Source organism: Tympanuchus pallidicinctus, unplaced genomic scaffold (assembly GCF_026119805.1).
Source record: "Tympanuchus pallidicinctus isolate F22 unplaced genomic scaffold, pur_lepc_1.0 scaffold14, whole genome shotgun sequence".
Lineage (NCBI taxonomy): Eukaryota > Metazoa > Chordata > Aves > Galliformes > Phasianidae > Tympanuchus > Tympanuchus pallidicinctus.
Genome location: NW_026294659.1, coordinates 3,220,884 through 3,365,062, shown reverse-complemented (window position 1 = coordinate 3,365,062; position 144,179 = coordinate 3,220,884). Strand labels below are relative to the sequence as shown.

The 144,179-nt window shown below is 39.1% G+C and overlaps 1 protein-coding gene across 1 annotated transcript; it reads right to left on the bottom strand.

The window, feature by feature from the left end:
* Positions 1–39,790: 39,790 nt before the first annotated feature.
* On the bottom strand, positions 39,791–135,768 carry PHEX (phosphate regulating endopeptidase X-linked). The gene is made up of 22 exons (XM_052673751.1): positions 135,131–135,768; positions 131,157–131,225; positions 129,282–129,443; positions 112,369–112,455; positions 111,883–112,109; positions 108,630–108,698; positions 106,774–106,890; positions 104,972–105,055; positions 104,530–104,675; positions 99,801–99,894; positions 95,815–95,943; positions 92,362–92,463; positions 75,057–75,134; positions 73,259–73,362; positions 65,193–65,251; positions 56,486–56,540; positions 53,168–53,235; positions 52,012–52,142; positions 48,940–49,005; positions 48,735–48,839; positions 47,179–47,255; positions 39,791–43,620 (listed from the first exon to the last, which is right to left on the bottom strand). The coding sequence occupies exons 1-22, from the start codon at positions 135,240–135,242 to the stop codon at positions 43,518–43,520; spliced, it is 2,244 nt and encodes a 747-aa protein (XP_052529711.1). The 5' UTR covers positions 135,243–135,768; the 3' UTR covers positions 39,791–43,517.
* Between the last annotated feature and the right edge of the window lie 8,411 nt (positions 135,769–144,179).

The following is a 144,179-nucleotide window of genomic DNA, read 5'->3' as shown; positions in this document are numbered from 1 at the left end:
GCTCGCTGCATGCAAGGCTAGGCACTTAGCACAGAGATGAGAGATCTCAAGTAGTGCATCTTTACATTGACACGGTGATGTCTTCTTAACTTCTGAAGCGGTTCTACAGTGATCTGTGCATCCCTTACACAGAATTTTTGCTTAAATTCGGCAAGCATCCAGGAAGCAGTTTTAAAATGGCATTCTTTCTTTCTAAGTGTTCTGCACATTGGTTAGAGTAGTTTGCAGATTGAAGTATCTTGTTTCATCCCCACTGCCACTTCTATTAGTTTTACTGCAGATCTGAATACCAAGCAGCATTATTTTGTTCCCTCTGCACCATCAGCAGTACTACTGGCTCTCTATCCTCAACTTTGTACGTGAAGCTATTGATGCTCGTGAGTCAGCACAGTAAGTTCTTTCACAATGAGCTGATTTTTATCATAGGTTTTACAGGGAAAAAAGTATGCGGGTGGAAAGAAGCAGGTTAGCAGCCAGGTGAAATAACATGATACAGGCATCAAGCAGCACGTCCCCCAAGAGAAAAGGAATTTTACAACACTGAATCCCAACAAAATTCCAAAAAGTGCCCCAGGTGCAGAACTTTATTACTGAGGGGTGTAAAGTAGGGAATCAGTCCACTGTTAGCAAGGGAGGGACACTGATGGGATTAACACTCATCAAAGTCTTTGGCAGAGAAGAGACACAGCCCTAAACCTCAGCTGAAACAAACACATACGCAGGTACCAATGCTGTGTAATATACCTAGATTTCATAGAATCACAGAATGACAGAATCATTAGCGTTGAAAAAACCTCTAAGATTACCTAGTCCAACCTACAGCCTGTCACACCATGCTCACAGTGCCACATCTACACATATATTGAACAGCTCCAAGTATGGTGACTCCACCACCTCCATAAGCAGCCTGTGCCACTGCCTCACTACTCTTTTTGATTGTCATGTGTATTTAAGTACATTAAATATCTGATTTTCTTGGTCCTAAACAAAAACTAAATGTTGGACAGTGATGAAATTTAAACATAAGGTCAAACATCTCCCAGATGCTGTTTCTTCAAATTCCATGAAAATCAGTGGCTGGCACACACTCTAGAAGACCCCACAGATTGAAAGGCTGCTCCATGCCTCACCTGCTGACCATGTAGCAGAGGGGCCCACTGAGGAGATATGCTTGGAGGGCTCCAAGTGCCTCCAGTCACTCAAAGCTTAACTCTGCTCTCACAATGTACTGAGCAGTAGAGCGTTTGACTGCAGATGCAATTGGTGGAAGCAAGACCACATTTTTTCTGCTGCTCATGGTAATAAATTTTGTGGTTGTAAGAGAAATTTTAAAAGCCTGGAGCAAAAGATCTGAGAGGTATGACTTCTTCTGTTCCTCTCCATGGACTATTAATCCTGAAATCTAAAAGTGACAATTTAATGACCAGTGTTAATGATTTCATTGCAAACACTTTTCATTGTAACATCCAGTCATTTGCTTGTCTGACAATCTCCATCTGTTTTATCATTCTGCAATTCTTATTTTTTGCCAAAAAGTATACAACTTTCCAAACTTCTAGTTCCCCCATCTTCTGTAAAAGGAAGCAGCCTACTTGAATCAGATGGTACAGATTAAATATTTTGAATTTACAGCCAACATGGAGAGCCTATAGTGGCTGTGATGATGATTGCATTCATTGATTTTCAGTCTACCAAACCACAGCTCAGCAGAAGTACGGACTCTGTAATGGGATGGAGAGAGCTCCAGATACCTGGTGCTTCTCAAGGAGGGCTGCTAAGTACTTTTTGCTGTCTTGCAGGCAAAGAGTATAAACATTTCATTTTAACCACTACAGAATTTATAACCATCTAGGAATTTGCCTTTTCAAATCCAAATTTGATGTTGGTAATGCACACGTATCAATGCACATGTACTCCCACACTTATCTGATTGATTTTGATATATTATTCCCTCAATGTAAAATTACTTACTGGGAATGATTTTGGGGAAAAAAAGCAGTAATATTCCCAGAGTTCTCTGTTGCCAACTATGGCTAGAATGGAAATCCATCAGCTAGACAGATGCATCATCATTTTTCCCAAACACTGTCAAGTAGGATCATCACATCAGCCTTTCATTTATCATCACTCAAAAATAAAGATTGACTCCAAATTCTGCCTTTTCCCATAAAAAATGAGTTATTTCCCCCTGTCAAATAACCATGGGAACATTAAAGCTGTTATCTTTTTCCTCCCTTAAAGCCAATGCATGTGACTTTACTTGAGGGTATGACCCGTATTTCAGACAGAGAAAAAGAAATTAGTTAAGTTCAAAATTAAGACAGTGGTTCCTCCAGCATAATTCCATGGTGATGTTAATTTTGGCCCAAATGAAACGTTGTTTATCACCAGTAAGGAAGAAAATGGAAAACATATAAGCTAGAAATTTTTCTATAAAAATATTACTACTAAGGAGGTAAAGTTATAAAAAGTTTTACACCATGCCCATATAAAATTAAGGTGAAATCAAAGCTTATGATTACCAAAGAACTTTATGATTACATTCGGTGCTTTTCAAAAATAATAAAAAAAAATCTTGTTTTGTAATATTTCTTCCAAATGTTCTTGTTAACGCAGAAATGTTTGAGTGTCCTGGAGTTATGGGATGTCAAAGCATACTTGGGAGATATGCTCTTTTTCTTTGAAATTCATCAATTCAACTTCCTCTATTAAAAACAGGGGAAAAACATGACTTCAGCGCACATTCCTGGCAGCGAATGAATTTCACCCTGAATTGACATTTTTCTTCAGGTTCAGAAAATTCAGATAACACACTGCCCCATTACTTTCTGTTGTTAAGTATCTCAGTGTCCTCAGGTCACAAAATACTGGGAGTTTCAGAAGTGAGACACTCTTGTCAGAATTTCTACTGCAAAAAAAAAAAAGAAAAAAGCAGCTTGGATCATTCACGCTAATCTGAACAAAATCTCCCTGTCTGTTTGCCATTTAATAGTTTTGGCAGAGCTTCACTGAAGCCAGCATCCAAGAACATCCTAAGGTCAGACCTTATATAGAATTGATGGTAAACTCCCTGAATCAAATGATGGATGCACGGGTTTCCTTCTTTGTTATAATAGCAGTTATAACTATTGGTCTGTAAAACTATCCACAGAAAGTCATTGTATTTCTTTATGTAGTTTCAGTCACTGACCCTGCTTATTATATACAGGGGTAGCATAGGCAGCGTTAACTCAGGAGAGCTCCACCAGAGCTCCTTCTGAGCCTATATGTTGGTGCTCTATTGTTTCATGTCAACCACAAACCTTGTTTTTCCTCCCTTTCTCTTCCTCCCTCCTTCCCTTACATGTACATCCACAGGACGACAGAAACAGATGTTGCTCATTATATCTGCTCTTATGCACTAAATCCTACAGGCTCTCCTCAAGAAAAAATTTGCTATGAGCAATGTATAATTTCAATCTTTCTGTGACATCTCTAGAAACCACCCAGAGGAGACACTAATAGTCAAGGGGATTTGCTCTTCATCTGTTAACATTTTACTAGTAAATTGTTTTATTCAAATCTGATTTTATTGCCTATTACAAGTGTGAAAACCTATTTTCCCCCAGGCTGGATGCCATCGATGTCTGTATTACAAATAACCTGCAGAGTGCTAGTTTTGTTTTGTTATCCCCCTCCTTGACCTTATTACTGTCTTCTGGTAGTTTGCTGTTTATTACTACTTTCTCCAAACCAGAGACTGCTGAAAGCTGGGGGGAAAAAAAGCACACACAAAAAAAGCAAAAGATTGTATAAAAATCTCATGGAATATTTCTCATGTCTTGCAACCTTTTCCTACATATTCAAAAACAGCTGAATGGTCTTTCAATCTCAACCAAAATGTCCATTTCTACATCACTGAATGGAGTGCTAGTTCACAAACAGTCTTTAAGGTCAGCAACAAGAGTATAATTCCTCATTCCTTTCTCTAGAGGTGCTACTAGATGCATGTCTGTGTGTGGTGCAATATCTAACTCTTTCCTGGCAAAAATAGCAAGCAAGCTGGTATCAGAATGTTTTGTAGTCTATCTGTATTTATTGCATGTGTTAGGAAAATGAATTCGTGAATGACTTTTTGAATAGATGATTTCTTTCATGGGGAGGGTTAATAAATGGTTTTAACTCTGCAGATGGCACTTGGGCAGCAAGGACAGATGAAACAGAATGTGCCAGCATGTATGAAAAGAAATGTCACCAGGTGCAAGGCAAGACATTTAGCAACAGAAGAAACTTTTAGAACTGGGAGAGCAGGTGACAAACATCCTTCCAAAAACAGTATGGCAAAGTGCTGCAGACAGCCTTAGGCTGTCAGAGGTATTATGGCAAAGGAGAGATGACCTGATAAAAGCCTATAAGCAATCAGATTTCCTGTGTTTTGCTGGCAAGCACAGCTCTCATACTTTTCAATTGCGCTGTGACACCTTGTATAAAGTTCAAGACTTTATATATATTCTCTCTCAAGAAAGAGAAGAGAAACCTCATTACCACTTCAGGCAGTTGCTGGTGCATCTCTATGCCAGTTTGCCCCAGCAGTCTCTGCAAGGGTCTCTGCGAGGCCATCTTTTGAAGCTTTTCTCTGGAAAGGAGATTCCCACTGGCACTGCATTTGGAAACTAACTGGTGGAGTTTAAATGGCCTTCACAAGCTTAAAGGACTCTCCACCGATGTCAGTGCTACTCAGAGCTTAACTGACTGCACTGGGAGTCCAGTGAAGTCCTGGAACACATTTACCAGAGAGGTGGTGCATGCTCCATACCTGGAGACGAGGTCAGGCTGGACAGGGCTCTGAGCACCTGATGTAGCTGTAGGTGTCCCTGTTCACTGCAGAGGAGTTGGACCAGATGGCCTTCAAGGGCCCCTTCCAACTCAAAACATTCTACGATTCTATGATTCATTTATGTCTTGGACTCAAGACATTCCAGGCAATCCAGTCAAGTTTTTATGTGAAGTCTGAATGTGAAAGCAGTTCCCCTGGAAGGGGCCACATCTGACAACATGGGTAGTATGGACAATTCATATTGCAGTTTCTACATTTACCTTAGCATTAATGCATACTGTTGGATCTCTATGGGTTCAGAGGCAAATTTTGCAAGTAAGAAATCTTGAAGAAATCTCCTCTAGGGACTTCACCTCCTCAGAGCACCTACGCCACTCATTGCTAAGTCAGTCCATGGCCCAAAGGTCATCTCTGTCTGCCTGGCACACCCAGAACAAAAATGTCAAACTATAATGATGGCAAAAAATAGTTTTAAAAAGAATCCGAGCATCCCTCTTAAGTCCAGGAGGTCAAGACTCTTGGACTAATAGGAGCAATAATAGGACAAGTTCATGACATCATACTATCACTGGTATTCGTATTCGAGACAAAAAATATGTTTTGACAGCAAATATCACTAGCCTTAGAAGAGGATCCTAGTTCTGGTGTGGAGAAAGTTCTGGATGGATTTTGACCTTGATACTAGCACAGCAATCCCAAGGGGCATAACCCTCTCACAGTGCATCTTGGACTGGAATACTCCCACTGATTACTCACTACTGTCAAAAAGCTTTTCCTTTCTGCAGGGAAAAACAGCATCAAACTCAGGAGATGATAGATAAGTAAGCACATATAGTTAGATGAATAATAATCTCCCCACTCTGCTCAGCATTGGGAAAATCTTGTCTGGAGTTAGTGTGACTGATATTCAGCATTCAGTAAACCTGTGGGATCTCTTTGGAGGCTTTACTGAGCGCTAGAAATGGATGTCCTACATGAGAAGTTTGGGTTTATTTGTTTCAAAATAGAGAAGGCTGAAAGAAGAGATGACAAGTATTGTTGGCTGTATCATCAAACTGCAAGATCAAAGCAAAAAGGAATTTCCCCCCCCCCCCATTCCTAGCAGGAATAAGACAAGAAGGGTGAGCTTAAACAGAATCAAGTTAGGATAGACATTAGGTAATGTTTCCTGATTAAAAGGGAAGATAACCACTCCATCCATAGAGGACTGTAAAGAGTAAGTTAGACAAATTAATTATGAAAGACAAAAAATTCTGCCTGGAAAAAAAGAGAAGACACAGTCTCTTCTGGCTTTTTTTTTTTTTTTTTTTTTTTTTTTTTTTTTTTTTTTTCAATTTTCTGAATATCTCTGTTGGATTGGCCTTAGCTGCTTAAAAATGCATTATTCTGCAAGTCACAAAACAAAATCCCTGTGATAACATCAATCAGCAGAGATAATTTGTGTAGCTGCAGAACTGACATAGTACCAGAAGATGCCCAATTCTTTGAAAATTTACAGCAGAGGAATAAACAACAACAACAACAAACTGGTCCTGGGATTTAAAAACTTTATTTCTGAGCTTCAATTATTCTAAAAGAGTACTTCATTTTTTATTTTTTATTTTCCATTACATGTGCATGTAACTGTTACATCTAAAAAATGAGCAAGTAAATAAGAGTGCTCTTGAGCAGCAAAGCAAGATGTGCTTCATAGCATTGTTGGGTTTGCAGTCCTGGGAATTGCAGAGATACTGCAGTGATTGCAGTGCTGGATAGAAAAGGGCATTTATTGTGAAATTATCTGAGTCACTTGTCCTTGATCCTCTCTTTCTAGGAAATCAATATCTTGCCTGGCATTAGACTTATCACTAGATCTTTAACTGGCTATCTTTGACATCTGGTTATTTTCAGATCAAACTAAAATCTTGTATTCATGAATTCCAGGTTTTCCTGGGTTTTTCTTTGTATGAAGCATTTTGTGTTTTGCTTTGTTTTTTAAATTTTGCTCACAATGAGAATTGTTAACTGATTAACCGGGTCGCTTTCTGACAGGTCTTGGGAAAGAACAAAGGTGACTTATCTCCATAATGGCATTGTCACATTGATTTCAGAACTTTTCCAAATCACTATGCTTTGTTTTCTGTGTGCTTTTAATTATAGTTCCTGTTCCTTTGAAAGAGTAAGGCTTGCTCTCCCCTTCCCATGGTCTGCCTTTTTTCCCCTAAAGCTTTAATTGTCTTGTCAACCTGCATATTTTGGTACGGACGGGATCTTTGTAAACATCTGATCCTGTCACTTCTCATTTCTTAATGATGCTATCTCTATGCCTCAGTTTTGAGGATTAAGGCTATATCAAGGCAGGCATTTTGGAGCAGGCTCATCACCTTCCACAAAGACACAATCACTGAGCACCCACTGAGGAGGAGATCTGTCATAGACTTACTCCACGACTCTTAGGTGATTCTAGAGCTGGACTGAAGACAGAGAAATTTAGATCACCTTAATTTAGGATTTAAGGTGTAGCAGTGAGGATGAGGAAGTTTCTAGTCCTGGTTATTAACTAGTGATATGCCCTAACAGCAACAAGAGTCAAGATGGGCTGGAGGTGGAGCTTTGCTCATATTCCCTTCCCCTTAGAAGCATTTTATTTCTGTGTTTCCTCAGAAAGAAAGTTGATTCAGTCCTACCAAACATGCAGCTATCACAAGATGATGTTTCCTAGGCAACATACCTATGGAAAGTAAACCTACTGCCCATACTTACCTTGCTTCTGCAAAGTCAACCATTTACTTTATTTCTTGTTTTTCAAATACGTGGTGACTTCTTTGCAGGCAAAATAAAAGACAAAGTAGCCATGGCTATTTGAGAAGCAGCCACAAGTTGTTCTGTAATAGCCTATCCTGGGAGGTGGTGGATGAGTTGACGGTTGGACAAGATGATCTTAGTGGTCTTTTCCAATCTTAATGATTCTTTGATTCTATGAGTCATGCACCACTCTTCAGGCAATATGACTGGCAAAGTGATCATAGATTTTCCTATAACAGTTAGCATGATCTGTTACACCTAGATATTCTATGACTGAATAATCCACTAGGTTTTCTCACTACATATTATTCAAACTAGCTCTACATCCACATCAGCAACCCTACATAGAGGCTACAGTAGCCTCCCAGGATCTGCCGCAGGAGGCTTGTGCAGACTGCTGAGGTCAAAGTGATACACTTCAAATGCACACAGCACTGCACAAATGCTAAGCACTGTTATTAAAGTTCTCCCCTTTCCACCATGTCTATCTCTGAAAAACCATGAAATTCATATTTTTGTAAGCTAATTAAACCCTGCCTCTCTGCGAAGCATGGCTTTTAACTTAATTTTTCTTTTCTTCTTTGAGGGTGAGGGAGAGAGGAATGAAGTAATGAAGGGAGAAACACAAATAGTGATGTGATCAAGCACAGGAGAGAGGAAAACAAAACCTCCCCAGCCACAGGTATCACCTAAGCAAGTGGTGAACAAGGCAGACAGTCAATACGCTTGTCCTGTACTTTCTGAGCTGTCTTCCTCTCCTTAGGTTCATAACATGATGGACCACTGATTGCTCACTTTCTCAAGAGGCAGTGCTAAAACCTGTCAGAGGGACTCACTGTGTCTGTTCTGAGCTTCCAGGCCTATGGCAGGGGTAGAGGGTTGGGCTTCTTCTGTTAGCTGAGACAAAAATATCCAGCTACCGGTGGGCTGATATAAGCAAAGCTACAATTTCCATTTACTTTTTAGTTTCATATATGCAGTGTTGGACTACTTCAGCTCCGTTACTCCACGATGAGGCTTATATTAGAAGAGTACACTTTTGGTGGAGCAGCAGTAGGCATTGGGACGTGGCAGAGCTATCGACACTCTCTTTTTAGATCACTCCTAGGTAAGAAATAACCCATTCCTGGCAGTTGCAGCAATTGTACACTAGAAGCAAACAGTAGAACAAAACAGGTGGTATGTTTTAGATAGTTCAGCTATGGGCACAACACTAGCCTGACTCTTATTTTATAACAGTGAGGCAAGATTCCTTTTCAGGTTTATCTTGATCCAACTGTGAAAGAACATGAGCTTGCAGAGGGCAAGGCTCTGGCCACTGGTGTCCTTCAGGGGGCTTCTGTTCCAGCACCCCACTGTTTAGCAGCACAGCACTATGCAGGAGGGCATCTACATCCACTGCAAAATGGTGCAACTGGCTCTAGAGCTGCTCATGCAGCCCACAGGAACTAACAGTGCCATGCTAGGAACTTGCAGGAGGGAATGCATGGGCTTCACACGATCAGATATGCAACAGTGTAGGCGCCTACTTATGAGTCTTGCCCATGACCCTATGCATTCAACAATCAGGAGGAAAAGCTCCCTCTGCTCCAAATTCCCAGAGGACTGATGCAGGTCACACATGAATGAAGGCAGCTATTTCACACTTGGCTTGCAGAGGGCATATTGTGAGAAGAGGGAGCAGGGAGAGGAGGGGGTAGGGGAAGGAGGAAGAGGAGGAAGGAAACCGTGTGATGAGACCTGAATCATTTACAATAATTTACAACACTGTATGCATCTAAATACAATTCATTGCTTGTTTTGTATTATTATTTTTTAATTTTTATAATATGTCACACACACACAGAATGGAGCTTTTATAAAGATTAGAGCTTTTAATTTCTCTTTCTACTTTCTTTTTCTTTTCTTTTTTTTTTTTTTTTTTTTTTTTTTTTTTTTTTTTTTTTTTTTTGCGTTCTTAAGGTTTTGTCCTCTCTTTTTGACTCTGTGCAATTTGAGACTGCCTAGTTTATCTCCAAATCCCAGGAGATCCCACAGGCTATCCTCTCTTTTAAAGTTTTGAGGTCACTTGGTAGATACACTAAAAATGAACAAACTAAATTCATTTGGTATTGACTACCCAAGGCACATTTGGCAGACAAAATACGCCTAACTCAGCTCACACATGCTATCCCTGATAATGGATCTTTAGGCTACAGTAAAAGCCTAAAATTTGTCCCAAGATCATCTCAGATAGAGGAGAAGTGATGAGAATTTTTCTTTACATCTCTTGATAAGCTTGGTTACAGGCTATTATACTTGCTTGCTTGAAACTAGATATATGCAGAGTGATCTGGGTGAATGAAAATTGCCTGTTGGAGGTAATACATCTAAATGCATCTGTAGCTCAGGTTCTTAAAACTTTCCAGAAAGAAATAGAATTAATGTTCAAGTTTTGCTGAGAAAACAAGTTTTGAATCAAATAACCTAGAAATATTTTCCACAAATGCATTTATTGGAGAAAAAAAATACACTCAGAAAGGTGAAAGAGCATTCTTAAAAAGCGAGCAAGGGCAGTGAATGGATGCAGATGTGTAGTTTTATCCCTTTTCTGCTTTGTGCTCAAACAGGGGGCTTAATATGAGTATACTCAATCGTAGAGAAAGGTCCCCTGAGGATGCAGAGCTTGTGAATGTATCTCTTTAAGTGGGTTATGGTCACTGCCTTGAGAATTGGTCATGAAACAGTTTCTTCATGCTTTGGCACAAGAAAAATAGCTCCTGAGATGGTAAAGTTATTGACGCACATTGATATAGGTGACTTTAGGAAGATTGATGGGCTTCTCCTTCCCAGGACTCATCTTACAGCCTTTGCAGAGTCTGGTATCCCTGCTTATATCAGAAACATCCCAACTGGGGCATGTATCCATCCCTGCATTGCCATACTTACAGCTTAATGTATCAAAGCCAACCCACATAAATTTTAATTCATGTGACTATGCCAAGCCGTAAATTGAGGTGGTTCATGAATCATTGAGCTGGGCATGCAGCTTCCCGAAGAGAGGCAAGGCAGATGGCTGATGGCTGTGACAACCAATCTTCCCCACTGTCCCTAGTTTAACTTACCCCTCCAGGGCAATATTCTTTTTCACTGCTCCTACTACAGCCCTGCAAAAGAAAAAAATTTACTGCTCTCCCACAGCTTGTTCAGATTATCTCCTCCCAGGATCAGAAGAGCTCACTCCTTTTTGTCCCTCACCAGCTCCAGATGAAATGAGAAAGGAAAACTGAACAGATTCAGCTGTATCTTGCTAGTAACAGAGTCCTGTTTGGGCTGCAAGCAAGGGCAGATCATCTCAGCACCTCTAACAAAAATTTGGATGGACAGGCACAAATGAAGAATAGAACAAGAGCAGCTGAACTCTTTCTGGAAAACCTAGCCAAGGTGATGTCAGCAAGATTATTCCAGAAGCTGGGGAGGAAGGCATTATCTTTCACTTTTCAGTCATGGAACAATGCACAGAGAAAAAATGGAACTCTTTTCTCCCTATAGGGAGCATGCGCAGAGGTAGGAGAAAACACAGGACAAAGATGAGGTATGGCACTGAGGTTAGTTAGCAAGGTTAGTAGGCCTAACCAGTGGTGGTGATAGGTCAATGGCTGGACAAGATGATCTTAGAGTTCTTTTCTAAATTTCTGTGATTCTGTGATTCTTATCATTATGTTGCATAGCACACAATCTAGCCCCTCATCTCTGCAAAGAGCCAGTCCTGACCTGCTCTGTAAAGACTGCTTCTATAAGAGATCCCTCCTCAAGAAACCACAACAATTCATTTCCCTGTCTCCCAAATGCAAGGCTCCCTTTGTATCCAGGAGGACATCTTTTCCCCAAATTGCGATGCACAATTTGTGACAATTTGTGCAGGGCTCTTGGGGAGCCCTCCTGCTGCCCTGGTAACTCCATACTTGTTATCTCCTATTCCCTGAGACATCTACATGGCTATGCTTCTGGGAAGTGCTTTTACCATGCAGGATCCAAGTGCTCATAGGTGGTACCAACTCTCAGATAATTGCCTGGAGCCCAGTAGCCCAGGGTTTTTCTTAGACTCTTCTTGGTTTCATAGTGCTTGAGCGAAATGTGAGGCATAAATAGGTGCCCAAGGAGTACCCAAAACTAAGTGCCTGAGAAGTCTGTGCTGTTTCTGAGTCAGCTTTACACTGCAGTGAAAGTCTTTAAAACCTCATAAGTGAAAAGCTGAAGGAAACCTCAGAACTTACTTAATTTGCATTGTATCAGTACTATAACCACCTCTGGATTTCTAGCCAGAAATGTTGTTTCTACCATTAGATAGCACTGACTTTGCATAGCAATGAGCAAAGAGTGAAGAAAAAAAAATTATATTATAATTATTAAATATATTATATTGTATTATATCTCTTGCAGTTTAATCAAACAATCCCTTGTTTTGAGCTCATGAACACTTACTCTGCACATATTTTATGGGCTTTGGGTAACTTCTCAGCTAGTCTTTTTTCAGCACATATGGGTTTCCAAATATAGTGAAACCAATTTTCTTTGAAAAGCAATAAATCTGCTAAAGGGCAGTTTTATTTTCCTTTAGGTAATGCACATCTTTTATGCACAGCAGGATACCAAAATACAAAGCCCAGCAGTTGGGACAGGAAGAGACAGCATACTAAAACTAGTTAAAAATTCTGTGACTTATAATAAAATCTCAGAGGATCCCAGCCTCAAAACTCTTCCAGTAGCTATTCCCAACTATTAAAGCTTTCAACAGCACTTAAGCAAGGAAAAGTAATCACTGTTTTACTAACTCTGTGTCTATTAAGTGAAACATTTTTATATATGTGAAAAATCATTTGTAGATGTTTCAAGGGCATAATGTTTGACAGTAATTAAATAAAATCAAATCTGCCAAGCATTCTTTAGAACTCTTTTTAGAACACATTTAGAACTCTTCTACCTCACCTAATGAGCTGCCCCACTCACTCCTGCCTGCCTCCCATCAAGCTCTGCTATCATGAAGAGCTGAAGTTTGTTTGTCCTCTTGCTGCCATCTCCAGGAACTAAATCACAAACCCACAATCTGGAGACATCTGGGATCTAGGTGCCACGTGTAGCTTCCTGAAGACACCAGGAGCCAAAAGCCTTAGTAAATATTCTTTAATCTTAAACCACGAGTTCTTTTTGCAGTGTCTGTGGCTTCCCCATGGTGCAGCAGATGAAGAAGATTTGCAGGCTATCCTCTCTTAGACTCACTGCATTCTGATCTCCTGCTACTCATGTTTACAGGTGCACAGTGAGGAGGGAAACAGTGGGAATTCCTTGTTGCTTAAGGATCCCTACCTGAAGAGACAATTAGGATTTAAATGACAGAATCATAGAGTGGCTTGGATTGGAAGGACTTCAGAGATCCTCTATTTCCAACCTCCCTGCTGCTGGCAAGGCTGCCAATGTGTGTGCATTTGCTGGCAAAGGGATTTCCCAAGAGAGCAGTGTCCTAGTCCATAAGAGGGCACGATATCCCCTGTTACAAATACAGCATAGCACGCAAATAGGGTCCATGGGGTAACATTACATGCTGTAGAAATATCCTGCAGGGATATTCAAATATTCAAATTATTATATTCTGGTAACTTTCCTATAGGATCTGGACAAGCTTCTTCTCCAGAAAGGGAATCATTCCAGGCTGCAGAAATGGCTTTTACATTAACATCAAGTGCTGACAGAAATGACACATGCCATGTGGCTACTCCATGACTAAGACCTACACTAGCTCCAGACAGGACAGGTCTGCCTGGATTGTTTCCAGGACATTAAAAACCCACTAAATTTCAGCAATAGCTCTTGTCATCCACAACATTTGAACTTGCCATCATTGAGGGAGAAAAGATATTTTATTACTATTCAATAGCTGCCACAAGAAATCAAGATGTTTATATTAACAAGAGCCTCACAGTGAGTAAAATATCAATGGATTAATAAAATGTGATGGATAATGATTTCTAGCTAACATAGGTACTTGTAATTTTATTGCATATCTTCATAAACCTTTTTTAAATTAATGTGGGAGGTGGGTGTGTACACTGAATGGATGTTTTCTTCCTTCTCTCTCCCTGCTCCACTTCCAAAAGCATTAACTGGTGTCTGCTGCATGGTGGCAAGCTCTTCTGCATATGGAAGCAAGCATTCACTGGTTATCACAGCCTGACATTCAGCAGCTTTGCTGATGTGCAGATAATGTCAGCCTGGAAAGGTGGCAGGCAGCATCTTGTCCAGCCTCCCCTGTGGTAAAGGAAAGATAAGCATCTCTAGCTGTCAAAAACCTTCTCCTTCCTTCTGTATGCAAAACTTACATCCCATTTGTGGCAGCTGAGAATGAGAGATATGCCCTTGGTTTAACATGCTTTGCAGTTAATCCTCTCTAAAGTGTATTCTAAAGCCAACTGCAGTAACTCAGTATATTAAGGGATTTGGTCAGTGACCATATTTTAATGGCCATCAGATTGATGGTGTGCCTCTTTGTATTGTAATTCTCCTGTGATACTTAGATATGCATTGCATGTACAAGCAAAAAGGGAGGGAGAATATAATAAATCCAGGGGCCTGAGAGAAATCCAGCCCTGGCCAGAAACAAAATAGGAAGCATTCCATTAATTTCTGTATCATTAGCCATCTCAATTTGCAGAAGCAAGCTGCTTATGATTGCAGTGAAGGGACTGATGTATGATGGTTAATATTTTAAGAGCTTCATTTTGAACAGCACCATGACGTAAGGTTGAACTACAGTACCTGGCCTGGACAAAATGTGTTGAAGTGGGAAGCAGTACATTCAGAAAACAAAAACAAAACAAACAGGCATAGCTACTAAAAGACAAATTATTTTAATACTTGAAGGAAACATTTTTAATCCTGGTTTCCGAGGATTCTGTGATTGCACAGAGTGTGCCTGTGCCTGTACTTGTCTCTGAAACCTATTGTGTCAGTAGCCAACTTCAACTTCCAAGGATATAATACTCTTACTAGTTCTGTGAAAATTGGGTGCCTGAGGTAAGAGAGGAACACTTAATACCCCAGTGAGGGAAGAGGTAGTGAGAAAACTTCCATCAGAGGAGGGTCAGGAAAGGTGTTATGGAAAGTGTCTGCACCAGAGGGTGGTGGGCATGGAACAGACTGCCCAGGGCAGTGGGCACGACCCTGAGTGCCAGAGTTCGAGCAGTGTCTGGAAAGCACGCTCAGACACTGGATTTGATTTTGGGTGGTGCTGTGTGGAACCAGGGGTTGGCCTCAATGATCCTTGTGGATCCCTTCCAACTCTCCTGTTTTTGTCCTACCTGTTCTCTGCATTGCTTCTGTGTCTGGCTGAGATTCATGCTGCTTTTCAGGGTGATGTGGGCACTGAAAGGCTAGGAGAGAAATCTAGTCTATTTACTATCTTGAAAGTAAATGCCCAGTTCTAGAGAGTTTACAAATGAACACACATGATCTGAAATGCACAAGCATGGGCATTATGCCCTGAGCTGCTTCTGTGTAGCTTGCCTTAAACTGCTAATATCTGCTTTGCAACTACATACATGTCTGAAGCTGTATTCCAGCTGATCTGTCTGCTGTGTAGGATCTGGCCTGGATTAAAGCAAAAGTCACATTGCTACCTCCATCACAAATTCTTGACTCCCCCATCCTTATGTTTGTTCGGACCCAGCAGTATGTAATCTCTCTTACACCACTTTTTCTGTCTGTAGCACCCAAAAACCAGCATGAAAAAATACAGTTAAGTGGAAAAAGCCCTCAGAACCTGAGAATTTTATGACAGTGCTTTCATAATCCTAGTGCTTCTAGGATTATGAGTGCATTTTTAAGGCAACTACATTTGGCTGAGTTCATGCAACCAGAAAGGGAGGCAAATAAAAATACATTTATTTTGCTGGCATTCTGACTGTCTGTTTTGCCTTTCCACAAGCAATAATGGGTTGGTTCTAAAGCAAATTTTGCTTGAACACACAGAATTTCAAATGAAATTTTACTGCAGATTGAATAAGGAGGAATAAAGGCAGGTAAACAAAACTGCAAATGTGTCTTTGGGAAAGGCGGGGAGAGTGTGGAATCTCTAATCGCAGCTCTGTCAGCTCCCACTCGGGAGGCAGGATGGTGCTCTCTAGGTATAATAGAGGCCTATAAATAGCTGCATCATTATATAACTCAGCAGCAGGCTCATTCCCTTTCTAAAAATAGGCTGCAGCAAAGGACAGTCTGGTGATATGTTGCTGCTGATACCGATTAATGGTATGACTCACACTGCCTGGCTAATAAAAATGAAATGAGTGCCTTGGAGGGACCACTCTGGATAGGGTATATTTATAGGAGAAAAAGACCCTGTATTAGATTTGCTTTTGTAACCAGTGGAGGAGAAACTGAAACCTGACTGATTTCATAAAGCAGGGGAATATTACTTTATGTTTCTTTACTGTAATAACTTCAAATAAATGTGAAAATGTCATCAGTGAAATGTTTAATGTCTTGTCTTCTGTTCATAAAAATTTATTTGTTGCCTTTGAGTAATTGCAACAGACTCATTTGGTGGACTGTAATAACTGTCTTACAGTTTTGGGTTGGTCTGACTGCCAGTCATGGGACAGGAATTCAGAGGTGGTCATGTTCACTTGGGACACATCTGCAGAGCTCCAAGCCAGGGCTGCATGTAAGGGGCAGTTTTCTATAACACACAAACGCTTTTTATGTAAAAGCCGTGGGATCAACGCAGCAAATTACATCTAACACATATTTTGCCCTTCAAACTTTGTCATGCAGGTAGTAAGGTTTGGAGATGCTTGTTCAGTCACTGCCTGTGTGCCCCTCACATCCAATCTGTGCAGTGAATATTGCCATTTCTCACTCAGGGATTATATATCTACCTTTTGTTCTTCCCATCTGGCTGCTGTCTGGTGGCACCCTTGCTGCTGTCTCCAGTTCATTACCTGGGGAAGGCAAATGGTTCGCTCCAAGCAGTGAATTTAACTTTGATGATACAGTGCTGCAGCTGAGTGCCTATATAGCTGAGGTCTTTGCTCAGGAATGAAAGACAGTCTGCTGCAGTTAAGTGCATCATCATTTCATTCCACAATCTTGACTAATTTATCCAGATATTCATGTCTATCTTTACAAACAGCTTGGTTGCCTTCCAGGGGTCTTCTCATGCAGTGAAGCAGCTTTCAAGAGTGGTAAAGGTCCTGAACTGATATAACAGCTGTTATAAGGGTTCAGTGAAAGAACCCTTCATATTGGCTGGGGACATGGGGAGGGCAGCTGGTCTCAGCCCTCAGTGTCTGTGGGCTGTTCCATTGCTGCAGCACGGGCACTCCCGCAGTCCCCAGCAGCTCCAGGACTGACACCTGCTCCTCCCACATGGCATGGAAGCATCCCATTGCCTCCCCTTCTTGGTACTGAGGCTGGAGAGTTGTTTCTAAAAGTGTCTAGCTGACGTTTCACACCAGGAGCACTTCTCTCCTTTAGTCTAGTTCAGTACTACCTAGAGGCAAAACCACATCTGAGTACTGTGGGCACTACATCTTCTGGAGCTTGAGCCTCACTGCCTTCTGTGATATATTATATCCACTGCCACCAGGATAAAGGTGTTGCTTGCACCTGGTCTGGGCAGAGACTCTTCAGGCTCCAAGCCCTGCAGTTCACACTGGAACAGGTTGCCCCGAGAGTTTGTGGATGCCCCATCCCTGGAGGCATTCAAGGCCAGGCTGGATTGGTTCTGGGCAGCCTGGTCTGGTGGTTGGTGACCCTGCATATAGCAGGGGGGGTTGAAACTAGATGATCATTGTGGTCCTTTTCAACTCAGACCATTCTACGATTCTATGATTCAATAGTAAATCGATCATTTCTTCACAGACATCATTTAGTATTTTGATGATAAAAACCTTATTAGGTTAGCAACTGCCAGAGAAGGAGCATTGCTGCCACCCATTTTGCTTCTCTGACATAACCCGGTCTCCTGTTTTAAGCAGGTTGATGCTTGCAATTCCAGGACCCGCATTGTCAGGAAATCCTAATTTAAACAATTTAGCTGAGTTCCCCACAAAAACAACTTTTTTTCTTCTTTTCCCTAAGGGTGTAGAGCTCTGCTCCAGCTGCTTCCCTTTGACAGATTTACAGTAATAAATAAAAAAAACACCCTTTGGCTTTCAAACACAAATCTTTTGTGACAGATTAGACATAGTGGGATAACCTACCCAGCCAGAGGAGTCAGGTATTTATCTGCAGGAGTGCACAGCAATATTCAGCAGAGACTTGCTACCAGCAGCTTGTTCTGGGTCATGTGAGTAACCTTAAAATCTTTAAAACACAGAGAAATGCTAAATCAAAGCTTGAAGGAAATGAACTCAGACAAGCCTTATCTGTCAGGAAGGTTTCTGCACCAAGAGCCTGGCCTCAACTACACCGCCTTGCCTGAGGCTGCCAAATGCCCTGCAACATGGCTGAAACCACTAGGATGCAGTCCGGAGGTCTTGCAGGCCCAAAAGCCATCATGAACCTGAAAGCTTCTGCATGTTAAGAGTCAAAAAGAAAAGCCAGGCACTGAGAGCATCTCTGATGAAAAGTTGTGTACATACAGATTTTCAGTTAAGCAGTGTCTTATGTCAGTGACACTTTGGCATGGACCAGTAGCTTTAGACTGTCTCTAGGTGCTTGTATCAGGTTTTGATGAACTTGAGGAGTCACTGACCTGATGGATGCCCAGACAGAAGATGCCTAAAGGCTCTGACTCCCCTCTCCCTTTCTGTAAATCTTTCAGCCATCTGCACCCACACCTTCTTGGTATAGATGCAGAGGCTAATTTATAGTCTCTTCCTGGTTAATTATTTTGGAATGAGCAGCCAATCATTAAAACCCAGGCCTTTTATTGATCATTTGCAAATGGAGGCAATGGTTCAATCCTTGGAATCGATTGTTTGCTACAGCCACTTCTCCTGCTGCTCTACAAAATGTGGCATCATCCAAGTTAAAACTATCTAGGAAGGAAATTTTCTTCCCCACAGCATGCTGCTCAGGCATCTTGTCTCTTCACAAGGCAGCTGCAGGACAAATGGAAAAGCAGCAATATTCTGCTTAAAAATGATATGCTTATGTTCATATGGAGGAGGTAAAGCTCTTGCTTTATTAGTCACGAGAAAAAAAGGTGAAGGTGCAGGGCAGTATGGTGATCTGAAGCGTAGAAGCATGTACTGGAATTTGGTGAATTTACCAAATTAGTATACAGTCAGATGAATATAAACATCCACAAAGCCCCCCTCAAAATGTGGGTTAATAGAAGCTAATCTACTGAAGCTGGGAACTGCATCTCTCTCCACCTGCCCATCTCCCTGTCCAGCTAAAAGAACTGCAGAGGCCCAGCCAGCATCTGCCTCTGTGTCTGAGTCCCCTCCAGCTGTGAAGGCCACTCCCAGCTGTTTCCTACTCTGGCATCATGCTGACACAGAGGAGCTGAATGTGTAGGGGTCAATATGATGGACTGACAGGCAGCATGATCGTGTTGCCTTTTCCTGTGACACGACCCCCTCTTGCAGAGTACCTGAGCGAGTACTGGAGTAGGAAAGTGGAGAAGAAAAGCAGTCAGGGGAAACAAATAGCAGAGCTGGTTGTGAAGATGCCTGAGAGGCTCTGAAAGTTGCAGGTAATGTACAACTTCCAAAACACATTTCTTGTGTAATACAGGCAGAGCTATGAGGTTTCATGCATACTGTCCTGCACGATGCCTCATGCTGCAGTGACTGCAGTGTCCCAGCTGGATCCATTGCACCTCCCTTACTCTCCTGTTGATATTTCTCACCACTCACCTGCTCTCTGCCTAGGTCATTCTGTTCATGGCAGCACTGCCCTCCTAGCATTTCCCACTGCAGCCCACAGCCAAGAATAACCCCTTCCTAAACCTAGTCCAAGTCAGGTGGCAAATGATGCCAAATATCCAAAGCAATAGACATCATGCCTCTGTGATTAGATATAGACATAGAATTTCTTTTCTTTTTTTTTTTTTTTTTGGCAAAGAAAAGGTAACAGACTCCATGCTTCATGTAGCCAAAGTTAATACAGCAAATACTGTGTGCTGAAGGTCTCTAACCAGGGCAACCTTTGAAAGGTAAAGCTCAACCATTTCCCTTCACAAGCAAAATGCTATCACAGATTTTTGTCTGTATATCTGAATGCTGGAATGTTCAAAATACTTAGAATCCTATGATTACAGAATTGTTTGAGTTGGAAAGACCTTTAAAAGGCCATCTGGTCCAAATCCTCTGCAATGAACAGGGACAACAGCTACATCTGGGTGCTCAGAACCCTGTGCAGCTTGACCTTGGATGTGTCCAGTGACAGGGCATCCAACACTTCTCTGGGCAACTTGTGCCATTATCTTACTAACCTTATAGGGAAAAAACATGTTCCTTGCATCCAGTCTAACTCATCCTTCATTTAGTTTGCAACCACTTTGTCCTGTCACAACTGACACTGCTGGAGAGTCTGTCCCCTTCTTTCCTGTAGCTCCCCTTTAGATACTGAATGGCTCCTATTAGGTCACCTCAGAGCCTTCTCCTCTCCAGGCTGACCAGCCCCAGCTCTCTCAGCCTGCCCTCATAGCTGAGTTGTTGCATCCCTTGGATCATTTTTGTGGCTGTTCTGTGGATGCACTTCAACAGATCCATGCCTCTCCTGTACTGAGAACCCCACACCTGGATTTCATGTACACTAATACAAAATGTACTCTAAACGAATGCCTCATTAAATTGATATATTCTATGTTGAATCTTCTGCTAAATCTAAATTAAGCTTTGGTTTATTATAATAATAATTGAGTTATCAGCCATTTTGCCCACAGTACTACAGGAAGGCTACAGCAAAGCCTGACCAGACCTTACAAGGTCTCATTGTCTCTGAACATACACTCTCACTGCAATGCCATCTTTCCTCACTGATGCAAATGGATTATTTTAAAAGTAAATGTTCATTGATATCAACCTGGTTAGTGGAAATCCAAGGTCTCATAGCTCAATCATACATTAAAGCTGAATGTTCTTTGTTCTTTTCTCCCAGATGAATGTAATGAACAGCTGTAGTTGTACACGCTGAAAAGAACATGAAGAAAATGTCACCATGAACTCTATGTGTTCTTACATTGTCACATAACAGCTACATGCATCTTTACAATACTTCTGTAAAAATAACAAGAAAAAAAGCATCAGTAATCTCCCTGACATACAACATAAATATCATAATGCTGTGCACTCTGTTCAAAATCCATCTGACTCGAGGTGACTATAGTCAGAAGTGCCCACTGTGTAAGGACAGTTTTGCATGTTGCATTTTTCCTTGGTGTTTTCCCTTCAGTAAAGGATTTTCCTTCACAGATGTGGACAGAGCACTCACTGCATGCTCAGTTTAATTGAGCAAAATCCCTATGATAATTGACTGTAACAGGATAAATCTTCTTTTGTGCCAGTTGCTTTGTTTACATAACCCAGTGCTAGCATTTCTAGCACTTATATATTTTGCCAGAATATTTAATGAGAAACATTAAATTGGGTGCAAGAATTACAAATAAAGTAACACTGAATTAATTATTACCATTTGTTAAGCTGTATCCAAGCTCCAGGATCATATAGCTAAATTGGGAGGGTGATAAAAAATATGAATCACTGGGATTTTATGAGCACTTGTTAAAGAAAGGAGCAATGGCTAGGCACTAAGAATGCAGTGGAAGGCGAACCTGATGCTCTGAATGGTGTGTGTTCCTATAAACCACCACAGAAACTGCCTCAGGAAAACCTATGCTCAGACCCTTTTTTTATGCAGCTCAGATCCATTTTATGTTGCAGATAGATTTTTTTCTTCAGCCTGGAAAATGTTCTTCCAGATAGTTTCTACTTTCTAAAGTCCATCCACAATGTTTCTACTAACAGCTACCACACTGGAGAATTGAAGGTCAAATCATGAATGACAACAAAGTTATTGTCAAGACCATCTTGCTTTTCCTATAAGTGAAATAAAACTAATGGCCCAGGTGCAGTCAATTCCAAGTCTTATCCAGATGGTTTTGGTAGCGCTTACTTAATTTGAGTATCAAGAGACCTGTTAAGAAGTTTGCACCTTCTTAGTTTCCAGGTAGAGCTAAGCCACTGCCATCTATTTATACATCACATATACATTGATAGCTTGGGACCCCAGACAGACAAAATGACATTTCTTCATCTCAGAGAGATTACAGCTATGGTTTCAGCAAAAGGGCATGAGTGATAGATGAAACAAATCTGGACAGAACAGAGAAAAGATGAGGTGACAACAGAACTCATCATTCTTTCCATTTCTCAAACAGCTTGAAGAGCTGGATGTGATCTCTTTGCAACACCTAAAGCAGAGACATTAGGGGCACCACTTATGCATAAAGTACTATTCAAGTGAGAAAGGGTGTCATGTTCTTGTTCTAAACTTCCTAGCAAATCTTCCTTTTGCAGCAGATGTCTATGCTTTCATGAGAGATTGCTTTTCTTTTTTCTCTCTTACTAGCCATAGTTGTACTTAAATCTTTTTCTTACTCCAGTGAGACTACTTTGTGCAATGTAAAGAGCTGAGAAGAACGTTACATTGTTAGTCAAAAGGGTAGGAGAAAAGAAGATTTGAAATTTCTAACTTAATTTGAGCTATCCTGCGCTTGTGTTCTGTGATAACATTAACAGTGAAGTGTGGGTGGATGCTGGTTTTATAGTGCATGAACGTCTCCAGGCCCTCTTCCCAACAACACTGCAATAATTCACTTTTTGTACAAGCTACCATGCAGAGAATGGCATCATGTTCCAAACCTGTTTGAAAACAAACAAACAATTAAATCCCCGAAGTTTAACTAATAAGGAAATCTGTTTTCTTCTGTTTGTGTCAAGGCCAACTGATTTTTCAGAGAACTTAAATATATATCTCTTCATTGTTCCAAAATTCAGGTCCTTCAATGCTTTTTCCTTGCAATTAGGGCAAACTGGCTGCTTCCAGGGTTCTCAGGATATTCTCCTGCTGCAAGTCAGATTGCTTCACTGTTTCTAGTGGGGAAAAAAAATCAGTTCTGGGAGTGTCAGGAAGCTGGAGAAAGATCAGATGGTAGCATTTCTCTAAGTAAGAGAGATTGTAAGTAAGTAAGATTGTTTTCTCTAAACAATCTAATCATTCATATTTGCAGAAGGCTGGAGTTTTAGATTAGCATGTGCATCCATAGAGGAGACCACGGAGGTCTTGCAGAAGAGCAGTGCAGCTGCTCATTTATTTGGCAATGCCAAAATGAAAGGTAATGTAGATGGAGCCAAAACTTTATACCAAGCCTTCTCCCTCTTTAGATTTCATTTGGATTTCCCACGGTAACTGAGTCTTCCCTTTGTGCAATGTGCTGGTGTCTGGGTCTCTGCTACAGTAAAGCTCACACTGACTTCCAAGCTAGGATTCTCTGTGTGGGCTGTTTGCTGTCTGCCTGTGCAGACTGCTGCTATTTTGGATCAGACTGTCAGGAGGCAGAGTGCATGAATTTTAATTGTAGATAAACCATAAACTCACCCATGTGATTCCAGTTGTTGCGAGCATGGGGCAAATACCCACAGATGTTAGCACCTTCTGAAATGATGTGAATTCAAGGTTTTACTTTGGAATATACATTTGTTCTTCAGATCTTTTCGTCTTTTCCAGCTAGGTGGCATGATGGGGCCCACAAACCACTTAATATTCTAGCTTTATCACATAGCTTTAGCAAACAAGGTCATACAGAACAAAGGAAAAACATATAATTAATAATTATCAAGACCTGCTGCTGTGTGGGCTGCAAGTCCCTGCTCAGAAATTAGAGCCAAATGATTTAGGCTTCAGAAAGGTAGTTAAAATATCCACTGTGCTTAAACTCCTCAGAGGCAGTGCACTAGCTCTATTAACTCCCAGCATGTGCTTGGTTCCACACTAACACCTACCACACACCTCAAATCACAGCAGCTGGGCTCTATCCTGTTCCACTTGCTTCATTCTCACCATATGATGAGGTGTATTTCCAGTTCCCTAGCCCTTGTCTCCTTCACCCATCATCATTTGTCAATGCCAACTGATCTGAGACAATCACACAGATTATTAGGAAGCAATTCCAAAAGGGAAGAGATTTGGGGCAAATAAATGTAAAAATAATAGGGTGATCCTTGCCTGATTCCTCAAATTGATTTCAGTCACTAATAGAATAGGGGAGAATTACTAAGCAAAGTAAACCTTTATCTCAGCTATTTCTGAAGAATTTGATTGAAATGGTGTATTATAAAGTTTAGTATCAAAGTCAAAAAGTTAGCCATTAAATTGTTAAGAGTACACAGACTTTGAGACGAGGAAGTTACCCAGTTTGACTTTGTGCAAAATCCTGGCTGTTGATTTGTCACGTATTCCCATGGAAAATCAAGTATTTCATCCTTCTGTAACAAATTGTTTTCTAGGTAAAACTGTTTAACAATTTAAGACTTGTTAATTTATCCCCAACTTTCAGAAATACATTTACTTTGTGCTTGGAAACTTGAAAAATTGGAATCTTGAAAGATTGTATTATACATCCCTTGAGAAAAGAAAACTGAGAGGGAACCTGATCCAGGTCTATAAATATCTGAGGTGTGGGGGGCAGAATGGCGAGGCCGGACTGTTTTCAGTGGTGAGTGGAGACAGGACAAGGGGAAACGGCCGGAAACTGCAGCATAGGAAGTTGTGCACAAATGTGCGCAAGAACTTCTTTACAGTGAGGTGACGGAGCACTGGAACAGGCTGCCCAGGGAGGTGGTGGAGTCTCCTTCTCTGGAGATGTTCAAGACCTGCCTGGATGCCTACCTGTGCGACCTGCTGTAGGGAACCTGCTTTGGCAGGGGGGTTGGACTCGATGATCTCTGGAGGTCCCTTCCAACCCCTACAATTCTGTGATTCTGTGATTCTGTGATCCCTGTAAAGATGAGTTGCACCAACACAGTCCTGGAGATGGTCTTCCTTGGCAAATGTCCTCTGTGTGGAAAGAAGATCCCAAGCCTCTGATTTCTTATATACCTTCATCAACAATCATTCTTATCCTCTACCTAGGGACAAGGTCTGTGTTTAGCGAAATAGTATTCAAAGGCATCTACTTTCTCCTAGTAAAACAATAATGACTCTTAAATTTTGATATAAACAATTTCACATAGAAAATAATTGCTTATATTCTTCCGGGAAATAATAAAAGAGAAACAGATTAAGAGCATTTATCCCATAAATAAAAAGTAAGATTGTATCCAAACATCTGCAGCAAAACTAAACATTTCTGCAACCCAAATCCATTTATTAATTGTCTCTTCTTTGCCTGGAATGCAGCTGCTTAAGTAATTTCTGAAACAGCATCTCTGTCACTGACAGGCATCTGTGTAGGATCAGTGATATGCAGAAAATATTCTCTTTATAGAGAGGCAGTCATTCCTTTCTCATCTTCCATTCGCCCATCCATAGCTCTTTGCCGTGATATTAAGGGAGTCCCAAACCTGTTTTTTTGTTTTTTTGTTTTTTGGTTTTTTTTTGAGCTGAAATGCCCTCATAAACTTTAGTTAAGAACAAACAAAAAATGTAGAGTGAGAACCTTTTTTTTATTTAATGTTTGGAAATACGTGTAGATGTCAACTGTGGAGATTTTTTAATGCTGGAAATAGGCAGGTTTTCTTGAAACAGAACAGAAAAATAGTATCTAACAAAGAGTATAACATCCATTATTTATCAAAACAGTCTGTCGGTAAAGGTTCAAACTAAAATATGCGACTGTGAAGATGAAACAAAATGAGATGGCTATCATTAAAAAAACAAGAAACCTCTTGTATTTTCTTTGTGAAAATATTTTATTGAAAGATGTTCTTTACATAAAAGATCATTCAGAGGGGAAAAAGAAAAAGCTTTAGTTCTTTCAAAATGCTCAGGCCTCTAAGAGAAAAAAATAATCCGTACGTTTTGTAGATAAAAAGCAAATGTATTGCTTTGTGAAGAGACCAGTTCTCCTTAATTATCCATGGCTTTCTAAGGAGCTAGTATGCTCCAGTTCTTATACAAATGTATTGCTTCATAATCTTATCACATAGTAGTCCTTGTGCTCGAGCCCCAGAATAGCTGGATTTGATTGAGTGTTGCTTAGGAAAAGGAATAGGAAAGCTCTTGTGATACTCTGTAATGAAACATATACTAATTATAGTATTATTTAAGAGTAAAATGTTTCAAAATGTACTTTATTTTACAGTTTGAGGAACTATTCAAATATTAAAGATCATCTATTATTCACTTATGAAGAAAATGAGTTATTACTCTGAAATGAAACATACACAGCAGGGTAGACAATTTTGTCTTGACATCCTTCTTATTACTCACTCTTGCCACAGAAAAAGGAGTTGTGAAGTTTGAAGAATTCTAGCTACTAATTGTTCTGTTTCCAAGAAACTGATGCTCAACAGCAGGTTTTACACAGGAAATAGCTTTGACACCTGACTCTACAAGTCATAGATCCATACATTCATTAGGCTTGGAAGAGATCTTAACAATCATCAAGTCCAGATGTGAAGGCATGTTAATTGTGGTTCTGCTTACAATTATCTTTAGAATAGCATTTTTACCCAACTTTCTGCTATGTCTGAAATCAGAAAATCCTATACTGTGTCTGTCACTCCTCTGGTTAGAACAGCAAAAGATCTTAGGATGACTTTGGAAACTACAGCATTTCAGAGTAGCACAGAGGTCCTTATTCCTTTCCTGGGCCTCAGCAAAAGATGTTACAGAAAACTAGTTTTGTTTTGTTTTGTTTTTCCTCAAACGCATTCAACAGTTTAATTTACACCTGTGTTATTATGTGCATGCTGAGTTTTCACATTCACAGTCCATCCAAAGAACCTCAACTTCCAGTAGAAACATTTCTGAAAATTACCAGAAATTTGTGGTAGTTGAGGGCTGCAAACAATTTTTTTTTATAAACACCTCTTCTACGAAATGTTTTAGTTCAGTTTATGCTGTGGTTAGTGTGGGCAGGATGCAAAACAGAGCCTGCAATTTGCAATGACTATCCTTTAGACTCAGCTGAAAATCTTTTGGCTGCAAAGGCAGGGTGACCTGTTCTGTTTTCCTTGCCTAAGAATGATATCGCAACATCCAAAAATATTCCCTATGGAACCAGTTCACAACTAAACTACAGAAAAAGATAGTAGAGTGTGTGAATTTTCTGTAGACTCCCTCCTTCTTACTTGTGTCAAATACTTTTGAGTCTCAAACAAACTGTCCGGCTTCATTCTACTGCAGCTTCTGATCAGCAAAATATTTGAACTGGACTTGCATTGCTAATCCCACTGAGATCCTATATAAACATACAAAAAAAAAAAGTTATTTCTTTTCACAACCTTGACAAGATGTCCAACAGACGGACTTTTATTCTCAAGCTAAAAGGTTCAAGAGTCCACTGTGACATACTGGATGTAAAGGAGGTTAAAGTACAAAACATCTTGGGCACCGCTTTGTAAAATCACTGCTACTGCTGCTCCTGGGAGAGACAAGTGTAGTCTCATCAGATACCTACTACCTTAAAAGCAGTAGTTTAAAAAAAAAAAAAATAGTGCGGGCAGCTAGAACAAAATTTTGATATACCTCTAAGAAACTATTACATTTTTTATCTGCTTTGACATAAAATTTGTGAGCTTGCCAGGTGTGTTGGAGCGCTCAAAATTCACACAGTCAAAAGACCACTGCTGAAGGCTTAGTGATAGTCCAATGCATTGAAGGGACACTGAAGTAACTCAATGCCTTTAGCCAAGAAAATATTTTCATAGTCTGATTCAAGATTACTGAAATTCATAAGAAAAAAATGTTCAGTGAAAGCTATGGCTATTTCAAGACCTGTGCTCACTCTCTTTTTGCTGCAATTAATTTAAAGAACCATAGGGTTAGGGTTTACGCAGTCACTAGCTAAAATGTCCACATAGCATAGCACATCATAGCACATCATAAAATCATAGAATTATTTGAGTTGGAAGAGACCATTGAACGTCATCTCCCACAGTGAACAGGAACACCTACAGCTAGATCAGGGGCTCAGAGCCCCATCCAGACTGACCTTGATTGTTGTCAGCAACTGCGAGACCCCCCCACGGGATGTGACGCGATAGGCCCTCTCCCTGCTCTATGATTGATGTGTGGCACGTGCCCTTAGGGGCGTAGACGAAGCACATAGGTTATATAAGCTAGAGTTCACGTGTAATAAACGCCATTTTGCTGTTCATCATATTGGTGTGTGCGTGCAGTCATTTGGTCCTGGCCTGGTTTTAGGTCAGTACCGTAGGAGGCAATGCAACACTTGATTGTCTTCAGAGGCAGGGCATTTACCATCTGTGTGGGCAACCTGTGCCAGTGCTTCACCAGTCTTACTGTAAAAACCTTGTTCCTTATGTCCAATCTAAATTTCCTCTTTTACTTTGATACCAATTCCCCTCGTCGTGTCAAAGCAGAACCTGATAGAGCGTCTGTCCACTTCCTTCTCATGGCTCTTCTGTAGATACCGAAAGGTTGCTCTAAGGTCTCCCCGGAGCCTTCTCTTCTCCAGATTGAACAGCCTCAGCTCAAGAGTCTGTCCTGAATTCCATCATAGCATTGACTCAGCACAAAGAGTGACAAAAAACATCTAGCAGAGAGCAGCTTCTGCCTATACTCTGTTAATTTGCTTACTTACCTCAATCTTTTCCTTTTACTGGAGCTCTTTTTACAGCCACTGTGTTTGTCAATGCTAGACACAAATGAAATGCAAGATAATCAAAATGGAGATTAGTGGAAAGCTGGCCAAGGATCGCTTCCTTAATTCAGGCAAGTCTTTGCAACTTGGAGCAGACAGCTTCAGTTTTCAATACCAGTTATGTAAAACTGAGACTGCATTCACATCCCCTACAGCAGTGAGTGTGACTCTGACCTCTGCCCCAGCCAGGAAGGACCATCTTTCTGGAAAGTAGCAGAGGTAACCTGATTTAAATGAGCTGCTTGACTGACCATGAACATCTGCTCCACAGTAGTCCAGAAACAATTGCCTGTTCACAATGCAGGACAAAAAATCTTTTTCAGTGCATTGTTTCACAGAATCACAGAATCACAGAATGGACAGGGTTGGAAGGGACCTCAAGGATCATGAATCTCCAACCCCCCTGCCACATGCAGGGCCACCAACCTCCCCATTTCATACTAAACCAGGCTGCCCAGTGTCCCATTCAACCTGGCCTTGAACACCTCAAGGATCGGGGTATCCACAACCTCTCTGAGCAGGCTGCTCCAGCACCTCACCACTCTCACAGTAAAGAACTTCCCCCTGAACATCAAACCTAAATCTCCCCTCCCTCAACTTAAAACCATTTCCCCTTGTCCTGCAGTTATCCACCCTTTCAAAGAGTTGATTCCCCTCCTGTTTGTAGGCTCCCTTTAGGTACTGAAAGGCTGCAGTGATATCACCCCGCAGCCTTCTTTTCTCCAGGCTGAACAAGCCCAGATCCCTCAGCCTGTCTTCATAGGGGAGGTGCTCCTATCCTCTGATCATCTTTGTGGTTTGTGTTGGACCCTCTCCAACAGCTCCCTGTCTTTCTTGTACTGGGGGCTCCAGACCTGGACACAAGTACTCCAGATGGGGCCTCACAAGAGCAGAGTAGAGGAGGACAATCACTTCCCTGTCCCTGCTGGCCACCCCTCTTCTGATGGAGCTCAGGATATCATTTGTCTTCCAAGCCGCATGGGCACACTGCTGACTCATGAAAAGTTTTTCATCCATCAAGACCCCCAGGTCCTTCTCCTCTGGACTGCTTTCGAGGACTGCTCCTTCCAGTCTCTATGGATGCCTGGAATTTCTCCGTCCCAAGTGCAAAACTCTGCACTTTGCTGGGTTGAACCTAATCAGGTTCACCTTTCCAGACTGTTGAGGTCCCTCTGAATGGCATCCCTTCCTTCCACTGTATCAACCGCACCACTCAGCTTGGTGTTGTCAGCAAACTTGCTGAGGGTGCACTCGATTCTGTCATTGATCTCATTGATAAAGATGTTAAAGAGCACAGGTTCCAAGACAGACTCCTGGGGGACGCCACTTGTTAGCAGCCTCCACCTGGGCATAGAGCCATTGATGACCACTCCCCGCCTGTGGCCTTTCAACCAGTTTCTTGTTCACTGAGTGGTCCACCCATCAAATCCACATCCCTCCAATTTGGAGATAAGGATGTGGTGGGGGACCATGTCAAAGACCTTGCTCAAGTCCAGGTAAATGTCATCAGTCACCTTCCCCTTGTCCACTGATTGTTGTTTGTGTGCGTATGTCTCTGTCTGGGCTTCATTCTTTCCCTTCTAAATGATTATTACTAGATTTCCATTGGTTTGGTTGTTGTTCTGGTTTTTTTGTGTCTTTTTTGTTGCGTTGTGTTGTGGGTTTTTTTTAGCACTTTGAAGTGTGGGGATGAGAGAGATAAGTGATCTAGGTTTGCTGGACTGGCACTAATCTAACTAGGTTGCAATTTATGACTCAGCCCATTCATGATAGATTGTACACTCCTGAAATGCTTGATGATTTATAGCTGATGTAACTTGAGATACTCACTGTGCCATTAGCAAAACCATTATCTCTGTCATGAGACCTGAGGATCAATACATGTCAAGAGAGACAGGAACAGTGTTGTGAGCTTCCTGATATACGTAGTTTTGTGGACTACAAAGCACTCAAGGATGCCATTTGACACAATCCACTGAGAATTTTGAGAAAAGCATTTTTATTCGTGAAACTCCTCAAACTGTGTGGCTATGTCCTGTGAAATTATTAGCTGTGTAATAATGTCCAAATACATTAGCTCCCTCCCTCAAAAAAGAATTTTGGAAGTTGCAACAAATATACTTAACTTTAAAAAATAGACCTTGTAACCTGATGCTGAAAGCCATTTTCTATCTAAGAGTATATTGAGATATTATTTTTTCAACACGAAAAGATGCTCTCAGAACTAATTAATTTCATTCTGCAATTAAAGAAAATAGGTTTGTTTTTTTTTTTTCTTTTCTTTTCCTTAGAAATAAACTGCAAATAGAGCTTTGTGCTGGAGAAGAGGATCAGTACCATACTTTCAGGTCACTAGGCATAGCCTATCTTGTACCAGATAGTCTAACTTTCAAACTAGAGTCACAATGAGTAACCCACTGACTACAGTAAGCTTACAATAAATAGCCATGTATGCTATTGTACAATATTATTATTGTATATTATACAATGTTAAAAATCATTGTACTTTGGTAGTAAAAATCATTTTCCTTCAACTAACAACTCTAAATATTAACTTCACTAGATAAACTGTCCTTCATGATTGTTCACCTTGCTATTTTTTCAGGAAGGCCTATTTGAAGAGATAATAGTTGGAAGTTCCACCTGCTCTTTCTTGAAGGCACTGGTGGAACTTCATTCAAAGCTCTGGAGCTCTTGATATTTTTTCTCACTCACAGCATTTTTTCTGCTGATCTATCTCAGGACTGAAGGGTAGGCATGGAACTGTGTCAGTAGATTATGTTGGGATTAGAAAAAGGTTCTTCACTGGTGAGTGGTTGGGCCATGAAATGGGCTACCTTGGGCAGTGGTCATGGCCCCAAGCCTGCTGGAGTGCAAGGATCATTTGGACATTGTTCTCAGATGTAGGTTTAATTTTTGAGTAGTCTTATGTGGAACCAGGAGTTGGTCTTACATGGTTCTGTGATTCTGTGATTTAGTCAAGTAGAAAACAGTAGTCAGCCATGAAATGTTATCAGTAGTGAAAGGTGCTCAGACTGCTCACTGGTAGTTATGTCTGCTCAGCATTCACAAGAATGTAGCTATTTAGGATTCTCTGCAAAGCCCTTAACAACATTACACTTACTGTGCTTGGCTTCTTTACCAGCTTCTTCCCTATCCCTCGCAAGGCTGCCTCACCTCACTGAATACATCTCATAGTGCTCTTGCATCTATCCCTACAACTAAAAATACAAATTGTTTGTATTCCCATTCTGAAAAATCTGTGTGTTTTATGGTGTAAGAGATTAGTCTTTTACATCATTGTCTCAAATCTTGTTGGGAACACAGATGAACAAGTCCAAGCAAGTCCTGAGCAAGGGTTGTGAAATCTTTTGAGAGACACAGATGGACAAGGCCAGGTGCAATGAGAGAGAGAGATAAGCCACAGATTAATGGCCAGGAAGCAGTCTTTTGTGTGGGTTTATCTCGAGGAAGATGGCCATCTCAGGAAGTGCTGCGCATGACTCTTACCCAAACGCCCAGGAATGCCATGCTGGCAGAAGAAGGATAAAAAGGGGACCTACAACCATGAGCTTGGGTTTTCTGGCAACAGATTCCTCATAAAGAAGAAGAGGTTTCTAACATGAGAAGCCTCACAACCTGCCTCTCTCCCTCCTGGACTTGCTCTGCGCTCTACCTGCATGCTGAAGAACGAAGGTGTCTGCCATCAGATTCCTCACTGCGGAATTCCTGCATGCTGACGGACTCTCCTGGGCCTGCTACTTGAATCCTGCTGCTTCCTCCCGGACTGGCTCTTCGACTTCTTCCTGCTACCTGCTTGCTGCCCAAGGCCAGCCACGCTGCTGCTGCTCTCCCCCCCTGCTGCTTTTGCCTTGGACCTTCATACGGCATGCAACGGGACGCTGCCGGATCCTGGTGGTGACTATCCCCACTTCACACGATTCTTGCTTCTTTCACATCTTTTCTATCGACGTCCTTCCCTTCCCCGTCACTCTAATTCATAATACTTGCCGTCCTTCCCTTCCCCATCTCCCTGATTAGGATTTATAATAAACTGGTCAGACCAACATTTGAACTGTTATTTCTTAATCTCACACTGGGTATACACATAATAAAAGAACCTCCTCTCCCTCCTATAAATTGGAGCGAGACATATGGGGTCTCTAATTCACACAGTTTCAGACAGTGCAACTGCTATAGAATTAACACTGGCAGAGAATAACAGAGTAATTCAAGTTGAAGGGGGCCTTTTCAGCTCACCTCCTACATAAAGCAAATCCAGCTACAGCAGATTGTGTAGGGCCTCCAGTTGAGGTGTGAATATCTTGCACAATGGAGACTCCAAAACCACTCTGGGCATTTGTGCCAATGCATGACCTCCCTCACAGTGAAGAATTTTTCTCTATTATGTATTTAAAATTTCCCTTATTGCTTCTTCTGTCATTACCTCTTCTCACTGCACTCCTCTGAGAAGAGTCTACACACTCCCATTAAATAGCTGTTGACAGCAGCTAAATCTCTCCTTCACCTTTTCTTCTTCAAGTTGGGAAAAACAACAGTTCCCATGGTTTTTCTTTTACATTGTATGCTACAGAAAGGCCATGACTTTTTTGCAGTGCAGAGTGTAAAACTGCATTCAGAACTCTTGATTCACCCTTACAAGTGCCACATAGAGGAGTATGGTTACTTCCCCAGACTTGCTGGCTACTATAGTGCATGATGTGTCTGGACTTCTTTCCCACCGGGAAAAAATGCTCATTTATATGCAGCTTGTATCACTGAGATTCCCAGATCTTTTCTTTGTAAAGCCACCTACTAACCACTCAGTCCCTGGCCTATACTATTTCAGGCATTCTCCACAGCTCTCTCCTGACTGAGAGCTACTTATATAACTATAGAAGGCAATCAGCTTTATCAGGCACAGTACGTTGTTGATAACTCCATGTTGGCAGATTCCAATGACGTTTCTTACATTCCTGAACAAGGACAGGACTTCCAAGAGTATTTGATCCCTCAACGTTGTCAAGACGTACCAAAACTGATACAGAGCAGCTGCATGGTGACACTGGCTAGCAACTTTGATGTTTCTGGAGATGTCTGACTTGGTTCCATACGCTTGTACTTGTTAAGTTTTCTTGAGTGCTCCTTAAGTCTTCCTGTGCTCTGAGTATTCCTGTGTTCTTCCGCTTCCTGAAACCAGATCCAATGGCATGAGAGGCCTGAAAGAAATCTTCAGCAGCAAAAAAGGCACAAAAACATTGATTGTTTTGGCTTCTTCCATGCCCTTGTCCCTCAGTCTCTACCCCTACACAGCAGCAGGCACAGTTTCTTTAGTTTTCCTTCTTGCAATTCTGTTACAGAAGCCCTTCTTTTTGTCCTTCAGATCCCTCACTAGTTTAAACTCCAGCTGCTCTGTTGGTATCTCTATGTTTTCTTATTTTACAGTAAATTAGTTATATTCATCTCTTTGGTAAGAAGAAAAGCTCTAAGGAAGAACTCTCTGGAGTCATTTACATGAGGGAACTAGCCAAATTTATCAAAATATTTCAAGACTTAGAAGCAGCACCCAGATGGAAAGGGATAATTTCCAGATGTCAACCCTACATGGAAGCTTTCAAACCTTCAAAGAAAACTACTCATAGAGAATTCATCCTATAAGAGACATCAGAGAGAGAGAGAAAATTAATTGTTCTGTTTTGTTACTATGCATCTGAAATCCTTTTCCAAACTCTGAATATTAGTCTGTGTTTTTTGTCTCACAATGCACGTTAACTATCAATTGAATTTTAACATTCTGGCAGCACATTGTATCTATTTGCACTTGGAAAACTTTTGTATTTATTTTCCCCATGGGCATTCAGATAAGCTCTTTATTAATTAAGCTGCCCAGAATCGTATCCAGATGATTGGGAGTGCTACCACTTCTGTCAAATGTGAGACATCATTGTTTGGAAAGATGAAAGACAGCTCTGGGAAAAAAATAACCTATGATTGAACATGCATTCAGGGAACAGTGCTCTGTGTCCTTCAAGTTCTTGCTCTTTAGGGCCTCCTTAGGAGAATCTTTGTACAAACAGTAAAGGTTATATTCCCAGTTTGTCTTTAACGTGAAAACCGCTGATGTTTCTAACATGCAAATGTAAACAAACAAACACAACAACAACAGCAACAAACAACAGGAGAAGATAAAATGTATTCCTAATTTTTTCTTTGTAGACTCTGACTTGCTGCCAGGCATGAGCCTTCATATTACATGTGAACATTTATAGCTCACAGAGGTTTCAACAAGTTGTGTCTTTGCTATGAGAAACTTGTTACATTTCCTCATAAAATACATCAGGTATGAAACTGGCATGAAGGGAAAGGAGTGAATATCAAAGAAGGTGCTGCATGGACACCTGCCTGTTTTTTCAAGTGATTTTCTTGCCTGAGGCTGACATTACAAAGCAAAGAGAAGAATTGGTAGCAGCTGTGTTGCCAAAATTATCTCCTGTTCCCTTTGATGCAAATGTTTTAGCCCTTTTTAACTTTTTGCAGTGATGCGTAAGGGATGAGTTCCAATTTCGCTTCATCTTACCCTAAAAGAAAGCACACACTTAGTCACGTATTTATATTTGCTACTTGCTATATAAATGTCCAAAACAAACCTGGCTTCTCCTCTGACCCCTGCCTTCAAGCAAATTGCCCTTTCCCTGGTAGAGAGCTGGGGCAACGGGTTTCCTCCAGCTTTATTCTAACTTAAAATGTCAAAATAGTACATTGCTTTAAGTTTTCCATCTATATATTATGTATTGCAATAGTGTTCACCGCCCATGTGAAATCCTGTTCTGAGATTGTATTGCTGTTATCTTCATATCCTAAGTGGTAAATATTTTATTAGCTTTTTGCTGAGAATCAGCTTTCTGTTTCTCATTGAATGTGATATTTTGGCCAATGTCCTCCTGCTTGAAGGTTGTCTAACCATGTTACTCAAGGTCTGGGAGCTCTGTCTGGCAAATGAAGAAGTTAACATCAGGGGCTGATTTTAGAACTTCCTGGATTCTTCATGAATATTTGTCTCAGATCACATCTGAGATCAGCTTTCTTAACACTCCGCACATCTTTTAAGCCCTTACTTTTAAACATGCACGAGCTCTGTCAAAGATTAACCTCTCTGTTTTATCATACTTAAAATCATACTGCTTGTGTCTCATCTTGACGTGGAGAGCTCTTCCAGTTCCTGTAGCATCTATTCCTAGTAAATTCCTTCATGAGTTAAAAATATCAGATATTTTGAAACCAGCTATTTTCAGAACCAAATATTCCTTCCAAATTGTTGTATTTGGTGGTGGCATCTATACTCCACAGAAACAGAAACAAAGAAATCTTGGGCACTCTTTGGTTTTGAAACCATACCTTGTAGTTGAAAAGCACAAGTTCTCAGACTCAGGAAGCAGGAGGGGAGAGATCTCTTCTACAGAGAACAAACCTACTCAGTTCCAGCTGAACACATGCAACACTGGGGAGGAGGAAATGAATTAAAGAACCATTATTATTGGCAGAGAAGACTCAGCTAAACCTTGAATCATCTAACACAGAGTAAAAGCAATACTGGAGCATAGAGCTTGAGGTCAATAATCATAGGCTCCCATGCTCATTCCCTTGCTGTGTGTGCATGGCCCAGCTCAACATGGTGGCACTGGAGGGTAGATTTGCAGCAGGGACAGTAAGCAAACAGAGAGTAAGACAAGAACATCAAACACTGAAATTTAGGGGAAGACTGCAGCAGAGCAGCTAATCCCACTTGAAAGGATGAGCTTCTGTCCAATTACAGTATTTTCCAATCCACTGGGAAAGCCATTACACTGATGGCAATCGGGTGGGTGCAGCCATGGCAATCTTGAAAGTGTTTAGGATATCTTTGATTAGATGATATAGTGGGCAAAAAGCCTGAAATTACTTCTATAGCAAAAGTCCAGTGTGGATATATTTTTAATTAAAATGAATTAATATGGCAGTTCTATATGGAGAAATCACATGAAACGGAGAAAATAAAATTGAATAATATGAGAGAGAGAAAGCATCACATTTTCTCTTCTGGCTGATTGTGACCACACTCTTTTAAAAATCCCTACAGGTTGATTAAAATCCTCTAAAGAAATGAAACAGCTGCACAGACCTCCAAAATCACACTCTGTACTGTGTCTGCATTGTCTTCTTTTCAACAGCTTTGTTTTCGAATTATTCTTTTCCCTTCATTGCCTCTGAAAGCCTATTACTGGATTTATTAAAACAAAGCCGAATAAGCATACTGAATACAGACACAGTGATTGCCTCAACACATGTTGTTCTTGCAACGAGCACTTTGCTAGCAGATCTAAACTGCCGGCTGTTGCTGAACTGAAGGCAGAACAAAGAAAAACCCAGCTGAACTAATGAAAGAGTTCACTAAACAAAGGCTCCATATTTTGCCCTTCCATCACATGCTGCAGCCCTAAAACAGTAATTATTAGGCTGTAGTCAGACCATGAGATTTCACTTCAGCCCAGGCTGGGATGCAAAACGTTCCTTTACTGGCACCTGTTATGAGATGGGGGGGAGGGAAGGAGCACACTTGAACTCTAGCTGCTGGTTATGCAGCACACCACTGCTTGCACCAGTGCTTGCTCCAGAGCTCCTGTGTCAGCTTCTTCTCCCACATAACAGTGATAGGATGAGAGGGGATAGAGTCAAGGTGCAACAGAGGAAGTTCAGGTTGGAAAAATTTCTTCTCAGAAAGAGTGGTGAGGTAATGGCACAGGCTGCCCAGGGAGGTGGTAGAGTCACCATCTCTGGAGGTGATCAAGAAATGTGTATGTGGCACTGAGGGGCTTGGTTAGTGGGCATGATGTGGATGGGTTGGTGGTTGGATGAGATAATCTTAGTGGTCTCTTCCAACCCTAATGGTTCTATGAAGCTAAATGTGATTAAGCCTGTCTCTGGTACCTCTTGCTTAGCCCTTTTGCACTGCTCTTCCCTCAGTGGGTGCTTTTTTCCCCTTGGGTTGTGCTTTTTTCCCCTTTGGGGTGGGCTTTGTTCCCCATGATGGGGCCTCCTATACAACCTGGCCAGGGAGGAGGTGGGTTAGGTGTGGAGGCAGGGAAAGCGTGATCCCTGAAGTCAGTGCTACATCCAAGGTGTTTGAAAGATACCACCTAGCAGGGTGGTAAAGCTGGGACATCTATCATTCCCACCAAGGCACTGTATTTCTTGGGTCAGTTTTGAAGATGCATTCTGTAAGGGGGGGTGTTTGCTTCATATTGGTGGGATATGTTTTCTTCTTGCCCTGGCCTAATGACTTTGGAGTATTTGCTTTAGCTCTCTGCAGGTATATTCCCACATGTAGTAAATGAGGTTAACATTAGTTAATGCCTTTGGAAAACATTCAGTGGACTATGCAGGAAGGTTCCTGTGTAAGACACCAGATATTTTAACCTCAGTCAGATTTTTTGTTTCAACATGGAGGCCACAAAACCTCAATGCCATATATAAGCTTACACTTAGGTCGATAGGACGTATTGTGTTTTAGTGGTTCGTAGAGTCTGATTTATGAAAGAAATAAATGAAAATGTAGCACCTGCAAGATAAGGGTAAACAGCCAGTTCTATAGTGAAAAAGGCAGTCTTGTTTTAGAAAAAATCCCAAAGACTAGATGTTTTTTCTAGCAAGAAGAAAATACGTGTTCCAAATAGTTTTAAATCAGTTAAGTCTATGTATTTTTGTACAGAGGAAGTAAAACTCTGGACCCACCAGTGCTAATGACAAACCACCCAATGAAGTCGGTGGGGTCACCCTGATACTCTATTTATTTAAAAATAATTCATATTTCTGACATTTTTATATATACTTACATAACATAGACTTACAGACTTCCACTGCCATGCCTATATATATTATCTTTATAGCAGTGCCCTTGTACTAATGTTGTAAAATCTTTTAATGATATATGCAGAAAAGATTTTCTAGTTTCTCTTTCCTCCTGTTCAGAGGTCACACCATATGTTGTTCTTCTCTTTCTTGTACAGTAGACCAAGCTGCTTGCCCCAGCATCCAGTTGCAAATACCAGTGGGGCTCTGATGCTCCATTTTTTCTCTCAGCAAGAATGATCTGACAAGTCTGTAAACCATTTCCCAGGCCTGCTGGGTCAATTTCTTGCTCTACAAGAGCAATGTTTTAATTGCACTCTGTGACATATATTTAATTTATTTTCCATAATCATCATATATAAATATATTAGAAGGAAGGCTTTTTAGGGAGGAGGAGGGAATAGATTTGTTGGGGGTTTTTTTTGCTGGTTTTATTTAAATATTTTCCCAGTTAGGAAGTAGGAGGACATGACATTTTCTTTATTCAGACCTCTGTACCAACATGTCTGCTACTCATATTTCAGAACAGGAGCATATATTGCAAAACAATCAACGCTGCCATTGCTCAAAGATATACCAATATCTTGAGTAAATTTTGTGGTGAAAAAAGGCTTAAAATCCCCTTTGACGTCTTTCCCTGAGCTTTGTTAAACATAGTTCATCAGTTCAATGAGAAGAAATAGATGTGATAAATTTTTCAGATATGTTCTTGAAAATCTCCACCTGAGTTCACACCCATAGTTAACATATGCATCTGTGTATTTTTCTGACCTTTTACATAAAGCTCTTTCAGCTGTTGTACTTATAGATGATTAAAATTATATCATTATATCTATTTCTTTGATCACAAATTAATGTAACACATTATCTTGATTTGCAGTAACTTCCAGCTTTGATGTTTTATTTAATAAAACATGGCACTGTGTTGGAGAATCCCTAGGGATTTTTTAATTTCTTTTCTATTTTTTTTAAATATATACTACATTTTAAATGGGATTAAATTGTCTGATTAGTGAGGCAGGATCTTGCTGTAACAGATAAACCCTGAATTCCTCAGGGCAATCTGCACCCATTGTTGAAGAATCTTTCCAAGACACTGAGCAAACTGCGTGAAAGTTGATCAAAATATTTCCATCACACTGAGACTGGTTTCATGCTTACACCCAGGCATTGCTCTGCTCATCATCTTCCTCCATGCAAACATTTACTTTTAACATACACAAGTTCATAAGGCTGCAAAGCCGTTCCTTTGGTCCACCTGGAAAGAGATGTCATTGATCTGCACTTCAGACTCATACACATCTGTAGTTTCTGCACCATCCAGCTCCCACCCATGGCCACTCATCCTACATTTATTTTAATTGCCTTTGGCAAATTAGCTGGAGCAAGTGGAAGTTAATAAACTGGCTGAAGATATTGGAAGTCTCTTTGAGGGAAAAGGCAATTCTTATGCTGTCATGCAGTAATGGCAGCCTTGAGAACCTGGGGCCATGTCATTATGCTCTTTATTACATTTTATAAAGACTATATATTACAGAAGTAACATTGTAAAGTTGAGCAGTGACAGTCCAAGCAGTTTTTGTCATACTGAATGCACGGGAAAATTCTTCTTCACTTTGTTTTTTATTGGCTAACACAACTGTCTTTTAAAGAGTCAGTCAACATGTTATGCAAGAAGAAAAGCTAGGAGTAGAGTCATCAGCAAAATAAGAATCCAGATTAAAAAGGCATAAACACAAAAGACCTTTCAACTCACTTTCTACCTCAAGTTGTCACGTTCTTAATATTTATTTGGAGACAGATAAATATATCACATTGCTGCAAGACGGACTTCTATGCATGGAATTTATTGAATAAAATGAAAAAGTTACACATAAAGTCAACTGATTATTTTATAAATAATTCAAACATTTAGTGTTATGATAGCATTCCCATTTAAAGAATGCTGAAGTTCCTCTGCACAAGGCATAAGACAGAGCTTTATAATACAGCTGAGTTTTTTGGTCCTTCAGCATCAAGTCCCAGGATGGACATCATACCTAAGCAGTTCACACAGGTGAGTAGCACAGCTGCCTTTTTTAAGAGCTACCCATGTGTAAAGCTATTCTTTTACAACAGAATCAGTGGAAATAACTCACAGTGGGAAAGGTGATGGTATAACTTTTTCAGGGTTGGGCCAAAATAAAGTTTTGCATATTTTCAGGATCAAAAGAAGGGAACATGAGAGAGGAGTAGGTGTTGTTTCATTGTGTCTACACAGTAGAGAAAAACTCTTCAAATTCACACAGGTAAAAATACTTTTTTAATAGCATCTTTCTCCTCCTGACCACTAGTAGATATGAAGACTATTGACCCAATAGAAAGAACATTTTGCTCAAGGGGAAATAAGGGTTGAAATAGTTACTGGCAATTTAAAAAAGTATCAATTTAAAAGCTCTAGGAGAAGAACATATAGGAAGAATCTGTTTGCATAGAAGCAGTACAGGAAGGCATTGCTAGCAGAGATCCAAGAGGCACAGTGTGAAAACAAAGCAGGGCCAGGGAATCCATTAAAATAGAGGCAATAAGAGGAGCCCTCAGAAATCATCACCATATTCTAGGTATGTGTCTTTGGCAACCGAGTTTTATAAATATGTTTATTTACCTTCTACTTTGCAGAAGGTAGCTGTCACCTAGATAGCTGATTCCCCTGTAAACTAATCAGCTCTTTGGCTGGAGGTAACAGTTAGGCAGGGGTTGTGGAACTGGCTTCCCACATGCTGCCATGGGCAAGACCGAAGCCCAAAGCACTGAACACATGAGTCCACAGCAAGGATTCCCCAGATTTGTGTGCTACTGATGAATGTGCATGTTGGGATCAAAGTCTCTTCATTTTCCAGGCAGCACGTAGGCCTCTGCTGAACTTCCAAAAGCAGGGCTCAAAATCTGGCCATGCTCACCCTTCCTTCTAGTGCCTTGTCCCTGAGCCTTTCAGGTCCCTGCTATGTCCACAGCGTAGAGCCCATCTCTCTGCCCACTGTAAGAGCTGTGTGCCTGCCCATGTAACGATGTCGTGGTTTCTGAATGTTTCTTGTGCTGTTGTGAGTATCGATATCACAGTTGGTATTAAACATGAAAGGCTTGAGCCTAGTAATGCGCAGTGAGGGTGATATTTAAGACTGCAAACATAAGGCATTTTAGAAGTAATCACTATCCAGTATAGAGTAATAACCCCATAAACCACAAAATTACAAGATCTTTCCCACTGGAACATAGCCATGAGAGAGAAGCTCTTTCAAATGGATCTCTGACCCGAGAGATAAAATTAGAAAACTCCAAGCTGACTGTTGTGAAACCATTTTTGCCTAGGCCAGTAATTTAGAAAGTTGAAATAAGTGTTTGAGTGTCTGTCCTGAGTTTTTTGAGGACAACGACCATATTGGTACTAACTTTAATGGGGCCCGGATTTTACTCCTGAACTTTGTGTTGTTGATCCAAAGCAGTCAGCATCAAGTAGTGTCATTGCTCATAGGAATGAATTCAGGACAGCACTCAATTTGCTAAGGAACTTTCCCATTAGTAGGTAAAAACAAGAGCCATGCCTGCTTGTTTGAGGAAAGTTCATATGAAAATATGAGCATCTAAATAGTTTTTGTGAAAAATACCACCAGGAAAAAATTGATAGTGTCAACTCAAATGACAAACTATAATCCGTGGAACTCAGAACTGGAAGTTGTGCATTTGCTTTTAAGAAAAAATCTGACTTTTTTTCAGGGGAAAATTGAAAGAAGAAAATCCCATCTCCAACAAACATAGTGATTTTATTCTAAAAAGTCACAACGATGCCTTGAGTTTAGTAATGTCAACTTCCTCCACTCTAGAAGGTAGTTTGAGGATCCTTTCCTATATAAGCTTTCCATGATATCTCCCTTCTTTATAAAGAGATGGAAGGAACTAACTTAATTTGCAAAAACTTAGCTACAGTTGAACCTTCATCCACCTAGACTATTAGGAAATATTTGACCAATCCTTGTAAAAAAGTTTATCTCATCAATATTTTTATACCAATATAATAAAACTTAAACAAATTAATAGAAGAATTTATATAATTTTTATGTGTATATATATATATGTATATATATATGTAAAGTATATACACAAAGAGGCACATAGACCTGCAGTAATTCAATCATCCTAAAAAACCCCTCTCTCCATTTGAAATGATTCCACAATCCAAAAATGAATTAATGCACAAGGTATAAATAAATACCAATTAAATATGTGTATTTCTGTTGAGAAAGAAATGACTATTTTGATATTCTTCTCTTTTAAGTAATAGTTGTGTTCAAATTTATCTGCTACAAAATATGTTTGCTTACTCATTTCTTTTTGTAAATGTTTTAGTAATCAGGTGAAAAATTCAAATGTCCTGTGTATATGCTGTATTTAAAAGTCATCAGCTTCTAGAATGGCTTTTTGACCCAGATAGGTCAAATGCTGTTGGCATTGTTTTTCAGTCACACATTCTTCTTTCCTCAAAACTACAGGTCACCCTACCCTGTCCAGAATACAGTCCTTGTATTCCTCTGTAAGATGCAGACACTAAGACACCCTAAAATTTAAGCTCTTTCAGGCTTAAAAATAGATGTAGGCAAAGCCATCATCAACACAAGGCAAATTTACCTCTTGGGGGAAAAATAAATGCTTACACTGTAAATAGGTATAAGTGCTGTAATATTTCTGGGCATCATGGATCTGGGAAATCCCTCTGCTGGGCTCTTACATCATGCAAGACCATTTATGGAGTGCTAGACAGTGACAGTTTAAGTTAAGAAACTGCTGTCTCATGCAGCAAATCAAAGTTGCCTTTATAGCAAATCTCATTAATTTCTTCATCCAGAAAGAGCAAATTCTATACGGGAGCATTTTGCATAGCCACCCTGCAGAGCAATAGATTGAAACTGGATTTTAGCATTTACCTCTTGCTCAAATATGAATCAGGAATTGGACTTGTAATTTATCCATCAACAGCAATGTAACTGCAGATGAACAGGAGGAGTTTCATGGATAAAAGGAGTGTCCATGTAGTTCATCCACATGGATGAGGAAGACGCATTTGAAGTAACACCTCTCCAGACTGCAGAGTGTTCTTCTGAAACTCTTACAGTGAGCATGAGCTCAGGCACAGCAGTTCACATTACAGACCCTTGCAGACAGAAGATCCAGAAGGGACGCCTACCACAGCCGGCAAGATTCTGGCCCTCGGTTCATACTCGTATTTACTGGACAGTTGAAAGCCTTACGGAATTCTTCAAAGTTGCTCATGGCTCCAATAACTCTGCAAAGAGAAAAAATGGTTGACAGGCAGGCTATCTGACCTTAAACACTTGTAAGTATTTCAACATGCTCACTTCAGGTGGAATTTTCAGGCTTCCCATGTCATTTCTCCAGAAATAAAAAATAGACGATTGGGAGAATTGCCAGAAAAAGTTAACATAAAGACAATCTTGTTTCATTCTGTGCTTTGAGAAGTATCTTATTTTGCTGGAATGTCAACCAAAAACAATTGCAAATTGTGTTTGCAAATTGTGGCTAGTATGTCATTTAGAGAATTTTCCAATGGGACTGTTGGCGAGAAAGGTGGGAGACCGGTGATAGCCTTGTGTGATGGAACTCTTCTTCCAGCACCTGCCAAACTGCTGCACCCAGAATACAGAGCATGTGAACACACACGATGGGGGTGCTGGAACTATTTCAGTTTGGTGCACACCAGCCAGGTTCACATAAAAATTCCTTGACCACAACATGCACACAAACCATCTCCTTGGGATTTTACAGCATGAAGCTGGGGTAGCATCTCATCCTTGGGAATCTCAGCTCCTCTAATATTCTGGAAATTCATTTTCTGAGGCTTCCACCCTGGCTCCCAAGCTCTCTTGCTTCCATCCCACAATGGCATGTTGCTAAAAGAACAGTGCCTCTTCACCTCACACAAGCCAAACAATGTGCCTGCATTGCAGATTGACACTTTCAGGTACAAGTGAAGTGCTTTTTCTTTGTATGCAGTCATCCTTGGCTCTTTCTTCCACATCTGTTTTATTTCATGCTGTCAGAAATGATTATTTTACCATTACTAGATTGGGATTGTGTTGTTTGTTGATTTTTTTTTTATTTTTTTTTTTGCATGCTTTTAAGCATCTTGGAATTTATTAACCTTAAATTTGAAATGGTACAAAAGTAAACAGCATCCTGAGCTAAAAGCAGAAAAGTATCTACTGAGATACTAATTGTATGCATTTCTTACTCTTTGCTATGCACTGGGAAGGCATTTTTCTCCATTTCGGACAACCAGCTTCTCAGGATAGCTCAGCAAGGTAGAAAACATTCTTATTACATTGATTACATTCTTATTACATTGATTAGACTTTCTGTGGGTATAAAAATTTGCAGTCAGCTGGTGCAAAATATCTGAAGGTCAGTTTTGTAGGGAGAATTACAAAATGTGTATGGGGGAACAGCTTTACCATAAAAACATCACAAATACTACATATTCAGGGACTGTAAAAGCAAGAGCTTCTTATCCATAACTGCTACTGAACCTGGTGGGTATTATTCCAAGAACACTGTAGACTTCACTTTGAAACTTCAGTTCAAAACAAGTTAAGTAAAGGCTAATACTGAAAATCTGCCAAATAAAAACATATAAAACCAGAATCTTTATGTGCCCGTAAATGTGACTTTCCTGCACATGGTTTGACACTGCCACACATTAGTCATGGGATCAGAAGTGGGCTGTCTGGATTTCATTCCATTGAACTGCAGCAGACACCTTCCCCTGAAAGGATCACTCTGGGCTTCCTTGACTGCCAACAGAAAGGCTCACTTGCAGAGCCATTTAATGTAGCTTTTTTTATTTTCAAAATGGTAAGATATACCTTCCAAATGCCCATTCTTTTTGGAGCATGAAGAGAAGTGGGGGTGACTAGCTCAGATGCACACATCTATGCTGAAGATACATATTTATTTCTATCTTCTTACATGATTACATTTTATATTTATTTGCAAAGGGTTGTTTGGGCTTTTTTGGATAGCAAGAATTGTCAATTTGGAAAGATGCTATACTGCTGTTGTGGTCACAGTGGTCTTGTGACATAAATGAAGGAACTTGGGGCAAGTGGATAATACTAGCACAGTTGATATAATTTGGAAGAAGAGACAAGCACCAAGGTTTCTCTGAGTCTGAAATGGAAGTATTCTGAGTATCTCACATAAAAACTAAGAGAAAGATTTGTCTATACTTTCTGACTCAAAATTCATCTGATCATCTCTGTAATTTTCTTCCATAACTTGATTCCTTCAGCTAAATATGAATTTTTCCTCATGAATGCCTTATCCTCAGGCTCCCCTTTATATTTTATGATTTGTACTATCTCATGGGAATGTAGCTACCTGATGATTCAGTATCTACTGAAAGGTAAATAAATCTGAGGTCTCTAAAAGCCAAGAAATAGTTATTTTACCGAAAGTTGATTGTGTGGGAATTATAGAAAATACCACTCTGTAGGCTGAAGATCAGCTCGATATTTCAGTTCTCACTGATGTGAAGCATTTTTCAATTGTTAAAAGGCATGCAGATCTGTATATCACATTTGTTTTACCTTAACTAAAGTGGCAAGGATTACAAAGGTGCAATAGTGCAAATGTGAAGTAAAGAAGTCTGCCAAGAGCAAGCACTGTCATCTGCAGTGCTACCTTATATTAAATTCTTGTTAACAAGTTCGTAGTTTCATTATTTCTTAACTCATTCTTGTTGACAAGTACCCCAAGATGTGCTACATATACAGTGTTTATATCTCCAACTTAGATGCGACTGTGTCTAGGGAATATATTAGACTACCTGTCCCTTTCAGTCTGTGAAGCAATCTCACAGTTCCCATGTGAAGGCAGTGTTGCTATTTTTCCTTTACCAAGAGAGAACTGGGGCAAAGGATACTCATATCCCAGTTCCTTTTTTTGTCAGTAGAAAATGGTAGGAATTTCCAGAAATCCACTGTACTGGAGATGCTTTCACTATATATCAGTGTGTGGAATTAACATCTTTCCCCCAAATAAAGAAGTAACATAGCCACATGACTGAGGGCAAAGACACAGTTTGTAGTTAGGCATTAATCTCAGCAGAAACAACTTGCTGTTGGTTATGCAAACTGTGGAGATGCAGAGAAATAAAATGGCTTCATAATTCTTATGTAGTCTTTAAGCCTCTTCTTGATGTTCAGTGATCATGAGAACCTGTTGAAGGCACCATGGGCAAAGATGGGCACCATGGGCAAGCTGTTAAGCTGGATAACTGCAGCTCTTTCAAGAATTGTGTCTCTTGAAGGACAACTGAAGAGCTGAACTTAATCCTGAGCTGAACCTATAGAGCATGTTTTGCTTTGCATTTCTACCTGTATATTATCAATGTAATTCAAGGCACTCTTTTGAAAACTTTTACTCAACTCAGGCAGATTAAATCAAGAATCTTCCTAATATTCATTGTTTTCTGATCTAGAATTGCATAGGAAAAGAAAAGTGATAGAAAAGACATTTCCTATATTCAGGGCTTGATTATAGAATGACACAAGGATCAGAGATTATTCTGGTTCAAATGCTATGATTATTCTGGTTCAAATGATTATTCTGGTTCAAAGAAGGTAGATGCAAGCTTCTCATTTTTACAGAATATTTGTAATAGCAGAATATAAGCTAATAAAAACACTTGACTTTCAGTCTAGACTAGAAGCACAGTCTGATTTTGTTTGCTCTTAAACTCCTCTTAACATGCTAAATTTCTGCATTTGTGTGCTGCAGTGATTGATTCTGTATATATACTAAGTGAATACATTATTTGCACTACCTGAACATAGGAGGGCTGTGAGCTCCAATATATATTTGTTCTCTTGCAGACTCTGATCTGAACGAGTTGCATCTTACCTAATAAAAGATAAAAAGAAGAAATAGGCATATTATATGGGGTAAATTTGTAAGTAAAGCAGAATGTAATGTCAGTTTTCAGTATGCTTGTTACTTACAGAATGTGCAAAATGGAAAGACATCATTAACTCTTATTTTTGTTTTACCTTTTCTTTGCTCTCCTGATATATTCCCCTGTTTTTGAAATCCCTTAATGGATCCAGTCTCCACCTGCTGTTATTTTCCACCCACTCATTCCCACCATCTAGCCATAAGCACTTTGCCGTTTCTCTGTTTTTGAGATACTCTTAATTGCAGTTTGCTTTTCAGCTTTTCAGATATGGGAGCACCTCACATTTTAATAATTACTAAGTATATTTTTTTTTTTCAAACCCACGTAATGCACAAAGGTGCATGTAATGATGCTTCTCATCTCTAGAATTGCATCTGTATTACCTGACATTTGTCCCATATTGAAATGGTGGTTTCTTTTGAAATGACATTTCCTTCAACTTTCTATCAGTGGTCTCCAGTTCCCAATTCCTAATAGAACATTTGGCGCAAAGGTAACCAGCCACTAAGCAAGGTAAAGAAACTATTAGCACAGCTGAATGATCACTCTTACGCTCTTATGCATTGAAAAACTCAATTTACCAGCCTTTACTTTAGCTAAGTCCCCACTGATCAGTGTTTACCATCAACAAAATCCTTTAAGCCAGACCAACCATGGGATATATGAACTTCAATATAAAATACCCAAACACAGTCCTTTTATCAGTTAATACCATCAAACCTAAGTGGTCGTAGACCTGTATGTACACTGCTACTCTGACTCTTGACATAGGAGAAGTGATTTTCAGCTGGGTTGGTTCAAGACTGACACTGGTTGCATTGAGTCCTGTTTTTTAATTTCAGATGATTCATTCATTCTGGTGGCTAGTGCAATTTTTTAGCTCAGCTTTTACTCCTCATTCAAGGAGTTGATCCAATTCTTTTAAACAAATAAATCACTTCTGATTCTCTCCTTTGCTCTACTCATGCTCTTAAAAACACATCCTCTATCAAAGTTATACCACTGTGCATTTAGTGTACAGTAAACAAAGATGTGGGGAAAAAAAAATACCACAAAGACTTTCCACATTCCTGCTTAGTTTCACTGAACAACATGCTCAGTAATAAATGGTGGTAGTACACTTGCACCAGGAATTTGTGTTGGATAAACTACTGGTGGAAAGCAGTGATAAAATGCTGCATATTGTAAGCACTAGAAAAGCAGGATGCTAATATCGAAAGAGGTTGAAGAGACAATATGTGCAAAATAATCTTTGCACTGCAGGGAGCAGCAAGAAGGAAGAGAACTGCAATGAGAAAACACTGTACAAAGCAGAAGAAAAACTTAAGCATACCCTTAAAATTCAGAGTCTGATTGGTATAGATTGTTGAAGCAAAGGAGTCTGTGCCATCCATAGATGGGTTCTTAAAAACATTTGTACTACTCACATGAGCATAACTGAGAAAGAAAAGCTGGTTGTGCGTGAAGTCAAGGCCTGGCAGTAAAGGCTCCTCTTCTCCTCCTCTCTTTTCTCTAATCCATCTCCTGTATGCCTGATTAGAAAGAGATGTACTAAGTGCCCTTCAGTGACATGGGTATAACTTTCTCTGTTCTTTTCAAATAATGTGTTCCACATATTTTTCATGTACTTACTCTGAAAGCTTCTCGCAAACCTCCATTATCTGCAATGTTTTCTGCCAAGGTCCTCTTGCCATTTACCTAGCAGAATGAAAGGACATCCATCATTTGACCTGTTTCTGAACTTCCTTCTTGATCAACTTCAAGAGACAGAGTAAAAAATAAAGGAAGGCAAGAACAACTTCAGACAGTTTCAAGCACCATATCTCGAGTTAAAAAAACTGGTTTTAAATGTGAATACTGTCGGTAGATAATTATTTGTGAAGAGTTATCCTGACTCAGGGCCAAGATCTCTACAGCACAAAATGTAGGAGATGCACATAAAAATCCCATTCCTGGTCTTTGGTCTGAGCATCAATTAATTTACTCCAATGACTGTTTTTCTCTGGTTACACATGAGATCCAGTAGCCCCTTTCTTAAACTTTTATCTAAGAGGTTATGTTTGTTTCTTTACATAAATTTTATATACTACTGGAATGCTAAAATAACTTCTAAGTCATAACATAAAATAGCATAATTAAAATAGCTGTCAGAGACTGAATTGAAATTGATAGTATTTTCGGTGCTCCAAAAATATCTGTAAAGAAGATTCATCCTGCTTTCCGCATTATTCATTCCAAGAGCAAAGGTAATGGAAACAAGAATATATTCTGAGTATCTGAACTTTCTGAAAAAGTCAGTCTCCTGGTATGAAAAAATGCAGTAACATCATGAAGAGCTCCTCATTTCTGCAAGGGCAGCATTACTTCTGATCACCCAGCAGAGAGGGTCTTGGTGCTACCAGGCTGTATTTGTAATTAAGCAGTTTTACTCTCTACTGTGCCTAAAATGAACAATATAATTGAGGACAGTTTTGAGCTAAGCACTGAAGGTCAATGCTTGCCTGTAAATCTCCCATGCCTCTCCCATGCCTCAGGGGATGAGTGTAGAGGGGATGGGTTCAGTAACCAGCTTTGTTTCATGTTTGCAGAAGAGAAGAAAATGGGGTAGAAAAAGTCAGTGAGTCCATGGCATGTCAGAGTACATGAATACAGCATCACCACTTTATGCAGGCAAGCACCCAGGCCAGAACCAAGGCATCATGCTTGGCAACTGGTAAGGATATAACAAGGGGAAATGGAAGCAGAAGTGGAAAGTGCAGCTCCTTTCCTACTTGTTGTCCATCCATCCAGAAGGCTGGAGTGGAGATGGGAGAGAGATAATAAGGAGAAAAGGCACCAGGGAATATGCAAATATATAAATTCTTTTTTTTTCTTTCTTTTTTTTCTTTTCTTTTTTTTTTTTTTTTTTCTGGCCTACATCCTTGTACACTTTTCTTTCCGTGATCTTGTGAAGTAGACTGATTTAGAGCATAAGATGAGAGCAATCTTGCAGCGGCATGTGAGCCAAAGGTCATTTTAATAAGTGGAAGAAGTCTTTTTGTTGATCTCAGGCAGCTCTGGATCAGGTATCTGAGACTACAGTGTATAGACAGTTCATGACAGGGCTCAGGGACCAAGATAAGTTTTTTATTTAATCAGATGACTTTATGTCATTACTGCACTCTGAAGCTATTTCTATATCCACTTTTTCTTTCATTACTCTTCTTTTCTGGAGACATTTTTATTGTAAACTGAATGAGAAGGAAGAAGAGTAAATAGGTTTCTTGATTCATGTAAAATATTTAAAATGTACAATACAGGAGTAAAAAACCTGCAGAATATATGAATATTGATGTAAATAACTGGCAGGAAAAAAAGCCCTTTGCATGCATACCTCTTCATTCAGAATCTATAAAACACAGCAGAAAATATCAAGATTTTTTTTTTCTGTCCTCTAAAACATGCTATAGGTTATTTCACAGAAATAGGAGAAAACAACCTTCCAGACAGTGAGGCTGTGGCTAACAGAATCTCTCTGTAAGCCCATCCACCAGCTTCCAAGGTGGTGGTGCAAAAAATTCAGCTATACACCAAGAGGAACCTGTAGAAAATAAGGCTGACGGCTGAGCCAAAGACAGGAGCATTATAGTGACAGTCATTTTCTCTGGGAAGATTTGGATGACCTCTAAGTGATATTTTTGTATTGATAGTTCTTTTCCTATTGATATTCAGGAGCAAGCCTGAGAATTTTTATTTGCAAGTTACCTTACATGAGCTATTTCAGCTCTCAGTTGATGGACTTCAAATTGGACTACAGTATGGTCTCATTGCCTCTGAGACTAATACAAACAGCCTGGGGAAAGTATTAAAAATATTGCTAAGCATTCAGTACAACATCTCAGTTCTTGAAAGGCAAAGAATTTATTGCATTTATGCTTCTGGAATGTAAGTAGAGGTGATGATATTGAGTAGAGGGGCGAAAATGTGTTTTATCCTGAAAATAAAGATTAAAATCATGCCCCAGGCAACGTTACTGGAATTCTAGCGATTGATTTCAAAAGGCCTAGAATTTATCCTGTTTATCCATCATCTGGGACACTTACATAAGTTGCTCGTTTTCAGAGAAGACTGTATCTCTGACAGACAATGAAACAGAAACAATTTCCTTGCACTTCCTTTCTTAATCATTTTTTGTGAGTTTCTGCTATAGTACTCCCTACATTTGGGTCTGTGTGCACACATGAAAGAAACTGTAAGAGTTGAATGTGACATAAAGTAGGGTTTATGTAACTTCTTCTAAAGCTGTAACAAATAACAAGAATTTCTAAAGGAGTATATAATACTTGCTATTATATTCTTCTTTCTAAAAAGAGTGGCTGCTCAGTTTTCATTACTGATCTCATCTTTGGAAGACAATCAACATGCTCACAGAAATTAGACCAGCTCTGCTGAGTGGCTTCATCTTCTTGCCTCTGTTTCCAATGTGATGTGATAGGGAGAAACTTTTTAGCCCTGTCACCAGTGTAAGGGTACTGGTATTTGACTGGGCTAATCAAATCTGACAGACAATTTTGATCACAGTAATTCACTTTAGAAAATGATTTGTTGTGAGAAAGGAAGGCAGTAGCCAATATCTCAGTATGTTTGCATTTATGAACAGATAGCTTAAGGAAAAAAAACGAAATAAAATAAACCAGTGCTTTCAATCACTGGTGTTTTACATACATGTAAGCTAGCTTTCTTCCAGTAGTAATTGTTGTATTGATTAATCATGCATTTTGTTTTCTCTTTAAATTTTTCTTCAGAGCCAGTTGTCCACCAAGGGTCTAAGTTTCCATTTTTGTCATATTTCCGACCTTCAAATTAAAGAAAGAAAACAAGCTTTTTAGCAAAAAAGCAAAGCAAAACAAAAGCAAGCAAACAAAAACAATAAAAACAAAAACTAACAAGTAAAACATTCTTTCCCAGTTTTGGAATCCAGCACTTGCACAGGAATGAGTGATATACAAAATAGTTAAAATCAGCAGGCAAAATCTTGTTTTCAGTCAACTTAGTAGTAAACAGCACGGATTCTATTTGTTATTCTATTCTTCAGTTTTAGAAAAAAATAGTAATTATTAATGAGTTCTATAGCATGTTTTAAAATTATATAAGAGCTTTCTTGTAAATATAATTGTGTTTTTCTTCCTTGACCTTTGATTCTGCAAACCTGATAATGACTAGTCTATTCTCTAATATTGTCTTAGCGCAGTCATGAAAAAGAACATAGATTAAAGGCTGCAGTGGGCTTCTGTAATGCCAGCTCAAGTCATTCTTTGCTAGTGTTACTAGTTACTGCTAGTTACTACTAGTTACTACTAAGCAAAAGTTAAACACTTGACGAGCAGAATAAAATAAAATAAAAAAATCTGTGTCATGGGAACTTCTGAAATTTCCATTTTGGGTTTGGAGCAGAACCAGAACATCTGAACTACATATATGAGAGTAAGAAAGCAAGAATACATATGTCTCATGCCGTAGACCGGTGGTTACAGCAGTGACTCATGGAAAATTCAGCCTTGGGTCCTTGCTCTATCTCATTTTTAGGAGAGCATCTCATCTCATCTCCAGCCAGTCAGAGCAAGAACCTAAGATTTTCTTCTCAGGGCAAACTACTGCCCGTTGGCCAGGTTCTTAGCTTCCCATTACATAAATTATATATATAGGGAATTTATCAGCTTGAACAATGCAGCAGAACCTTAATTCTTTTCAGAAAATTCAGCACTGTTAAGAAGAAATAATGAAAGAGCTAAAGCATACACAAATGATCTTTCTGGCATTTTCACAAATCTGTCAACTCCATAAGAAAAATAAAAGTTACTGACATATGGACAACACTCACCATTACTATCAAATCCATGAGTAAATTCATGGCCAACAATTACTCCTATGGCACCGTAACTTAACGACCTGCAATACAAAGAAGTTTCCTCAGATAGTATCTATACTCATGAACATCAAAGTACAGAAGATAAGAGATCAAACAGTTCTCTATGTCGGGAAAGATCAATACTAAAATTGTGAGGGGTGAGTGGAAATAGGACTAAAAATCATGCTGCACAATTTTGACTTAATATTGTTGAAAGTCTGAAGGTCAAACTCTTCTTTCTTTAAAAACAATCTTAAACATCAAATTTTAAAAAGCATTGTGGTGGTTCACTCTACTAACCAAATCTCTTCTATTTGAATGTCTCCTTCAGTAATGTTCAGAATGTCTCCTTCAGCTGATTGCATGAATTATATTCTGAGACCAGAACAGTGTTATACGTGGAATTATTCTCTTCGTGCAGTCACGAAAAAAAACAAACATAGATCAAGCACTACAGAGGGCTTTTGTAATGTCAGCTTAAATCGCTCTTCATTGGCATGCAACAAACAGAGTTGCAAATTATCAACTTTGCAAAGCATTAAATGTATCTCCTTTCAGTTTTCAAAGAAAAAGTTATACAATTTCTGTACACCTGCATAGGAAAAGACATGGTCTGCAGTTACATCTAATGCACAGGAAAACAAGAATAAGCCAAAATATTTTGTATTCCTGATTGACAAAAAAATAAAAATTCCTTGTTATACTAGATTAAACATGCAACTTGAAGAAATAGGGATGAAAGGTCCAGTTGTCTAATATCAAATGCAGTGGATAATGGGGGAGGGGAGAGTTTTCTACTAAATGCGTCTTTCATTTGTTAAGTTGTTCCTTGTGATTTGAATTATTTTGGATATAGAGATGCCATACTTCAAAGTAGCTTAAAATATTTCTAACAGATTGTATTGAAACAGAAGAAAGGTTGAGGAGTTTGAAGTAACATGTTATTACTGGACCTAATGATCCATAGCACACTAATTGCTCATCTCAGTCATACCCAGAAAGTATTATGTGATTCAATTCTCCCTACTCCCATGGCAATTCTTCACTTTTTTTTTTCTTTCCTGGAAGGTAATTTTCATGTGATAAAATCTTCCCTACTGTTTTTTCCCCCACTACTATTGTGAACTTTCATTAAAAAATGCTGGTTAAAATTACACAATTACACAATGTGTAGCACACAGTGATAATGATCTGTAGTAAATGTGCTAATTAGAGACTCATTTTCCACATCTGAAGTAGAGTAGTTACATGCGATCTTTGGAAGCTGAAGGATGTCATGAAACCCGAAAAGAGGTCAAGAAGAACCAATGAGCCCTGTTACTAATCGCATCTTATTCAGTGATAGATGGCAGGCAAAAGCAGCAGACCAGTGCCCAGAAACACCTAGGGCTTTCCCCAGCCCCAAAAGATGTGTTGAGGTTTGAAATGAATTTTGTCCTTTCTTTCTATGAGCCCCCTTCAGAATTTTGTCCAGCTCAACAACAGTTTTGTAAAAAGAGTTCCCAGGTCCACTCACAGTCTTCACTTTTGGGATATAGCCAGACAGAGATGGAGAGGCTTAGATGAAGCTCAACAGGTACCATATTGGAGGGGAACGTTCTGGGACTGGAGAGGCTCTGAGAGCTATAAGGAAGTTACTGCCTCAGCCTGATGTCTCTATTTCACATAATCACAGAATCATAGAGATTAGAAGAGAACCTCGGGAGATATCCAGTCCATCCCCACCTGCTAAAGCAGTTTTCCTTTCAATATATTTCAATATATCTGGCACAGAAGGCTCATAACTATGAATAATGACATTTGAATAGCATTTTATTTTGGGTACCCAGATCTAAAGTGACAATTTAACTTCCTTTTATGCAAATAGATGCAGCTCTTTTATAGTGCTTATGCTGAAACTGGACACTAAAACTGCACTAAATGTTAAATATTTGCTAAATACGTTTTCCAGCAAGTGCTGATGACCTTTTGATGGTTTTGTTGTTGTTGTTGTTGTTGTTCTAGTGCTATGTACTATTTCTTTTAAGCAGACAGAAGACAGATCTGGAATATTTCAAGGACAAAAGCAATCTGTTGTCTGATATTAAACAGCTACATTTGTTTACTAAATTTCATTTTGATATGTACTCAAGCAAAACCAATTTAAGCTAAGGTAACCTTTAAGAAGAAAAATGAGCAAAATACAATTCTTTGAAAGAATCTCAATTCTACTGATGTAACAGAAGGTCAGGGTACAGAAAAACCTCTTCAAAAAGTAAAGCTGGAAAAAGGTCTGCAATAACCACAGCAGAAGATAAGTTCTCCTTAACTAGAAAGTGCTTCTCTCTATCCCCAGTTAACACTTACGAAGACATCTGGTTCATAAGAATTCTCCATGGATACAAATTCATTTGATCCTAGATTGAATGCTTCTCTCTACATATACTGCAAAACTTCCTGTTTACATGGACACAACCAGGCTAGAAGATGTCAAATTCAAAATGTTTTAGAAGTTTTATTTTATTTTATTTAGCAAAGATATGTGAAAGATATGTTTCAGTAATAATTGACTTTGTATAACTGCAAAATAACTTTCAGAAACTGCTGTCAGAGACTTCTTCTTGGTCTGATCCTTCCCTAAAATAGGAAGATATTGGACTGCATTGAAGCAGTCATTTTTCAAAATTAAATATATATGACTTATAATTAGTCTCCCTCAGCTATAGAAGCACATGGGTTCTTCTTAGGCAATCGCTTATACACATGGAGATTTTCTTCTGCACTTTAGCAAACACAGAAGAAGACTTACTGTTAATCTTAGATATTAGCAGAAATGGAGCAATAAACTGATAATAAAAGGCTTCTCAGGGTATTCAGTTCTGTTCAAGAAGTGTTAGTTACTTGATTTACCATTCCTTTTAATACCTGCCATGTGCACACTGCTGCATCTGCATCCTATAGCAGTGAAACACTTCCACTCAGGTGCACTTAATTAGCAATTCCTGTGAGAAATCAGTCATCAGTTTAAGACAACAGCAACACATTCTGCTCCCAAGAAAAGTTATTGCACAGAGCAGTAGTTTTGCAAGTCTGGTTTTTCAATAGTGAAATCGGGGTACATAAGGGAAGAACACATAAGCCAAGGAGTGAGCTCTTTGCACACTTACAGTATAACCATGCTCAACCTATTGGCTGTCTTCAGAAGGATAGCTTTTTTCTCTATGGTCTCCCCTTTGTTTATATGCATTTCTAATACCTTTACCTATTTTTCCCCATTTCCAGGTATAAGAGGTTCCCTGGTAGAGTACTTACCTAGGATACTCTGTTCCCCAGAAGAAGGGCTTTTGCAGTTCTCCTGCTGGGAATCCTGTAATAGCAAAAAATTATAATTGTGAGGTTTATACAGCTGAATAACAGTATCTAAGTTTGGGTTTATGACCTCTATTTTTTCAATTTCAGAAGGTTTTACTAGACAAGCTTTCCCTCAGGTGGTATTTTCAGAACATGATGGAGAAGATGTTTGAGAAGAAGAGATCTCTCTCCTTTAAGACCTCAATGACAGCTACATGCTACATTGCAAGAACTTTATTTTTGGCCATGGCACATGTGTGCATTTGTGTATGTGTTCTGTCAATAAACAACTATGTGAAAACAAACACAAGAAAGTTGATTGTCTTCAGATATGTTGACATATCGATCAAGAATATATGGCAAAATACAACAAGAATTAGGAGACTTAGCTTAGAGAGGATTCTATGCTGCAAGAGATATAAGGAAATGATAAAATGTCAGCTTAATTATAATCTAGGAAAGTCAAAGGTAAAGGAACTTGAGCACTTCTGTAAAGCAGAGCTGTAGGCAATCAAGGCTGTAGAACCAGTCTGGCTACAGGATTACCTGGCTGCTTTTTCAGTTATGGGTAAATGAAATAAAATGTAAATACAGTTCTTTGATCAAAGTCACAGTTCTATTTCTAATTCCTAGGTGACACTTCAGAGACATTATTCTGAAGACAAATGAGTTGAACACAGTAACAATTAAACAAGTTGATAAATAAAGCAGATATCTATACTCAAAGTTTTCAAATGCTGGTGAAAACTGTAGTTTATATGGGACCAAATGTAGAATCCAGTGCCTTGCATGAGAAATTCCCATCTGCAAAGCATGGACTTACGTCTGCTTTTGAGGTTACCCCACATAGACATCTCCTCATCAGTAATTCTCTGATGATTCACTAGTCTTCTCAGTAATCTCTACTTCACCTTCACAAAGTTCTCTGCAAGAAATCACCTGGCCTCTCAGATCAAAGTAAAATCAGATTCAATTTATTTGACCCTATTCAGTTGTTTTGTTGACAAATAGCACATGGATTTTTTAATAAGAATTCAGGCAAAAGATTTCCTTTCCTTCCGAAGTCTTTAAATAAGTTATACTGATTGTAATTCACACAAAATGTTACAGTAAGCCTTCCTGGTCATCTGTTTTTTTCCACTGCCCTTCCCTGTCTGCCTTGACTACCAATTTGCAATTTGTTTAAAAAAAAAGTGTCATTTTCAAACTTATTTTCTGAGTGCTTTTTTTATCTTGCTTATATGGATGCTGGGTGTTCTTTTTTTTTTTCAGGTATGTTATGAATTGCTTTTCCGGTGCTATAAAACACAATCTTGCCAGTGTCAAGGACAAAGTTTTCCTTATCTAATTCTTCTTGCCTCCCAGCACACAAAGAAGGGTTTTGAGTATTTACTACACATGTTCTAAAACATATCATGGGCACATCCTGATGAAAAGGTTTCATAAATTTAGAGAAGAACAAAATACACAAAGGCCAACAGAATTATTCAAGAGCAGGGCTGTTGCACACTGGTGTAAGTAAATGGCACTCCCCTGTTCCATGTTGTAACATGCAATATTCTAACAGGATTGAATCTTCATTCGTTGAGCTAATTTCTTTCCTGAATTGGTTCACATGACCTGAACTATAAGTGTAATTTTCACAGGCATTTTGTGACTGCTATAGGTTATCATTGCGCTAAGTACCATTTGGTAGTAAGAGTTGGCAATGTAGTCTGCACTAGATTGAGTGCTTCTTTGCAAACTTCAAATCTCAGTAAAGTCCTTTGGATTCATAAAAGATACCATTTAATGAAAGAAGTGTTAGAGTCCACTAACTCCCTCACTCCCACTAACCCCCTCACTCCCAAAGGCAGATGAGAAAACTGTGGGCAAAATGAAGAAATGAGACCATAGTAAGGAAGGTATGATCTAAGGTAACGCAATCCCCAATAAATAATATCTAGGGATTACACAATCCTGGCACATGGCCGTGTGCCTTCCACCACATCAAGAGGGTATCAAGGTCTTGTAAGGATTTGAAATTATTTTGCCCACATATGGGCTCAAACCGTGAATTTGAACTTGTCTGTGTTTCAGGTAGAGATACAAATGCATTGTTTATAGAATCATAGAATAGTTTGAGTGGCAAGGGACCCTTAAAGGTCATTTAGTCCAACTCCCCTGCCATGAACAGGGACACCATTCCCCAGCCTTCTCCTTCTCCACAGAGGGTGAATCTCCTTGCTTCAGATCTTCCCTCTGATCTCAGACATTTCCAAAAGTCAGTCTTGCCAGTGAAGACCGAGGTGATGAAGACTGAGCACTTAAACTTTCTTCATTTGTCACCAGGTCCCCTGAACCACTTGGCACTGGGCCCACATTTTCCCTAGACTTTCTTTAGGTCTTTCTTTTGAATTCTTCACCAGATTCATCTCCAGGTAGGCTTTGTCTTTTCTAACCTCTGTCTGGACATTGTAAAGTGACTTTTTGCTGTATTTTACTCCTGTTCTTATTCCTCTGAACCATCAGAGCATTTCAAGCAGTGGAGCAGATCTGGCTTACTTTAACTACTTCACTTTGAATTTATGCTTATCTTGAAGCTCTGACATAGCCATTCACCTGCACAGAACTACTTTTAACTTAAGTGAATGCATTTAGATACTCTTTATCCATTATATTAATTTTCAGCATCTCTCCCCAGCAAGGTGCTGTGAAGTTTGTAGGAATATATTTAGAAGTTGAAACTTAGTTTTTTTTGTTTGGTTGGTTTTGCTTTGTTTTGTGGTTGTTGTGGTGTTTTTGGTTTTTTGTTTGTTTGTTTTTGGGTTTTGTTTTTTTTTTTCAGATTTATATTGGTTTTCTTCTATTAATGAATCAATTTGCTAGCTATATACCATATGGTATACATATTGTGCAGATGAACAACTTGAGACTCTGGGGAATAGTTACTTCTCCAGAGAGACACAATGACATTTCATCAAATAGTTCGCCATAGCTATGCAAACTCATAATGGATGAAGTAAACTAAAACCAATTGAGATGGCTCACCAAATCATGAAGAAACTCAGAGTTCAAATCCAAATATGAATTTAAATTACATAACTTAATTGCATTATTCACTTATATTTCATGATATTTTTAACTAAGAAAAGAACTAGTGAAGCCTCATTCAAAGTCATTGCATTTACAGTTTCCAATAATTAGTTGGTTTGTTTAAAGTAACTTCTTACAAGCTGGTGATTCTAGCACATAAATAGCAGATGTGGGAGACAGCTGTGTGGCATACAGAGTTCTCTGCTGATCATTGTACTAGCAGCTCTTAGACAAGCTTAAAAAATCTGTAACCTTTTTTTTCAAGTGTCACTGAATGAATTCAGATTGAGAGCTTTAAATGAATTAGATATAAGCAGAAGTGCTGGTCAGCGAGCAAAGGATTGTGAGTACACAGAAGGAATTAAACATGAAAACCATGAGGGTGTTATTCAGTTACCTAAAAATAGCATTAAAGGCAGGATATATTTCTTTAAAATGGATCCATAGGCTTGGAGTGTTTCAACACTGAATCTTTTCCCATTGCTTTTTGATACATCTTTGTATGTTGTTCCTGGGATGTGCATTCTGCCACTCCTGAAGAGACAAGGTCTCTTGCAACCTATCTCAGTGTCCTGCAAAGCATCTCAGATAGCTTTGGCCTACCTATATGAAGGTGATTAGGATCAAACACTGTCATAACAGTGGCCTAAATTCTAAGAAACATGTTTTTTGAAGGCAACAACTCTCCAGATTCCTCAGATTAAAAAAATAGAATACTCAGGAAAACTGCTATTTTAAAGAATTTTAGGAAGAAGAAATAAGAAATGGCTGTAAGGATCATACACAATCTCACCTATGACTGTAATTAAATAACAGAGAATACTGGCCATTAGAAAATTGGAAAAATGAAGACGAGCTCACTTAAGAACACTTAAAGCTTACTTAATAACAGGACTGTGATTCTGTGAACAGTGTGCACTCAGAAAGTATTCAGTCCATGTCTGTTGTGTTCATTAGCCTTCTAGAAATTAATGGAGCACTTAAAACTACTTCATCAATAACCTTCCAATTAGCCCAGCTCTTAAGGGAAGAAAAAGTGGTCCTACGTGGAGTCCCCTGATCCTCTGCTGGCCACAGCACCATGTACTGTTTGCCAATGCTTGCCTGTCTATAGGCAAGATAAGAGTTTGCCCCTGCAACTCACAGCATCAGCCAGCTGTCAGCATCAAAATCCACATGCCACTTTCTATGAAGATGATACTTACTGCCTAATATGAGCTCTCATCTGTGGTTTTCTCTATGGATACTTATTTGAACATAATTTCAAAATTCTATTTTAGATTACGTCTTCTTCCTCTAAAGTGTAATGAAGCTGCTCTCGAAAGAGTCCTCTTGACTTTCACTAGAAAACCACAGTACAAGTGCAGATGACTTAGCGGAAGCATAGGTATAAACTTACAGAAATACTATCAACAGTATTTAATTATCTGATACATCTGTTCAGGCACATACCTCATAGAGAGCATTGCTTATATTTTTCTCTGTTCACTGTAAATCCACTTTTCATTACTGTTCACATCCCACAAATGTTACTTTTTTTACATATTCTAGAGACATGTATATCTACACTTGGAAAGAAAATTAAATACACCAAATGTCTAATGAGCAGTTTCCTCCACCCTTCACATATTCAAGGGCCAATATTTCAGTGCTGTAATGAAATAAAACCTTTTCTTCAACAGAAGTATGCTGGCATACTTTGATCATCACTTGTATCTATTTTCAGCATGTATTTATTGACTGCTCTGGAGCTCATTAAAATAAACACTCTCATTGGGAAAGTGTTTTTGTGTTCCAGTGATCATAATTAAAAAATATAGTATTCACACTGCTTAGATTATATGAAGTGTACTTAGATACCTCTGTGGCATCTAAAGGCAATGATAGGTGCCTGTTGTCTGTGTTAAGTACCTGTAATTGAAGGGAAATCGACTAGCAAATACTAAGAAAATTACATTTAGAATTTAGGTAAGTAACAACTATTACAAACATGCATCGTTGTTCATCTAAGACACTTTGGGAAAAGAACTGGAAAATAAGTAGAACTCTTGTATAGAGAAAATCAGAAGTAAACTTTAATAAGAAGATAAATTATATGCACCACATTTTATAAATTTGTTCTTTGCAGCATATCTTACCTTGATACTTATTTCTCCTTTGCAAATATTAACACAATTGTTGGCCATTCATGTTATCAATAGTTTGCTAATGGAAATTAAATGAAGTAATAGCAAACATAAAGGGTGTTTGCACTGAAGCATTGCAGAATTCATTACAATCCCTGAACATCAACGTTTTGCTGTATTCTCCCAAATCTAGCCATCTTCTAAGTCATCTAGTTTCTACTGTCTATTAATTTCACTTCACTTTCAGTGAAGAAAGACCTTTTCTTTCAAGCAATTGGGTAGTCAAGATGCCATTAAAAACTTTAACAACTTGCCCTTATATGAAGACTGTATGAAGATTGCAGCAATTTCTTATGTAGCGCGTATGTCTGTAACACAGATTATAGTGACAAGAGAATTTATTGTCCTCTTGCCAGAAGTACACCAGAGACCTCCCTGTACAGAACAAAAGCATCTTCCTAGAAATGATCAGAACTGCTATGTTCTCCTCCACTTCTGCAGGTCCCTGACGGCTGCTTCTTTTCAGAATCCTTCGTTCAAGGCACAGACAGTGCCTTTTTTCTAAATTGTTTCATGAAGCCCTCAGTGGCTAATTGAGTTTGGAATTGCTGTGGTTATGCTGATAATATCACATAGTACATTTCTGTTTCCAAACTGAGGGATCTTAATTCTTAGAATCAACTTTGCAACCGAGACTTTTCCAGTTAATGTAGAAGCTTCTTTCCAGAAACACTTTGCATTGTGCATTTTTAAATTTGGTTTTCTCAAATACCGCTTCTTAGTAAATTCACTTACCAAGAGCAGATATAGATGGGCCTCGAACACACTAAAATCTAGTTTGCCCACTGAAAAGCAACTGCACTCAAGAAGACAAAGAGCCTACCTCGCTCGTTCTCTGCTCTCCAGCAGCAACCAGCTGTTCCAGTGGAGGGAAAGGTATAGGAAAAGGGCATTGGGAATCTGTGAGGCAGTTCTGCTAGTAAAGTTCTACTTTCAGCAGTCAGTAACAGAGGGATCTGTCCTCCTGAATCACAGTTTCTATCTGTCTATTCCTTTGTTCAGGAGAGAACACCCTTTTATTCAGATTGTTTCCTAATAAAGTGACCGACACAGATCTTCTGGTGGTATGTTTCTCCAAATATTTTGAAAACAGTTGATTTGTTCCTACTCCTTTTCTCACCTCTGATTAGTCATTATTTATGGAAGGACTTTCTTTCTTGTCCCATGACAACTTCTAATAACACTGGGAAAGAACCTCATGAAAATTGTTCCATAGAAATAAACATAATTTCTCAAGCTCATTTACAATCCAAAAAGCTGTAATAGACTAAGGAAGCATGATTCTTTTCTAAAGTAAAAGCAAAAATTAAGTCACACTGACTCTTCCCTATTATTTTGTATGTTTGTTCATACTCTTCTTTGTTATGGTCATTTTCTTTTGCATAGGTGCTAGAATAATTTTTTTTAATCTCTCTAGATGCTGTTTTGCAAAAAAAGTATTTCACGTTTGCCACACCTATTCTGCCTGTGCAATGGCCAATGTAACTTATAAGCTGACACCAAAACTTGTTGTTGGCATCTTTTGTCTAAGTTCTTTTGGAATACCTGAGAGAATATTATCCCATGCTTATATTTCCAGTACAGAGAATTAGATTATTTATATGACTTAAGGACTCTCTTCTTTCAGTGTATACAAAAAAAAGTTTTATTATTCATTCTTACACTCTTAGAAAGTCTTTCCTCCAATCTTTGAGGCCTTGTTATAGCCCCATTTTACCTTTAACTTGCTAGAGCTCATGCCTATTTTTGTTCTGAAATGATTTTCTTCTTTTAAGACCATTTTTGATGCTGTTTAGCTAGGCCTTTCACAGCACATCACTAGCTCCTGCAGAACTTGATGTGGATTACTGTTGAGTATTGCACACTATTAAGACAACAGCTCCTGGATGTGAGATCTGCCCAAAGATGCAGCTTATCACAATAGTATGCTTGCAATTGCTAAGTTCAGTCTCACACACCACAATTCTCTCCCATCAGCATCAATGGGAACTTGGTAGTGATGTGACAAATATTTATCAGCAGGTTCAGACCCAAGTATGTTTTATATATATATCACAGTGGCCATGTCTCCTGTAAAGCACAGTGGTCATTGGTGGAAGACCACTTGCACTGTGCCTTTCTTCAAGCCTCCCCTCCAATTGCATGCCATTTTTATGGTAAATGCAGTATTTGTTCAGGAAGAGCCACCTAAAACCTTTTTTTCTTAGGAACAGTCCTAAAAAAACAGCGAGCATCACTATCCAAACTTCAAGGTCGAATACCAGCAGTATGAGAAAGTCTGCAGTTCTGACACAAAACATAGTCATCTCCGCACCTGTGACAGATAAGTTATGTTTGACAGCCCTCTGTTTCATGACACAGCAAGTGTGAAATTTAGCTTCAGTAGTTCCAGCCTCTCACTGCAGCTTTCTTTAATGTGCCGTGGTGGGGAGGCTGGGAGAGATGAATGCTGCTGAAACTTGAAAGGATCTCATGTTAACGAAGATGTAACAGCAACAGCTCTCATTTTGCACTGACAGTATCCTCTGCATCCACACAATACATCTGAAAGAGCAGTGGTGGCCGGTGCTCAGTTTAGCAGGAAAACCAGCTCTCATTTTCGAGATGTACTTTGAGATGAGCTTTGATCAACCCAGTGAAATCCACCTCAAGAGTTCAGTGATAGACAAAAACATGGCTGCTTAATGATGGCAGTCCTCTAATTAAAGAGGAGCAGTCTAGGCCTAAAACTAATTTTAATCAAAAGACCTGAGTAATTATCATGTTTCCTTTAAGAATGAGCTCACTTAGACACAAAAGAATGTATATTTGGAGGCAAAAAATTGTTTACAGAAATAGGGAAGAGCAGATATTAGCAGTTACCTACAGATATCCATCCTTGTCATTAGAAAATATTGAACAACTCCACTGGGCATCACTTCTTAGGCCCTCTGTCTGTGTCACAGTTTTCTCCAACCATGTTTATTTCTGCATATATACTAATACTAGTGAACTGAATTCCTGTCACTTCAAAAATTACTGTTTATTTATGGCATTGTACACACACGTCTTTTTGCTGCAGCAAATAGAAAATGGAAAATGGTATAAACTCTAATAGAAGTGATTTAAGCTAATGTTTTCTTTCATACTTGCAATGGACAGAGTGTATGTAAGCAGTTTCTGCAATTCAGCTGACACGGGGTATCTCATTAAGAGCAGTAATTCCAATTTGTGGAGCCCTTGCTTTTCCAAAACTATCCTCTAACTAAAGATGTCTCAGAGCTGAATTACCATGTCTGCATTTCTGATTTTCATCACACCTGATAGTCGGTCACATTCACACAAACTGTACAGATATTGTCTGAAGCTGGATACATACATTTTCCAAACAGACACTTTAAAAGTAGGCTCAGAATTCAGATACTCACTGATCTGATTGGTGGATGCACTATAAAAAGCATTGACAGTAGTTGGGCTCGTAAACCACCTGTAGTGAGAGCAGAAGAAATCAGCTGTCAGTACACCTCAACATCTCTCTGAATACAATGAGCAAAGATAAAAAGTTAACTCAGTGGAAAGATGCAAAAATGTAAAAGATCTAGGATTCATTAAAGTTTAATTATTTCTTCAGTTCAACATGCACTACTTACAGTTCCTGGAAGATTGAAATCTATTGTTTAATGGCTTTAATTTAAGTGCACATGGTCAGAGACTGCTAAGCTTCCTGTTGCAGAATATGTTGTACTTCTAAGTGATAGTTGTGCCTGCTGTGCTGACAAACTGAAGTCTTGACTTCACCCAACAGAGGTACCACACTGATAGCAGCTGTAAAAGCTCTCTTTGATTCTGTTATATCTGTCTCTAAACCACGTGTGGAGAATCTCCCTCTTGAAAATAGAGGAGAGCATTTTTTAAGCACCTGAAGTGGATTCAGACTCTTTGCTGAGCAGCTTCTTGTTCAGTTAGGATGATGCCAACAGCATGGGTAGGTCCTTTCTGGGTACCTAAGTCTGAAATAAATGGCTTCTCTGTCTGTACCCTACTCAGCAAACACAGATATCACTGTGCCCATAAGCAGACATCTTGCAAAGCAAAACTAACTTTACAAGGAATATAAGCATTTCTTCTCACAGTTAGGTTTCCCAAACCTACTGGAAGGAAACCTTGATCCGAAATGCAAAAAGGATTTATGGAGCTCCTTAGACTAAGCTCAGCTGCATTAGCAGTGATTTCACCCACATGTATTTCACCATAAAGTCTCACCAGACTTTAGCAAAATCCAAATCCCCTCTGAGGAAATTCTGACTCCAGTGAGTCCAAGATTTCACCTTACACTTTTATAATGAAGAACTAAGATAAAATTAAAGTAATAAAGATAATGAGAATTAGTCATTAATTCATAATAAATTAGAAACAACTGTAATAAACGTCCAAAAAGGAAAATCTGATGTCTTTAGCAGTACATTACTCAGAAGTTCTGAAAGGCTCAAAAGCAATGAATATAATGAAAATACTTTGGAAAATTTCTTTCAAAGAGAAGAGATGGCAGCTACACAACAATGAGCAAGACAGAGGAAGATCTAACAGAACATGGAAAATGTGTGATGTTGGTGACATTCAAGTCCACGATTCGTGCTTTAAAATAGCACCATCAAATGAATGAGTGATCTGCAGATCCTGACTGTTTTCCTGGCAACTCATATCCTCATGTAAACCACACAACAAAGGGGAGAGTTTCAAAATGGCAGCATTCTGTCTTTTATCCATAAATTTATCTGCTTATCTCACATTCAAAGCTTATTTCACAGTGCAGCAACTAGAAAAAGTAACCAAGGAAAGCCAAGTGTGATGGCATGTAAATATCTTAACCATCCATCGCATTAGAGTCTCTAATTGCCACAGATAATTCTCCCAGTATTGTTTATTAGGAGATGCTGAAGGGGAGGAGCAAGGGGAGGTTGTTTATATTGTTGTGTTTTCTGTTTCCTCCTTAATAAAGGAATGAAATATTAGAGGTAATGAGATAATGGAGTATTTAAGAAATAATGCCTAATGATGAAGGGAAGAAGAAAAAAAAGTCAGGGGCTACAATTTGCTTCTTTTAATTTCACATCCGTTCACAGAATTGATGAGCTGAATTGTTAAGGATTCCAGCCAGCCACCTGTGCAGTGATACCTGCTCTCCTGGTTTAGCAGTAGCTCTGAAAGACTTGTCACTTTTTGACAAGGAGACCTCAGAGGGACCCATATGAAACACTCAGTACTTTAATTTGGATTTCACTGAAGTTTGACCAAAGACAAATAGCACTGCAACTTCCACCTTACTCTGTCAGTTTATTCCACTTAAAACATCCTTTCTATTCCCTTGAACAGCATCTTTTAAGCATGAAAAGGGCTTCCGAACCACAAATACTCCCTTTTTATAAATCCGTCTTACAGTGCGTGTCTTACAGTGTTCCCTCATTTTCAGTCACAGGATCAAGGGCTCGAGGCAGATAACTTACACTTCAAAACAGACTGATGTGCTTTGATCTCCTCTCCATCCTCTTTACTGTTGCAGTCACGGGGCCCACACTGGGCTCACCACAACTCAGTCAGGATAGGAAATACCACAAGCAGTGGTTGAAGAGCTCTTTACTGACAAGCAATGCCTCTCTAACAGTACAAGTCTACACCTATTTTTACTGGGTAAGGAGCTAACCATAGTAATGCATGTGTTTTTTACTACAGAAACACCTCACTTAGCCTGAAAGAAACCAAAGACATCACACCACTACTGGTCACACTTTGATACCTATGAACCTACCTCGTAGCTTGTAGACAAGCTACTGAGTCTCATCACAACATCTCTATCCCAAAGCTACTCCTTCCTTGATGATCCACCATTGCTACAGCACAGCCCCTCTTGTCTCCTGAGCTTGATATAAGCCACAGACCAATAGCAGTCTAATTTTTCTCAGTGTAAAATTGCCCTATGTTCTTTCCAAGTCACAGTTACATGAGAAGGCCTCAGGAACAACTCAGTATGAAATTTGTTACATTTTTGAGCAGGTAGGAAGCTGTATCAAGGAGTCACAAAGGAAAGAGTTTTCAAGTGACAAGCAGAGTATACTTGCTGAATTACATGTTTGACATTTAGACACTCTGGCAGAGCATATTTGCACTCCAGCATTCTGTTGTACCACTCTAAGCCATTCTCAAGATTTAGAAAGCATTTTCTACAAAAGAATAGAAATAACAGAGACTGCTTCCATACAGACAAGATTAACAACTTCACCTCAAATCTGCCAGCATTTTTCAGTGAGTTACTTGAAAAGACTGAGCCTTCAGTGACAGACCTTAATCATAGAATCACAGAATCATCAAGGTTGGAAAAGTCTTCTAAGATGGTCCAGCCCAATTGTCCATCTAACAACATTTCCCACTAAACTATGTCCCTCAGTACAACATCTAAACCTTTCAACATCTCCAGGAATGGTAAGTCCACCACCTCCCTGGGCAGCCTTTTCCAGAGCCTGACCACTTTCTCAAGAGAAGAAGTACTTCCTAATGCCCAGCCTGAACCTCCCTTGGCATGGCTTGAGGCCATTCCCTCTTGCCCTATTGCTAGTCACATGAGAGAAGAGGCTGACCCCACCTCAACACAACCTCCCTCAGGTGTTATAGAGCGATAAGGTCACCTTTGGGACTCCTGCAAACTAAATAATCCATTCCCTCAACCTCTCCTCATTAGGATTGTGCTCCAGACTCCTCACCAGCTTCACTGCCCTTAACTAATAATACATCAAATAAATATACAAGGAGCTGTAATAAATAGCTGTCAGTGTTAAATTTTAAGGTGAAGCAAATTTAGAAATAGCTCTCACATTCCTGTTTGAAGTCAGGTTGCCTGGGAATTTGCTCTAGATCTAGTTACAATGTCAGTGCATTTGCTCTATTATCAGAAGTATGGAAAAGGCATAACAAAATCTAAGCTCCCATTAATTACAGACTAATCGTTTTCACTGTTTCCATTTCTTATTAGCATGTGAAAGAGGAACAGCTATGAGTGAAGTCCTGTAATGTTACCTATCAACTTCAAGCAGTTGAAACATGACCTGGCAGACTTGATACTTGTAAATCTGAGATCTCTTGTGGAAAAAATCTTTCACTGAAATAATAACTGAGGCAGGTACTTAGTTAGGCTTGTGTTACAGATCTCTTCACCATATATTCCTTCCTGAGTTGAGAACAAAGTGCACTACATTGGCAATCATGTAAAGTGTTGACCGGGAACCCTTACAATGAAGGGAAAAGCTTATTTCTGTAATTCTCTGCAAAGCATGAACTGAAGTTTCAGTTTGTTCCCTCAACTTTTTGAGTAAGTAAATCGCTCTGGTACAGAGTTGCTAATGAAGCTGGAATCTGGAAAATCTCTTCAAAAGATAATGAAAGGCAACAAGGAAAAGTCCACTACAGGGGAAGTCATCTTCAAGTCAACTTTGAAAAAAATACTTCCTGTTCACACTGTTAGCCAACTTTATACATTTGCCTGTATAAAAATAAAGGATTAGCCTCCCATGTTAGGCTGCCATCTGTTTCCCTCACGCCTGGGGAAGCAACAAGGATGGTGAGGCTGGGCCCAGCCTTCAGTGCCATATCTCTGCTTAAATTAAGGTTTAGAGGTCAGGAAAAGGCTCCATTAGGCTCCTTCCAGTCTTTCCTCTCCAGAGCAGGCCCACCTACAGGATTTCTAAGCTCAGAGCTCCGTGGCAGTCAACAGCCTGCCCAGCATCTTCTGTGCCTGCTTTTCTTCTTTTTGAGCAGTTTTTGTGGTGCCCCTAACCATATCCAGCACAGCACATCTGAAAACTGCCCTTCTCTGCAGAAACCAAGAGCCAGGATGGACAAACAACTGTGTGTGATTGAAAAATTGAAATAAATCCTGCAGAAAATCCAGGATCACTTCTTGTGTGTCATGTGACCTGGTTACCAGATGCCTACATTTCCAATGCAGAGGGTTGAGTGAAATAATCTTTCATATTATTTTTGACTTCAAAGGAAAAAGACAATAATAATGTAGTGAGATGCCCAAAATGTTCTCTGACTTCTTGTTATGTGCAGTATGCTATAGGTGTTAAGAAGCATAGATTCAATCACTGTTAAAAAGATGTTTGTTTACATATACATAAGTATTAACACATATTAACATATATGGCTCCAAGGATGGATAAATGCCACTGAAACCCCAATTCTCCTCTATCTCTCCCTTCCACATGCTCCCTTTCACCTTCTTCTGCTATAGTGATGTCTTACCTGGATTAAGGTAATTGCCTTCACAGTTGTTCTCCTCCCTCCTGTGCTCTACCTTTCCAGCCTTGTCACCTGTTTTCAGCCCTATCCATCTAACTGGCACTGCTTCAGGCATCATACTCTTCAGCCGCTGCCACAAATCTCTCCTGTGCATCTCTGTCCTGATACTAGCACTTATTCCCTGGTTTGAAAGAGTTGGCTCTGAAAACAAGAGCCAGCTCCCCAGCCAGCTGCTGGGATCATGGCCAGTATCCAAGGCAGGTGTTGTAATTGCCTTCAGGGTATCCAGCCACTGGGCACACCAACAGGACATCACATCTCCTTAGCAAGAGCTGGCATGAAATGTGTCCCCATGCATCCCTTCATCCCTTCATCCTTGGCCAGAGCAACACTGCACCTGAGTCCTCCCCATTCCTTTTTGCTTTAGCCAAGTGATCACTAGGTCAGGAGGGAGCAAAATATAAGACAAAGAATTTTGATAAATACTCCTATTTTGGGGGCATTTTTTCTGTTTCTTAGATTACAAAACTGTTGTATTTCCAGAATAACCATTCCGCTTTGAAATGCACATATTCCTCTTTACTGAACTCCTTTGCCTTCCCAGCTCCTCTATCTGTCCCCCGATGGTATTTCCCTGGTGTTCTAAGTGAGCCAACACTTTGATTTTCCATATAGCTGATTATATCGATGAAAGAGTCCATTTTGATTGCCAAGAAATCTGCACTGTCTGCTGAATGAATATAGTGTTTCACTTTTGGAGGTAATAAGGGGGTAGAAATGAGTAGGCATTAACTTTTTTCCTTTCATACTCTTTTTCTTATTTGTCAGTCCACTGCATGGACCATTTCATAACATCTATTTCTAAATGTAAATATTTTGATAAAAGCTACTTAATTAGGAAAATAAGGAAACAAAGCAAACAGAAGCAATCCCCAAGGGTAATTCTCTATTAACAAAGCACCAAGCTTCAGTGTAGACCAATGATCTGTGGAGTTCAATGAGTGATACAGGCTTTTTTTTTTTTTAAAAAAAAAAAAAAAAAAAAAAAAAAAAAAAAACACAGAGAAAGAAAAGAAAGGAAAAAGAGAAGCAAAAGCATCAAAAAGAAGTGGTCTGATAATCAAAACATGGCAAGATCTGATACTTATAAGTCCACCTTTGTTGTACCTCAGACTGATGGAAGTTATCTTTGTTATAATAAATTAAAACATAGGCTGACATTCTTACTAGCAGGGACAATGGTTCCCTGTGCCTTGATATACCTCAGCAGACACAGTAACAGATGTCAACCTAAGGCACACCACCTTCAGATTTCATTTCTGTCCCCAAGTATATGTAGAGGCAGAATAATATCCCATGAGAAATCACTGTGGCTAAGAATGAGGTGGATTTAGCCCTGGCCCCACAAACAGTATAGCATGTAGCTGTACTGGTGAAGGAGAAATGCAGAACATGAAATTGGGATGAGTAGGACCAGGGGGCCCTGTGGTCTCTCCCCAGCCATGCCCAGCCAGTGAGCTGCCTGGGATGGAGATGTGAGGGTCTGTCCCCTGGCCTGTATGCATGCACACTTGGGGATACCAATCCCACCAGGAGTTCCCATCTCCCCTCTACGCTGTAGACAGTGCAGAAGGGATCACTGGTTCTCTTTTATTCCACTTTCAGTGGATGAGCTACTTTGTGACACTAGTCCTGTATATCTCCCTGGCTTTTTTTAGCAAAGGAAAATGCAAAAACAGGCATGAACAGATCTACTTAAGGGCAAGACAAAGGTGATAAAAGGTCTTCTGTTAAATAACCCTTGAAATAAGAGGACAAAGACAAGGATGAGGAAGTAATCAATCTTGTAATGTTTGGTAGAGTAAAACCTTCATTTTTTAAGATTACTCACATGATGTTCTTAGATTACAGCCCCTGCAGTGCACAATTAGGGATTATCTGACCATTAATGTCCATTACAGGGGACATTTTGCATCATGCCGTTAATCTATTTGGTTTGTGTTGTGCTGCCTCAACTCTGCTCAGAGGATGAGGTCTGCCGCGTACCATTTCTACAGAGAATCATAAAATCACAGAATGGCTTGGGTTGGAAGGGATCTCAAGGATCGTCAAGCTCCAAACCTTCTGCTGCAGGCAGGGCCACCAACCTCCATTACTATTACTAGATCAGGCTGCCCAGAGCCCCATCCAACCTGGCTTTGAACACCTCCAGGGTACAGGGCATCCACAACCTCTCTGGGCAGCCTGTTCCAGCACCTCACAACTCTATTGGTTTTGAGGAGTGTTATGTTTCACTAGGGTTAACAATGCAGTGTCAGAGAAAAGTGGGACAAGAAGGTAAAACCCAACATTAAAATTGACCTATAAACATTCCCTCAAGTACGCAGTAACAAATTATGAAACTCTAAGCAGGCACAGGCCGTGCCTCTCCTGCTGGCACCCTCTAGCATCCCCAAAACAAGATACAGTTCAGTATGAGCAAGAATATCTGGAGCCATAGGGAAATCACATCACAGGAGTTAAGCAGCTGCACTGATTTCAAGGTCTCCATGCAGGAGGAGTCATTTTTAAGTAGTGTGATTAGAGTAATTAATTTCTGTTTAGGTTTTAATTTGCATTTTAAGAATTTGATTACCCACCACTAAGAAGAGAGACTGATTCTTTCAAGTATTTGATGACTGCTTATGTGACACAATTTGTATTCTCTGGCTTACAAATAAATAAATATAACATAAGTAAATTAAATCATGCCTTGGTCTGTATCATTGCTATCAACAGCAGGTAACTAACAGTACTAATTACTACTAATAATAAGATTATTTCTTGATAATGGTTCCATTCATAGGAAATTTACTTCGTAAATCCCTGCTGTACCATTCCAAATTCTAACTGCGACATAATCCACTTTTAACTGAGATTCAATTACTCCTTTTTTTTCATTAAATTAAAAGTTTAAGCTGCAAGAATATGACCACTGTGCATCAGAATAGGAATATCTAGAACTTAATGAAAAAAGCAATTTTGTGATAAAAAGTACCCACAGGAATTGCTGAATAACCGTTTCGCTTTTTCTGCCCATAAGTATTTTTATTGCAATACATTGTTGTGCCGATAATTCTATTACAATGAAATCATATAAATTAAATACTATAAATTAAAACACTGTTAAAAGAATATGAAAATTTAGCTTTTGACTACTCACTCTGTTTTTGGAACTTCTTTTCTAAGCCAATAGAAATCAGATTGGGCTGCATATTTGCGAGTTTGTAATACATTGCCAAAATAGTCACTTTCTGTAAACTTCAGCTGTATAGGCAAAGCACAGATATTTTTTAGAACACGTCCAAGGAAACAAGAGCTGACAAAACAATCAGAACTTTTAATTTAAAAATATATATGTATATTTTTCATTTTCATCAAAATAAATTTCATTTGTTTTGATCATGCCTAAAAAAAAAAAAAGTTGGTTTTTTTTTTTTTTTGACATGATCAAAACAAATGAAATTCCCAAAGTTGGTAGAATGAATAAATATTTTGTGATACTCGTTTAAAAATGGATGGTGAATGGATTTACACAAGGGACTGGAATATCACAAAAAGCTTTCACCTGTGCAGATGCAGCTGAGGAAATCAGTAGTACCCAATGACAAGTTGCAGACTGCACATTTCTACAGCTGTTAAAAGGCAGCATTTTCCCTTTAAGAGAAGAGGTCTATCCTCATTTTTAAAACTTCATTTTAAAACCACTTTCAAGACAGTAACAAAGCCTCTTTTTCTCTGTTTGCTTTGCATTTCATCGCAAATGGTTTGTACTGTATGTCCTTGGAGGATTCTGCTGCTGTTTTTATAGGTTTTTACCACTCCTCACATTAAACTCACACTGCCATAGGGTTCCATGTTCCCACAAGTCTCCAAATATATTAAGAACCCACGCAAACAACTAACCATGCAAAAAAAAGAGTTATTCTATTCTTTTAAAATCCAACTGAGATCCCTGTTGTCAATTTCAAGCAATACCAGAATTTGTGAGGGATTTATCTTTTTTTTTTTCAACTGTGATTAACAATTATTATTATTGTTGGTATTATTATTGCTAGATATAACCATTTATCTGTGGTAAGTATTTCCATACTCTGAGTGGCAAAACTGGTCCCATCCTCTGTCTCTGCACTGGCTTCACAGCACCACTTCACCCTACTCTTCCAAGGACAAAGACTAAGCTTGTAGAGTTGACTCTTCCAAGGGTCACCAATAAATCATGCTTCCTTTCAGTGTTCTTTCATGTTCTCTGGCAAATCAACTCCACCCCTACTTGGATTTTAGTGGTTCAAGATTGAATTTGTGGTTCCACTTTGCCTATGACTTGCAGTAATTCAATTCATCACACACATGCCACAGTTACTTTTTTGGAAAATGGCAAAATATATTATTCTTCATCGTCTTCCTTTCAGCTATACTTAAGCTGAATAAATACTGGCTCAGGATTGAGGCCCCAACAGTATTCTTGTCCAGCTTGTCTAGCTGTAGGGCTGTACAGCAGTTAGAGCCTGAAGACATGATAATTGTAAGCTTAGAAAATTCATAGCCTGGAGAAAAAGCAGAGAGCCTATACTATGTTGGAATCATCAATTGTAATAATTCAGTCAAAAAAAGCACACTAGGCTTTTTGAAGGCTGTTACCTTGAGGAGATACATTTTTGGTTGTATTTTTTGTAACTAAATACAAAATTTAAGCTGGGGTACTTTTAACCTGAAAAATGGTTAATAGCAGAAAGGTTCATTAAACCCAGGTAAATTTTATTGTCAGCCAGCATGATGGCCATCTTACTTCAACACAACATCATTGACTTTTTATGCACTAGAGCTTAAAAATAACCAAGCAAGCTGAAATCCAGATGTGGCCAAAACAAAAAAAAAAGCTTTGATTTTGAACAGCAGTAGAAGAGAGCAAAGAATGGTCCCAAGATGTAAAAGAAGAAAGCTGCAAATCTGACACTTACTGTTTTGATGTCTTCATTAATATATGTGTCATTCATTATAAATTGAGGGTAACCCACTTTTGCCATAACTGCTTTTGCCTTTGAAAAAGAAAAAGAAAGCAAAAAAGAATTGGCAAATATAAACATTTCTCTCTCTCTTTTTTTTTTTTCTTCATTATTTTCCATTGCATAGTATTATGTCGCTCTGAAGGCATCTTGATTTATCATAGAATCATAGAATCACAAGGTTGGAAATGACCTGCAAGATCATCTAGTCCAATCACCCTCCCATTCCTATCAGTGCCACAAGCTACTAAACCATATTTCATAGCTCCTCATCCAGGCGCCTCTTGAACACTGCCAGGGACGGCGACTCCACCACCTCCCTGGGCAGCCATTCCAGTGCCTGACCACCCTTTGAGAGAAAAAGTTTCTCCTAATATCCAACCTAAACCTCCTCTGGTATAACTTCTTGCCATTTCCTCGGGTCCTACTATTTGCCTGGGAGAAGAGGCCAGACCCTTTTGCACCACAACCTCCCTTCAGGAAGTTGTAGAGTGCAATGAGGTCTCCCCTGAGCCTCCTCTTCTCCAGACTGAACAATCCCAATTTAACTTCAAACCAACTTGCCTACAAGGTAAATTCAGGGCCACGAATGAGTTTCACTTCAGAACATGGTCAGATTATCACAGTGGGTCTGTTGACACCGGCAGTTTTTGCAGAATTACAGCAATCTGTTTGAAAACCAAAATCTTATTCTCAACAGCTGGTCTTCTCTACCAGTAACTGAGATCATCAAGTGGTCAAAATGCTTCTTTTTACAATGTTTTCCAAAAGGTCCAGAAGATGTGCCATTTTGCAATGGCCCAGCAGCTGGTATGCATCCACTAAAATATATTTATTTCACAGATATGGCTAAGCCTAGATCCCAGCAAGAACAAACCAATGATTTCACTGATGGTCACTTCCCTTTACATCTGAGGATGGGTGAACATTTTTCTGATGGACATTTTACTTTCCTAAAACCACATGGCTGACCTTTAGTTCATTCTCTACTTTCAGCTCTCTGATTTACAGCCTTTAGCCTTTACTGACATCATTAATGGTGTTAAAGTGAGACACTTAGCGTTTCTTTGTCTTTGTTTTTTTCCTTTTCAGTGATGAACTGATCCCATTGTTTATGTGTAATCTGTGTAAACATGCTGGTGTGAATTCATAGCAGCTGTAGATGAGCACTGCTATTTCATAAATCACAGCATAAAGATATAAACAGCTTTAGCAATGGCCTCACAAAAACAGCAGGTCACCCAGACACAGCGCATTGCTGTGAAAATAATATATTTCCGAAGGAAAAGCAGAAGAATATGAAAGGATAAGATGACATACAAAGACGTGAAATATGACGAACACATTGAATAAATTAAAGCTCTGATGGATATGTTTTCATATGTTTTTGGGAAGCTGAACTTAATGCATCCTCAAGTATCTTAGGATTTCCTCCACCCCTCACAGAAAAACTCTTCTGGAAATATTATCTGGAAAGTCAAATGCCTAAATACTAGTGAATATTGCAAGATACAAAATGCAACAAACTGACTGGGTTTTAAACAAACGAGAGTGATACCAACACTGTATTCTATCTGCAAGCAGATCCTGGATCTCTCTGTTGGCCCACCATCTTCTGCTTCCCACTTGCAGTATGGGATGGCATTTCAAGGGAAGGTCCCCTTTTCTCCACAATAAAATCTTTGCCCTTTTTTTCGCCTCCACAGCATCTCATACAATAAAGCCTCTCACGAAGACCACAGGCAGCAAGAATTAGAATCGTTTGTTCCACAACAGTAAGAAAGCTGATAGGGTCTGCCTCAGTTTAACAAAAACTCTCTTCTATTTTATTTTCAAGAAGAAAAACCAATTAGCTTCTTGAAACTCCTTCAATTTCTCAATCTCATTTCCAACCTAAAGTCATAATCCTCCACTTGTGACATCACAATTAATTGCGGTTGAGATAATTAAGATGTCTCAAACAGAAGATTACAACTTCAGGTGGGAAATTAGCAGCAGGAGCAGATGAACTCTTAAGCAAGAAAGATCCCATTGTCATGCAAATATCCCCAGTGAAAAAAAAACACAATGGAAGACAAATGCTGAACAGGAAATATGAAATGAGCCAAATTAATCCTCAACTGAATGTTTTCTCACTTTTCCAGAAGGTACAGCAGTATTTCAAGATAGTTTAAATGCCTGAGGTGAAAGAAGGGGAAGAGAAGAGAGCACAACTCATCTGCAAGTTTGTGTGTAAGCAAGAGTGTCTATTTTTGTTGCTGATGGTGCTGTCAGGTCTAGCTGACAGAACTTTTGCAAGAGACTGGAAAATTTCATTTTCCATTTTCAGTATTTCAGTCTCAGTTGTTACACTAGCCTAGATAAAGCAAAGTGAAAACTCATCAGTTTTAGTTTCTATTAAGTCAGCTGCTTAAACAAATTCAGTGAATCTCCAATGTTCTGCATGTTTTTCTGTCATCATCTGAATTACTTGAAGTAGACTCTAAGTTGAATCTACTTGTTTGACCCTTAACACTTCAGTATTTACATTGTACCTATTTAATTAACTTATATGATGAAGAGTAATATTTTAAGAACAATTTAGAGTGCAACTTGCAAAAACTATTAACTTTGTCAGTACAGTGCCATTTCAATCATGATTTACTCAGCACTTTGTCCATCAAAAATTGTTGATTGAATTTGGGCATATAAAAGAACATGATTGTTTTTCTGAACTACAGTGTATCCTCTCACTTTCTAGACTGCCCTCAAAATGAAAGAAAAAGGTTCTTATGTCATTGGTAGTAAACACAGAAGACTACAAAGCCAGGCTGGATCTGGCAGCACTCTTTTGCTCAAAGAAGCAGAGATGGACACTGCCCCCAGACCCACAGTGGTAACTGTCCGGTCATGACCACAACACATTCATCTTCCCTTTCCTGTGTGGACATTTTGGAGTCTTGTGGAATATGGAATATCTGCCACATTCATCTGTTTCTTCTTCCAGACAGCCCAGTGATAGCAGCAGCATGGAGCCAGTTTTCAGCAGTTTTAAACCCCACTCCTTAACCAAATATCTTCAAGGATGAGGATGATCCCTCCTCAGGGCTCTTTAGTAGCAGGTGTGAGGTAAGTTGACTTAAATATCATGTCCATAGTATTATTTAATATTAATTTTATATTTCAGTTGTATTTAAATTATTTAGTCTTGTCATGGCCCTGATGCATTAGAAAAGGAAGATGGGAAAAGTTCTCCTAACCAGGCTACTTCAGGAGTAATAGGCTCACTTGATGAGTTACACAAATTCTTGCTTTGCATATTTCACAATTGATATTATAAGCTTAAGATTTCCATGCATGAGGAAAAACTGCCATATGATACTGAGATACTATGCTATAGAGTCAACATAAATTAAATAATAAATACTTATTAAATAACAAAGCTTGTATTAGAGTATTTTGAATGTAACTCAGAAAGTAATGCTGTTTTTAGTACTCTGATGTTTTAACAATGGCTAAATCTGTCTGTATTTTTTAAAATATGTATTTAGGGAAAAGTATTACTTTATTATATGTGTTACTTACAAAGTCTTACCACGATGCATTGCAGAAGTCTGACTAAGTGCTAAGGTAGAACTTACTAGCTGTGCAATTCTTGTGCCTTCATGAATGTTCCACCACTCACATAGGATAACAAAGATTCAGAAAAGCACCCTGTTATTAACACATCGAGTTAATTTGCTATCATGAAATGTAGGTACATGCTAAAATACCATTATGAAACAAAGCTTATGGTGCTGGAATTTTTGGAAAGACACAAATGAATAACAACCTTCAGGAGCATTTTTGAGAACATCTAAAGCAAGAGGTGATGGCAGGCAAATCAGTACAGACTGTTTCATGCAATTTATATCTTGCTATATACCTTCTCCCACAAAAGAAACGTGTCTCAAATTGGTCCTAATGCTATTCATGAGCCAACCAAACCTCCTGCTGAGGTATTCTCCCTTGGTCAGACAAACTCTCAACCATGTAGCACATGCTGGTATGGGAGAAAGAGAGGAATAAGCTTACTTGATCAGAAGGACAAAGTATGTCCCTCTAGAGGACTGCTTCCAACCAACTGGCTCCAAGCAGCATGAGGTCTAGGCCCACAGAGCCATGCAGGCACACTGGAAAGGTAGCACGGGCACCAGGCCAAGACGCTGTGGTACATCAGTAAGTACCCTGCTGCCAACAGAGGTACTGTTGAAGGATGTGGTGCTCCTGGTGGAGGGGACTGCTACCTATAGCCAAAGCAAAACTCCTGTGAAGATGTAGGAAGCCCTTCAAAATCCCTGGGAGTTGCTCCGCTGAGATTCCTCCCAACATTGTTTTTAGGTCCAAACCCTTTCAGCTAAGCCCAGAGTGGAGCCCAAATTATCTACACAGCAGATAAGTTTGAAAGCATCTTCCTAAGAATGGGTTTCGAAATTTGCATGTTGGAAATTTCTTGCTTCCTTGGATAGCTTATCTATTCACTTGAATAATACTTAATGGCAATTTGAAGACTCCTTATTCATAAAACACTAGAAAGTAAAAAGCTCTCCTAAGACTGGCTCGTTCTTTGATAATCAAGTCAATACTTTCCCCCTAATAGGATTAAAAGTATATTTAAAAGATCAGCCTTCCAGGAAGAGTGCACACACATGGGCAAAGCAAATGAAATGTGACAAATATACAGGAAACAACAATGTGGTAATTGCACATGAATCCATCACACACAACTTTTTGTAGTTTAAAGGCTTATTTGATTTCTCTCACTAGTTTACATATTAAGTAACCACATGTACAGGAAGAAAAGGAGTGATGGGGTATTTCTTCCAGCTATTGTTCAGTACTTAGCATAGCTTAGGCTGTTGGGTAACTTAAGGAAACTCATCTCCTCAGACTTCCTCTCTCATTACTGAAAGTGAGAGGCTCTTCCAGGGGGTGATGCACAGCAGCCGCAAATTTTGCAATAAAACATGGTAACAGTTCTCTATACAAGCAGCTAGAGAGCAGGCTCCAAGGCAGAAGACCTGGTGTGCTCTCTCTGTCACTGATTACACAAGGAAGATCCACCACTGACTTCCACACAGTGGGGATTTTATCATGAGCATATCTTTCCGTCTTGGTGTGAGCACTGCAGATCAGTTTCCTACAGAGACTAAGCAAAGGCCTTTCACACCTAACAACTTGCTAAGGTGGAAACACCAGTTTCGATGCATCACTCCAGCCTAGTCAAATTTTCACTTGACACCAAGTTGTGTGTGAGACTTCAAAACAAAAATCTCTGTGCATCTCACTCCCAACAAAATTATGAGTCTGATTCAGATCTTCTGTATATCAACTTGACTCACAATAACTTTGTGAAGATCATTTTCAAGTTTCTAAAAATAAATTTAAAAAAAAATACAATTACAGTTTGCTGAAAAATTAGCATGAAATACTTTCTGAAAGCTAAAATCACTCACAGCAAAGTAATGTTCCATTTAATTACAAAGATTAATTCAGCCTTTATGTACAATTCTGGTCTTTTCATTTGTCACTGAAAAAAGATGATTCAAGAACCATCTGGTAAAATTGCTGCATAAATATCACAGGTTTTATGTATAGAAAAAAATGGGAAAACAGTGATGGATCTTGGTAAAAGAGAGAATTTCCATCACAGAGCTAAACTATACTACGGATATCAATAGAATGTGATCCACTGACTTAAGTGGCAGCTGGACTGGGCACATCTTAATGAAGTATTTTATTTCCACTGCAGGGGCGACATGAAATCATAAACTGTAATCAGTAGTGAAGTGGCACCTTTCAAAACTTAAAAGGGACCACATTGGACTTTATTTTCCTAGGAAAAAGAAGGGAAAAGAGACAACATTTTCTAAGCTAACAGTTATTTGGCAATATATGTTTACTCCTAATATCCACTATCACAATAATATTATTACTATCCATAAAGCTACAAGCACCTAAAAGTTGAGTACGACAGCCATGCATAGAAACAAATCAGAGGGAAAAATAATTTACATCACAATGCGACTGCTTTCTGTCCTAAGTCCCCCATTGGCTCTGTGGAAGACAAAGTCTCAATCTCTGGTTCGAGCACTGTGATGCTAACGTCACTGGAATTAAATTTTCAGTTTTAACTCGTCCTGCATTGAATTTTTATCAAAAGAACCAAACTAAATAACAGAAAATCTGAAATAATATGACTGTTATAAACATACAAATTCACTGTGGTATTTTGACAAACATAACTTCTTAGTTCAATGCAGCAGTATAATTATTACACCTTCTCGTATTTTTTCCAACCAGCTTGGTTCCAAACTCATTCTGCTGACAGCTATGCTTTAATTCTACTAAGAAAAAGAATTCCTTTGTCCATTTTATTTTAATTCCATTTCCATTTTGTAATCTCTGCATGACAATTATAATGAATCTATTCTTTTATGAACAGAACATTATATATGACAGACATGAATGTTGTCTTCCATGAACAGAACCACAGCTCTGTAAATAAAATACATTTTACAAAGCAAATATCTTCCCTATGATTGCACAATACATAAATGATTAGATGTATCCTTTTCACAATTTTGAATGAGAGTTTTAGTTTGACTTCAGTGGATCAACAAGAGAGCCAATTATACGCTCAAAACCTTAAAACAGTTTGTTATATCCCAATCTAACAAACACAACAGCAACAAAAAGATCTGAAATGATGAATGTGGAAAAGCTTGAGCAACTGTGTGGAAAAACGTTAGAATCTCAGACAACCCTTGGCAAATGAGAATTTTAAAAACCAAAGGCTACCCAGGGTAGATTTCTTGACAATGTTTTTCTATTGATTGTAATTGAAGGCTTTTGTTTATAGGCAGAAAGATGTGGAGGTGATTGGGGTGGGAGTAATAATTACATTTGTCTTTAAATCTGAAATATTTTCCCAGAATTAGGAGCAGCTGTCAACAGTACTAGTTCTGTTTGCAGCTGGGGGTTCCAAAGTTTGGTTAGCCAGAGTCCTTCATCTCCCCATCCCTTCAGCTCAGCTTCACAATAAAGAAAAATTGGAATAATGATACTTGCTTTGTGCATGGGGCAGAGTAAACAAATTCTAGTCTTCTTTCAATCTGGACAAAATCTTAGCAGCATAAATATACTCCAAGCTGAACAAGTAAAACAATAGATTTCTCTTACCGACTCATATTTCAGTTTTGGTGTTCTGCAATGCTTTTTTCCTTTCTATATAAAAATATATAATAATACACACACACATATATATATGCGTGTGTGTGTGTATATGTATATATATATATAATTTATTTATTTTTAAGGGAGTAGAGACTAACTCCATGAACCAGACAGCAATGCCTAGAGCAGGTGCCAATGGATGCATATTCCCAAGCACCCTTGATAACCACGCACAGCTCTGTGATACGGTCCAAGAGGGCTCACTGTCTGTACCTGGCCTCTCTGAGGCAAGGTGTCTCCCTCCAGTGCCATATGCCTGGGAAGAGCTTCCAGCAGGGTCAAGGAACAAAGGGGATGGGTTCAGACTGCACCAACAGATGCTCTCAATGGTATCTCTCAGGCATGATTTGGGGGACAGCACAACCTGGGAACCACTTCTGATAGCGCACCCAGGTTTAATTGCCTCCACAGCGTATCCTTCCTTGCTTATCACCTCATAACACATTCTGGAAAGTGCAACGTATTTCAGCTAAAGAAAGATACTACCTCAGAAACATGCAGCTCTGCCTTTATATTATTTCTGACCTGCTGAGCTTGGTAAAACCCACATGGAATAGTAATTATGTCTTAGAAAAAACAAATGGGCCTGAAGGACACATGATTTCAGTATCAGGAGCCCAATCACCCACAATTAGGCCAGGAGAGAAATTCAGGGAAACTATTTTATTTCCGTTCATCTGCAGCTCAGCACAACTGTGGTAAGTGGCAAAAGAATTAGTTAACACCAAACCGTGACTATCCAAAGCTCCTAAATGAGTTTTAAGCATCACTGGAATTTCAGTGGAGCTGGATTTACACTTGTGGATCAGAAAAAAGAACAGTATGCAGATATGCACCCTGACAGCCTGTGTGAGGCCCCACTGCAGCATCATGTCACCATGCCTGCGGTGACAAGTCCACCCCAGTGCATGCATTTCTGTGCTTTATGCCCTCTAAAATGCCATATGACCAATTAGGGTGTGAATTCACAGATGTGCATGCAGATAGCCAGGGCCTCTTCCACTTAGATGTCAAGCAAGCCAGAAGCAAAATTGTTCTGCTCTGGAAGCACAGGCCATCATTAGCATTATGCTGGTAGATTTATACCCCTGGAGTATGCTGCTAAATTGCCTTCAACATAGCTCTGTGGCTTACATACCTGAGTTGAACTCAGACACATCCGTAGTACTTTAGAACGCTGTTTTTTCTCAAGCCTTTATTTTCAGGTACCTTTCTTTGTTTTCCTAGACAATTGTTTAATTTTTTTTTCATTAAATAAAAATAGACAAGCAAGAAAACCACCATCACAATCAAGAACAGCAGCAACAACAAAAAAAACCCTGTATCTGTCCTTTGAAACTGCATTAGATATTTTCACCCAGTGCTTTTGAACTAGAGTTCAAATCTGATCCTGAGGATCAACAGTGCAAAAAAAAAAAAAAAGAAAAAAAAGCAAAGGCCACCTCTGAACTGCTTTGGCACATTAGCAAGCTGCAGAAATTTTGTTGCATTTCTTACAGAAATTGCTACCTGGGCTCACTTTTCCGCTTACCCTTTGTGTTCCCCATCAGCCAGCGTGCACTCCCACTGCTATGCCATCTCTTGCCAGAAACACACCCACCTTGCTGCTAAAGCTTTTCTGCTGTTTTTGTTTTAGCTCTGGGGAAAGAGCAGTTTTAACAAAAAGCACTGTACTGCCTGACAAAATAAAAGTCCCTGTTGTGCTGAAGAGATCTCAGGAACTGAGTGCTGCAGCATCCTCTGTGAGGAGCAGCCCAGGCACAGGGGAGGGGCAGGGAAGTTCTCTTCAGATCACGGTTGTATGGGATATGAGTTTACTGCAGTGTTTCTTCTGGCAATTTACTCAGCAAAATGCTGAATAACCTGCTCCAGAGAGGGATAACTTCTGACCTCAGCCTCTCCATGCATCATTTAGCATCATCATGTAATATCGTTTAATATTTTCAAGGTTACCTTTGCTTAGCAAAAGTTGCTGAGCCACTTTTTTTTTTTTTTTTTTAAACAATAGAGTGTGAAAAATTTCTAGCCACAAGTAAGCATCAGACTCACATATAGCTGAGATGAGACACTGTAAAATTGTCCCTTCGTCCCACTAGTCTGGTACTCCACTCCTCATTTCAGTTTTTAACACATTTTGCTTGGCTCAGATCTTGAAGACTTTGCTCTCCTTCTGCCTAGCACAGCAGCAAGTGTGCCACTACCAGTTGTATATGCTATGTGAAAAAAGCATATGTACGTATGGACAAAAACAAAGGGTATAGACAAAAATGAAGGCTATGGACAAAAATGAAATACATAGGAAAAAAAGCATAGGCAGAAAATGCCAATTTTTACTCAAAACCAAATCTCTCTCTATTCTAAGCCTTTGCACACTTCATATTTAAATCAATTACAATTATGCCTCAGAACCCATTACTGATCAGCTGGGGGACTATAATATCTGTGTAACTATTCCTCTATGGAATGCAATTTTCCTTGGTAAAATAACAAAAACTGTAAAAGTTGAACTGTCTGAGACTTCCAAGGGTGATGAAAGACTTCTTGCCCTTTGGAAGAATGAAGCTGCCTTTTGGCATATCAATGCTTTCATGTTGCATTCCTGGCACAAAAGCTCCAGATTCACCCCTGTCCCTGAGCGCCTTCAGGTGTCCATCTGCTTCTTCATCTCCCTCTCTGCATTTCAGCCACGCCATTTGTCACAGGTGTTTTGATGTCACGCACCCATTCGGGCACTACGCAGTTGTGACAGAGTCTGAAAAATGACAGCTGCAAGATCAGGGTTAAATACAATTTCCTCTCTCTTCACCTGTTTTCCACTATCTGTTTGCACGGTGCTCAGGTTATTAATGGAACTGACATCCCTGCACAACTGAGTGAGCAGTAGCAGCAGCCAGATAACAAGGGAGAAGCTGACAGCAGCGATCTAACCCCAGAGATAAGAGATAAGCAAACATGCCATGGCTATTAGTTTCAACTCTGGCCAAGGGAGAACATCTCCTGCAGTTACTGAGCAGAAGAGACCAGTCCTCCGGAGAAGGTTAAATTAAATTTGGAAGGTGAGAGAGATTATTCTTTGAGTTCAAAAAATTAAAGTTTGTGATAGCAAACAAATATTTGACTTTAAAAAAAAAAAAATTGCCTGTTAATCTGATGGAAAGTGAAGATTTATTTTTGTTCAGGGAATAGAATGAGGACACTTAGAAAGAAAAGTGTCTTCCATTCTCTTTATTTTCCAGGTGAAAAATGTTACTCTGAATGTTGGCATTTTCCAAACGGCTATGAGGGATAGTGAGATCTTCCGCCGTCCATATTCCAAACCACGTAAATAGAGTTAGATTTTCAAACCTCTTGTGTCATTTCTGAGCATGGCATTTATTTGACTTCCTACTCCATCTGAACTTTGCCCCCTTCTCTCCGTATGTCCCTATTCACAGTAGGATAAAGAAGAATTACACAGAATCATAGAACTGTAAGGGTTGGGTTGGAAGGGACCTCTGCAGATCACCTAGTCCAACCCCCATGAAGGTAAGCTCCCAGGAACACCTGTGGAGCCCAAAAGAGCTGCAAACAGGTAGGAAAAGTTACAATGCGACTGGCTTTTCTGAACTTCATGTTTCAACTGTATCAGGAGAATTTCTCATTGCTCCTTGAAACAAAACTGGTACAGCAGAAACAGGACCTGAAATTTTCACATCAAAGCACTTATCCAGACAGAGACTACTCTCTTTTTCAGAGAGCTAAGTTCCACAAAGTGCAAGTACAGCCAGGTCTGAACTAGCATTAAGTGTGCTTTCCCATTTAGAAGTGACAGTGTTGTTGTAAGAAGATCTGAATAAAACTTAGTGGTAAAAATCAGTAAATTAGGAAGCAAGAGCTTCTGCTGACTTTTGAATGGAAATAGTGTCCAAATGCAATTAAAGCCCTTGGAAATTTTTCCCTTTTCCTCCTTCTTTTGAAGTAAGTCTGGCAGCTCATTTGTGCTCTGAAGCAGTCTTACAACTCTGCAAAATCTTTGAGATTCTTGAAACAATAATATAAAATCATCTTAAAAGAACCACTGAAACGTGTCTTGGGATCCTCTGTTTAGAAACTCCATCCCTCTCCTTTATGAAGTGTTGTTTTGTCAGCCCTGTGCTGGCCTTCCTTGCTGAAAAAGCCTACTTCAGATGCGAGAGGCACTGGGGTGTGGATGGTTCCTCTGTGATATTGTGCATTATTTTTCAAAGGATGGGTCCACAGAACTCACAAGATACAAAGACACATTTTTCTTTTTTCAGAGCACCCACTGACTGTTCTCAAGATTGGATGTTTTGTTACCTTTGTGCAAAATTAACATGGCATTAGGCAAGATTAATTTCAGCTCCCAAAGATGTGGTCTGGCCTTTTTGTCCAAGTATGCAGCAGATGTTAATGAAAAGTTATTTTTCAGAACTGTATTCAGTGAGTGCCCTGAAAAGTCTGTTTGAATAAATGCAGGAGGCTCTATTCTCCCTGCATGTATTGCTGTGCCAGGGCTATACATAAAGAAGCATGAGTATGAGAAAAGAACAGAGAATGAGATGATTCTCTGATTTCCTCACTATAAGAATGTAGGAGGAACAGAGGACATTTTCCAGACAAACAAGAGGAGGTGCTCCATCACAGAAAGCACAGTGAGGCAGTGGAACTCTGCCATGGGAAGCTGTGGATGATAACATTTGTTGTGGGTTCAGAAAGTCACCAGACAAACCCACAAGAGAAAAAAAAAAAAATACAAATACACCACTTCTGGCAATAGAGCAGTAGATTTTCGGAGGCAGGGAGAGGATAGCGAAAAAGCACTCCTTTGTGCTTGCCCTGTCCTTATGTTCATCTCTAGACATCTGCTACTGTTTGGCCACTGTCCAAGCCAAACATTGGACCACTGGTCAGAGCAGTATGGCCATCATGTTCACAGTGAAATCACCCAAAAATGAGGAGAGAGTGACTACTGAGAACTGGGAAAGATGGTAGGGGCTCACTTAGTTGACCAGAGGGCTGGATTCAGACAGAAAGTTCCAGATGAGAAGTGAATGGCTTCTATTGGATAACACATGTCATCTCCTCTAAAGCACCTATACTTTGTTCAAACAAGACTTGCAAAGATAGCTTATAAATTAGAGAGGGCTAATGGCCTAAATTGCATTGGGATGTTTGCTGCAGCTCTCTGGCGCAGCGGAACTGTAGGCTAAACTAAGGTAGCACTGCCTGAGAGAGACACCTATAGCTAGGCACTGTCCTTGTATTTTTGCTTCTTTTTGGTGTTCAGAGAAAGATGCAAACGGAACAAATGTTGCATATATGACTTCCTTAGAGAGAAATAAAGCCAAGCAGAGGCAAGTTCAATGGGCAAAAAATGATTGCACAGTGACATTGGGATTTGTGCTCCATGACCTAAAGAGGTTAACAAAGTTACAGAAAGAAATCTTATTACAGAAAAACAAGACTTTTTTGGGGGCTTGTCATCCATGCTTTAAAAACAGTATTGCAAAGAAAAAAAAAAAAAAAAGAAAAGAAAAGAAAACTTGTTTTTGCAAACTTTCAGAAAACAATCTTTTGTGTCTCTTTTCTGAGCTTCCAGTTAAACCCACAAAGAAGGGTCATTTCAAGGAGGGGAAAAAAAAAAAAAAAAAAAAGGATTAATAAAATAATGGCTTCTGCCCAAGAAAGGGAATAATTTTACATCTTAGTGATGATCTTCCACTGAATTATGCTCTGAAGAGCAGCAGCAAGAAATTAGTGTTTTAAAGATGAAAGCTCTGATCATACGAGCCACATGAATGGCATATAAGTTGTGGGCTCTTCGTTTTCCCTGTGGCCCACCATCCCACCATTTCAAAATATGGCTTCTAATGTACTTTCACTGAGACAGTGGTTACAGTCTGTACTCGCATGGTCAAGGAGACAAAAGCCTGCCCTCCCATCTTTATTCACCACCCATCTTGGAGGCTGCAGGGTGGCTGTGAGACTTCCACTGCCATGGCAGTGAAGGAGGCATCTCTGCTTAGATGCTGCAGCTTGCAGACTGTCTACCTGAAGACTCTGACTAGACACACTTAGGCCCTCACGATGTGAATAATTTTATCTTCTCCTCAAATGTGGACAAAAACACAGGGTCCTTACAACAGAGGCTAAAAGAGCAAGAATAAATCCTTTTCTTTTTTTTCTTTTCTCTCTCTCTCTCTCTCTTTTTTTTTTTTTTTTTTTTTTTTCTTTTTTTTTTTTTACAATCGGAGATATTTCCATTGAGAATTTGGAAGGTTAACAGGAATAGTTTAAGAAATTCTGATGATAGTCAACTACACAGCAGTAAAACAAGGCTCACAAAGAACAGAGGCAGGATAGGGCAGAAAGCGGAGCATCGAGGCAAAGTGCTCCTCTGCGGCAAGGAACTGCTTTGGAAGCAGCGTGAGCTCCATCCAGAGAATTAGGTGAGAACTGCACGGGAATCAGACACCTCAGCTTGTCGAATTCTCTCTTTGTAGGGCTGACTTTCAGATAGGCTGGTTTAAATCCACCTTTCCATCACAGAGAAAGAGGAAGAAAGGGAGGATGGGAGGGAAATTAGTAGTTTTCTTACTATAGTATTCTATTACTGAAGGAAAGCTAAGCCTTACCTCCAAAGTATACAGGGGCTAAAAGAATGGTTCTCAGACATCACACATGTTTCTTATGTCACATGAGCTTGTTTGTTTGATCCTTTTAATGCATTTTAGGCTTACCAAATTAGAGTGAACATATAGTACTGGATGTCCATCTCAGCAACTTAACAGACACACCGAGTCATAGGCACAAAACACTTCAATGGTAAAATGGAGCTTACAGGATGCCTGGAGCTCAGATCCAGCTTTGATTCTACCTGACAGCCTTTTATATGTCCTTCAGAGGTCAATGGTCCCTATGAGTGCAAAGCGTCAGGCTGCCAGCAGGTGTACAGGTCTGGCATTGGCCATGTGCAAGGTGGGGATCAGTCAGCCAAACAGGCAGCAGTCAAAACGTGTGACTGTGACTATCCCTGTTGTGGAGAGGATTTGCAGTTAATTTTCTTGAGAGCTGCCAAGTCATTTGCATGACAGTGTTGTCATTTGATGATACAATCGGCAGCAGGAACAAAAAAGACACCTGAAAGGAGCTGTTCTTCCAGGAAGACTCACTGTGCAGGCATCCATATTGTGCACTGATTTTATTCCTCTTTCAGGAAATGGGCAGAAAGTTTGTTAACGGCCCAAACGCTCCTGAAGTTAAAGGAAGGGCTAATGGCAAAATAAACAGTTCCTATGAAGGAGGCCCAGTAAACAAAAAATAGTAGTTCTGTACAGTTCTCTTTCCACTGCACTCGAGAATGTAAGAAGACCAAAAATTCAGGGGACATGCTTAGTATATGAATGTCTGCCCTTTCCATACAGCCTACAGCTCTGCTTTAGAACTTCAGGTAGCAACTCTGTGTTACTACAACGGATGATGTGCTACAGCGCAGGGGGCTGCAACAGTTCGAGCATTAAAACAGGGAGGTATTTCTTGTCCCTAGATCTGACACTACTCCTGCACTTCAGCTTCTCATACATAAATTGGGAATGAGGTGCAGTCTCCTTTGATAGCCACTAATGAAAACATGATAAAAGGTCAAGACATTCTTCATCTAACTAATAGCTCTCTTTCTTTACTAAACAGACAATGATAGTAATGACTGGATGCCATCTTTTGTTCTGGAAAAGAAACAAGCAGAAGATGCTTGCACAAGACTTGAAATTTGGTTCAAGCAGAATATCACACATTCATAAAAAACTTCCATGGAGGCTCTATCGACAGAAAACTGGAGTTGTTTACATGTTACTGAGCTCTGTCCAGCAATAATTGGCCAAAATGCTACAGGTTGCCTATACAGAAGATCAAAGACAAGGAACCTTTCTGGCCTTCTGTCTGAAAGACGGTGCCTCCAGCACCCCACTGTGCTCTGTCATCACACTGCCATAACCACTACCTTGGTAATGCTCCAAAACAAAGAGTAAAACAATGAAAATACCCAGGATCATGTAGCTTGCTCTTCTTCAATTTGAGAAAAAGATCCTTGCAAATTTTCAAAATCCTCTCAGATTGACCAAGACATATTTCTTGTATGGATCTATATAATAAAGCAGTACTACTGCAGTTGTTCTTTTAAAACAATCAAACAACCAGTACTCCAGCAATCCTATTGTCTAACTGTTCTGTTAATGCATAAGTGTTTTAAAAAATGGCTCATAGGATCTTAAGGAGTAACAGATTTTGAAGGTTCTGTTTTATGATATATCGCAGATTTCTGCAGTGAATTATCTGGCTATACAAGTAATGAATACACTTCTTGAATTACAAACATGTCCATCCAAATGTTCCAGCACACATCCAATACGAATGATTAGCAATAAATAGTAGTTTAAAAACATGTACAAAGACCATGCCTGGAAATCTACCAAAACGCCTCTCTATATTACTGCAATTTGCAAAATCATTACATTACATTTGTGTCATACAACCTTGACCTTGTTCCTAGCACAGTAAACTATAAAATTGTTGTTCAAGTCAGTGGTAATGGATTTAAACCATTTGATATTCAAAGTCCTTTTGCACGTAGTTTTTTTCACTGTACATCCTGAATTTACTTTGGCATGCACTGCTCAGTCCAGACTCACCCCATTAACTTCAGAAACTTAACTGAGATGCCTAAATTGGAAGCAAGTACCGTAAGCTTCCTACACGTGTCATCGCCACCTACAAAAGATCAAACCTAACTTCTGAACACATCCTTTCCTAACCTAGAAAAGAGAGAGCTTTTTAGAGAGTTTATTAGTTTGTGGCAATGCTTGTATGATTTCTCTGGAAGGAAGTCAGCAAACTTTTAACACAATGGTTAAGCAGACTGCTTGCTAAAAAATCAACATTTGACTTGTAATAGAAAATCTTCCTGCTTGTAGTCTGCATCACATTTGTCAAATATCTAAATTAAAGTTCATTATGTTTCCATATTTTTTTCTAGTAAACAAATAAGCATTGCAGCCAGTAAGAAATAATAACTGCAGCCCACATGCCATCAGGTAAATGAAGAAATAGACTGCATCTTATGATTCTTTGCTTTCTGCAGAGTTTATTGGTCCAATTATGCAGCTGTATTTCATTTGTGCATCTGCGCAGGGCATCACTGTAAAAAAGTTAATGGGCTGTGTATGGAATTTAAACCTTTCCACTGATGAAGTGTCTGAACAGCCTTTTCAACAAAATCAACAAAAATTCCTTGAAGTCTGTATTTGTTTTCAAACCAAAACAGCACAATTTTAATTTCAGCACAGTGAGTAGGAAAGCTGCACTTGCATGTCACTGTATTCAGAGAGGATATTTATTAATTCTCTGACATCCTGCTGCCTCCTACATAAGGAGGCAGTCCTACACATTTCCCTCCAATTCTGCTTTCTTTATGCCTCTCCTGACTGCTGTCCTGTGGCAGAGCTCTACATTTAGACATGTTCTGTCTCCCTCTTATCACATACCAATAGCAAGGAAGGAGACCAGGAAGAGATCTTTCAGTGTGTCCTGCTTTCACCTTTACCTCCTGAGTTTTACTGACATTCCACCTGAAAGGTTATGCCAGCCTTGACCATAACACTTTGTAACTAGCTCTGTCAGATGGGTGTTCAGCTGGGATGGTTGCCACAATCCTGGAAGGTGGCTTTAAAGGTAGGCCTTCCACCATGGTGTATGAGAAGGTACGAGATGTGAACAATTCCCATGTTCCTTTCCTGGCTGAAGCCTCCATTTCCACACAAAACAACCCAGTAAATCACAGAAAGTCTGAAACAAGCTCACAGTCTACATCAGTCAGAATCAAACTGAGACAGATGCAGGCAAGGCAGGAAGAACAAGGTAATGGCAAGTAAGGTCCACAACATTCTGTTCTCCCTCAAGACCAGTCTTTACTCTGACGGGACTTCACCCACCCTCCATTTATATTTATTACCTTCTCATGAGCCTTTCTTTTTGTTTCAGAGTCCATCCAGTCGTTTTCTTTCTCCAACATGTCAATAAAAGCCCAGCGAATTCCTTCAGTCAGCTCTTCCATCTGGAAAACAGTTAGTAAACCTCTCTTCATTAAGCTGCCATGGCGGGATCATTATAAGTTTCAGTGCATGAAGTACTTAGTAAGACCATGAACGGTTCCAAATCAGACAGTGACCACTAATAGATCAATAGATCTTGAAGGTGAATCTTTTTCCAGCCCTCAGACATTTCTTCTCAAAGTAAGTTTCTTCTTCTTCTTTTTATTCCCTTCAGCTGTACTACACAGCCTGCTGATCCTTTCATGTCACAACTGTGAGAAAGCCTGACTCAAAATCTTAAATAATAAAAAAAAACAAAAACAAAAAAAAAACCAACACTGGGAGAATAGCACTGATTTGTGGAGATTTCTGTCTCTTTGGTCCTAGATCACTAGTCCCTGCAGGAAGGAGCCAGCTGCAAAGTGTTTGCACAGATAAAGCCTTTTCTGTAGAGAGAGCATCTGTAGCCTTGCTTAGTTTATGTCACACTGAGATATTCCTCACTAATACTGCCAAAGATCTGAATTTGGGCTGAGAATATCATGATCCAAATACAAAGCAGCATTCAAATATTTAACCAGTAAGCTGTGCTTACTGCAGGGAAAGAGGCCGTGGCTTCTCTAATCTTGAACATCTAGGGACAGCCTGCATCTGTGCAAACCTGGGAGAACTCACAATCGTTTTAGCTCTACTCCTTCTTCGTGGCTTCTGTACAAATGGTAGTTCAACAACTACATGAAAACACAAGCAAGTCACAAGCAAGTGAAATAGTAGGAGTGTTCAGTGAGCATAAAGGCCAAGAAAACTCTGAAATAAAAAGAACAAAGAGTCTGACAGCTAAGGGATGTGTTGCTTTGGTCTAAAGAGCAGAAGTGTACTCAGGCCTGTGCATCTGTTTGGCAACACAGACCAGAAAAGTATAGGCTATAACCTGCTTCTATTTGTATCAGCAGAGGAACCTTAACACAGATAAATCTGAAAACACTGTAAGAGTGAGGTATTTTGGAGGATCCAGCCATTGCCAGAGGGCTTCACCGCAGTTCAGCCTGGATAGTACAAGCCATGACAGACAACCACTGTATGAAGATTTACTGGATTGCTGTGTTATCAGTTATGTTACATTTAAAAAGAATGAAGACCTGCTATACCAAAGTTTTATATAAGTTTATTCCATAGATCTGCTAGCTTTGAGAAGTCATTTAGGTGGGGGCTAAATCCCAGAAAGTAATGTTATCTTCAGCAGAATTGTCACTGATGTATCAGATGTATATTTTAATTCGGAACTAATCTGTATTTGCGGTGGAGCCAGATAAAGCCTAGCAATGCTCCTTTGATTATTCATTTTTTCTACTCTTTTCAAAAAACTTTTTTTTTTTTTTTTTTTTTTTTTTTTAGCAACAGTACAGGACAACTGGAACAGTTCTAGCATTAAATATGAGTAAACAGTCAGCATTCACAGAAAACAGCGTCTCAGGGAATAGGGTAACTTAAAGGTATTGATGGCATAGCACTGACTCAATTAACTTAGAGCTCTAATGAGGTGAACTCCCTGTATTTGGAGGTTATGAGTTCAAACTAGAGCACTACAGCTGGGCCCTGGTGTACAGTTAGGCTTTATGTACCAGCTGTAGCTATGGGGGGCAGGAGGAGAAACCTATTCCTGCTATCAAAGCTATTACTGAAACTGCTCAGGCATAGCTGTAAGAAACACTGCAGGCACTCTGGGTTAGAAACAGTGCTATATTTAGACACAAATAATGTCTTTCCTGATAAAGGAAGAGGGAAATTTCTAAAGTATGAAATATCAGTTACAAAACGTGGGGGAAAAATCCATATTGTCCATAAGTCAGGATTTGCTTTTGATCCAGGGCAGAATAAAAATAATAATAAACCTGTACAAATAAGAGCACTTCTCTCAAGGGTTTTCTTGGTGCTTAAGAAAGAGAAATAGAAATGAAAACCAGTGAAATGAAAATAATAAAAACAAAAATGATCAACTTGAAAAGCACATTTCTAAAAGGACTGCAGCAAATTTCACCTGCATCTAATTTTTTAACCATCAACAGCTTGCTATTGGTCTGAATTCTGTGGTTTATACTATAACTGTTATACACATACCTTTCTATGGATGTTACTGTGAATTAAAACTTGATAATTTTTCACATTCTTGGCCTGAAAGGAATTTGCATACTAAAAAATATTTTAATTAGGTCATATTTCATCAGATAACCATTCTCTATTTCTGCCAGGTTTTCCTTCACATATACAAACACAAAATAACAGTTCATCCTCAATAAAGCATATATTTCTTACAGTCCATTTCCACAGAGGTCACACTGTCTAATACCCCAGAAATATTTTTGCCACTAAACTGCCAAATAGCACATCAAAAACTTGATAAAGAATCAGGGAACTGGATCTCAGGAAGGAAACTCCAGCTGGAGGCAAGCAGCAAAAGAAATGTAGAGATGGAAACATTTCAAATATTAAACAAGCCAAACGTTGGTCTGTCTAAAATGGAGTCCTTCCATAAGAAAATAGTCAAACTAAACAAAGTCAAGCAGACAAACTCAAGCTACTGAGCCAGGGTTCTGAAGGACAATCACAGAGCTGCTGCACCCAATGCATGACGGTCATATGTTTCTTAAATGCAGCTCTCCTGTGGTAGAAGCTAAGTTCATTAGCTAAATCAGTTGATTTCAAACTGATTACTGTTGGAAAATCAATAGCTGGAAAAGCAGACACTGGGAAACTCAATGAGAAAATTATAATCTGAAAATAAGTCATAAATGATCATAAAGGGTAGTTAATCATTTGAATATGTTATTAAGGGAGGTGATAATGTAGCTGCATTTGAAATTTTACAGTGAAGATGAATGTCCAGTTGAAAGCTATTCTCTCTATTCTCTGTACTCGACAACGTGAAAGAATACTTTCCTTGAGTAAAGACATCAGTTTTCTCAGTTAGAGTATACTTGTAGCACAACCAGCCTTAAAATGTTAGCCCTAAAGCAGAGCAAATGTGACCAGTTATTAACTGGTCAGAAAGAATTTTACTAAATTACCTTAAACTGACCCATTCCTCATCAATGCTCCCCCCTCTGTTTCTGCACAGTCTGTCATCGTGCAAACACACTAATGGAGTTTAGGCTGGTTTTTATCTGTCTACATATTTATCTGAAGGGCCTCATGTAGAAAGATTGGGCTGTGCTTAGATGGACAAGAAACATGACATTTCTTAGTTCTGTGCTCTCCTTGCTTTTTTTCTTAAGTAACTGAAGCATCTTTAAGAATTTTGTCACCAGTAGTACACCTTTTCTTTAACTTTGAGAGAATAAGGAAGCCTCTAATTACAAGTTTCTAAGAGGACTCACCATCTCTTTCTTGTCTTCTTGAAAATGGGCTTTCACAAACATCTTACCCACAACGTAAGGGAGTGAACTTTCAACTAAGTCCACACATTTGTCCCACTGAGGCAGTAAAGATGTTGTTCCATGGATCACCTGTTGGAAGTGAATGCAGTAAGTCATAACATTATATAAGCCTGCATGTATATTTTTTATGCTTGCCAAGTTAAATTATGCATGTCAAACAGTAACAAACAAACGAACAAAAAACACAAAAAAACAGCCAACCCACAGCAATGATATTTTACAGATATTTCCATTTTTATGAGAACATAGAAACTTTATAGAAAAATCTTTTCAACCCCACTGAATGACTGTAAAGTTTTAAACTGAGTATAATGGTAACAACTTAGAGAGACTAAGCTGAGAGGATTTTTTTTATGGGAAGACATCCCCAATGGTTAACGTTAGGCTAATTCTGGTAGTTTTGCACTCAGTGCAAATGAGCTTCAAAAGAGAAATAGTCAAGATGAGCAAATGAGCAAGGCAAAATTATGCTTAAGCATGTTGCTACTTTGTTCTCCGTTTCTGAACGTTGTTACTGTTGGCATTTCATAAATATCAATACATTTTCTGGACAAAAGAGTTCATTGAAAACAAAGTACCCATTCAACACAAAATGCAAAATGTTTACATGGAAGCAAAAAGCAAACGCAGTGCTGATTCGGAAGCTTTTTTGATTTTTCTTTTTTTCAAGTTCAGAGAGTTCCCTTTCCACTTGTCTTGTTCCACAGAGAACAACCAAAATCCCAGCTCAGTAGCTGTCACCTGCTGGTTGCATAATGGTGGGGTCAACACCAGACCAGGTCAGGCAGGATAACATTTTGGCCTCTCACAGATTGCATAGGCCTCCAAGCAATGCTCTAGTGTTTAGTGGGCCTTTCTTTTTCCTTGGTCTCCTCTTAGTCTCCTCTAAGATAAGATTTCTAGCAAAACTAAAGAGCTTGGATTTGCTTGGAAAATTACAGACTATCTTAACTCTCAGCTATTGAAGGTCAGCTATTTTGGTAGTTGAAAGATTGATTTTCTCCATCATATTGGTTGTAATTAAGCCTAATCAATGACTCATACTTAAATACACCAGTGAACTGCATTTTCAAATGCTTTTTATTAATACTGCATGTGCTAATAGATTTTCAATGACAGAACAAACACTTCTTCTATACAAAAACCACATTGGGTAAACTGATGCATAATAAGGTAATTGTTTCCTAAACAGAGCCAAATTAGAAAATAAACTTCTTTTCCAAATCCTTCAATCTTCATGTATAACACATCACTTTATTAAAAAAGAAAAAAAAGGAAAGGAAAAATTCTCTCCAGTGTCCATGCAAAACCACAATGAATCTTTCTCCTGATGCAGATTAACAAGGGGAGTCACAGCATTAATTATCAGAGCTTTTCTTCCAATTTCTTCCAAAAGCTCTGTCTACACAACAACCACAGAAAGTCAAGAGACAGAGCTGGCTTTCAGCATGTGACATGTTATTACAACATAATAATCATTATTTTGAGGGAGATTTGACTGTGAGGAGGACAGAAAGGCAGTACAGGCTCTGAGACAATAAAACCAGAGCTGAGAGGAAGAGATAATATCTCACAGCTGGTATATTGATATTTATGTTACAACCAGAGCCAACTTGAGCTCTCTCAAAATTGTCCTCCAAATATTAATGTCTCACTCTACAGTGCAGTACTCCAGGTAGTAACAGCAACTATAAATAGCAGGTTTCAAGCCTTTCCAGGCAATTCAGAACTCCACAAGAGAATTAAAAGAGCTCTTCCCCAGGAGCCATTGCACATTTGCTAGAACTCAAATAGTCAGTGGAGAGAAGCTGCTGATGGTGCTGATCTGGTAATCAAACACTTTCTCCAGAGTCAGCAGGTTTGTCCTATTTTTCAACCTGAAGTTTTTCAAAGTTTCATCACTTCTTTGCAAAATGCCACCCAGACATGTGTCTCAGTGCCAAGATTACTGCACACAAGATGTAAAAGCCACCAACAGAAAATTGGAACCCAGTTTAAAAATGCTACTTAGGATGGGTGAGGCGTTTGAGAAATGAGTGAACAAATAAAATATATCCTCTGTTTTAGAGATCAGTGATTCTTCTCACAGTCATATTGTTGTCTGATTACTCAATGTTTTCTTCACTTACCAGAAGGTTAGTGAGTCCATTTTTATGATCTCAAAGGAACTGTGTATCTCAAGTCTTCCAGCCTCTGACTGGAACAATCTGCTCAGCAACAGCTTTGCCTTGAACTCCATTTCTCATGTCATTTCTGCTGACCTGTGAAATCTGTTTCCCTGAGCTGTTCACAACACTTAACCACAGCTATTAACTATTACCCCTCGCTATTTACTGCACTTAACTATCTTTCTCCAGATCCCAAAGGCAGATATGGGAACAAGCTGCTGACTCACTGCCCTTACTAAGCTGCCCTTCAGTTTTCACAGCCACTTACGTGAATCCTTAACGACAATATTTTAATGAGCTTTGAAACAATTTCAGGTAGATTTCTCCCTAAACTGCTGGAGGATGTACCCAGGGAAAAGACAGCACCTCGTTAGTGTATCTAAAAGCACAGTAACTGAAAGACAGTGTTTCCTTCCAGGAATTTCTATGGCCATAAGGTAATTCAATCATATTATGCAGACTTGTTGATGGCCAGCAATCTATTTTACCTGGCTAGCAAGAAATATTCCACAAGGGGACACACTTAGAAACACATCACTGTGGTTCTGACAGCCAGTTTTGCACATTTTTGCATAAAGAAAATGGCGTCTTTGGCAATGCAGATTCAGGATCAGAGGAGATGGCCTCTTCCACATAGTTTCCATCAAAGTATTAAAGTTCATTTTTAGATATGTTATCAGCTCATAACTCTTCCAATACCAGTCAGGAAGGACATTATTGATGGTTTCAATTACTGTCTGTGTGCCTCACCAAGGAGGACAGAGCACCCACACCTCCTGCACCACACCACTGGCATTGCTGTGACAGCCTCCTGTTCACCGAATCATAGTCATTAATTTTGGAAATCACCACTAAAACCATCTAGTCCAACCATCAACTCGTCACCACCATGCCCATAACCATGCCCCTCCACGCCACAATATATCTTGTTGTCATGATGTAACCAAGCAGCTTATTTTCCTTATAACGAACAAAAATATATAATCATCCAAACATGGCATGGAAACAGCAAAAAAGTAGAACAAATTTCTGTTGCAGTTTCATCTTTTGTTTGCTTAAAGAGCCCTTGCATTGCCCATAATATCATCAGGTTGGCTTTCCATTCAGGAGCCACTTAATCAAATATGTGCTTTACATAAATACTCTATTAATTAATAGATAATTAACTCCACTCTCGTAGATTATGGCAGCAACTAATGCATGTCTTTTGGGGTTTCTACAGCCCTGAGCTGGAAGGTACCTGATCAGATCTTCCGTGAGAAAAGCTGATGTATATGTACGCTAGAGCTCATATAAATCTGGCATTACAGTATAATAATGGTTTGGAGTAACCTGAGAAAAGATGAAATCTTGTAGTTTTGTTTTAGCAGAGCTGTTTTCGAGCATGTGTAAAGAGTTCTTTTTTTTTTCAAAAGCTCAGACTTTGGCCAAACATATTTGACCTTTCGCAGGTCACAGCCCCAGCACAAAACTCAATAGCTTTCCAGCTTTTGGGTTACAGCATAAAAAGTCTAAGCCTTTTTAAGGCCTCAAAACTTCCCTTACATAATCCAAAGGACAGTTCTCCTTTGTGTCGCACACAATATATATGGTTTTACTATTTTAAATGAAGACTACTACAAAAAGCTTAATAAATTTGCCCAGCATGGAAAAAATATCTTTTGCAAAGATACAAATAATAGAAAACAGCAGCTACAAGGGAAACAGATAGGGACAACACTAATTACACTGTAAATGCTATTAAAAACTTCAACTTACCCGAGAAAATTCCAGCCACCGATACTGAAAACGTCTACTGAGGTTAAATAACCTTGAATAAACCATTCTCCACACCAGATAGTTGGCAAGAGTCCTGTTAAATCAGACATGTTTTTGTCAGCCCTCTAAATGCATATGATGTAACAAAGCAAAGCACTCACAGAAGTATCTCCACGAATATTCAAACTGAATGGTTGAAAATTCCTTTTGAAAATTAATGAGTGATGATCAAATTGATAAATTTCTACTTCACAGAATAGCCTGCTAGATTGAAGCTGGTTGGTATGTAATTGAACAGTGGTAACCATCTTCTAGAGGATATTCGTATCAAGTTCGACATCTAGCATGCCACCTGTAGGTAATGCTTTTTTCAAAGGGCAGTTTTTGTTTTCCATGGAAGTAGCAAGAATAGCACCATAATGAGAAAATAACTGTTTTTTTTTTTCTTTTTTTTTCTGTTTTTTTTTTTTTTTTTTTCTTTTTTGTATATCAAAGCAAATGTTATCTCTTCTCATTAGTAGGGAACATAAATCGTAACCATAAAACAACAGATAATGATCAATCCCATATGTACTAGAGATTGTCACTATTTCATATTGTCTTTCCTTAGAAATTAACAAAACTTCAGAAAAATTTTACTATCTACATTTATTAAACTACTAATTACTAATAACTGACCTACCAAAAAGAAAAATCTCCAAAGAACTGAGGTGGAGAAATCCTGGAAGAACTTGTTCAAACATCCCAGGAGACCTGACATCTTTGCTCCTTTTTCTAAAACTTCAAGCACTTGATCAGTGTGCTTAACCAAATATTTGTCCAGCCTAGACTGAACCACCTCCATGATCAGCAGTGCTTATATGAGATAAAATTGCACTGTAAATAGGAAATTCAACTTCAAGCAGTCTCAAAACAAGTCTAGCACTGAGCTAAGTGTTTCCTTTCCACTATAAGATGTTTTGATAGCCTATCTGAACAGCTCGCTCTTCACTAAAACTCAAGTTTCTTCAGCCTCTAGCTGCCATAGAGATGGAGCTGCCAGGTGTTCCTGCAGTGCCACTCCATTAGTTTCATTGGTAGACGCTTCATACACTGTTCTTTCACCCAAGTCAAAACAGGCTGTAAGAAAATTTTTGAGGGTATTCTCTTCACACCAGCATCACCAGAGCAAGAGCTTGAGTTTTGCCTCTAAGCTCCTGCCTAGCACCTCCAGCTCAAGAAAGATCGTTGCTGCAAGCTTAAGCTCTTGGTCCCTCAGCTGGGGAGATGACAGTGAGGTGAAGATGGCAACTTGAAGCAATATATTGTCTATTAGTGACTGAGCACATGTCTGACCGTGTGCAGACACTAAGTGGGACACCACACCAGGAGCAGTTGTGTGCTTGTGCCACTTAACCCCTTCTTCCTGATAGAAACAATAATTTCTTTTTCATTATAGAAATGCATCAAACAGTACATGTAAATCCTCACAATATTCATAAAATATATCCAAAAAAAAGCTTTTCAAACTTCCAGCACAAGTAATATACCTTTATAGCATAGTATACATTACAACAGACAAAACAATTAGCTCTAAATGGATGATTGAATCATTTTGACAAAATGCTTAGAGTCATTAAAAATGTATTTCAACCTACTCAACTATACCAGAAAGCACAGATTTTCCCATTATCACATTTTTTATGATGTAGAGTTTCCTCAGTTAATAGCAAGAAACACACCCCCAAAGAATACAGCTCTCATTTCTTTTATAAGTTGTCTGAATTCCACCAGTCTCTTTGTACCTGCCTCATGCATTTGAGGCACCCTTGCTCCCACAGCACCTACTCAATCCCTCACTCTACTAGAATGCAATTCTGTAGATTTAAATCAGTATTTATGTAAGTATATATATTAAAATTGAGTGTATATATTGTGTATACATATATTTGAGTATATTGAAAGGTTTAAAGATACAATTTCTATCAAATTCTTTAGTAAAAAAAATTCAGCTAAGTAGACAGCTACCGTGAACCAATTATATGTTACAATTCAATACTTAATTGCTACAAAAAGTCAATTCCTTCTTCTGTGTACTTCTTGTTCTCATCTAGAGGTGTCTGCCCTTACATTCAAATCAAGGAATCTCTGTCAAATTGAGAGTGAATGAAAGACTGAAATTTGTAAAGAAAGAGTCCTGAAAAGGTGACTTATTCAACAACATTAATATCCATGGGAATTAAAAAAACTTTTGTATTTAGTATAAGGCATAAATGATGAAGGGGAATGTCTGTCCCAGGAAATAGCCCACAATTAATTGAGCTTTGTTTTAATTTGAGAGGGAAAGAAAGTCTGACACATCCTGAAACCTAGCTCTCTGATGAGATGATAAAAATCCCTAATTGTAATCACACTTGCATCCACTGATGCATACAATGCATAAAACAGGAAGGTTTCACTTCAAAGCCCAAGAGGATTTACACCTTCAGGATTGGGGGGATAAGATTGTAGGCAAAGGTTTTGTTGTTTGTGGGTTTTGATGTTTTTGTTTCTGGTAGGAGAGGTAAGAATTTCAGTTTTATTAAGATCTGTTTACTTATTTCAATAACAATTTTTATCTTTTCAGTCAGCTATGTGAACTTAAAATCAATTATCTTCATTCAGGTTGAAAAATGACACTTTCTGATTAAGAAACGCCTTCAGTGCCTATTCGAGGGTTATTTTCATCCAAATAATATGAGGCTCAGAGATGCTAGCCTCTTCACATGGAGTGAAAATCAGCACAAAAATAGCACAGATCTTTGTGCTTCTGATGAGACCAGAGCATTTGTTGTTGTAGCCTTTGGGAAGATTACAGTACACAGTTCCCTATTTTAACTTCAAAACAACTGTTACAGAAAGAAGTGTAGGCTGACCACTGCTGAGCCAATATGACCATCACTGTGATACACACTCCCAAAGGAAGTGGTAGAGAGCTTGTCTGCTGGGACAGTTAAAATTATACCAGCATTCATGGATATCTGCTGAGGAAGGCTCAACCCTGTCTGGAAATAAAGTAGGTTGCTCATGTAAGATTCTGAGAGTTTGTAATATATTTTAATGAATAGACATGGTGGCAATTAAAGAGGATAGATTTAATATGAAATAGATAGACACATTAATTGGCATTTTAATAAAAAAAGATCTTTTTCACAATTTTTGAAATCTGTTTGGAAACTGTATTCATAATTGAGTGAAGAATCAGATTAAAATACTGAAAATTTTTCTCTTGCCAGAGGCAAAAGTTCCAGTTAAATTACCATAACTTAACTCTCCAACTAACTTTTCAAAAGAAACACAAGACCAGAAAGGAGATCTAGTGCCCCCATCTCTCTCTAAAGAAAATTCCTCTTTATAACACAGGAATTGAGGAGTACTGTATTAATTGAGTACTTGAGGCAAGGTAAAGCAGTTATTGATTCTGACATCCATGAGAACAGTAAAGCTACTTTCTACAGCAGCTGTAAACATTTCCATTATGAGAATGCATCTCACTATATCTTATTAATTACTTTCAACTATAGTGCCAGCACTATCAACAAACTGGTAACTGGAAGGCTGGGGGGAAAGAGGGGCAGGGGGAAAATAACCCCTGTTACTAGAAATTTGATCCATGACAATATTTAATAAAACAAACCAAATTAGTATTATTTGCATTATTTTAACCTTTCAAATACCATATGGAGAATGAAAAATGAGATTACTCATAAGAAAATACCCTTGTTACGTTCTTAGGCTTCATCCCATATGGAAATGTTATGACATCATTGTGAATACTCTCAGGTATTTACTGTGTAGTTGCAGAATAGATTTGTATGGAATAGTATTTGCACACAAAGAGTAACTATCTTTCTGTTTATTGGTACACATGCATCCTCTAAATCACCATTTATCCCCACTGACATAACAAAATTTATGAGATAGAAAGCCTGGAAAACCAAAACAATGTAGAAGACTTTCTTCAGCAAACTAAAATTTGTGATATGCTAACAATATTTGTCCGAATTTTGGAAAGCAAGGATGTTTGACAATCTCTAGGCAAAACAAATGATCGTGTTTATGTTTCTTACTGTTTGATCTGCTTCTTATTTTTACAAATACTATGAATCAACGTAAGCTTTGTCATTGAAGGCAAAGATCAACAACATAAGAACATTCTGAATTATTCTGTTCTGAAATATAACCTTAGTTGTGGCCATAATGTACCATCAACAAAGAATGATTTTTAGAGCAAACAGCTTGAAAATGTTTTTTAAGAGTTCAGCAACACACCTGAGCAGAGAGTAAATTATTACAGAAATGGCTCATACGTCATCAACAAAGATGCTTTTAAATAGAATATCATCTTTATACACCCTTTTTTCATCACACTGCCAGAGGCTGTCTTGCTTCCCTGTGCAGAGCACATCTATTGCATTTAATGTGAGCTGCCTGCATTTTTCTAGAGATGTAAATGATTTCGCAAGACATAAAACCCCATTCAAGCAAGAGAGGCTGAATGGATCTGCAAAAGGCAGTAAAACTGTTTTGAGCTAATAAAGGTGCCTGAGACTAAATTCTCCTGCTGCCCAGAAGGGAATACACCTATCTTCTTTCAGACAAAAATGAGGAGACCTTTTCCTAGAGATTTGATTCCTAGCATCTGGGAAGTACCTAAAGATCCCAGAACAAGCCCAGCATTTAATGACCAGTCATGAATTTGGAGCCTTACTTTTTCCTTTCATTTTCAAGTATCCTGAATAAATCTTTGAAGTACTGGGGAACACGGACAATCACACTTTCTGAAGGACCTATATCTTTGAGCTCAGGGTAGACCTTGGTGTCAATCACCTTCTTGATGTATCCCAGCCAGTCAAACTGAAATGACAAAGAAAAGACTGGTTAAAGCACTCTACGAAGAGAGATAATTTATTGATTAAATCACGTTTGAGATAGTGGCTTTAAAGCTTTACTTATTAAAAATTTAGAAATTATTGCAGCTCATCTTTCCACAGTTTCAAACCTCATGAAGTCATAACTGAATTTAAAAGAACATATATTGTAACAGAGTGCATACATTCCTAATAACACTCCTTTAACATGCTATCTCCCTACACTAAAGGCATATTTAATTATGTAGGTCAGAAATAAAAAGAATAATTTCCCCAACCAACCTGTGGAATCATTGCACTAAGCTCTGATATGTTCATCTTATTGTACATCACTTCACTTGTTCGATTTTCATATGGAATCATGATCTGGAGAAAAAAAGAAGTAATAACAAGAAAAAAAACACATGATGAAATCAAGGCTCATCTTCCGAGAATCTTATCTTACATCGTTACTATCCACCACAAACCCAGTGAAGAAGTACATAACCACCCATTTTCCAAGCATTCATGACGTTAGCTTCCCTTTCTGACGATGGTGTTTAACTCGGAAAAATTAAATAAGATTCATTGCCAGTTTAACTCATTACTGGGGAATCTGATATGCTGCATGTCTTCTCTGAACACTTTAGACCAATTTTAGCTCTGGTTATACCAAGGAAACAAATGCGGGTCCATAAAAGCTAAAAGCACACCTAGATCATTAATATCATTCATCCTATCAGCTACAAACTATTCAGTTTTAAATGTCAAATCTGAGAACAAATATGCTGGAAACATATCTTGTCTCCTGTATTTGAACATGTGCCCTTCTCTGTCCTGGCTACACCTGGAGGAAGTGTCAGATATACATCAGTTTCTTCTTTCTTTAAACCAACTATCTTGATTTCCATGGCAGGAAATCTGAGTACATAGGCCAGAAATGAACAAAAGCATTCACCAACTGAATCTCTCATCTGGGTGACCAGAATAGTCAGGCCTCAGGATCCTCTACAGAGTTAAAATCCAAGGATGTAGCAAAAGAATTGTTAAATACAAAAGAAGCCCTTTTATAATTGACAAGGGATATTCAAATTCCAAGGTGTCTGTCTGGGTCATAATGAAGAAACTAAACAACTACAAGATAAAAATACAAATTTTCTCACTGTTCAAGTAAAACAAGAATTCTTGATGCCAGTGCCAGCCCAGCTCTAAGGCAAATACTGTGCAACAGGCTTTATGGTGCCGAATTTAAACAGGGCAGAAATTGACACAAGACTAACCAAACAGCTGGAAGATCTCCAAACAAAATTCTGCAGTAAATGTCTACAGTTTAAATGTTGCTCAAGCAATACAGACAAAAAATATTTTCTTCTCCTTTTATATGGCAGATCTATAAACTCTTCTTGAACTTGCTTGCTTTCTTCCTCTCTAAATTTTTCCTTTTCCTCCAGTAACTCAAATCTACTTGAAATCTTAATTGGACACATGAAGATCTCTTGGAGCATGCCACTCATCCCTAAATCAAAAATCATTCTTTTATTCCCTCTGTCTCTCTTCCCAAGCACAGAAGTTCTCCGTGATATACGTTCACTTAAAAAGAGTACACAGGAACAAAGGATACAGTAAAAGCCCAAGTAACAAACAAGACTATCTGTTTTCAAAACACAGTATGATGATTATATAATTAATTGTGCTTACTAGGGATTATACAACAATTCTTGTTCCTGAACATATCTGCTTTCATGCGGAGCTTTGACAAAATTTTGTCTCTACATTCAGCAGAGAGATGGAAACTCTGCATTACTGCTGTTGTGGATGGCCTCCAGTTCTCCAACCTTAATGATTCTATGATTATTTTTGGCTAAGGGCTTTGTTAATTTGTTTTATTTTTTTAATTCTTCACCCAATGCCCTTGAGAATATATATTCAATTTAGCAATTAACTAAAGCAAGAAGACACTTCATTTTCTTCCATCAGACTTGCTCCTTTCCTCCTCCCTCCAAGAAACATTATTGCTAAGGTTGTTAATGTAACAACTTTCCATTCTGAAACAGGATAGCCCTTGGTTTTTAAAGCAATTTTCAATTCCACATAAAATTACCAACCTCAGCTATTTTAACTTCCAGCTTTAGGACTGACTTCATATCAGATTCAGCTCGGGAAGCATTTGCACCCAGAAGCACTGCTGTGTCAACCATGAACTGCAAAAATGTATCTCGGTACTGGGGATAAAGAAGAAAAAGGAAAAAAAAAGGAAATCATCACAGGATTTGCACTTCAACACAGCTGTAGCACTAGGACATAAATATCCAACTGACAGCAAGGAGATGAATACACTGTACTTTCATACTCCTGCAACCAGAGTTATAGTTTCCTTACCTTAAGTGTCCATTTCCATTGAAGAGACAAGGGAAAATCATGCCATAAACATACTGTAGATGACAGACAGAGCGATCTGCTGTGATTCACAGAGTATATACATCTTGGGAAGTGCAAATGATATTTCTGGACTTGGCTGAGAACACAGAGCTCTTACAATGGAATTAGACAATGTGTATGTTTTTGCAACCTCACACAGTAATGAGCACAGGACTGAAGTACTTACAGACAGATGTAAGCTTGGTGGATGAGAAGATAGGGAAGCAAAGAGACCTCTTTCCTCTGTTTCTGCTACAGCACACAAGTACCTACAAAAGTGCTCTGTGCCATCCAGCTATCCTAAAAAAAAACTGTTTAGCCTAGTGTGTCTACACAAATGTCAATGAAAACACCGCATGTATCAATCATTATATTGCAGTGATTTCTGTGCTATCTCTTCTCCAGCACCACCTTTCAGAAGTTTGAAAGGGATCCTATCAGCTCCTGCTGGTCTGTAGTGTCCCAAAAGCAAAAGCATTTCCTGGCATATTACCATCTGTGATTTTTAAATAGATACTGTTCTTTGGATACTGGCATCTGCTCAAGTGGATGTGGCTAAAATCTCACTAGCTTCTCAGAGAAATTAAAATGGAAGCAATACTGTAAGACCTTAACAAAAGCAGTAACTTGCCCCCATGACAATCCAAGTGATTGTTTTCCATGAACAGCTGTATGTGCTGGACACTGCCCACAGGCCTTCATCAAAGGAAGATGAAAAAGATGTTGGCATTATCAAATATCAATACATGTACATCAACAGTTGATCTTTGTTTTCCACAGAAAAGCAGCAAGAAAATTTCCTAATAAGCTATGGCAGAGTACTGAGAAATAATAAAGAGAAAGGGAAGAAGAGGAAATGAAGCACTGAGATCTGTTGAGGAGTTCAAGTTCCCTTCATTAAATAAATTCAGGCTAATTTGATGATAGATATCTGGCCAGGAGAGCAGCTAACTGACAGAGCAGCATCTGGGCTCCGTTTTCATGAGACAGACTTGAGCTTCTGGGTTCTTTGTCTGTTGTCTAGGAAATTCTGGGACCTCTCAGTAATTGTGGAGACTCTCATTGACATCAGGTCAGGTGAAGGCTAAGGTGAGGGTAGCTGTAGCAGCTGCTAATGAACTCTGACAGCTGTCCTTGAATGCATGGTGCCCCAGGCAACTGTTGGAATCCTAGATGGTCCTTCATAAGGACACAGCTCTGCAAGTCTCAGACTACAGAGAGCACCTGAAGCACATGGTCTTCTGGCTTCATGTTTACATGCTGAAAGTACAAAACCAGGCGGGTGGCTGATGATTTCCAGAGGTGTGTTCTAAAAGGGAAGTAAAGGATCAGGGGACGCCATTTCTTATTAAAATTTTCATTTGAGAAACTTTGCAAGTGTTTGCAGCAGTAGTGCTTGTGGTTGAGGTTTTTTTCCTAATAGGAAATATCTTGAAAAATCTAAATCCAACCAAACCATAGCTGTTTCCCAGACTGGAGCTCAACAAAGCAAAATCTACAATAACAAAAATAGATATTTTGAGTTTTAGTTAGTATTACTTACGGATTTAGCTTCTGTGGTGTTTTCTAGGTAATCCTCTCGAGATGAGAGAGATAGGCTTGCTTGATCTAGCTGTTAAAAATAACAAGAAAAAGCATTTAATAATTAAAGGTAGCCATATTAGCAACCTTGAAAGAGTTTGCATATTTCTCTCAATAGCAATAAATGTAAACATCTAATACATAATACATTTCTGAAAAATAGCCTGATTTTCACTTAATTAAAAAAAAAAAAAAAAAGCTATGCTGTGCTGATAGATGTTACCTTAATCATATTAATGCCATCTGGGAAGCCTCAGATGCCGCCCTCAGTACCTTGAGCCACGTACTACAGCAAAATATCACCAGCCTGATTTATGTGTTCATGGCTCCATTAGCAAGTAGGGTAATGTAAAAGGAGTGAGTCTATGGGATCAAACAATGAGTGCAGACAACTATTCATGTTACCTGTATTTCAGGGGCACAAGAATCAATTTTGGACAGAAAACTTAGTGTATGGACCAAATGTCCATTAGCTGCTGGAGCTTGTCAGCTGCTCTGTACCTGGAAAGCATCGTTAGCCTACTTTAACAGAAATTAAGTTCATGCATTTGAGCTTCACACTAGGCCAGCATTGAGTGTCGTAATGAGTATTTGGCTTTTTGAACAGAAGTACAGCTGGGTTCCAGCCTCAGAAGTCATTGCATGCATGGGAAATTGTTATGCTTCCAATACATTAGATAAAGATGTATGGCAGACACAGGCTTTAAATATTTCTGATTCAAACTATGATCAGACTTGCTGGCCTACAGTTACCCTACTGTTGGATAAGGTCTTCAACTTAATTTCTAAAATCACACTTGAAAGTTTAATGGGTTTGCTTAGTCTTTTGAATAAAATGATGACAACATGGGAACACGTGCATAATGTTTCAAGTTCTTAACCAGCCAAAAATCACAGTGAAGTAGATTTCTTAAAATTCATACTAGAAACAGAAATTTCGTAAGACACTTCAACATGATCAACTGAGTTAGAGTATAGAAGCCAAATCTGATAGCATAATTCAGCCAACTTCCAAATTCCAAAAAAGATATTCATGTGAAAGGAAAAAAAAAAAAAATTGATATTCTAAGACTAAGATATTCTGCTGTTTCATTTGCTTTTTACAAGTAGTGAAGAAATACGGTATTTATTCATACTATTTCACAAAAGCCTATGTAATCTATATCCTACAGCATTTATATTTCACACTTTCTACATTTATAAAAAATTACCCAATTAAATGCAAATAGAACCTCAAATGAGTAAATAAATATCTTCTTTGCTTTAAGATACACCACAAACAACATAAAACAAATCATCTACTGAAAGCAGATGTTCACTGAAGCAGTGATGTTCAGCGCAATTCTGATCCTTTGAAAAACAGTAATACCTTTCTTCCAGATACTGAAGCAAAAAGAAAAGAAAAAAAAAACCCTCTATACTCTCATGCTTTGCAGATGCATGTCCTGGCAGTTGTTAACTTCAGATTATTTGGTCTATTTCAGCTACGTCACTGTTGCTTTAAGTGCTCATCCAATTTTTTCTGGCTTAAGAGTCAGATTTGATAATCCATTGAAATACAGCACAAACATGAGATACTAACAAAAAAGCTAATCAACTTCTTCAAGAAAAAAGAATATTATATTGAATGTTGAACAAAACATTATTTGGAGAACCTCCTGTTTTTCTGATCCATTCATGCTTTTGCAATGCTGAACAAAGACAGAATTTTGCAATCGATCCATTTTCACAAGCAGATTGAAATACTCCCTGGTACAGCTGCACTCCTGGGAATTTGTTAAAACACTGACAAAGTAGAATACTGGCTGATGCATTCCGCTGATCAAGATCTTAATCAGATTAACAATAAAAACAGAATCCCCCAAGGAATAGTATGTTATTCAGAGGATGTAGAATTTCAGTTATTTAGATACACGATTCACAGGGGCCACTAAGCATACCAAATGAACATATTGCAAGATATAATTCATTTTCAAAGAACAAGCCCTACAGACCTATCCAAACCCTCTCCTGGCAGATCTCATGGACTAAAAGCAGAAGTATGACAGGAGATAGCTAAATATTTCCTCTTTTGATTCTACCATTTCAGTTTCCTTAAATCTTCAGCCAAAGCAATCCTGACAGGAACTGAATGGCATCTTAGTAGAATGACATCCTTAAAGCAGGAAACTGTTGATCTGTAGTTGCCTTGACCATTCAGGAAATCTCCTTAGAAATGAAGAAAATTTACCCTTGAATTTCATACCAGTCCAACGCTGCAGTCAAAGGTCCTTTCAAAGTACTGATTCAGAAACAACATCTATACCACCACCCCGAACTCTTGTTTGAGTCCCAAATAAAATATATTCTTGGATATGCCTCTGCAGCTAGCCAGGATACTGCCAATGTATGGACCACAGATACTACGTTTCTGTGATTAACAGTGGCATAACTTTCTTCTTTGTCCTTTCTCTCTGGCCTTTATAAATTACATTCTCATAGCAGCAGAGAGCTGATCTACTCTTGTTATTCAATTCTATTTCTTAAAAAACAACAATGCATTTGACCCAGGCTCTGGATCTTGCCATGATGACATCTCATAGTAAGTGTTGCAATTCTCTCTAGAGTTCTGTCAGACTACAGCTAGGCAATTTTGATTTTGGTCTTTTTCTCACTAATCTAAGCAATTGTGTAATTTCATAATTTCATGTGCTGTAAACTTTATGCTTTGCTCCAAAACAAAAGAATTTCAGTAAAAGACGTGTTCTGTATTTCCAGTTTGGAAGACTTTGAATTACTTTGTTGTTGTTGTTGTAAGGTGCTGTATAAGCACAATATAACATGTTTCCTGTTCAAGAAAAATATATCAAGTTCAAAATATTTGTGACCGATGCACCATTCCTCATTTTCATAGATAAGTAGCCATACTCAGCATCCAGAATAGCCAGGACAAGATATCCACATCTCTAATTTTCACACACATGGACTCTGGGAACATACTTTACCTTTTTTTTTTGTCATTTGAAAGGAGAAAATATCCTTTACACAAAGGTTTTTCAATGCACGTGTAATCTAATGGTTACTGCATTCCCATGAATTGGCACTTACATACGTCTGCAAATCGGTAGATAATAGCAACAATAGTCAAATGTAAGCATTTGGCTTGTACACTTGTTTCAAAAAATGAGATCACAAAATGCCATGCAAAGTAAACTAATAGATATGCTGTGCTGTACCTTCAGGATATACCGGTTGGAGACTTTGTCATCAGCAGCCACATATAAACGGATGAAGACAGAGTTGCTGTATTGACCACGAAGTGTTGCCAGGGTCTGCACTAAGCTAAACCTCCTCTCTGACCACAGCCCCTCTGGTCCAATGTTAGATTCCAGGACAGGCCAGCGAAAAGGGGAATGCCTCAGAATGCTTAACAGTGGTTTCACATCAGCTTTTTCAATTTTATCTGAAATGTCAAAGTGTGACAACAATTACATTCCACGTGATTCAAATCCAACAACAGTCACAGGAGAAGCAAAGATTTATTGGCACTGATGGATTTCCAGGTAGGAAAAAACAAATAGCTGAATCCAGTGCCTCTGCTCTGTCTGTGAACACATTGGTGGCAGTCCTGGACAAAGCCTCACAGAGCCCAGTGGAGAGCATAAGGGCCTGCCTGTATAAACATGGGTAATACACAGGTATCCCCAAATCAGATCACTTACTCTCATTCATACAGGATGCATAAAGGATCTTGGCCTTCTGTACAGCTTCACTGTCCTGTCTTTTGCTGATCGGTTTCTCAAGCAATGCTGAAAAAAGAATTGAAGCTTTTTCAATACATTTTAAAATGTGCATACCGTCTGCTTTCCTGTCTCAGTGTTTACTTCAGTCACAGCACTTAGCTAACTGGAGATGAGGCTTCACATGCATTTTCTTAGGCTACAACACAGATACAAGAGATATTTTTAGTTTTTTCTACCTCCACACAGAATTACTATGACAGTGCACTCCTTGCCCGCTTACCCAGACTGGTCATTATTCCCAAGGCTTAGTGAATGCAGTGAGGTGCAAAAGACCTTGTCCTTGAGACTGATAACAACCAAGGTTCCACCAAAGACAGTCAATGACCACCACATTGTCTCAAACTGAATGCTCAGAGAACAGATCACAGACACCTTATTCAATAGATCCAATTCTAAGCTGCTTGACTATGAGTCAATCATACTACCCCCTAAATAGGAAGCAGCCTAAGAGCTCCAGCAAAGCAGCTGGCTGCACACCAGAATCTCCTCTTGAGAATAAACACTTCTTGAGGTTACTTAACGCCTGAACCAATATTCATCTGGGATGTGATGACACCTTGACAACAGATCCTCAGCAAATGAGATATTGTTTTTTAAACTACGGTAGCTTCTCTAAGATTTGAGCTTAGATTCATTACGCACTCCCTAGCCTCTGCGTAGCAAATAGTCAAGGATACTTAGCCATTTCAAATCTTGTTGAGTCACCGTCACCATTGTTCAAATTGCCATCTTACATCTATTTTATATCAGTAAATGTCTTTCTGCCTTCTTCTTACAAGGGAAGTATGCAGTGCCTCAGCCTCCATCTGCGACAAGGATATACATACTTCTAAAAAGATTATTATAAAGACAGCCGGCACTGTTCACTACTTTCTCTCAGAAAGAGCCACCTCTGATCAGAGCAGGGACTGGGAGCTAGCACAAAGGGCAGGAACCCAGGAATTTTTCAGGTGGCTCAGCCCCTGGTGCTGACATTCTGTGTCATAGGAGAAGATGAAAGGATTCCAGAAGCCAGACTACTGGCTTTATTTTCACCAAAAATGCCCTTTTGTCCATTAGACACCCATAGCTTCAGCTTTGTGAATGATACAGAAGGCCAAGTTTGAAACTGTTACATGAGAAGCTGCGTTATATGGCTCCCTTACCATAGATGTCACAGAATCACAGAATCATAGAATGGCCATGGTTGAAAGGGACCTCAAGAATCATGAATCTCCAGCCCCCCTGCCACAGGCAGGGCCAACAACCTCCGCATTTAATACTAGACCAGGCTGCCCAGGGCCCCTTCCAATCTGGCCTTGAACACCTCCAGGGTCTGGGCATCCACAACCTCTGGGTAGCCTGTTTCAGCACCTCACCACTCTCATAGTAAAGAACTTAAATGTCAAGTCCTTTTGTACTGGAAGGCCAAACTAGTTTTTCAAAGCTGTCATCTCTCTTGCTGTCCTCATTATGCATGGAAGTGAAATATCATGCAAAGTGCATCTGAATCTCAGTAGTCTGTTGTCAGCTGCTTCAAGCCATTTATCCAAGCTATAAATCAGCCAACATGTTGTTGCACACACACACATACTATGCCTAAACACATCTTCAGCAACATCTGTCAGATCAGGTACAGCACAGCAAGAGCACTTCCATTAACAAGAGAAGCAAGGCAGCACTTGAGCATGGGATGGAAAATGAGTTAGCAAACTCTGCTGGACCTAATGTGGTTTTGTGAAACCCAAACAGGTCACTCCCAGCTTTACCTTACTCTTACTGGAACCACTAGAAAGAATGGCTTTGCAGGAAACTTCTCAATTGCCTCCTGTTGAGTGCTCAGCCAGAGCTAAGAAGCCTTGAAAACTTCAAGATTACTTTTCCTACACTATACTCCTCAGTGGGTATCCCTCTGGGTTTCAATAGGGTTTATGAGCAAAGACATAGTTCACATTGGTCCTATGTGATGCTGTGCTGGAGTTAAAAAACATACCACAAATATAAGGTAGAACAAAATGCAGTGAACTTCCTGCAAAGTGAACTGGTGTGCCAAAATCATCAGAAGACCACTGAGACTTAAAGACAACAGCTATGGTAAAATCAGACCTCTTCCACATAGAGCCTATTCAAGAACCTGCCATGACTGATCTCTCAAATACTTCTCACCTATACCCATCAGAGCACCTACACTCAGGGGACCATACAGCTGACATTGAAATACTTATTTGTCAAAGATTATTACAGTGATGAACAAATGCCAACTATTCTCTTCGTCCAAACTTTTCTCTCCATGAGGAGAAAAAAAAGATCTTGTTTGAGAAATCTAATGATATCATTTTACTTTTATTTATGGGTAAGATTTTCAATACTGAATCCTGTCCAGCAAGTTTGTTAATAGCTTTGGTTTCAAATCTTTAAGTTCTTAGTATTTCTCAGCTTGTTAAATAGAATATAATACCAATCATTGACACATTTCTCCAGTGTCCACAATCCTTAGTAGAACAATCAGACCAGTTCATGTTTTAAGAATGACATTTAAAGAGGAACTATAAATGAAACCTATATAAAACCAAAGATGAAAAAACACACTGCTATTAAAACTATTGTAATAACTTCAGTTCCTTGTCAGTGAGCTACACAGACATGAAATTTTGAAACTAATAAAATTCAGTAAGTCCCAGCTAAAGCTCAGGAACAATACAGAGGAGGAGATCCAACAAAATAAAATCAACTCTAGGAATACATCTCCATAAAATCATGTCAAAATCAGACCTGGAGTTTTCCCATCAAATCACCTTGTTATGTGGTAGAATAAGCCTGGAACTCTTCCTTCACTTTTGTAAAGAATGAGGTGAGGTAGATGATGACATTTAGATGATATATACCATATAGATGATGTCTTGGGACCAGCGCTCTTTAATATCTTTATTGGTGAATTAACGATGGAATTGAGTGCATCCTCAGCAAATTTGCTGAGGACGCCAAGCTGAGTGGTGCAGTTGACACAGTGGAAGGAAGGGATGCCATTCAGAGCGACCTCAGCAGCCTTGAAAGGTGGGCCTGGGTGAATCTAATGAAGTTCAACACAGCAAAGTGTAAGGTTTTGCACTTGGGCCAAAGGAATCCCATGCATCTGTACAGACTGGAAGGAACAGTCTTGAGAGCAGCCCTGCAGAAAATGACCTGGGGGTCCTGATGGATGAAAAGCTTAACATGAGACAGCAGTGTGATCTTGCAGCTTGGAAAGCAAATTGTATGCTGGGCAAAGAGCAAAGCAGCTCTTGTTCTTCAGCCATGTTATTTTGCTTCCTTCCAAATTAATTCCAGAGTTATTCTCTTAGGAATAAAAAGAATCCTGAACTGTGCTATTGATCTAAGCACCTCATTGTCTATGTTTCTGTATGCACAGGATGCTCAGAGGCAAGATTTATATCTGCCTTCACATAAAACTTAGTTATGGCAAATGTCAAAATTTACTGGTAATTCTGCTTCACACTGCTAAGCCAACATAACTCATCTCATTAAAAAACTATCTCATGCACAGTCAAAAACTGGTTAAAACTGTTCCTGCTATCCCAAGGTTCCTAAGGTCACACATTGCTTCATCATTCTTTTTTTTTTTTTTCCTACCAAGGTTCTGAGTGCAGGGATGTTTGCACTGCAAACCAAAGTTCTTTTACTTGTGACAGTCTGGGTCAGACAGGCTTACATCATCACACTCCACGGCCCTTTTACAAAACACAGAGACTCAGCATCACCAACAGAAATCATCCCATGATTGGAACAATCCTCAGTGGTCTGAGCTATGAACGCTCAGACAGGCAGTCAAGGAAAATAGCCACAGCTGGGGATGGGGTGTTGGGTTTGGAAGGGAAGGAAGGAAGGAAGGTCTTTATTGAGTGTCATTCAGACGGTGCTTTTCCAGGACAAGCGAGCTAAAAAAAGCCAGCTTCCTGTGGTTCACAACCCTACAGTAAATAGCAATCATCTGCTTCTGAAAGTGAGAGCAAAGAACTTTACAAAGTAAGCTTTGCTATTTCGTGTGTGTGCATGTGTGTATTTAAATACATACTATTCTAAAGTGGCTAAGAATAACATTGTGGCTAAATGTTACCTTTAATCTTACTTTCCATTTCTAGCTGTTATTGATTTTCCAGCCTACTGTCCTATGCAGCTTTAGTTTTCAACCACCGTACTTTATTTACAGCATTGAGAAATCCTGTACCTTTTTTTTACCTTCTGACTTGGAGTACAAGAAACAGGAGTTGCACAGATTTGTGGGGAAAAGAAGCATGTGTATCACATATTCAGATTAGAAACAGAGATTTGGGTCATAAGGATCCTGATCTGCAGACTGCATATATATTCTGTGTTTTATTAGACTGTTCTCTGCATACACAGTCTCTCCCAGAAATACAATTAGACTGTGTTATTAGCTAAGCTTATTTCTTGATCTAAAGAGGTAACATTAGGTTTTGCTGCACTTTCCGACCATAGGTATGGAGACTACATGCTGCTAATGAAAACAGTAGCGCTACTTTCCCATTCACTTTTGTCTTTATCCTACAAACATCCGCTGTACATGGAAAATGGAAACTGAAGTGTTTGTACAGTGATACCTAATAACGATTTGAAGTACATTCTCATGCTTTTTACCTTGAAGAAAAAGAATATTCCAATGGGATACATTCAGGGTTTTCTTAATTAAAAAATTCTATACAAAAGCCCCAGTGGGACAGCCCATTTCCTGGAAAGTTTTAACCCTGGGAGAGTGAAAAGCTAGAAGGAGGCAAGTAACTCTGCATAAAATCCCAGGGTAATGTTGGAGAAAGCAAGGTCTTGGACTGCAAAAGCAGAGAAGTACAAAACTGGGCAGGTGATTTATTGTTGTACACATGTTGGAGAGAGACTGGAATGCTGCATGCGCTTTGTTGCCCATGCTTTAAAAACAATGAGTTTTTCTTTGAGTGGAGTGCCTTGAGAACTGGGAAAAAAAAGCCATGCAGTAAGAGACTTTAAGAACTTGATTTACTGATTTTTTTTGTTTCACAAAAGATGGTGGAAGGGTAGTGAGATTAGAATAAGAAATATCTTGCCACAAGAAAATGCTTGGTGCCAAAGAGATCTTCAGTCTACTAAAAAGAGGTGCAAGGAAAGCCAGTCACCAGATTATGAAGATGAATTCAGCGGTGGCAGTGATTAATCACTGGTCAAATAGCCAGAGGAGATAGTGGCTTCTCAACCCCTTAACATCTTCAAGACTTGATTTATTTTTTTTTCAAAGATAAGGTTTAGCCCAGTGTGAATCCTGTTTTATTCTAGCACAAGTTAGTGAGCTGCATACGTGGGTAATGCAATTGCCTGTGATACAAGGTCACAGGAGATAATCTAATGGTTGCTCCTGGCACTGCACCCTATACTTTTTACTAAGGATAAGGATCTCCAAGCACTCTTAAACACATGACAACAAGAAGATGCAGCCATTATCCACTGATGCAGATGAAGAAAGTGAGCCACAGAGGATTAATTCCTCCAAATCTAACTCAAGTCAGAAATTTGCTGAATTAAACTCTGTTGCTTTAAGAGCATAAATCATGCTGAATTTGATTCAAAGATTCAAAGAACGTAATGCTCTGGAGATACTGAAAGCCCAGCCGTGCCTTTCATGTCAGTCACAGAGTTACTCAGCATTGTCCAGATGATGCTCAGTACTGCAGCTGAAAACAATTTATTAAGCATTGTTCTCAGCACAGTTCCAGAAAGCAGTCCAAGAGTACAACCCATACCCACCCATTCACTCAACCAAAGGCAGAAGAGGCTCATCCTTCAGCAAAGGCTGTCAAAATCTCATGCAACAACATTCTCTTCCTTTGGTTTCAGTAGCAGCAGCTGGAAAATATATTTTCTGCATCTTGAATGTTTACTATTCTCAATGATCTTCAGTTTCTTAGGCCAACATGAAAGAATTCTGCTTGTGGAAAAGGATTTTCCTTGCAAATACCACATGCCAAAGAAGGTGGATTTCTCATTTGATTCTTGAACAATGAAGTCTCTGTTGTTCTCCTTAATACTCCTCCACAGCCAAAATGTTCAGGTTTTTAAACTGTTGAATAATTAAAGGGGCTGTTCACTCTCTCCAGCTATCAATCATAAGTTTTGTTTCATAGAATCATAGAATGGTTTGGGTTGGAAGGGACTTCAACGATCATCCAGTTCCAACCTGCTGCTGTGGGCAGGGCTGCCCCCCACCAGCTCAGGCTACCCAGGACCCCATCCAACCTGGCCTTGAGCACCTCCACAGATGGGGCACCACAGCTTCTCTGGGCAGCTATGCCAGCACCTCACCAACTCTGAGTAAAGGATTTCCTTCTAACATCTAACTTACATCTCCTTTCTCAGTCTTTATTCTACTTCTCTGAAGAAGCAAAATTCATGTTATCTTTTAGAAATGTGGAAGATATCCTCTGACATTTTGCCAGCAGTAGGATGTTTTAATTATATCATTGAGGAATTTCAGCTTAAAAATAGGGGGAAAAAAAAGTCATATTTTGAAAGCAAAACTTGTCCCCAGAATCTTCTCCAGTGAGGAAGGATAAGTGATCATTTTGACTCACTGGGAGATGAAAAAGTACACTAAAAATAAAGATACATGCAAGGAAATGTTTGGTAAGTCAAACACTGGGCAATCCAACAAATTACACAGCACTTGCATGCAAAATGTTGTTCCCTAAGCTATGACATAATTGTGGTTCATCTAGTCCTCATTAAGATCGCCTAGCTCTGAATGCACACTTACTTCAAAGAATTAACTAAAGAATTATGTCAAAGAGGTCCCTGAAAAGCAGCCATAACCCCTAGAGCCCAAGCAGTCACCTGTACCAGCACCATCACCGGCATTTACTGAGAACTCCACCTGTGTCATCAAGGCACTGCCCTTTCTTCAAACTCCCAGTGCACTGGATTTAAGAAATCAGGTTTATTGCAGTTCACAGAGCAATCTTGCACAGAAATAATTCACTCACCATGTGAGAGGAAGCAACAAAAAGCCATGCTGCTGTTACGGAAATCATAGCTAGAACACTGTACAGTCCTAATTACAGTAATGTGAGCTTGTGTGTTCCAAGAGGGATTATCTCAGAATGGTTTGGGGTCAGCTGACGTTCATTCAGAATATCTAGTTTGCAATTTCTTTTTTTTTCAGAGCCCAGGGTTAGTGAAGGAGGTCAAGTGTTACGGATGAGGCCTACAATGAGCTTTCAAAATACAAGCAGTGGTCACAGCATCTAAAATTATCGACAACACTGTTGTGATCCTTTGTTCAATGGTAACTTCCCTGGCTTCCTGCATGAAAATGTGAGATCAATAGACTGCAACACAAACAATCCAGGTTATGAGCTCTTCAAAAGGGAAAATCTGATATATATATCTGTTATTCTCTTCAGTGTGGAAGCCTGACTCCTGCAGTGGTGAAGACCCTTTATGTCAGCTCATCCAGACTTAACATAGAGGTTGTACAAACAACAGTATTGGATGACATATTTCAAAGCTGTATATACTTGTTAGGAACAAGTACAGTCAAACCAAGATTATATTATTCTTAGAGGTAAATCTGTTCTTTCAGACAGTTCTCCTGCAAAGAGATAGATATCTCCTTGCTTCAGAAAGCAAATGTTTGTTTCACTGAAACTTCATCCTTGATAAAGTACCCTTGATCCTCTTAGCTGGTTTACTAGCACAGGTCACACTGCCTAGCTGCCATTTCAGAGCTGCTTCGCATCTGAAGCCTTGCGAAAAGAGCTGAGCCACTTCTAGTCCACCCATAAAACATTACAGATGCACACCTCATGGAAGGGCATGGAAGCCCATTTGTGGCTCCATTTCAACCACCATAACTCAGCTTTGAATACATAATTTCAAGGGCCTGGTTGAGTTTCCTTATTCCTTTAAAATACGAGTTCTGAGAATTTCTTCTAGCATACAACTTTAATATACATCCCTGCACATTTCCTCTTTTAACAACTGATCGACAACAATTTTTGTTTTTTTTTGGAGCTCCCTAAACTATGTTGTTTTTTTTTTTTTAACTGCTAGTTCTTCTAGTTGTTCTGTGGTGCTTCTTGCTATTTCAGGTGTCTAGTGGACAGTCTGATATGCAGTTTGGAGTCCCCATCCCCAAGACACTCTCTTTGAAACTGCTATGTCAGTGACTGCTTTTTATATAAAAGTTTGCTCTCAGGATTCTAAAATAAGAAGATAGACTGAAATATGTAATTTTCACTCCATCATGACTAAAAATACTTACAAAAATACTTCTCACCACTCTAGTTAAATGCTTGAAAATATATATACCAGCACCCTATTGACACTAAGGTTCCTCTTCCTTTTCTTGTTGGTGGCTTTCAGAGGGCTGGAAAGGAAACTATCAGAGCCCAGTGCTGTACAAAAAATTACTTTAATACATTTTATAAACATCTATTTTCAATTGCTACTGCATTATGGTTTGGATTCCTCTACTGTTGTTAAATATATGTGAGGGAACAAAACCAAAAAACAACAAACGAGCACTAAAGGCTTTCCAAAATCTTAAAATGCTTAAATCTATGCTTGTATTAATAAAGTTTTTTTCTCTGAGTCCAAACAAAAGTAAGGAGAGACACTTAGCTAAGTGGGAAAAAATGAACACAAATAACAGCAGCAGGCACCGAAACTTTCCTCCACAAAAGGTCTGATATTTACTTTTTCTTGTCAACGAATCGACGTGGCCCTACGAGAACATCTGCATTTTCATCTGTGAATGATCAAGGACTATGCACTAATGTTACCATCCAGATACGTGAAAATAATTCACTTTTCTTGGACATACTTTTCTACATATACACTCAATGTAATCTGGAAATTATTGTCAAAACAGTTGCAAAAATATATTTAATCATGAAGTAATTAAAATCCATTGTTCAACCTGAATCAACTGGAGACACAAATTGAAATGCATTTAGTTACTGTTTCCATATCTTGAGATTTCCTAAATAGTGGGGTGTAAAGATTTCTGGGGTGGCTTTACTTGAGAATTGCTTTTCTTTTTATGACATCACATACTTATTGTGCAGGAACCGGAGTCTTACATGTCATTTAGGAATTTAATCCTCTAACTATCTGGCTATTAAAATCATTTAGAAAAAACACTCCATGCCTTTGAAGTTAAAATATTTTATGTCAAATAAAGCAGTTTCAACAAGAGAGATGAAAAAAGAGCCACCATACAGTCTACAGTTTCCCAATTAAGATGTTATCCTGAAAGTTGAGAGATCTGGATCCATATTTCTTCAGACCCACTGCTAAGATAATCCCCTCAGTTTCTTATTCCACATAGGGTTGATAGGGAAACACAGTGAAGTTATTTCTCAGATAAATCTCAAATCTGTGAATTCTTTTGAACTTGCTTGTATCATTTTTGAGAGAAGAGCAATCAACCTTTCTTTCACCCTGTTTCCCCAACCAAGAAAAATACTCTCTGTACTGACACAAATTAAATAGCAAATCAATACTTTTTTTTCCATTCTGATGTCTATAATAAACCTTTTACATTTCACAAAAGCACATATTTTTGCCAATGTTCTCTCCTCAATCAGCCTTCCATTACTTTCTTACCTTCTTTCTGTCACTCTCCCCATTGTAAATAATCAGGTCAGCAGAATCGTCTCACGGTAAGGACTCCCAGTTATCACTCCAAACATATTTCATCGAGACAAAGTCCTTGTTCATATAAGGCTCAAAAATAATGCAGACAGAACCACGTTGTCCAACCACCTGTTATATTGTATACCACTACGTTTTTGGAAGGCAGAAGCATCCAGCACACCAATGAGCTATTGATTGCCTTTGGAAGAACTTGTGCTGGCTCACACAGTCTCAGATAAACCTTACACACAATACTTGATATGTTTTTAAGCCACTAAGTTATTAATTTTTAATAAAACCTTCTGGTTCTTTTTGCAGCTCCAGGAGCCCATTCCTCAGAACTCTCTGGAGCTGACAACTTAATCAAGCCTGCCTTGCTTTGATAAAACGGTATCTCCCTCCCCCCCCACACCTCGCTCAAATACTTTGTGTTTGTATACTAAAAAAGTAAGTACATCATGGCATTCTTCCAGAAGTCAACTAATCTAAATGTACACAAACTCTAACAAAAACAAAAGTCATCTTATGCTGATGTGGGAGCCTCTGCTCATAAGCCTAATTTCAATAGCAAATCTCAAACAATCTTTTGAGCAGTACTTCCTGCAGCTACCCGCTCCAAACACACACGCCTACACACCAGGATTATAGCATAGAGGAAAGCAATTCCACAATTACCTTTAAACTACCTTTAAGATGGAAGACTGTAGGAGCTCAAGTTGTTACGATACAGAGGGAGCTCTGCAGTAGACACTAGCATTAAGCTTTATGTAACTGTATTAATACTTTCAACATATATTAAGCAATTTTTTTTTTAAATAATAAGACTGAAAAAGCTTTTACACTGAGGGTGGTGATGCACTGGAAAAGGTTGCCCAGAGATGTGGTGGATGCCCTGTTCCTGGAGACTTTCAAGGCAAGGCTGGATCAGGCTCTAGGCACCCTGATCTATCTGTGATTGTCCCTGTTTATTGCAGAGAAGTTGGACTAGATGGCCTTAAATGTCCCTTCCAACTCTAAGAATTCTATGAAAATCATATGATGCCACAAATTTCCATGTTTTCTAAGGTACAAGTGCCTCTTTCTGCAAGATTACCAGACCCAAACAGAGTCCTACAGTAACTTTGGAATTCAGTATCTGCAGATAGGAACATATCGTCCCTCTGTAGACAGCAGTGAAAAGAGAGGTTCCCCCTCCAAGACTGGGGGAATATTACACCACCAAAAGGAGTAGCAGCAAGGTGTAAATCCTGCTCCTGCTCCAGCACAGGGCTCATAGGGAGATTCTGTTCTGTCTACTTACCACGGAGATGCTGTGGGAATTCTGTGGCTCTGCTGCCATGCTGCCTTAAAACCTCACTTAGGAACCAAAATGATCTCCTTTCTCTGCTCATGGTTTCCCAAAATCACTCACTGCAGATACAGCTTTCATTTTGAGCAGCCGCAAAGCCTATAAAATTCTTGGCTACTCCATCTCTGATTCAGGTAGTTCATTTTACCAAAATCTGTTAACTCATTGCCCAGAAAGATTTATCTGACTTGGGACACTTGTGGGTTTTTTCTTACACTTAGAAGAAAAAAGCCCTTATAGGAAAGATCTGAACCACTGAAAAAAAGTTCTGGACCACTGAAGAGAGATCCATCTGCAGATGAAGTCACCAATTGAAAAAGAACGAGCACTATTGCTGCTTGCTGCTATCTTGTTGTTTAACAGCAGCTATCCAACAAGAGGCTTTTGGAGAGGATAACATAAATACCTTCTCTCTCTCTCTTTCTCTTTTTATTTTAAATTACTGCTGTTCTTCCTCAACAGTGCTCAACAAGCTATCTCGTAAAAAAGAAATCACAAAAGACACATACACTGAGACAGAACATGAGGAGTATCACTGACAACATTATGGATCTCATGGACCACATCAATGCCACCCTAGTGCTCCCAATCAAGTGTCTGTCTGTGAGGAGAATAAGAGAGGCCAGCCCTGCAAGAGCCCTATGGCACAGGGCAGCAGCAACTCAACACCAGCTTCTGGAATTGTCTAAAAGGACACACCTGTGGTCAGATAGTATAAATTTCCATTCAATATTTTTGCCTTTCTGTATTTACTTGAGTAGTTATTTTCTGAAGAAAATAATTGCAGATCACATTAGGAGAAGTTTCCTATGCTACTAGATATTTTGCTTGCTGTCTCATATACTTTAAACACACACACACCCCATATCCTCAATTCCTTGTTTGCCACATTAGCAATTCCCTGCTATGTTTAAACTGGCAGCCATTCAGAAAATTGCCGTGCTGGAAAACCTTAGCACTGCAAATTAGTCTCAAGTAGGTGTCTCACCGGGCCAGATTCAGCACAGAGACTTAATCTGCAACTAGTTTCCATACACTGAAATTAAACTGAAAAGGCCTAAAAGCCATGTTCACAAATAATTTATGTAATTTAACTCACGTCCCTTGCAGTGCTGAGATTTAGGAACATTTGCAGAGTTTTTTGGTTTTTAATTTATTGCTTCCTGCATGGTCACTTTTAAAAAAAAATCCAGCTGTATATCATCACTCTGCAGACTTCAGAGAAAGTGAAAGAAACTATGTGGTTCACAATCAACATTCACCATGGGTAACGGGTACTGATTTACTTGCCACAGACTTCCAGTTTTGAATTATTCACTACGTTGCAGTAGTAAGAGAGTTGAGCTTCCAAACTCTTAATTAAGGTCACCAATAAAGAGGGAAAAATTCTGCAGGATCTCAAGAAGCTGTGCAGAAAATCTTATGGTAAGTGAAACACATTTAGTAATTCAGAGACATTCAAGCTTAACCTAAGGCAAAGCTGAAGCAGTTACAGCTTGAAATAACTTCATATAAAACCGGCCACAGTCAAACCATTTTCTCCATTCTGGAAGACTCCAAGAAACAATCAGTACTCAAAATGGTTCCATCTAACTTTTTAATGTGCCTGCAGTCAAAAATGAAAGGTTTCATTCAAGTCAGGGATGGTCTCGTGCAGAAAGGACTGGCTAACTGATGCTATCATAGGATCATAGAATATCTTGGGTTCGAAGGGATATCCAGGATCATCAAGTTCCAAGCCCCTAATCACAGAACCATAGAATATTCACGAGATATTGTGACCCATGAGAGTCACTCTGCCATCAGTCCTCCCCTCAGCTCCTCTGCTCTGGGCTCATGAAAACCAGGGGCCTCAGGCGCTCATGCGTCTTGCCTTCTGGACCTTTCACCATCTTTGTAGCCCGCCTTTGTACACTCTAATATTTTTATGTCCTAGTCTTGTGATGCCCAAAACTGCATGCAGTGCTTGAGGTGAGGCTGCACCAATGTGGAGTAGAACAAGAGTGGCAGCATCCTCTCTGAAAATTGTTCTGTATCAAGAAATTTTAACCTAAACCACACAACTGCGCTTTAAACACATCTTTGGCCACCTACAATTCTCTCCTGTGTTTTCCCTTACAATAATGCTTGAAACCCTGATGTTTCTGATATCCAAGGGAAAGGATGCTAGTGTTTTCAGTGTGCTAGGATTTTACCCTCTTTGTAAAAGGTTACATATGTGTTTTGGGGAGTCCGCTGAGAGCAGACAGAGAAAACCAAGCAACCCTCAAGCAAAGGATGGGAAAGAAATCAAAGGTGAAATTATTTATTTGGAATCCATCCAAAGACAGCTAAAGAAAGCCATGGAATCATTAAAAAAAAAAAAAAAAAAAAAAACCACCACCATCAACAAAAAGTACCCGCTACTGTATTCCTATCCATTATAAATCCAAATCTTACAAAAATTAGAATTCTAACTGTCACATTAAAATTTATGAATGTAGAAGAACCCTGAAATGCACACTGCTTGCCCTGTTCCTTCAATTAACCAAACAAGAATGCAAAAAGACTATCACCCAGAAGTTCTCAGCTATTTTCCACTGAAACACTCTGCCATTGCTCTCTTTGCTGCTCATCATTAAAGCACCAAAAAACCTTCACCTATACATAAAATGTTCTCCCTTTTCTTGAAATTGAGTTCTGCAAAGTCCTATGCTCCTGTGTATCTGCAACTAATGTCTCAATACTAATACTACCACTACTACTACTACTAATAATAAGGAGCAACAATAACAGCAAAACAGCTTTACTCTCAAAACTGGCAATGTTTAACGACAGCTTCCATACACTGTACAGCTACACCTACCACTTTCTGGTAAGATAAAATTAATTCTTATTCTTGTGGCCTATTATTGGCTGCAAGATCTTCTACGTCTATTGGCCCTGAACGAAAAATGAAACTTCCAGCAGATTGAAGATACACCTGGGTAAGCAAGACCTTGCACACAATTGCACAAATACTCAAACTCCCTTTCTGTTGAAAGCTTGGGAACTTTCAGGAACCAGGAAACAGATTAGATGTTTAAATAATTTATTTTAAACAGTGTCATTTTTAATATATTGTCTGAATAAATACTTCCATCTATATCACACCATCAAAGAGTATCAAATACGAAAAATGTAGATCTCTGGCCAAGTCATGTTAATGCTCTGAGATTAACAGATTTCTTTAATATAATAAATATTTCAGAACGTGGAACTAGCTTAATAATCATCTCCTTAAAGAGTGGGGCTTTTTTAATCTACTGAGTCAAACAAGGCCATTTCCAATAGTGTGAGATGTCTTTAGGAAAGAGAGATTACACTGGCTTCCAAGATCTGGTTAGCCATATATGTTATCCAGTGCAAGCAAACATAGTCTTGACAAAATCTTGAAAGCAATGATGTGGTCATCCACAAATTAACAACTAGAAGTGTCAAGCTAATTTAGTGAATTAACTAAAGCTAAAGTGCAAAGATATATAGAGGCTGAAGTTACGCCTTGTTACTTTGGCTAACAATATGATATCCAGCACACTTTATTTTTAATTACCAAGAGTACATTTTGGAGAATTTATTCAATAAAAAGTTAATGAGAAGATAAAAATGTTATATCAAATCAACTCTACTCCACCAAACATTTCGCTTTTCTTCCCCTGTACTATGCTAAGGAGCAGTTCAGGCCATCTGTTAATGTAATTATCAGGCATTTCATTACACCCCTTTTTTGATAAGGCACTTCCACTAAGTAAATACTTCTCTCTTAGATGTTTCTTTCTTTGTCTTGTACTGTCATAGCTAGGGATTAGCAACTTCTAAAGGGTCTGCAATAAGAAAGCCATATAAAATGTGGTATAGCATGATGTCCTTGATTAGGCACAGTAAAAAGAGGAAATTAAGGATGAGAGTCACAGCTTGCTACTCTATATTCAATTAGATCCGTCTCATATGTGGCTAAGGTTCATGCAGGATGTGCAGTTATCTAATACAGCCTTATCCTGGCAGCAGAAGAATTAGAATGCAAAACATAACTTAAAACAGCCTCTGGCAATATTTTGTCTTTTGGTTGTGACATCTTCAGCAGATTTAAAACAGCACTCATCAGATTGTATCCCACGTTGAAATTCCAAATTCATATTCTGAAACTCAATGCAGCTTTTAAAATGCTTAATGATGTGAGAATTGAATATTGTGTGACTGAAGAGAACAAGTAGAAAAGGACTTTGATCCTATACAAATACATGTACAAAAACTAACAGAAAAATAAATGCTATATTTAAACACAACATTCTAAAAGTGAGGTCTGTTCTGCTCAACTAATAGATCAATAATATGCTCAAGGTATGTGATGCTCAGGTACACAACAATGACAATGAATCTTGCACATCTCCCTTCTCTTATGTGATATGGTTTTAGTGGAGATTATGAAATTTTGTCAGTTTTATCCTACTAACAGTAATCATCATCTTTCTTTCCAGTTTGCAGAACTTCCTGATGAGAAATGTTGCTGAAGAGTATAGCACAAAGCCAAGTCATATACAGATTAAAATACTTCTCTTCCTACACTCTTCCAATTGACACTATTTTTTTAACAAGACATATCCTTAAAAAGCCTTCTCTTTCACTGATGATAGTCCAGGTACTTCAACAACAAGCTGAACTGCAACTTGAAATAAACAATCTCTACATCTGAAAGGTTTCAAATTGCTTCCTGCTGAAATCTAGCTAACTGTACTGCAAAATGTTACTATTTTTGACTTCTTATATTCTTTTCCTGCAATTATCCACTGTCATAAAGAGTGCTGCCACAGACCAAAGCTTGTTTCTGGATCTTCAGTATGCATTCTGTACTTGTACGCCAGTAGACTCCTAGTCTACCTAGTCTACTGCAAGGAGGAAGGAGTTCAATTCCTGCTGCTTTTCCCATGGTATAAGAAATATCCTTTTGTATCATCATTCTTAAACTGTAGAGTTGCCAGCAATTGGAATCATAGAATCACTAAGGTTGGAAAAGACCTCCAAGATCATCTAGTCCAAACTTCTACCTACTGCCAGTATTTCCCCACTAAACCATGTCCCTTAGTACAACATCTGAACGTTTCTCGAACACTTGCAGGGACAGAGCTTCCACCACCTCCCTGGGCAGTCTGTTCCAGAGCCTAACCACTCTTTTGGAGAATTTTTCCTAATATCCAACCTGAAACTCCCCTGGTGCAACTTGAGAACGTTCTCCCTTGTCCTATAATTAGTCATGTGAGAAAAGAGGCTGACCTCCACCTTACCACAACCACCTTTCAGGCAGTTGTAGAAAGCAATAAGGTCTCCCCTGAGCCTTCTCTTCTCCAGACAACAATCCCAGTTGCCTCAGCTGCTCCCCATAAGACGTGTGCTCATGACTCCTCACACCTTTGTTGCCATTCTCTGAACATGCTCATGGGCCTCAATGTCCTTCTCATAGTAAGGGGCCCAAAACCAAATACAGCACTAGACCTCACCAGAACTGAGTACAGGGAGATGATCACCTCCCTGCTCCTTCTGGACCTAGGTGCGCTGCTGGCTCATGTTCAGCTGAACATCGACCAACACCATTGAGTTCAATACCCCAGGTTTTTTCTTCCTTCCCCACTTCTGCCAATAAATTTTCTGCCAATGTTATTTTCAATAAAGAAAACAATAATGTACTTAAAAGAGAACATGATATCGTGCAATAAACTGAAGGGAGTGTGGAATCTTTACTCATTTCAACACTATCCACTTAACAAACAACACTGAAAAGCCAGCTAAACACTTTCAGAAATGACATATTTACCCTTCAGTTTGAGGTCCACGTTGTGCCGCAGCCAAGGATATACACCATAGTTTGACATGTCTTCGGGAATAGGGTTGTTATGTATCCAGCCATCACATGCAAATCGATAAAAGTTGTCACAAGGATCTACAGATTGATTTATCTTGCTTAAGACGGCAGCGGCTGTAAAAAAAGATACTGCATAAGTGTTATGGTACTTTTTTACCTAAACTGAGAATTCAATGAAACCAAAATCGAGAAATGATGATTAATCAGTTTCTGCAATGTGATGCTGCTCACTTGCAGCTAACTATGGCTATTCTTGGACTGATGAATGTCCTGATCTCTGCTCTTTCTAAAACAGCAGCAAGAATAACACCCAGCTTCTCTAGCATCTTACAGTGCTTACATAACAAGTGGGAAAAGACAAAATATCTATTCAATGCTTGCTCAACTGCTTTAAGAGCAATGACCACCAAACCTACAGGAAAGTGACCTGCTGGGGCCAGGCACCTGAATACAGACTCTCCACTGTTGCTGTGATGGAATTACGTACCTGAGGAATAGTAATGATATGCATCAAACAAATTAGCTTACAAAAAAATTAGGCACTGTTTAGCTCAGTAGTTGCAAAACATATCTAGTTATGATTTGCTGTTCACTGCGAGATATAAGTGTAGTATTTTCTGCTCGTTTCTGTGACTACCTCCCCAACAGTTGCTACTGCAGGTGAGACTCATTAGAAAGAGATGAGTCTAACATGCTTGATAAAAATAACTTCTCTGTGTGTAAACAAATGATCACACATTATAGAGATTATGACATTATGTGAGTAAAGTAAGAGAGAATATGAAGATACTTGACGTTTTCTTCCTAAATAACCATGTGTTTTGAGGCTTACAGCAATAATTAAATAGAAAAATTTATTTCCTATCAGAACATCTGATACTTTTACGGACTTTATAGTACTGTTTCTATCATTCAGTATTTTTGTGTAGAATACTTTCTATGATATTTCTATGTCTCAACTGTAGTTTCACTTCTCATGCTAGAAACTCTGAGACTGACTGCATTGAATAATTTTTGGTCTGCTATGTATAGAGTCTATGTATGTAGCCCCACAGAATTTTGTCAGGATTTCAAATGCAAGTGTTGTTTTAATGTGGTTCAGAATGGAAATAAATATTCTTAGAAGTTCACATAATATCCACTTTGTTTCAAATGAAATGAATCTAGGGCCAGGTTTCCAGATGTGACAACAATTGTTTGATCTTTGCTCTCATTGCATTCAGTGAAAGACTCTCACTGATTTAGAGGGAGTAAAGCTGTCAAAATGATGAGAACAAAATGAGACTTAGGTCCTGCCAAACCTGATCTCTTTAGCTCACATTTCATACTACCAGATGTCCCAGTTCCATGAGGTTTACAACATGCGTACCTGTGTGAGGAAGAGCCTACTGATATAGAAGTAGTTTCAGATTTTGAGCCATAGTTCCTATATTGCAGTCATTCACACGTATATAAGATCTGACCCTAAAACATTTCTGTGCAGAATTCATTTGAATATTTTCTGGTTACTGAGATGGAACAAAAAAAAGGTTTGATACAATCAACGTTTGGTTCCTCTAATAACAAATTGAAACAAACCCAACAGGAAACTTTGGTTAACCTGGATAGAATAGAACTAAAGCAATTAAAAACTAGAAGTTGACTTGCAGAAAATATACTCAGATCAGCAGTGATTTAAACAAATATCTTTTTTTAAAATGTACTTATTTTTTCCCCTAATTATTAATTAAACATCATAAGTGAAAAAGAAATATGGAAAAACAATATAAATATCTCATTAACCTACTGTGATCATGATGTAATGAATAGGAGACAGTTTTTGCTTACCAGCTTCAATGCATTCTGCAGTCAAACAGTACTGTTGCTTTGGATGAAATTTTATAAGACCTTGGCTAACTGCAAAATAGGAAACCATAATGAGATCGTTTGCCATTGATTTTGACCATTTGAGACAAATACTGTATGCTTGATTGTTCAAATGTCAGTGCAAGCACTGGCCTATTGCATCTCTAGCCACAGTGACTTACAACACTTATAACGTACATTAGGTAACTACTGCATCTCCTAAAAATTATATAGGTTGCTTCCAAAGTAATTCCTCTTATTTGTTTCCATGGAAATTACAACAGATACAAAGAGCACAATAGCACTATTTGATAAAGCAAATCATCAGATACCAAACACTATTTTTCATCACAGTTACCACCATTAGATATGCACTTTTTGCTAGTGATGAAAAAGAGCCTTCATGACATGCTCATAAAAGTCCGCATGGCCCTCCAGAATGTGGTTTGTCTTTCACATTGCTACCACCACTGCTGAAATAAAAAACCCACTCCTTACTGTGCCCACATCCACTGTTTGGTCTCCAGAAACACTCAGCAAGTGTTGATGAATGTCAATGTGTGCCAGTTTTTCCACATTAAGGAATTCAGTGACACACTTCTGCTTCATCCACACGTCCACGTCAGATGACATTGTATAAGACAGCCCCTCTGCTGCCATCTATCACACAGCAACAAAATTTGATGGAATATCGGTGGGAGGGTTCAATCTCTACTGCCATACCACCAACATCCGCCTCTGACATGTAGGCCAAAATAATAAAATGAGAGACATTAATTTTGGAGCTCGTATTTTCCCCTCTTGTGCCTGATTCCTCAACTTCATCTATCTTTGCTCTCAGGCAACATGGAATAAGAGTACTCCATGGCACATAGTGCATTTGCCCAGTGCCTGAGCAGTGAGCACCACCACAGTAGAAGCAGTCCATCCCCATTGATGGTCTCTGAACATGGAGCTACCTAGCCATCTTCTGCAGGACTTTCCCTGCTGCAGCTCTCTGCAGCAGCACTGCACTGCCTGGCTCCATTGGCATCTTTGGTGTCCTTTCACTATTGTTTGGAATAAGCTAAATTGGCAATGACTGCAGAAAAACCCCTGGTTTATAAGCCGGAGTGCAGTGTCTGCACGAACTGGCCTCTGAAGGCACTGGACGCTTATTCACATCCAAAAGCTTCACTGACAAGAGCTATGGAATACTCAGTTAATTTTGGTCCTCTTTCAAAAATGTGCATTTTCACAGACATTGAAATTTAAATATGATTACTTATTTGAGACACTCCTGTCAGGCAGCAAATATGCAGATAATTGATTCTTGGGATGAAGAGTCCCCAGGGGCAGATGAAATAAGATTCAGTAGATGTGTTCAGAAGAAATAAAGAAATATCTCGCTATCTCCTTTTTTTTTTTTTTTTTTTTTGAATAACTCAATCCGTAGCAAACAAAAACAGAAACAGAAGCAAAACGGTATGCAACTACTTCAGGGTGTTATGATGATGGTTATAAAGTTCTCTTGTAGTTCAAAAAGAATAGGAAGATGTGAGATGGTAGTTCAGCACATGAAAATTTTAATGTTAAAAAAAAAACCCTGAAGGCTAGAACTTCATACCTTATTCATTTCTTAGTGACTACTGAAGATTGCAATAGACTAGTGAAAAACAACATCTCAGAAACTACTTCTAGGTATTCCAGCAATTAGCCAAGAAAAACACTAGGTTTTGAAACAAAGAAAGATTGTAATCAGAATCAGAATACTGAGGAACAGGAGAAAACAGAGAAGAGTAGGTTTCCAGAAGGCAATTTTGAGCTATGTAAACTACAAATAATGGATAATGTGTCTATTACTGAACAGTTCTCCAAAGACATCACACTCCACCCAATTCATGGGGATTTGCTTTTTCCCTCTTGAAAGCCAATCTTTTAGAACTCATCCAGGTCTTGAAGGTTTGCTAGTTTTTTTTCTTAACAAAGTAGAAAAAAGAGAGAAATTCCCAGATACGGAAAAGAGGAAGGGGTTGTCAGGGGATTTGGCATGTCCTTTAGCATCAATGGTAAAAGCAAATAATGCCAAACAAAACTCTACGGTTCTCCCAGATCCTTCTGGGAGTTGTAGGATTTATAAGGAGAGCAAGCAAAAGAAGTAGGAGAAGGCAATGTTCTGCTTCTCAGACTGGAAAAAAAAACTAGTGATGGGGAATTGTTTCAGGTTCATCAGAAACAACTAGTTACGTGAATTAAATGAAAACTGAAGAAAAAAAGTCATCATCTGATGCCTGAAATGTTTCAGATGATGAGAAACAGTGGCTTCCTTTCTGTGTGACAAAGCTAAGAAGGAGTTAAACACAAACTTACAAAAAAAAAAAAAAAAAAAAAAGTGTCAAAATGAAACACTAGAGCATTTCATTGACAAAATGTTAGAATAGTTTAATTTTTTTCCATTGCCCTTCTGACTGAAATCTTCTGAAAATTTCCAAACAAATTCTGAAATCATTTTTGTTGACCCAAGGCCAGCATTTATATTTCTTAGCTATTAGGTCAACGAAAATTTTTATACTGAATTTGATACAGAAAGGTCTTAACACACTTACAAAACAGTCTATGAGAATTATTATATTTGCTTAAGTGTTCACATCTGGTCCATGGATAAAGGACATAACTCTGATAATTTACTGTAGTAAACTTCTGTTGCTTTGTACGAGCAATACGTAATCAAGCAACTTAGTACTAAAAAAAGAACAAGGTTTCACCATTGCTTCCTGGTGTTTGATATCATATTATTTAAGGGAAAAAATGTTATTTTTCATGTAAAGCCAATATTTTACATTACCAAGGTGAAGATCCAATTCTTATCATTATGAAGTCTTTTATTGAATGTCATGGAATGGGTTGGGATTCTTCACATACACAATAGTTACGTTTGTGCAAGTATTTGTGGAATTGATTCTACAACAGAATACTATCTGAATGAGAACCTGCTGCTACCAGTATTCGCTAGAAAACCCAACACCATTTTCTCTGTTGTCACTGTAAGTGACAACTTATCTTGTAAGTGTATCTTTCAAATAACATCATAAAAGATGGGAGGGAAGCAAAAAACTTTTCTTAGAAATTAAGTTTCCCCAGGTCCAGGAAAATTGGACTCTGAAGAAATGAGAAGTTTGTCAGAATTATTCTAAAAGAAGATCAGTCTCTTCAAGCTTTTACAGAGTATTGCTTTCTATTCACTGTCTAGTTGTTTCTGGGTGCATTTATACCCATAGGTATACCCTTCCAACATCCTATATTCCAACAAAGCCAACCTACAAATGATTTCAAATCCCAGAGATAAAATAATAATGCCTTCTCTATTTTGCCAAGTAACAGCTAATAAATCCGATCAAAACATTTTAGTTTTTTCCCAGATGTACCTCGTGATTTTTGCAAAGATGTCTTTGCGATTCGTCGTAGAAAAACAGAAACATCTAAAAAATGTGCAAACATATGCATTACCCAAGTTTTCTACAGGAATTTTAGCCAATCCATAATGAAAACCAAATGAAGGATTACCCAACAGATTCCATAAAATGTATGCACTACAGATTGATTTTCAGGAAACAGAGAATTTTAGTCCACGTTTGTCACAAACTGCCAGTTTGCAATCGGCATTACCAATATTCATAATCTTACCCCTTTCTTCCCGTTCTGTGTAAGAATCCCATTCTAGCTAGAGCTCATTCAACCCAGTATTCAAATTTAAACTCAGCTTTCAATAGTTACACGAGCTCACGTTGCAGCTTCTAGCTCTAACATTTCCCACAAAAAAAAAAAAAAATCTCTTTGCTGACACACTTAAAAATAAAATGGGGAAAAAGAAATGACCAGGACTGTCACCGTAACACAGTGCACAGCACAAACGCTCGCATGGAGCAGCTGTGCTCGGGAGGGTTACCCGCACACCAAGCCTGGACCTTCTCACTTACCCAAAAAAAGCGTGGTGCCAAGTGCAATGGTGCCAGCCACGAACACGCCGAGGGCGATCCGTGTGGGTTTGCTGGCTGCTCTCCTGCTCGCTGGTACTGTTTCTCCTTCCATCGGAATGGGCTGGGATGGGCTCGTTCTTGAAGAAGTCTGGCTTTGCTCTGCTGCCGTTGTATCAGGAGCTCAACTACTCGCAAGCCGCATCCCTCAGCTCTCCTCCTTCTCTCTTCTATTTACAACTTCAGGTTTCTGTCGTGAACCATTTCCTAGGCACTTCCTGCTCTCTCCCCCTCAAAGCAAAATCATGCACTCGTAAAATAGTGGCTGCCTTCCGTGCTTCCCTCTGACCAGGACTAGGGAAGGCAAGCAGTGACCACTCTATTTACAGTTCCTCTGCCTGTAAAGTTTCTACGAACCAATCACTCAGCAGTCCCCTTTATCAAGAGTTCAGAGCACAAGGATTTCACAACGTTGCCGAACAGATGTTTTAGCTACTCTAACATATAGCCGTAGAGCCTTTACAATCAAAGCAGGATTTCTGACAACTTCTACAAACACAGGACTGATTGAAGGTTTTCATTTTCCTTTGTGCTTATTTAAAAGGCAATTTGCTGACTAAAGCTGTTTTGTCCTAAGCCTCTCTTGCTGCACTGTGTGGCTCCACCAGAAGCGATATTCAACCAGCGGACAAATCCCTTTTTAAAGTTTCCTAAGTGCTCTTAGAATATCGTGTAGCATTTTATTTTGGGAATTTGGTATGTGATAGTCTGTGCCAAAAATCACAATCATGCAGCAAAAGCAGTAATCAGCACAACCTACAGAATAGTGCTCCTTTAAGAGCTGGATTTTTTTTTTTATTTCCAGGCAAGGTATTTCAGTCCTTGCTGATATGCAATGAACCACAGGAGAGGAACCTATACCTCCAAGTCAAGTATCACTATGAATTTAGTGGAAAGCATCTATTTGGCACTTAAATTTAGGAAATGGGAGGAAAAGACTTATTTGTATGGATTTCCAAGTTTCAGGCTTAAACTTGACAATCTTCTCTCCAGGTGGCAAGGTTTCCCCCATTCAATTCATAACAAAATTTTGGAGTGAATTCTCTAATACGAACTCTCAATTTCGCCAGAGCTGGACACTCATGTAAAAGAAAGATGCAGGGAGAGACAGTGACACATCCACACTCTCAACAATTTGTGTCTGAGTTACTTCTATGCTGAATTCTTATCTCAGCCAAAAATAACTCTGATAAAAACAAAACAAAACAAAACAAAAAGATATAAGGAGAGAAGACAGGCAAGGTATATGTGATGGCAGTTACCAGCCTGGGAAACAAACAAACAAACAAAAAAACAGATTAAGTATTGTGAGTGATTGCACACAGATTTACCAGAATCCCAGATGGGCATAAATGGAAAACTCACTCCATCTACAAGAAGATTTGGATTTGGAAAGTTCTCCAAGTCTTCTACATCCTGCTTGGGGTCATGCAGGGAAAACACTCATTGATGACCCTTGTTCCCATTCAACAGGATGCAGAAGGCCATTCTTATCTGTGCTCAGCCCAGACAAGGAAAAATGCATTTGTTTCTTCTCACCTGCCTGCTTGTCCTGTATTTATCGCATGATATCCAACAGCTGAGAAAGAAGAGGGAAATTACGGTGTCAGGGAACAAAGAAAATCATATTCCCACCTGTAAAGTCTTCCATTTAATGTGTGAATGACTCCAAATGCATGAGCAGATCTTTGGTTTATAAACAATCACTGATACAACTCTGTTAGCAGCACAGTTGAGAATATAATTTTAAGTGACATCAGTGCTATTGAGACTTCATGTACAAATCACTACAAGTCTCAGGGGGACTGTTAAAAGGTCAGGGTGATGATACAGAAAATGCGTGGACATGTTGCGATCTCACCATGTGATCAAGTTCACCCATTATCCAAACACCAAGTAGACTTCAATAGGATACACTTGGCAAGAATTTATGTTTGTTCTTGTGAGTTTCCTTCAATGTCAGAATTAAACCACTGATATTGAAAATACTAAACAGTTATTAGACAGAGAATACCTTCCAACATTTTTATATCCTAACTGATCAACACTAAATTATCATATCTCTTCTCACTCAGATTCCTTCTTACTTACAGACTTAAAATCTGGTATTCTAGAGAAGTAAATACTTACAGACTAGCATGAGCTGAATGAATATCATGCTGTATTAGTGTTTCACTGACAGCATTTTGTTTCAAGGTAAGATCTCTTCCTAGGACAACACCAGACCATAAATCAAGAATAGCTTTCAGTGTTGCAAAGCAGAAACAAGTTATTTTCCAGCTCTCCCGGGGAGACTGGGAAGCAGATAAAGGGGAGAGGTTGGACAATTCAGTCTCCTTTTCCAAATAGGAGCCTTAGCCAAAGCAATGTTGAAGGCAATAAGAGCATGGAGTAATCCTGACAAGAACTATCCAGCTCCAACTACAGAATGCCCTGGGATAGTCAGACCCAGGCAGTGCATGATCCTTCTGGCAAGGAGTCACAAATCAGCCGCCAGCAGCCAAATGACTTCTCTAAGCTGGGGTTTGTGGGCTTATTTACAATGTGGCATCATGTCAGCGTTCTTCCTTCTGGTTAAAAGAGCCTGGATGCTGTCAGTATCTTATTTTGGTTTATCCAGCATGTAAAGAACTACAAAATTAGAGATAAAGCACAAACAGCTGCATAGAACAGCTGCAGAGATCCATTTCTGGCAGCAGTTGAAAAAGGTGTGTGGAGCACATATGAATCAGCTTCTGATACTGCTGATCAGTAACAGAAGTTTAACATTGCATTTGAGACACTTTCCTGATATGCGCCAGGATTTGGTTGCCCTGCTCATCATAAGCGCAGAAGCAATTTGGCAGGTACCCAGTATGCACCATGCTTAAAGCTGCTAGAACAGCTAACAGGACTCCTGGTGATTATAGTGCAATAAGGTATTTAATGAGGCTGTGCATAGACTCTGATAAACATTCATAAAACATTGAATGGACATAGGAAAATATGCAGTATTTAAATACGGCACACTCTGAATCACTATTCTTTCACTCAGAATTGCCTCTGACCAAGATCCCACTCAAACAATGGGAATGGCACTTAGAACAGTGCTAGAACAATGTACAAACATTTCCACTCAAAACCTTACATGAAAGAGCTGGCAGTCCATTTGGAACATGCTCCAGGCTGAACCACAGCAGAAGCATTCCAATGCCCAGAAGTTTGTCTACATGCATAATAAACGTGTGCACACATATGCATATGGCTGCTCACTCCCAAACACAAGTATTTGCACATCACCTCACTGTTGTATGAGTAAATGCAATTCTCACGTCCATGGATCATGCCAGTCAGGAAGGGTGCAGATCAGAGCTGACATTGAATAATTGAGATTGAACTACTCTCCACGTACCTTGGTTTAAGGTTAAATTCCCATTTCTTGAGGCTTGATTATCAGACACCTTCAATAAACATGTAAAATACCACATTTTGCCTATGTTTCACTGAAAACAATAGAAACTGGAGTTATGTGGGCTGTCACTGAATGCTGCTGGAACCACAAAAGGGCCTAAAGTTGGTACATGTTCAGCCCAAGCTTGCAGAAAGACTTGTTTGGGCTCACTGGAAAATATTTTGTCCTTCTTTAAATGTACTGAAACTGTACTTTTTATGAAGATGGAAAAATCAGTTCAGATTTAAAGTTTTTTTTTTAAAAAAGAACAAAACACATGGGAAACATAAGACCCATAGGGATTGGAACAGACCTCTAGAGATCACCTAGCCCAAGCACTTGCTAAAGCAGGTTCCCTACAGCAAGTCACACAAGAAAGTGTCCAGATAGGTCTTGAGGACCTCCAGAGCAGGAGGCTCCATTGCCTCTCTTGGCAGCCTGTTCCATGGCTCTGTCAGTCTGACAGAGAAGGAGTTCTTCCTTGTGTTAGTATGGAACTTTCTGTGTTGCACTTTGTGCCCATTGCTCCTCGTTCTGTTGTTGGTCACAGAGGGCATTTCCTCACATGCTGTCCTCATGGTACACATTCAGGGCTTGCCTCTCAGAGGCAAAGGTTGCCTCAGAGGAGTAAGTTAAAATTGACAGAGGCATCTCGCAGGCAGAACATCACAGCTTTGATGGTGCCTATCAAGCATTTTTAGCAAACAGTCATACCTCACTTTTGGAGACAGAACCACTCAGGCAGATGCAGATTGAGTGCCATCAGCAGAACAGCACACAGCAGAGCCTGTGAAGTTACGGTGTAGTGTGAGGTCTATGCTGGCTTTGTGGCATGGGGGTCAAAGGACATGCTGTATTTCATTTCATTTCATTTCAGGTGTTTCATCATGGAGACTTGAATTGTTTTCTTAACTACGCAGTTCTTGCAACCAGAACTGGCTGATTGGACTGTAAGTACATACACTGTGCTTGAGAAAAAAACAGTGCATTGCATCTGAAGATAGCTTGACCACTTGTCCTTAGATCTCTGAACTTTACAAATGACACTCCTGGCTACAAAAATCCCAAAATTTCCATGCTGCAGCCATGAGCAGCCATACTTCAGTACAAACTGTTGCTTGATTAATCTCAGAGAGACAACTGGAAATATATAACTCCATTGTTTTCCACTGGTGCAGTCACATCACAGAGGGCCTCAGTGCAGCTGTGAGAATGTGGGTTCATTAATTAATACCCAGTACAGAGTCAACAGACTCTGAACACTGCTGGTGGCAAGCTTTTCTAGAAAAAAAAGTCTTCCATACAACCGCAAACGTGGAGGAAACACCCTGCAAAGCAGAAAAAATTGTTCTCCTACAGTTCTAATTCCCCAAATCATTTTCTTCTTATTATTACTGTTATTATTATTCTAAGTAGATTAAGCTGTTCTTCTTACTCTAAGAAGAACTTGTCCTTGTTGCAGGAAACATTGCTTTCTCAGACCGAAAGGTGCTTGTAACGAGCCCAAACAGCAACTTGCTTTGAAAACCAACATCTGGGATGATTAAAGTTAAACCACTCAAGTTTGCAAGCTTTCTGAGAGCTGCTTTTGAAAAGGCACTTTAATGAAACAATGCATATGCTCTCAAGCAGAAAGGGGAACCGCTTTAGGCCTTCCTGCAATTTTTCTTCAAGAAGCGGATTAAATTATAGCTAAACAAAAAATACTTCTCTTAAAGGTCATGTTCACACTATTCATAAGTGTTTTTATGGATATCCATCACTTCTGCATACACTCCTCATCTGTCATCCCAAGTTACAGATTAAATATGGGGTCCATTCCCACTGTTAACACTGCTAACAGAGAATGCAGAAAGGCATGGTAGCTGGCAATTAAAAATATGTACATAATATTTGAGAGTATCTCAGCATATCTTCTAACTCAGAAGATGTGGTGCTCCATCCCTGGGGGGACTCAAGGTGAGGTTGGTTGGAGCCCCTGGGCAGCCTGAGCTGGTGGGGGGCAGCCCTGCCCATGGCAGGGGTTGGGGCTCAATGATCTTTAAGGTGCCTTCCAACCCAAACCATTTGGTGATTCTATTAAAATTTTGGCTTTGTTTATCTGGACTAACAGTAAACATAAGATGAACTGCACTGAAAAAGACATTGCTGGGAAATGCAGTACTTTCAATGGTCACAGTTATAGTTACAGTAGCATAGACAAAGCAGTTGTTTAAAGAAACTGTTGCTTCTTTACGATATTGCATCAGAATCACAAGAGCTTTAATAATTTCCTGTGCTTCAATGCAAAGATGATTAATAAGAGCAGTAGAATTAAGGATACTTGGTTTCCAATAGGCTTGAACCTCATGGACAAATCCTCTGGTGTTTAGTGGGTTATATACTCACTAACAGAATCAATCAAAAGAGGAGAGCCACCAAAGCTGCATGTGACTGCTTTCTGCATCCACACAAGAAATGCCCCAACTGTGCTCTTCTGTCTTTCAGAGAAAAAAGGCCTCCGTTGCAAATGCAGTGCCTCCTGCCTACTCTCATACTTGGTTCTCCTAAGGTAGAGAACCAAGCAGCACACATTTCACTTCCTGCTTCCAGAAGAAGCAGGAATGGGGCACCCACAGCCTGCGCCAGTGCCTCACCATCCTCTGAATAAAAATTTTCTTCCAAATATCTAAGTTAAACCTCTTTTAGTTTAAAGACATTCCCTTTTGTCCTATCACTACTAAACCGTGTAAAAAATCAGTCCCCTTCCTGTTTATAGGCTCCCTTTAGGTACTGGAAGGCTGCAGTGAGGTCTCCTCAACTGCCTCAGCCCTTCTTCACAGAAGAGGTGCTCCAGCCCTTTGATCATCTTTCCTCTGGACCCAAAATTCTCAAATGGAGATGTCCACATGTCCTTCTGCAGGACAGATTCTCCTATGCTGGAGCCTTGGTAACAGAAACAATAGACTTTTCCATCCTGGCAAAAAGTTAGCAGAACTGAGTATCTTTGAGTCCACACACCCTTTGTCAAATCTGGTTGAGGTGGGCTGCGAAGATCAAAAGTTCCTGAGCACAGCTGTGGGATCAGAGGCAGAGAAAGCACACTTGCATAGGCTCTGCTCTCAGAGGAAAAGCAGATGGCAAAAAATCTACAGCTACAACCTGAAATCAGTTTTAATGCATTTTACTTTTTCCTCTCTATAATATCAAAATCAAATTAAGTTTGCACATAGATTAAAGCCAGAAGAATCCCATGTCAAATATGATGCTTTAAATCCAAAATCCCATGGCAATATGGTATTTTTAGAGACATTTCTAGCAACTTGCCTCTTAGCAGTCTTGGTGCTACTTTGGTGAGTGTGTCCACATTCAGTAATGACACTCAGCAGGACCTCAGGAGGACATGTGATGAAGGTCATCTGAAAGGGGAAGCACAATCACCTCACACTGAAATCAGAAACCCAGATCCCATGGAATCATCAAGACTAAACATCTGTTTTCCTCAAGTCACAGAAATCCTCAAGAACCAAACTGGAGCCAAATATAATTATCTTCACAAACCAAATTGCTATGTTCTTGACAAGCTTTTCCTGAAGTTTCCAACATCTCTATTGAAAATAAAGCTTTGTGCTTTTTCTTTTTTTTTTTTTGCTGTTGTTTCTGCTGTTTTTTTTTCTTTCTTTTTTTCCCACTACTGACACAAGGTTATGAAACGCAGATTTGTTGTTGCCTTACATTTTTATGGATTTATAACTGGACCTGATTAAAAAAAAACACCAACATAACTTTCAATAAAACTTATGGACACTCAGATGAGAAATTTGCTGTATTCATGTACACTTCTCAAAGCCAGTACTTGATATTTCCATTTCACTGGAAGAGTATTTGCTTCAGTCTTACTGCCAGGCCTGGATACAGGATTTCTCCAGGAACAAAGGAAAGTGTGTTGTGAGTTTCTTCTTTTGTGACATTTCTGCATATACTGCAGTAGGAAAGCAGGTATTCTGGATTACTTTTCAAATTTTGGTATCAGAACACATCTACATGAGGAGAGCATAAATTTGGAAGCAGCATAAGCAAAAATGTCAAACATTGTTCCTGAACAGAATAACTTAACGCTCACACTTCTGCTTGTAAAGGGCAAAAACAGAGTAGAAACATAGTGGTATAGTTAAAACAACACCGGATTTTTTCCATCTCAGCCTTCACTGACCAAAAGTACAAATGTAATAATGAAAATCTGAAGGGAAGCTCTGACCAAGAAATGTGTAAACACAGCTGCTGAGAACCTTCTCTATAATGGGAGGTAAAAGGATGAAAATGTCAATGGTGATTCGTTGTCACTGCCTTTCCCCAGCAGAAGAAAAAATTAACTGCAAAACTGCTATTAGAATGAGGACTTCTGCTTAGTTCTCTGAAATTAGTGCAAACATGATCAGTCTTTTCTGGTTGCAGCTGGCTAACTGAAACGGGACATTCATTACCTAATTTTACAGCAATATGTGAGCCAATCTCTTACCAAGATGATGCTTTCAATATAAAGTGATAGAATAAGCATCTTGCAATATGCACAGCAGTAAGATTGACCAGGGAATACTAATAGCACCTGCTTTCACTAGGAAAACATCTACAGCCAGGCAATAAATTCCAAAAATTATCTAGAAACATAAAAGCCTTCACAAACAAAGGGGTTTGAAGCACCACTTAATGAGAGGAAATATGAGCCTGCAGAATGGCATGGAGCTGCGTCAGGGGAGGGGCAGCTGTGGGTCATGGAAAGGGTCTGCACCACAGGGCTGTGAGCACAGCCCCAAGCACTGAAGATCAGCAGTTTCAGGTATAGGGTTTGATTTTGGGTTGTGCTGCATGGAGCCAAGTGTTGGACTCCATGACCCTTGTAGGTCCCTTCCAACTCAGGGTATTCTATGGATCTGTGATTCCATATCCTCTGCTTAGAGAGGAAGTCTTCATACTGAGACTGTCTGAACTAGGACACATGATTGGAATTTCATACCAACCTCATGAGCATCACTTAATTCTGTACGTAGGCTCAACTTGCACCACTCAGGGTAGTCAGCCAGAAGAACACTGACACAACACCTCGATGGGAGCTGTAATGTGTTTGGGACAACAGAGAGATCAGGCACAGGCTGCACCTCAGCTCAAGTGTATGGATATGGTCACAGAGCTATCAACTAATTTAAGGGAAAGATCTGTTTCTTCCAGCTCTTTTTTAAGCCTACTAGTCTCGTAAAGAGATTTCTTTTTGTTACAGCCTTTGCCTTCAGAAAACATGCTCTTAAGAGGAATCACATGTGTTTTCGGCTTCACGTCTTAAAGTCTTTTGTGGCTTGCCATCTCTTTTTCTTCACTGTATCTGAGGATGAAAGCAACTATATAAACATGTTTTAAGTTACATATAATACCAAATGAAAAAAACACTCTGCTGTGTGAGTCTGCAGGTACTGCAAAAGACACGAAGCTATTAAATGTATTTTGACTGGCACGACATAAAATGTACTTTACCGTGTTTGAAACTCAGATGTATTTGAGTGCCACTTGTTCACAACTGGATGCTCAAGC

Excerpts from the sequence above, each read along its gene's own strand:
- PHEX (XM_052673751.1), bottom strand. The coding sequence starts at position 135,242 with ATGGAAGGAGAAACAGTACCAGCGAGCAGGAGAGCAGCCAGCAAACCC. Across the intron at positions 65,252-73,258 it reads AAAGAAGTTCCAAAAACAGA|GTGGTTTACGAGCCCAACTA; the intron begins GTGAGTAGTCAA and ends CTCTCACTACAG. Across the intron at positions 56,541-65,192 it reads TGCATCCACCAATCAGATCA|GATTCCCAGCAGGAGAACTG; the intron begins GTGAGTATCTGA and ends TTGCTATTACAG.